At 51.8% G+C, this 143,296-nt stretch overlaps 5 protein-coding genes across 5 annotated transcripts in view; 3 read left to right on the forward strand and 2 right to left on the reverse strand.

Annotated features, from left to right (window-relative positions):
- The window catches only part of LOC144719055 (uncharacterized), a 10,361-nt gene extending 7,041 nt beyond the window's left edge, over window positions 1-3,320 (reverse strand). Inside the window, exon 1 of the mRNA XM_078594817.1 lies at window positions 2,363-3,320. Within this exon, the coding sequence (XP_078450943.1) occupies window positions 2,363-2,714 (352 nt within the window). The 5' untranslated portion in view covers window positions 2,715-3,320. The remainder of the gene's footprint in view (window positions 1-2,362) is intronic.
- An 18,266-nt stretch (window positions 3,321-21,586) lies between these two features.
- Window positions 21,587-36,488, forward strand: ADSL (adenylosuccinate lyase). Its single transcript, XM_078594819.1, has 13 exons — window positions 21,587-21,865; window positions 25,588-25,791; window positions 27,316-27,360; window positions 27,739-27,818; window positions 28,073-28,244; window positions 28,970-29,016; window positions 29,488-29,578; window positions 30,135-30,204; window positions 31,290-31,437; window positions 31,920-32,010; window positions 33,327-33,416; window positions 35,286-35,462; window positions 36,017-36,488. Exons 1-13 carry the CDS (start codon window positions 21,728-21,730, stop codon window positions 36,101-36,103), a joined length of 1,440 nt encoding a protein of 479 aa, XP_078450945.1. The 5' UTR covers window positions 21,587-21,727; the 3' UTR covers window positions 36,104-36,488.
- An 856-nt stretch (window positions 36,489-37,344) lies between these two features.
- On the forward strand, window positions 37,345-53,871 carry CFAP184 (cilia and flagella associated protein 184). The gene is given in 11 exon segments (XM_078594818.1): window positions 37,345-38,823; window positions 38,826-38,939; window positions 40,300-40,800; window positions 41,755-41,801; window positions 43,329-43,485; window positions 45,075-45,175; window positions 45,533-45,686; window positions 46,563-46,756; window positions 48,416-48,628; window positions 50,455-50,592; window positions 52,504-53,871. Coding segments are annotated over 11 exon segments (1,959 nt in total). The 5' UTR covers window positions 37,345-38,798; the 3' UTR covers window positions 52,819-53,871.
- A 2,941-nt stretch (window positions 53,872-56,812) lies between these two features.
- On the forward strand, window positions 56,813-83,337 carry LOC144719058 (cell death-inducing p53-target protein 1-like). Its single transcript, XM_078594820.1, is given in 6 exon segments — window positions 56,813-57,951; window positions 65,745-65,914; window positions 70,224-70,349; window positions 73,817-73,875; window positions 73,877-74,079; window positions 82,268-83,337. Coding segments are annotated over 5 exon segments (651 nt in total). The 5' UTR covers window positions 56,813-57,951; window positions 65,745-65,760; the 3' UTR covers window positions 82,377-83,337.
- An 8,084-nt stretch (window positions 83,338-91,421) lies between these two features.
- On the reverse strand, window positions 91,422-108,807 carry PVALEF (parvalbumin like EF-hand containing). The gene is made up of 5 exons (XM_078594821.1): window positions 108,525-108,807; window positions 103,442-103,563; window positions 99,969-100,101; window positions 94,399-94,511; window positions 91,422-93,510 (listed from the first exon to the last, which is right to left on the reverse strand). The coding sequence occupies exons 2-5, from the start codon at window positions 103,560-103,562 to the stop codon at window positions 93,467-93,469; spliced, it is 411 nt and encodes a 136-aa protein (XP_078450947.1). The 5' UTR covers window position 103,563; window positions 108,525-108,807; the 3' UTR covers window positions 91,422-93,466.
- Window positions 108,808-143,296: the final 34,489 nt, after the last annotated feature.

The raw sequence follows: 143,296 nt of genomic DNA on the forward strand, positions 1-143,296 counted from the left end.
CACCCTTCACCACCCCTCACACACACCCATCATCCTATCTCCTCCTAACCCCAAACTTTAACCCCTAACCGTAACGCTACCCCTAGACACTAACTCTAACCCCTGACCCGAACCCCTCATTATAACCCTTAACCCTAACTCTGACCAAAAACCGTTAACCCCGGAAAGTGAACATTCGGTTCGGGACCTGGCTCCCGTGTCTCTGTGCGTAGTCTCAGTGTCTCGGTGTCCCCGTGTCTCTGTGCGTCGTCTCCGTGTCTCGGTGTCCCCGCGTCTCTCTGCGTAGTCTCCGTGTCTCGGTTTCCCCGTGTCTCTGTGCGAAGTTTCCGTGTCTCTGCGTAATCTCCGTGTCTCTGTACGTAGTCCCCGTGTCTCTGTGCGTAGTCTCGGTGTCTCGGTGTCCCCGTGTCTCTGTGCACAGTCCCCGCGTCTCTCTGCGTAGTCCCCGTGTCTTTGTGCGTCGTCTCCGTGTCTCTGTGTCTCCGTATCTCCGTGTCTCCGTGTCTCTGTGTCCCCGTGTCTCTGTGCGTCGTCTCCGTGTTTCCGTGTCCCCGCGTCTCTCTGCGTAATCTCCGTGTCCCGGTGTCCCCGTGTCTCTGTGCGTAGTTTCCGTGTCTCTGCGTAATCTCCGTGTCTCTGTGCGTAGTCCCCGTGTCTCTGTGCGTAGTCTCGGTGTCTCAGTGTCCCCGTGTCTCTGTGCACAGTCCCCGCGTCTCTCTGCGTAGTCCCCGTGTCTCTGTGCGTCGTTTCCGTGTCTCTGTGTCTCCGTATCTCCGTGTCTCTGTGTCCCCGTGTCTCTGTGCGTCGTCTCCGTGTCTCTGTGTCCCCGTGTCTCTGTGCGTAGTCTCGGTGTCTCGGTGTCCCCGCGTCTCTCTCCGCAGTCTCCGTGTCTCCGTGTCTCCGTACAAAGTCACCGTGTCTCTGTGTCTCTGTGTCCCCGTGTCTCTGTCCGTAGTCTCCGTGTCTCTGTGTCTCCGTGTCTCTGTGTCCCCGTGTCTCTTTCCGCAGTCTCCGTGTCTCGGTGTCCCCGTGTCTCTGTGCACAGTCCCCGCGTCTCTCTGCGTAGTCCCCGTGTCTCTGTGCGTCGTTTCCGTGTCTCTGTGTCTCCGTGTCTCTGTGTCTCCGTGTCTCTGTGTCCCCGTGTCTCTGTGAGTAGTCTCCGTGTCTCTGTGTCCCCGTGTCTCTGTGCGTCGTCTCCGTGTCTCTGTGTCCCCGTGTCTCTGTGCGTAGTCCCCGTGTCTCTGTGTCCCCGTGTCTATGTGCGTAGTCCCCGTGTCTCTGTGTCCCCGTGTCTCTGTGCGTAGTCCCCGTGTCTCTTTGTCCCCGTGTGTATGTGCGTAGTTCCCGTGTCTCTGTGTCCCCGTGTCTCTGTGCGTAGTCTCCGTGTCTCCGTGTCCCCGTGTCTCTGTGCGTAGTCTTCGTGTCTCCGTACAAAGTCTCCGTGTCTCGGTGTCCCCGCGTCTCTGTGCGTAGTCTCCGTGTCTCCGTGTCCCCGTACAAAGTCACCGTGTCTCTGTGTCTCTGTGTCTTTGTGTCCCCGTGTCTCTGTCCGTAGTCTCCGTGTCTCTGTGTCTCCGTGTCTCTGTGTCCCCGTGTCTCTGTCCGTAGTCTCGGTGTCTCGGTGTCCCCGCGTCTCTCTCCGCAGTCTCCGTGTCTCGGTGTCCCCGTGTCTCTGTGCATAGTCCCCGCGTCTCTCTGCATAGTCCCCGTGTCTCTGTGCATAGTCTCGGTGTCTCTGTGTCCCCGTGTCTCTGTGCGTAGTCTCCGTGACTCTGTGTCCCCGTGTCTCTGTTCGCAATCTCCGTGTCTCTGTGTCCCCGTGTCTCTGTGCGTAGTCTCCGTGACTCTGTGTCCCCGTGTCTCTGTGCGTAGTCTCCGTGTCTCTGTGTCCCCGTGTCTCTGTGCGTAATCTCCCTGTCTCTGCGTCCCCGTGTCTCTGTCCGTAGTCTCCGTGTTCCCGTGTCTCTGTGCGTAATCTCCGTGTCTCTGTGTCCCCGTGTCTCTGTGCATAGTCCCCTTGTCTCTGTGCGTTGTCCACGTGTCTCCGTGTCTCTGTGCGTCGTCCCCGTCTCTCTGCCTCGTGTCCCCCTTCACATAACTCGTGTCCCGGCGTCACTGTCCCATGTCCCCGTCACCCCGCGTTTTCAGTCGTCCCACGTCTCCGCGTCCCGACGTATTGTGTCCCCGTGCCTTTGTCTCGCGTGCCCCGAAACTCCGTGCAACTTTTCCTCCACGTCTCGATCTCGCATCGCCGTCTCTCACATCCCATGCGTGTCCCTGTGACCCCGTGTCCTCTGACCCCGGTGTCATCGCGCGCCTGTCCCTCGGTGTCCGCCGTGTCGGTCTCCCCGACGTCTCTCACCCGCGCACGTGGAGCCCGCACTCGTCGTCTCGTCACCTCCACCGCGGACCCCGAAGCTCGCGGGTTCGAACCCGGGCGCAGTCGCGCTCCCCAGGACCTGAAACCCGCCCGGGACCGCGGCCAGGGGAAGCTGAAGTTGATGCTGATGGTGCTGCTGTTGCTGCTGCTGATGATGATGGTGCTGGTGATGATGCTGCTGATGGAGGTGTTGTTGTTGGTGGTGGTGGTGCTGCTGTTGCTGCTGGTGGTGGTGGTGGTGAGGATGGTGGTGGGGATGGTGGTGGTGATGGTGGTGGTGATGGTGTTGATGGTGGAGATGATGATGCGGATGAGGAAGGTGTTGATGGAGCATCGTCGGGCCGGGTGCGCGCAGCAGCTGCTGCTGGTGACGATGATGATGACTATGATGATGGTGATTATGACGACGATTATGATGGTGATTATGGGCTATTGCGTACTGATGCTGCTGATGATGATTATGATGATGGAACCGAAGTTGCTTCTGCCGATGCTGCTGTTGTTGTTGCTGCTGCTGGTGATGATTATAGTGACGGTGATGATGGCAATACTATCGCTGCTGTTACTTCTGCTGCTGATGCTGCTGATGATAACGGAACGGCAGTTCCTCCTTCTGCTGCTGATGTTGCTGCTGTTGCTGAAGCTGCTGTAATTAAAATTTTCTTCTGCAGCTGACGATGATTGCGGAACATTCGATGCTGCTGATGCTGATGCTTTTGAAACTGCTGTTGCTACTTCTACTGCTGCTTCTGCTGTTGCTGCTGCTTCAACTTATTCTGTCTTGTGCTGTTGCTTGCTGCTGCTGCTGTTAATGATGATAACGATTATGGAACCACCACCACCGCCGCCGCTGCTGCTGCTACTGCCCAGACAGGTCGCGCCGTCCCTCAGATCTCTGATGGAAGGTGGTGATGGTGGAGGTGATGGTGGTGGTGGTGGGTGGTGGAGGGTGATGTTTGAATGATTGAGGTGGTGGGTGGGTGGGGGGGGAGCTGCGTTCGACAGGGTGGTGGGACGAGGAGGTGGGAGAGCGGGGAGGGGGCGGCGGTGTGGGAGTCTGCGGGGTGGGAGGAGGGGTGGGGGGTCCCCTTGGTCGGGAAGCAGGAGGGGGGTGGGGGGGAGTCAAGGGGAGACGGAGGAGGTGAGGTTGCCTGCGGCTGTGTAGGAGGGGTGGCGTGCTACGCGGAGGAGGATGAAAGTGGGTGGTGGTGGTGATGGTGCCGTTGCTGTTGCTGCTAATGTTATGATTGTGGTTGTGATGATGATGGTGGTGGTGGTGATGGTGCCGTTGCTGTTGCTGCTAATGTTATGATTGTGGTTGTGATGATGATGGTGGTGGTGGTGATGGTGCCGTTGCTGCTGCTGCTACTAATGTTATGATTGTGGTTGTGATGATGATGATGATGGTGGTGGTGGTGCCGTTGCTGCTGCTGCTACTAATGTTATGATTGTGGTTGTGATGATGATGATGGTGGTGGTGGTGATGGTGCCGTTGCTGCTACTAATGTTATGATTGTGGTTGTGATGATGATGGTGGTGATGGTGCCGTTGCTGCTGCTGCTAATGTTATGATTGTGGTTGTGATGATGGTGGTGGTGGTGGTGCCGTTGCTGCTGCTAATGTTATGATTGTGGTTGTGATGATGATGGTGGTGGTGATGGTGCCGTTGCTGCTGCTGCTAATGTTATGATTGTGGTTGTGATGATGGTGGTGGTGGTGGTGCCGTTGCTGCTGCTGCTACTAATGTCATGATTGTGGTTGTGATGATGACGATGATGGTGGTGGTGATGATGGTGCCGCTGCTGCTACTAATGTTATGATTGTGGTTGTGATGATGATGGTGGTGGTGGTGGTGATGATGGTGCCGTTGCTGCTACTAATGTTATGATTGTGGTTGTGATGATGATGGTGGTGATGGTGCCGCTGCTGCTGCTGCTACTAATGTTATGATTGTGGTTGTGATGATGTTGATGATGATGGTGGTGGTGGTTGCGATAGTAGAGGCAATGCAGGCAAAGGAGCGACGCTCACAACAACGAGCAGAGCGCCCCGGCGTATAAAACACAGCATGTGGGTGGAGCGCATGTGGCGCATCTGGGAGTCTTTATTGGCAAATGATGAGCTGACGAAGTAGTGCAGAAGCTGGAGCTGCGTGGACTTGCCGATGAGCGGTACCAGCGGTGTCAACATCGGCTTCGAAAAGGAGGAGGCTCGTGAAGGACGCTGCTGCTACTGGGTAGTTGGAGGCAGTCGCCCTCCAGCAACAGCGGAGGGCAGAGGAGGGACGCTCACAACAACGAGCGGAGCGCCGGGCGGATAAAAAAAAAAACCCCCGCAGCAAGTGACACAACTCTAGATTTGAAGCTTTCGTGACTGCAAGGATTCATACTCTTAGGGTTTTTCGGTAAAGTCACGTAGGTAAAATGAAACAAATAAAATAGTAGAAATAATAATTATTTTATTTCTATTATTATTTCTACCATATTTAGTATAGAGTTTATTATTTATTTAGTATTACTTATTTATTTATACCCACGTGACAGAGGTCGCAACCGGGTACCCGATACCCGTACCCTACCCGATACCCGGCTACCCGTACCCGGCCGGGTACGTGGCAGGTGCGGATCGCGGGCGCCCGGTCCGTGACTTCGCATTCGCCATCCCTAATGACCTCTTAATGTCGCGCGCGCGTGTAAATTAGGAAAAACAAAGGCAACGAGCGGGGGGGGTCACGAGCGGTTACCCCGTGGCGCGTGGCGCGGTATCCATTAGAAGCCTCGCTCGGAATCTACTGCTGGATGAAGCAAAACTCCCCCCCCCACCCCTCTCCAACGCCGTGTCGTTCATGACCGTTGTTTGACCATACTTCACCACTCTAAATTTCGATTTAAAGCTTTCGTGACTGCAGGGATTCATCTTCTTGGTTCTTTCATTCAGACTCTGTCTACTCGACAGACCTGTTCTCCACCTGAGGACGGCTGCTTGCGTTGTGGCCGAAACGTCGTGAGAATTATTTTTATTATGTTTTATTATTTTATTACTTCCATTCTACGTGATTTTACCGAAAGAACCAAGAAGATTCACCACTCTAGTCAGTGCGGGTTGTCGAAGTTGGGAGGTTTCCCAGGAACCGTTTCAGAGATTATTCGCCCGTTCATAACGCAGTGCGCTAACCACTGCGCCACCGCTCCATTATTAATAATAATATTATAATGAATAATGCCCTTTTAATATACCCAGGGAAGCTCCAATGATTCTTAAGACTTTTTGTTTACACGGCTACACGTGCCTCTCTACTTATGTGTACACGTGGGTATCTGTGCCCGTGTAGACGTGTGTGTACATGTCTGTACGTGTGTACCTAGTTAGCATCGAACGTTGGAAACCAACTTTGGGCCAACGTTCAGCCAATTTTGCCACCCACCCCCAAAGGCCAACGTTGCCGCAACGTTTCCTCCCAACGTTCCATGTTTACTTGGTATGTGTACATATATATGTAGACACATGCACATGTACAAGCATGCATTAAGGGCACTGTAATGGCTCAGTGGGCCTTACCTAGTAATGTAAAACGTAAGTTTAGTTTTACTTGTAGATTTATGTTTTAAGTGGTGTGTGTGCAAGAACTAGAATTTTCACTCCTATCGTACATTATGATTATTTCTTGATGTAACGTTCTGAGCCGCCCCTACTGGACGGTGAATAAGAGCTTTATAGCTCATCGGATTCCTCCAGGACAAATAAATATTCAAATTCTGTACACAACGTAGTAGTAATTCCCCTAAATGTGCCGATATGAAAGTAGTGTGTCGCTGAGTCTCAAGACTGCTGTGCAGGAGGGTCCTGCCACACGCTTGGATGTTTTGGCCTATAATTATAATCCCTGTAAAAGAAAGTTTGTTCCTAATTGTTTTAATATTTGTTTATTTCGGATCCCAACCGAGATGGAGGGTTTTACAAAAACGCGTGTATCGCTGTTGGTTCGCGTTGTAAATGTGCTCAGCCACCCTTGTTAAACATTAAAGTTAATTGTAAAACAGAGTGTGGGGAGAGGGGGAGGGAAGGGGGAGGAGGTATGTATTTCCTCAATGAATCCAATTAAGAGGAAGTTTTTTTTTCTCATTTCAATTTGTGATTTTTAAAATAATAATAAAACTTGACCTCGGATTAGCTCGCGTCTGGGTTTGACACGGAGTGAAATTAATAGAAACACACGCAAAAAAGGCAAAGGTCCCCCGTATAGATTTTAATAGACTGTTTTTGGGGCAAGTGCTCTGAGCGAGCGCCTATGAAGGCCGGCACGGCACACGAGGGGGTGGGTGGCCAGCACCACGCCCGGCCGCCTTTGTCTCCCCAGTGCGGATGTGTATTCCACACAGTACCAGGTATACCCATCTTAGGGTTGAGTCGACACATGTGGGGAGCGGTGGCGCTGCGGTTGGCGCGCTGCGCTACCGACCCAGCGACCATGCAGCGGTGCAAAGCCACAGAGACGCGTCGAGTTCGATTCCCGCTCACGATCTGAACCGGTCCTGTGCGTCCCGTAGGTCGACGCACAAACACACGTACGTACGTACAGACACACTCACACGCATGGCTGTAGGTGTTTGCGTGTTAAAATGTGCGTGAGTGTTATTGCGAGTTAATGTGTGTGCGAATGCGGGGCGGTTAAATGCGCCTGAACGGCTGATGTTTTAAAATGCGTGTTTGTAATAGCGCATAAAGTGCGTGTGTTAGTGCATATTTGCTGGCGTGCGTGGTAATGTGTAAGTCAACGAGTGCCAGGCTGTTCAAAAGTGCAATTAGCAAAGAAAAAAAAACGACTCCTAACACACTCGCCAACAACACTGCCTGTGGTGGCACCTCGGACGATGCATGCGTGTGTGTGTGTACGTGTGTGTGTACGTGTGTGTGTACGTGTGTGTGTGTACGTGTGTGTGTACGTGTGTGTGTGTACGTGTGTGTGTGTACGTGTGTGTGTACGTGTGTGTGTGTACGTGTGTGTGTACGTGTGTGTGTGTACGTGTGTGTGTACGTGTGTGTGTACGTGTGTGTGTGTATATGTTGTGGGGAGCGGTAGTGTAGCGGTCAGCGCGCCGCGCTACGAACCTGACGACCCGAGTTCGATTCCCGCTCACGACCAACACCAGTGACGATTATCTGAACCGGTCCAGGGCCTCCCCTAGGTCGACTCAGCCTCAAATGAGTACCCGGTGCGGTGTGTAAACATCGCCACTAGGAGAGACAAAGACGGCCGGGCGTGGTGCTGGCCACCCACCCCCTCGTGTGCCGTGCCGGCATACTACGCGCGTGCGTGGTGGGCACGTGTCCGCTGTCGGGTTAAAGGGCTTGGAAGGAAGGGGTGGGGGTTGGGGGGGTTGGGGGGCTTGGTAGGAAGGGGGGGGGGTCTATCAGGCTTGGGGTAAAAAGGGGTCCTGCATGGCCCCAGGCTGGGACACAAGGTCGCCGCTGCGGCCGCTATGATTTTGTTAATTAATTGTAGAGAAATAATGACTCGAGGAGTGGCGTTCAGAAGCCTCGGGCCATTAGCTGCGGTACGGGGATCTCCCTGCCCCCCTCCCCGCCTCGCCCACCTTCTCACCTCCACTCTACCCTCCTCTGCCAAGCGACGCATCGAAAACACGGGTGCGCTCCACGGCGGGTTCAGTAGGCCCGCGACAAATGGACCACTTTGGTTAACTTTGCGTAGGTGTCGATTTAAAGCTTTCGTGACTGCAGGGATTCATCTTCTTGGTTCTTTCGGTAAAGTCACGTAGAAGGGAAGTAATAACATAATAAAAATAAAACATAATAAAACAATTCTCACGACGTTTCGGCCACAACGCAAGCAGCCGTCCTCAGGTGTTGTGGCCGAAACGTCGTGAGAATTGTTTTATTATGTTTTATTTTTATTATTTTATTACTTCCCTTCCACGTGACTTTACTGAAAGAACCAAGAAGATTTGCGTAGGTGGTGTAGTGGTTAGCGCGCCGCGCTACGAACCTGGCAACCCGGGTTCGATTCCCGTTCACGGCCAACACCCCAGTGACGATCATCTGAACCGGTCCTGGGCCTCTCCTAGGTCGACTCAGCCTCAAATAAGTACCTGGTGCAATGTGTAAACATTGCCACTAGGGGGACAAAGGCGGCCGTGCCGGCCTTTATAGGTGCTCGCTAATAGCACTTGCCCCATACAGTCTGTAAAGGCTATACGGGGGATCTTTGTCTTGTACCTTGAACTTCTTTCGCACCGCACGGAGCCGACCGCGCTACGGATGGAGGTGCGAAAAATTGGAAGGCGTCGCTTATGCGCGCACGAGGGGGCAGAGGTCGCAAACGGGTTTTGATTCTTTACCCGTACCCGGCCGCACCAGGGTCGCAAACGGGTACCCGTACCCGGGTACGGGTAGGGTACGGGTATCGGGTACCTGATTGCGACCTCTGGGATGAAGCCATGTTGCAGGCGCGGGTGGGTTAATTCTAGGAACTTGAATTGTGAGAAGAGACAAGACGTTGGGAAATGAGTGACAAACGGTTACTCACCAGTGACTCACGGCCTACCCGTACCCGTACCGGACCGCACCAGGGTCGCAAACGGGTACCCGTACCCGTACCCGGCCGGGTACGGGTAGCCGGGTATCGGGTAGGGTACGGGTATCGGGTACCCGGTTGCGACCTCTGCGAGGGGGTGGGTGGCCAACACCACAACCGGTTGCTCGCTCGTCGGGAGACGGTGTCGAGAAGTGATCACGCGACAGACGCTCGCAAAACTCCGCCTGGACACGTGGTTTTTAGTTTCCTGGTTGGTCAACTACTCTCCCAGATGTGCACCTATGCACGTGTGTATGGAGAACCTCTTTCGCACCGTGCGTAGCCAACCGTGATAATCGGAGGTGCTGGGGAGAAGGACAAGGAACTGAACACAAATAGCCGTTCAATCGACATTTAATCGTCTTCAATCCCGCGATAAGAAGCAGCGGGGAAGAGACGAGGGAGACCGCGTCTGATATATTGTGTTATTTTTTAACATAGTGGTTAAGCGACTAGCAGCCAGTGATAAACAGCACAATCAAGCTGTAATATCGAGTATATCGAGCGGATGATTAACACATTTTTATTTATTTGACCAGGTAAGGTCCACTGAGCTATACAGCTTTTATCAGAAGCAATCTGGCCACAAATGATAGTTCAACGAAGTGGCTTATCATCACGTGGAAATGTACAGCAGCCAAATACTCCAGACGGCGTGATGATGTTGATTCTAAACGTGGAAGGGGGAAAAATTCAGAGCACCCGGAGAAAAATCCACGCGACCACGTGGCGGAGAGACACGACAACTGGAAATCTACAGCAGCAGGCGTCAGGGTTGGGATCGAACTCCACGATCTCCTGAATACCAGGCGAGGTAGTTAACATCTCCTAGCCACCGTGATGATGATCAGAGAGAGAGAGACACGCAAACTCCACATATACAGCAGCAGCAGGCGTCAGGGTCGGGATCGAACCCACGACCTCCTGAATACCAGGCGAGGTAGTTAACATCTCCTAGCCACCGTGATGATGATCAGAGAGAGAGAGAGAGACACGCAAACTCCACATATACAGCAGCAGCAGGCGTCAGGGTCGGGATCGAACTCCACGACCTCCTGTATACCAGGCGAGGTAGTTAACATCTCCTAGCCACCGTGATGATGATCAGAGAGAGAGAGAGACACGCAAACTCCACATATACAGCAGCAGCAGGCGTCAGGGTCGGGATCGAACCCACGACCTCCTGAATACCAGGCGAGGTAGTTAACATCTCCTAGCCACCACGGCGCCCTCCAGCTGCTGACCTTCAAGGCTCTCAATGGGTTAGCCCCGGAGGTCCGTTAACCTGCGGTTCTGGAGCAGCATGCGGCTCTTTAAGGACTTCTTCGTGAACGTTCTTAAGGATCACCGCCACGTAATCACGTGGGTATGACAGCGCTGGAAATATTGAGGTGTTTTTTTTTACCGAATTAGAAAGAAAAATGGCTCTTTTTTCGATTTAAAGCTTTCGTGACTGCAGGGATTCATCTTCTTGGTTCTTTCCGTAAAGTCACGTAGAAGGGAATAATAAAATGTTTTATTTTTTATTATTTTATTATTTCCCTTCTACGTGACTTTACCGAAAGAACCACGAAGAAAAATGGCTCTTAGTGTTTTTGACCGAATTTCAAAAAATGGCTCTCTTTTTTTCGATTTAAAGCTTTCGTGACTGCAGGGATTAATCTTCTTGGTTCTTTCGGTAAAGTCACGTAGAAGGGAAATAATAAAATAATACAAATAAAACAGAATCAAGAAGAAAAATGTGTCTTATTGTTATTTTGGTTGCCGACCCCTGGGGTTAGCCCCACGATATTGGCAGGAACTGGTCCGTGGTGACTCTCCCACGAGGTCACTGAGATCTTCTGCGGATCGCCTCCTTCTAACGAGTCCGAGGTCACGGGCTCTGTTCCTGGAGTGATCGGGCTTTTCGCCATTGTGCAGCTAACTCCGAGTCTTTGGTAATAAGACGATCAGAGTCGTTAGAGCTCTTGTGTAAGTTCTGTCTTGAAAACTCGCCTCTTTAAATTGGCCTTTAACCCCCCGCTTAGTTCTGTCCGTTTTACTTTTACTCTGCAGGTTCTGTTTTATTCCCTGGCTTTATATTCACGGTGGCGTATTTGGACCTACGGATGAAATGCCCTTTACAAGTAAAAATGGTAATTATTAATAAAGTACTGTATATACGAACTTAAGTGTTGTGACCTGCAGTGTGGTGAGTGAGCGGGCGAGTGTGCTGCTGTGACTTGCAGTGTGGTGAGTGAGCGGGTGAGTGAGTGAGCGGGTGAGTTATTGTGACCGGCAGTGGTGGTGGTGGTAGTGGTTGAACACAAGTGTGGTGGACGAGATGAAAACAGCCCGGTAGACGAGTGAAATTCACGGGAACAGAAGCCATGGGCAGTAGCGATGTCGGAGTGAAGAGGGGGCGGCTGACCGCGGGTTGAGCGGTGAGTGGAAGCGCACGGATTCAGAGGTCCGCTCAAAGCTCCCCCCCCACCCGCTCCATCACACGTCACGTGGTCTCGTTAGAGGGAATGGGGCCGCCTGAGGCCAAAGTTAGGATCGACATTCATCTCAGTCGGGAGTTCTGGCTCAAAGCCTCTCGCTCAATCTCTCGCACCCTTCCCCCGTGCTCTCGCACGCTCTCGCTCACCCCTGAGTCAACCTTCTCGTTCATCGATCGATGGTCATTTTTATTCATTAGGCCGAGAGGCAGATTTCTTTGCGTAAGCCAGAAAAAAAAGAAAGAGAGACGTTCGGAATTAAAGCGCGGCGATAAAAGAGGACGATCATAATCGCTATTATTGGCGTCCTCTCTAGAACGAGGTGGCCCACGTGGTACTCTCGAGATTCGGTAACCGGAGTGTGCTGAGCGCCTCTTGTGAGAGCCAAGTGGGATTCATGAGCTCCTGTGAAAGGTCAATCTGGACGCCCCTTGGTTAAGAAATGTTCTCTCTCTCTCAATGTCTCTCTCGCTCTCTACAGGATCTCCCAATGCAGTGGCGGCTCCTGCAAAATCTCTCAGGGGGGGCAAATGTCTGGATGATTGATAAGGATAAGGTCCACCCATGCAATGGATAAATTAACAGCTTAAGCATGCAAAGGCAACTTCACTTCTTTAATATTAATGAAAAATAAAGTGACTCTTACAATACATCTTGTTTGTTTCTATACTCACTATTATTACATTCCACTCAGTTTCTTTTATTAAAGATTCCACTAGGTGGCGACAAATAATTTTGTTGACTGAAACGTGCTTACGTATGATGACGTAAGCACGTTAGGGCGAGCCCTCCCGGAAGCCATAGAGAATGCATTGCAGCGCCCGCCCTTCGAAAAAAACCATCTTTGAATGTAAGTCTATGGGAACACTCGGGGCGATTCTCAGCCGCAGTGAAATAGCCCAAAAAGAGGCGGTACTCCACAGAACGTGACATGACGCTGATTGGACTATATCCAGAGGCACAGTAATGGCTAGCATAGCTCTGTGGTTGAATGAGATTGTTAATGTGATTGAAAAAGTCCCTTTCACACATTGGTGGTGCGTCGCCCAATCGCCCTAATGAAGAACCAGCCCCTGTCCCAATGTACTCTCTCTCTCGGTCTCTTTCTTTAAAGAGAGAGGGGGGTTCTCCCAATTCTCGAGTCGTTAATTGCTCCATGAAGTCCGTCTCTATCTCTCCCCTTTCACTTATTTTCTGAAGGGTCTTCATCTCTACATCCTTTCTTGTTGTGTCCTGAGAGCATTCGTCCACTCTCCATCTCTCCCACTCTCGATCTCTACCACACTCCATCTCTCTCACTCTCCATCTCTCTCACTCTCCATGTCTCCCACTCTCCACCTCTCCCACTCTCCATCTCTCCCACTCTCCACCTCTCCCACTCTCCACCTCTCCCACTCTCCACCTCTCCCACTCTCCACCTCTCCCACTCTCCACCTCTCCCACTCTCCATCTCTCCCACTCTCCACCTCTCCCACTTTCCATCTTTCCCACTCTCCACCTCTCCCACTCTCCACCTCTCCCACTCTCCACCTCTCCCACTTTCCACCTCTCCCACTCTCCACCTCTCCCACTCTCCACCTCTCCCACTCTCCATCTTTCCCACTCTCCACCTCTCCCACTCTCCACCTCTCCCACTCTCCACCTCTCCCATTTTCCACCTTTCCCACTCTCCACCTCTCCCACTCTCCACCTCTCCCACTCTCCACCTCTCCCACTTTCCACCTCTCCCACTCTCCACCTCTCCCATTTTCCACCTCTCCCACTCTCCACCTCTCCCACTCTCCACCTCTCCCACTCTCCACCTCTCCCACTCTCCACCTCTCCCACTCTCCATCTTTCCCACTCTCCACCTCTCCCACTTTCCACCTTTCCCACTCTCCACCTCTCCCACTCTCCACCTCTCCCACTCTCCATCTTTCCCACTCTCCACCTCTCCCACTTTCCACCTCTCCCACTCTCCACCTCTCCCACTCTCCACCTCTCCCACTCTCCATCTTTCCCACTCTCCACCTCTCCCACTTTCCACCTCTCCCACTCTCCACCTCTCCCACTCTCCACCTCTCCCACTCTCCATCTTTCCCACTCTCCACCTCTCCCACTCTCCACCTCTCCCATTCTCCACCTCTCCCACTTTCCACCTCTCCCACTCTCCACCTCTCCCACTCTCCACCTCTCCCACTCTCCATCTCTCCCACTTTCCACCTCTCCCACTCTCCATCTCTCCCACTCTCCATCTCTCCCACTCTCCATCTCTCCCACTCTCCACCTCTCCCACTCTCCACCTCTCCCACTCTCCATCTCTCCCACTCTCCATCTCTCCCACTTTCCACCTCTCCCACTCTCCACCTCTCCCACTCTCCATCTCTCCCACTTTCCACCTCTCCCACTTTCCACCTCTCCCACTCTCCATCTCTCCCACTCTCCACCTCTCCCACTCTCCATCTCTCCCACTCTCCACCTCTCCCACTCTCCATCTCTCCCACTCTCCACCTCTCCCACTCTCCATCTCTCCCACTCTCCACCTCTCCCACTCTCCATCTCTCCCACTTTCCACCTCTCCCACTTTCCACCTCTCCCACTCTCCATCTCTCCCACTCTCCACCTCTCCCACTCTCCATCTCTCCCACTTTCCACCTCTCCCACTCTCCACCTCTCCCACTCTCCATCTGTCCCACTCTCCATCTCTCCCACTTTCCACCTCTCCCACTCTCCACCTCTCCCACTCTCCATCTGTCCCACTCTCCATCTCTCCCACTCTCCATCTCTCCCACTCTCCACCTCTCCCACTCTCCATCTCTCCCACTCTCCATCTCTCCCACTCTCCACCTCTCCCACTCTCCACCTCTCCCACTCTCCACCTCTCCCACTCTCCATCTTTCCCACTCTCCACCTCTCCCACTCTCCATCTCTTCCACTTTCCACCTCTCCCACTCTCCATCTGTCCCACTTTCCACCTCTCCCACTCTCCACCTCTCCCACTCTCCATCTCTCCCACTCTCCACCTCTCCCACTCTCCATCTGTCCCACTCTCCATCTCTCCCACTTTCCACCTCTCCCACTCTCCACCTCTCCCACTCTCCATCTCTCCCACTCTCCATCTCTCCCACTCTCCACCTCTCCCACTCTCCATCTCTCCCACTCTCCACCTCTCCCACTCTCCACCTCTCCCACTCTCCATCTCTCCCACTCTCAACCTCTCCCACTCTCCACCTCTCCCACTCTCCACCTCTCCCACTCTCCACCTCTCCCACTCTCCACCTCTCCCACTCTCCATCTCTCCCACTCTCCACCTCTCCCACTCTCCACCTCTCCCACTCTCCATCTCTCCCACTCTCCACCTCTCCCACTCTCCACCTCTCCCACTCTCCACCTCTTCCACTCTCCATCTCTCCCACTCTCCACCTCTCCCACTCTCCACCTCTCCCACTCTCCATCTCTCCCACTCTCCACCTCTCCCACTCTCCACCTCTCCCACTCTCCACCTCTCCCACTCTCCACCTCTCCCACTCTCCACCTCTCCCACTCTCCATCTCTCCCACTCTCCACCTCTCCCACTCTCCCACTCTCCATCTCCCCCACTCTCCATCTCCCCCACTCTCCATCTCAACTCTCGCCGTCCCATTCTTAAAAAAAGCGTTTCGTTCTTCCTTCCATCTCTTCCGAGTATTATATTTATTTACCTCGCTCTCTTTCACCGCCTCTCCATGCCTGTTCTCCCTCTAGAGACCAACCGGGTCTCTTCCCATCCCTCCAGTGAGCCTCTGTACATCCCCTCCATTAATCCATCTCGAGAAGAGTCCTTCCATATCTCACTCTCTCTCGACTCTACGGCACGGCTGGAGAACTTACGGTCCGTGGACCCCAATCCACGCTAGGCATCATCTCGTGTTTTTTGCATTGTTTGTTGTTGCAACATTCTGACCCGCCCACTTTAGACATCTGTGAAAAATACCTTTCTAGCTCATCGGATTCCTCCAGTATAAAGAAATATTCTGATTCGGATTCTGAATGAGATTCGCCACTTTGAAACGGCCCGCTGCAAGCTTCTTAGGCCCACACCAGTCGACGACTATCGGGAGGAAATGCTATCGACCTGGGGCTGGATGCTGGCGAGATGTTAAATCCCTCACCTGGTGTACAGGAAGTCGTGGGTTCGTGCCCGACCCTGACGCCTGCATATTTGGAGTTTGCGGTGTCTCTCTTCCCGTGGTCGCGTGTATTTTTAAATCCTTTATATTAAGTTCGCTTGCTTGCTTAGGACCGTACAAATCTTTCGGTCGTTTTTTAACCCACTTCCCGTGATCCAATCGAGCTGACATTTTGCACACAGACTCGTTGTGCGTGACAATGCATTTTCGTGAAAAAATTTTTTCCAAAATTTTACACTGTTAAAATAATTTTTTAAAAATATTTCATTACCAATTGTTTAATGCTGCCAGACAATCATCTGACCCATAGGTGGCAGCCATCTCAAGCCAGAGGACGAGAGGACTCTAGCCGCCCCGATGCCACGCATATAAAGGATTTATAGTGAAAAACTTTGTTTTTACGGGTTTACTTGTTCTCCGGGTCCTCCGGGGGGTTCCTTCTACCTGGAGAATCGACCTGCGTTGAGAATATTTGGCTGCTGTCAATTTCCATGCGATAAACACATTCGTTGAGCTCTCATTTGTGGACACGTCGCTGCCTGGAAAAAAATAGCTATATAGCTCAGTGGATATTACCTGGTAAAAAAAAGTTATAGTTTATCTTCTTGGTTCTTTCGGTAAAATCACGTAGAATTGAAAAAATAAAATAAAAAAAATAAAACATAATAAATTCTCACGACGTTTCGGCCACAACGCAAGTAGCCGTCCTCAGGTGGAGAACAGGTCTGTCGACTCTGTCTCCTCGACAGACCTGTTCTCCACCTGAGGACGGCTACTTGCGTTGTGGCCGAAACGTCGTGAGAATTATTTTATTATGTTTTATTTTTATTATTTTATTATTTCCCTTCTACGTGACTTTACCGAAAGAACCAAGAAGATGAATCCCTGCAGTCACGAAAGCTTTAAATAGAAAGTTAGAGTTTAGTTTTCTAACTTTAACGCTCTCGTTCACTTCTATCGCCGCACGTTCCTCTTGCAGTGAGACACGTGATTTGAGGTGTGCGTGCGTGTCTCAATGTTTGGCTACACGAGTTCCATTCCCGATCACGGCCAAGACCAGTGACCATTATCCGAACCAATCCTGGGCGTCCCCTCGGTCGACTCAGCTTCAAATGATTACCTGGTGCAGTGTTTGAACATCGCCACTGGGGAGACAAAGGCAGCCGGGCGTGGTGCTGGCAACGCACCTTCTCGTGTGCCGTGCCGACCTTCATAGGTGCTAATGGCACTCTTTCCCTTCCAGTCTGTTAAGGCTACACGGGCGAGATTTGTCTCACGTTTAGCTGCCGGTCAGAGGTAACCTGAACGCTCAATTCGGCACTGGGTAAGGAAAATGGTTTCTGAAGCCCGCTCAATTTATCCCAGCCCATTTATTGAGCATCTCTCAATCTCTCTCTCTCTGTGCCTCTCTCGCCTCTCCCCTAGAGAGTGTATATATCTCTCTCTCTCTCCCCGACGTAGTTTATCGCCCTTAATTGCCCCGGAGTTGTGTAAACACGCCGGGGTAATTGAACGGACGCCTGCGAACACTGGGCCGCATGCGGTGCCACGAATCGCATGTTTCCACTTGTGCAGCCCACTGCAGCAAGGAAGGCAGCCAAGGGCATTGCAGTAAAACGGGGGTAGAACAGGGGGAGGAGGGTTGGGGGGGGGGCAGCCCTGGCAGGGCAGCTTTGCTCTAAGACTCTTTAAATAAATCCTAACCGAATACCGCTGCGCAGAGGATCCTAAATAATGATATAACAGAGGGACAGTACAGCTCCAAGCCAGGATTCTATGGAACATTGGATTTGTTTACTATTTACTATTCTATTTTTATTTTACCAGGTAAGACCCACTGAGCTATACAGCTCTTTTTTTTCAGACGCGACTTGGCCACAAATGATAGCTCAACGAAGCGGCTTATCACGTGGAAATGTACTGCAGCCAAATACTGTAATCGCGCGACGTTGATTCTAAATGTGGAGGGCAAAAAACAGAGGACCCCGAGAAAAATCCACGTGACCACGGGGAGAACACGATACAGGCGTCAGGGTCGGGGTCGAACCCACGACCTCCTGTATACCAGGCGAGGTAGTTAACATCTCGCCACTGTGGCGCCACTCTAATTCATAGAGATCAGCACTCACCACCTCCTTCCAATGTTATAGGGCACAGCAATGGAAGAATAGCGACATACACTTATATGGGACTATCGTTTTTAATGGAAAAAGAACGGAGAATAATACACTGTAACATGGTTACAAATGTATGTTAGTAGCTTCAAAAAGTCAAAGTCCACTTGTTTGCTATCATTGTCAACACACGCCTTGAATCTTCTCCAGGTGGCATTGTTACAAATTCTCGGAAGTGTTCACATTTTTTTGAAGCACCTTGTATATAATAGTGGCAGCACTGCTTCAAGGTGTCCTAATACAACTCTAGTGGGGAAGCAGCCCTCGCAAAAATGATTTTTTTAATTTATTTCAGAACCATTAAATGATGAGGCAGCGACGATGAAAGGAGTGGTATTTGCAATGTGCAGCATTTGCAGAAGATCCCGTGAGAGCCGCGTGCAATTTGTCAATTTCGTGGGGGAGAGGAGTGGGTGGGGGATACAATGGAAAGGATTTCACGAACCTACAACGACCAGCGTGGTGAAGTATGGTCAAACAGCCCCCCACGGCGTGAGCGGGGGAGGCTTGATCCAATGAAAAATTGACATTTAGTGATACAAAAAAAGAACACATTCCAGATGGGTTATATGCATTTTTTTAAATAATATGCATTATAATGCATTTAACCTTGGGGTGCCTCGCTCCTACTGCTGGACATCTGTCAAGAAGAGCTTCATAGCTCATCGCATGTCTCCGGCAGTCTAAATAAAGATTCTCATTTTTTGTTATTGTTGCGTAACTGCTATATTTTGGGATGTTTGGCCAATTCGAACAATGAGAGTTTTGGCTTCTTGTGTGGAGGGGAAACCGGAGAGGCCGGAGACAGCCCACCACGGATATCTGCAGGAGTTGACACTCCGAAAGCTCCGCACAGATAGATTCAAGAATCCATTGCTGTCATTTCCATCTCCAGGCCACCTCGCAGCCAGCCAGCCAGCCAGCCACAACTCTTACAACACCTGTGATGTGCTATGAAGAAGGGTCGAAGCCCGAAACGTCGCCTGCTACATGTTTTCTTTTTTCCAGCCACACACACACAAAGCGGTATTCACGAACGTGTTGCGTTTTTTCTCTCTTGCTTAATAATAGCTATTACATATTAACCGAATGCTTTATAAACACGTTTTCCAGAGTATTGACTGCATGATGGTGACATCACATCACCGATTACGCCGTTAATTTGTCTTTATGGGTTCGTGTGTAATTTAGAGTTATTTGGCTCCTGCTGTAGATTTCCACAAGATAAGCCACTTCGCTGAGCTACCATTTGTGAAAAGAAATCCACATAGCTCAGTGAGCCTTGCCTGGAAAAAATAAAAGATAGTGAAGAAAGTTGTTAATAGACAGCACGTGTCATATGGCCGTTACAGATCGTAAACTTGCTATGATTTACAATCATTGCAAGTTGGGAAGAGATGGAAGGATCGGGAAAAAAAAAAACACTTAAAAAAAGTGGGATGGTGAGAGTTCACGTAAAAGGGAAATAATAAAAAAATGAAAATAAAACATAATAAAATACAATTCTCACGACGTTTCGGCCACAACGCAAGCAGCCGTCCTCAGGTGAAGAACAGGGCTGTCAGAAAGACAGCGTCCGAATGAGCACCACCAAGCTTGGCAGCGTATATTTAAGCTGGATTAGAGGAGGAGGGCGCCTTGACAAAGGAATTTGCATATCAAGAGATGAATTTAGCATATTTATGGAAAATGCAGATATGGGATTAGTCCCTACTTGTGGAATGTGTAGGATGGTAGGGGGGGGTCTCAAAGTCATATTATGCTCGTGTATTATGTAGGATTAGCAGTAATAAAGGGAGGAAGTAGGATTAGCAGTAATAAAGGGAAGGAATTTTAATAGTAAGGAGCTGCAGCAGCCAAACCACCACGTAAACAACTAAAATATAAACTACATCAATATCATCAAAATACTCACAAATGGTGAGAGTTGAGATGAAGAGTGGGAGAGATGGAAAGTGGGAGAGATGTGGAGTGGAAGAGATGTGGAGTGGGAGAGATGGAGAGTGGGAGAGATGTGGAGTGGAAGAGATGTGGAGTGGAAGAGATGTGGAGTGGGAGAGATGGAAAGTGGGAGAGATGTGGAGTGGAAGAGATGTGGAGTGGGAGAGATGGAGAGTGGGAGAGATGTGGAGTGGAAGAGATGGGGAGTGGAAGAGATGGGGAGTGGAAGAGATGGGGAGTGGGAGAGATGTGGAGTGGAAGAGATGGGGAGTGGAACAGATGGGGAGTGAGAGAAATGGAAAGTGGGAGAGATGTGGAGTGGAAGAGATGTGGAGTGGAAGAGATGGGGAGTGGAAGAGATGGGGAGTGGAAGAGATGGGGAGTGAGAGAGATGGGGAGTGGGAGAGATGTGGAGTGAGAGAAATGGAAAGTGGGAGAGATGTGGAGTGGAAGAGATGGGGAGTGAGAGAGATGTGGAGTGGAAGAGATGGGGAGTGAGAGAGATGGGGAGTGGGGGAGATGGAGAGTCGACAAATGCTCTCAGGACACAACAAGGAAGGATGGAGAGATGATGACCCTTCAGAAAACATGTGGAAGGGGAGAGATAGAGACGGACTTCATGGAGGAATTTACGACTCGAGAATGGGAGGAAATCCCTCCCTAGGGATGAACAGAGCGAGTCTCTGGATAGAGACTCTTTAAAGAGACAGAGAGAGAGAGAGTACATTGGGAGACTCTTTAGAGAGACGAGTACATTGGTAGACTATTTGGAGAGCGGGAGAGACATTTTCTTGTTATGGTTTTCACACCTGATGATGATTGCTTGTGTTGCAATCGAAACGTCGTGAGAATTTTATTGTTATATTTGTATTATTTTCTTATTTCCCTTCTACGTGACAGAACCAATAATATGAATCCCTGCAGTCACAAAAGCTTTAAATCGAAATTTAACATTTCTTAACTTGCAAGAGTGAACGGAAAAGAGTGAACGGATGAGAAAGTTAAAGTTAAACAACCACTTGCACGAAGTAAAATGTTTTTTTAAATCCTTTATATTAAGTTCACTTGCTTGCTTGCGCGCTTACGACCGTGCAAATCTTTCGGTCGTTTTTTAACCCACTTCCCGTGATCCAATCGAGCTGACATTTTGCACACAGACTCGTTGTGCGTGACAATTTATTGTCGTGAAATTTTTTTCCCAAAATTTTCAACATTTTAGGATTTTTTTTAAAAATATTTAATTACCAATTGCTTAATGGTGGCAGGCAATCATCTGACCCATAGGTAGCAGCCATCTCAAGCCAGAGGACGAGAGGACTCTAGCCGCCCGTTTCAAAGACCAATGTGGGCTGGGTTGTGGCCCATTGAACACGCATATAAAGGATTTATAGTGAAAAACTTTGTTTTTACGTTTTAATTTTTTTCGTGGTTTCCATAGCGAGAAATACACGTTACCGACTCCGCGATAATCGTCATATCGCGATATTTGACATCATATCGTAAACTATGATATCGCGGTAATCGTCATATCGCGATATTTAACACAGTATCGTAAACAATGATATCGCGGTAATCGTAATATCGCAATATTTGACATCGTATCGTGAACTGTGATATCGCGATAATCGTAATATCGCGATATTTGCCATCGTATCGTGAACTATGATATCGCGATAATCATAATATCGCGATATTTGACATCGTATCGCGAACTGTGATATCGCGATAATCGTAATATCGCGATATTTGCCATCGTATCGTGAACTGTGATATCGCGCTACCTTGGCGAAGCGCGTTTATTTTTGTCCATTCCCATGGCAACCACTTCCCCCCCCCACCCCGTGCTACGTCACTTCCTCTTCCCTAACCACGCCCCTTCTTACTTACCGGGGGAGTGGGGGGGGTCAGAGGTGACCACTGCTACAAAAATAGTCCCGGCGTGCGGTTAGACACGCAGATCTCACCTCCAAGATCCTCCAACTTCGTCCACGTGGCCCGTGCCTCAGGCAGGCATGAGCGAGACTCACGCCGAGTATCGCTCGCCCCTCGTGAGCCGCTACGCGTCCCCGGAGATGGCGCGGAACTTCGGCGACGAGAAGAAGTTCTCCACGTGGCGCCGGCTCTGGCTGCTGCTCGCGCGGGCCCAGCAGGTGGGTGACTGGGGCAAGGCAGTCGGGTGCGGGCCGGGGGGTGGTGGTGGTGGTGGGCACGGCAATGCACGAGGAGTGGCGCACAGAGAGAGAGCGTGGGGTGGCACTGCGTGCGACTGACGAACCTAACGGCGGTGGACGTGACTGGCAGTCGGGCATCGTTATGGTTTGGGCAACCTGGGCTTTCATCTTGAATCCTTGCCTCACTTGATGCAGCTAATCTGGCTGTGACGCGTCCCACCTGATGACGGAGACTTGTGTTGCCTACGAAACGTCGTGATTTTTTTAATTGTTTTATTTTTATTAATTTCATTTTTTACCTACGTGGTGACTTTACCGAAAGAACCAAAGCGTATGCATCCTTGCAGTCACGAAAGCTTCAAATCTAGAATCAACCTGGACAAGGCAGGGAGCAAGGCTTAGGCGTCGATGGCAGTGCATGAGACGTGGCCTGGATGACATCGGCGTAGGCGGTGGGCATGGGCATGGGGCAGTGCAGTTTGCAGGGCAGCGGGAATGGCAATGGGCATGGCTTTTAGTGGCTGCTCGCAAGCGCCACTTGTTAGCGCAGCGCCACCGTGAGGTCGAGAGGGGTGACCGGTGGCGCTTGCCCAGAGTTGGCGATAGAAAGTCGACATTCCCATGGCAGGCGGTCTCTCAAAATAGGACAACCACTCTAGGTTTGAAGTTTTCGTGACTGCAAGGATCCATACGCTTTGGTTCTTTCGGTAAAGTCACGTAGGTGAAAAATAAAAATAAAAAAAGAATAAAAAATATGGAAATAACTCAATTATATCACGACGTTTCGGAAGCAACACAAGCTCCCGTCATCAGGTGGGACAACCACAGTAAGAAACAACCACTGTTTGATGATGCACCACATAGTGATGCTAATTAATGTATTGTGATAGTGTGATGGTGAGAATAGTGGTGGCGTTGTTTCAGACCAGGGTTCAACTACAATTCTAACTTATTCATAATGAACTAATTTGAGCCAGCAATCCTGCAGTAGCTTAGCTATGGCTGGCCTAAGTCGATTGCACACTAGAGGTTTTTAACTCAAAACTTTCTAACGCTTAATGCAAGTCCTATGACCACAGTGAAATGTGGCTGCTGAAATTGGCAGTCAGTCTGCCAGATTTAGCTCCGCGTGGTTTGAGGTCATGCGCCCGAGACCCTGGGGCAGCATTCTGTGTCTATCTCTTGTCTGTCACTGGCTTTTTTCCACTTTTTTATTCATGTATTTAAACACTCTTTGATTTAAAACTATAAAAAAAAACGTTCGTATGGATGCCAGTTTATATTTTCTTCCAAAAAACATTGTTCAGTAGTATGTTTTTACCGTTTAAACTGGTACAAAACTGCCACCTTTATACGAGGCATCATATTTGCAATAACCGCAACACAAGCAGTCAAAATGCAAACAAAAATAAACAACTCTGATAATGATAATGATATGCAATGTCCTTGAAGTTGATTGGTCCACACCCGAGACAGCTTTCCTTAGAGCCTAGTCTCCATTGGTGTTGGACCAGATGACGCCTTTTGGCAAACATGATGCCTTGTATAAAGGTGTCAGTTTTGTACCAGTTTAAAGGGTAAAAACCTACTACTATATTTTGCCACTGGTAAAGGAGGTCTCATAGTGTAAACATTGTTCAAGATTAACTTCATGCGATCAAGGCCTTTCCCTAGCAGACTTGCGATGCAACAACCCATCAAGCTCCTCCACATGAACTGATTTCTTCTACAGTATCTCCGTGGTGGACGTCTTCTTGAGCGCGTCCCCTCCCTTGGCTGCCACCCCATCGTTGGGACTCGACCACCGGTCAAGAAGCGTGTAAAACAGTCACGCAAACTCCGGTTATTCTCGCAGCAGTGGCTTTTGGCTAACCGTCGAACAGAGACGGTCACCGCATCGCGCGCTTTCAGATGCGATTCTGCGGCTGTCTGGAACACTCTTCCGATTCTAGATTTGAAGTTTTCGTGACTGCAAGGATTCATACTCTTAGGCTTTTTCGGTAAAGTCACGTGGGTAAAAAATAAAATTCGTAGAAGTAATAATAGAAATGAAATAATGAATCACGACGTTTCGGAGGCAACACAAGTCTCCGTCATCAGGTGGGACCGTCACAGCTAAAATGACTGCATCACTGGGAGCTACGTACTTTTAAATCTGGATGGAAAACGAATTTATTGAAAACTTTTCTTTAATTTGTTGTCCTTTACCCCCGCACCTCCGATTAGCACGGTTGGCTACGTACAGTGAGAAAGAAGTTCAACATACATCATCCCTTCTGGGGACGTGTCCTGTCCAAGTCCCTTGATTAACAATCAGTGCGATGTCTACAACTTGTGTTTGTTCTCTAATCCGTGCGTTGCTCTTCCCGTCTCTCAGTGTCATCCCAAGCATTCATGTCTCCATGCTTCTTTTCACACTTTTCAGCTTTTGATTCCTATCGTCTTTGTCAATGTCCATGTTTGTGATCCATATGTGATAGCAGGTAATAAGTACACGAGTGACACATTTCCGTCAGGCAAATTGGTACTTATACATTTTCATTATCAAGTTAAGTTTTTCAGAAGCACTCCAAACCCGACTCTCCTTTGCCTCTTTATTGAATTAATTTGGTCCCGGTCAGCCTTCAATAACTGCCAAGGGTAATTATATGTTAATACATATATTCTGTTGTGTTTTCCCAGTTTTTTCCCTTGAACAGATATTTTCACTTGTTTATTAGGACATATCGCACGTGACCTTGGTTATGCTTACATTTATTCTGATAAAAAATGGGGATAAATATTAACCATGGCTGATTTGCTGATGATATGGTCATTACAGTAAACAGTGGGAATACACTACACGAATTAGATAGAATAACTTAATAAACAAAATATTAAAATATCTGTGATTATATTTTTTCCTATAAATGCATCCAGAATAGGTGCTCGCAAACATCCCTTACCCCAACAAGCATGTACGGCTATAGAGAACATGTTTTTACCTGGGTAAACGTATTGGTGCATAAATGCTTATGTCCATGTGTGAGTGCGCATGTGGTAGTGTAGCGGTTAGCGAACCCGGGGACCCGAGTTTGATTCCCGCTCATGGCCACCACCAATACCAGTGGCGATTATCTGGACCATTCCTGGGCCTCCCCTAGGTCGATGATTACCTGGTGCGGTGTGTAACCACCGCTACTAGGGGGCATGGTGCTGGCCACCTACCCCCTCGTGTGCCGTGCCAGCCATCATAGGTGGTCGCGAACAGCACTTGCCCCCAACAGTCTGTGCAGGCTATAGAGGGGATCTTTGTCTATACACTGAATTATCCAAGCCGAGGAAGGTCGAAACAGATGTAGAATTTCTAAGCTTTAACAAATGCTACGAGTTTTAAATCCAAAAGGCCGGTACAGCCTATCAACTGACAAAACATATTGTACGTACTGTACTGTAGACTGAGGTACAGGGCAGATTTTTCTAAATTATGTATACATAATCCAGCAGTAGATAGATAATGGCTATTGATGATGAGCACAGTGTATGTCGGAATGCGTGTCTATACCGGTACGTGTGAGTGTGCTTGTATATGCGTGCCAAGTGTGCTCGTCTTATTCTCTCTCCTCCCGCATCAAATCCTCTTTCACATCGCCTTCCCCTACCCCCTCTTCCACATTGCCTCTCCCGACCCCATCACCACCACCATCACCAACATCACACAGATGCTAGGCCTGCCCGTCACCAACGTCCAGCTCGCAGAGATGGAGGCGAACCTCCACAACATCGACTGGGCGATGGCGGCTGAGGAGGAGCGGCGGTGTCGACACGACGTGATGGCGCACGTGCACACCTTCGCGCACACCTGCCCCACCGCGGCCCCCATCATCCACCTGGGCGCCACATCCTGCTACGTGGGCGACAACACGGTACCGTTAAATCGTCGTTTATTGTGAAATCGTCGTTAAATCATTGTGGGTGCCGCGGTGGCGAGATGTTATCCACCTCGCCTGGTATACAGGAGGTCATAGGTTCAATCCCGACCCTGGCGCCTGTATGTGTGAGTTTGCGTGTATCTCCCCGTGGTTGCATGGATTTTCCGGTTTATTCCTCAACACATTTAGAAACGAACGTGCGTTTAGAGTGTTTGCGTGCTATAAATTGCCGCACGATAAGCCACCTCGTTGAGCTATCATTTGTGGCCAGGTCGCTTCTGTAAAAGAGCTATACAGCTCAGTGGGTGCTACCTGGTAAAATAAAAATAGTTTAGTTTTAACTAAAAAATTATTGATGTTATTGTTATGTTTGTTTTTCCAGAGAAGCATCACCAAATTGTTTTCAAGAGGATCCTGCCACGTTTACTCAACGGGGGTGATTTTGCGAGATGTGTAAATGGCAATTAGAGTAATTTTTGCAGGTACATTTTTTATCATTGGCATGTTTGACCAATATCAGTTGCATTGTATGTTTCCTTTAGCTCGAACCCAGAGGAAACTCATGCAGAATAGCGGGGGAAAAACATGTCGACTCTACACAGAAAGGCATCTGGAGTTGGGAATCAAACCAAGGTCCTTATTGCTATGGGGCATGAGTACTACGCGGGCTTCTTGAAATATATTCGCCAGCGGCCCACATAGCAAAATTGGCGTGTGCCGGCAAGCCACGTGGCGTTCTGTTACGATATCACATTGCATCGCGGTGCCATAATGTCTGCCTCCAGCTCTCTCATCTATCTCCTGTTCATCTCGTTTTCATCTCACTCATTTGTATCTCGACAGGTTTGTCATCTCTGTTCCTGCAATAAGGCTGCTCATAGTAATTTCGTCTGTTGCTTTATTGAATGCCGGCGCAACATGGATGGGGGTGGGGGGGGGGATAACACTCACAAAGTGCCACACAGATATTTTTTTACTTTACCAGGTAAGGCTCACTGAGCTATTTAGCTCTTTTTTTCAAAAGCGACCTAGCCACATATGATAGCACAACGAAGTGGCTTATCATGTGGAAATTTATAGCAGCCAAATACCCTAAACGCAAGTTTTTAAATGCGGAGTGAAAAACCAGAGGTCTCGGAGAAAAATCCACGCGACCACGGGGAAAGTGACACGCAAACTCCAAATATACAGGTTTTAGGGTCGGAATAAAACCCACGACCTTCTGCATACCGGGCAAGGGAGTTATCATCTTTGCACCGCGCGCCATGATAATTACCATTTCAATAATACATTTTTTGTATTGCCATCAACTGGCTACCTCGCAGCCTAGAAGGTTTAGGAGTTTCACAAATCTCGTGTCTGATCCAGCAACTTTTGCCTATAAAGCTGCGGATCACGGGTGCGCACCACAAAACCCAGCAATGTGTCTCTGCACGTGTGTGTGAGCGTGTATATCTGGCTAGTTTAGATCTCCCTACTCTCTATACTGACTTTTCTTGTGTTATTGTTAACCTTCAGGACCTGATCGTGATACGCGATGCCTTTGACATCCTCCTGCCCAAAGTGAGTCTTTTCTGTTTTCACACCCCTCGCACTACCTCCGTGTTTTGCATCGCTGCCGCGTGATGCGCTGACGGGTTGTGTGTTTTTTGCACTTGTGTTGGGCGTGTGATGATCCATTTCCCTCCATTGTCCCAGTTTTGACTGCCTGGTGCATTGTGTAAACATCAGCCCCTGGGGAGACCAAGGCGGCCCGGGTGTGATCCTATCCGTACCACCTCGTTATGTGCCGTGTTGGCCTGAATGGATGCTCGCTAAACAGTACTTGTCAAACAATTAGTGTAGGCTTTACGGGGGCTCTTTGTACATACTTGTGGGATTGTTTATGTATGTGTGTTCATCGGTGTGTGTGTGCGTGTGTGACCTGTCTGCTTCCTTCAGTTGGCACGCGTCATCGATCGTCTCAGTCGCTTCGCGGAGACACATGCCGCGTTGCCCACGCTGGGGTTCACGCATTTCCAGTGAGCATAGAACACCCACAGCCTCGCGCACCCACCGCCCCGCTTACCCACCGCCTCGCAAGCCCATGGCCTCGCTCACCCCACTCTCACTCCTCGCTCACCCCACTCTCATCCCTCGCTCGCCCCCTCGCTCGCCCCCTCGCTCGCCCCCTCGCTCGCCCCCTCGCTCGCCCCCTCGCTCGCCCCCCTCGCTCGCCCCCTCGCTCGCCCCCTCGCTCGCCCCCTCGCTCGCCCCTGCGTGCGTACGTGCGCAGGCCTGCCCAGCTGACGACCGTGGGCAAGCGCTGCTGCCTGTGGCTGCAGGACCTGGTGAGCGACCTGCGCAGTGTGGAGCGCCTGCGGGGGGAGCTGCGCTTCCGCGGGGTCAAGGGCACGACGGGGACGCAGGCCAGCTTCCTGCAGCTCTTCAACGGGGACCACGACAAGGTGGCGCCCCGCACCGGCCCAGCTCGGCCACAATCGCACATTTGCTCGTTCGTTCAGCTTGACCGTTCGCTCGCCTGTCCGTTCAGTCGTTGTCTTCCCGGTAGCCCACACTTTTGTGATCGCCTTTCATCGTGATCGCGTTGTATTCATCGTCCGTGTCGTGTTTGAAAAGCGGCGGACGAGTTTATAACCGTATAAAACTTCGAAGCAATTATTTATTTTACTGGGTAAATCCTACTGAGTTAGCTCTTTTTCAGAAGCGACCTGCCCACAAATGATAGCTCAAAGAAGTGGCTTATCACGTGGAAATGGATCACGGCCAAATACTCTTCGCGCATGTTTCTAAATGTGGAGGAAAAAAAACGGGGGATCCGGAGAAAAAATCCACACGACCACAGGAAGAGAGACATGCAAACTCCAAGTATGCAGGCGTCAGGGTTGGGATCGAACCCACGACTTTCTGTATACCAGGCGAGGTAGTTAATATTTCGCCACCCTATAAGTTTAGTTTGCAGAGCTGCTCAATGGTGTCTGGACCCATAAGATTGATTATTCCGTACGTAGTAAATAACTATTAAGTGCGCGATCCGGTTGGATGTATTGTGAGCATGAGAATGGATTTTGAGGTTGTGAATCATTGCTTGTCTAATGTCTATTATCTGATCGGGTGGTGCTGTGGTCCGATCACTTGGTCCACATTTGCTTGACATCGGCCGTCGCTTCAGGTGGAGAAGTTGGATGAGTTGGTCACCAAGTTGGCCGGATTTGACAAGTGAGTTCCTGTTGATTGATGTCGATGATGATGATGATGACGTTGCTATTGCTATTCTTGTTTTGGCTTCTGTTGCTGCCGCTCTTAACAATGCTGTCAACACGACTAATGGTGATAATGAAGAACCCTACTGATGGGTGATGGATGAAGCTGCTGCTGATGCTGATGATAATGATGTCTTCTGTTGCTGCATGTGATGACAATGCAATTGCTGCTGACGATGCTACAAATGCTGCTGCCAATGATGATGCTGATTTTGACAATGCCGCCGCTGCTGCTAATAATAGTAATGCTGCTACTTCTGCTTCCACTTACTTAGTGCTGATGATTATAATGATGAAGACGTTGAGTGTGCTGCTTATAACAACGGTGATAATACTGCTTCCATTACTGCCTCTGGTAATGATGCTGTTAATGCTGCTGCTGCTGCTGAAGAAGACGACGATGCTGATGATGGTCGTGCGACGATAGGGCACTGCTCATCACGGGGCAGACGTACAGCCGCAAGGTGGACGTGGACATCGTGGCCACGCTGGCGAGCCTGGGCGCCTCTGTGCATAAGGTGACCTTTGTGGTGACCTTTGTGGTGACCTCTACGGTGACCTCCGCGGGGTCAACGTTGGGCGACCTCACTTAGCTCTGGGCCCCCAGTGTGGGTAAATGCCACGTTGAAGTCCAAAGTAGTGTGGTGTAAAAAAACTATCAACTATTTTTATTTTACCAGGTAACACCCACTGAGCTGTATAGCTCTTTTTCAGAAGCGACCTGGCCACAAATGATAGCTCAACGAGGTGGCGTTTCACGTGGAAATTTATAGCAGCCAAATACTCTAAACGCACGTTTTTAAATGTGGAGGGAAAACATGCAAACTCCAAATATACAGGCGTCAGGGTCGAGATTGAACACACACCTGCTTTATACCAGGCGAGGGAGTTAACATCTCACGCACTGCATCTTCCAATGCTAGTCCATCTCATTAGCAGCCTCTAGCGCAGCACATGATGATGTCTGATCCATCAACCCCCACCTGTCACTGCGATCACTTATCTCCACGCTGCTTCTCTTCTTCTCCCTCTTGCGCACGCACTCGCTCGAGCACCCTTTGTTCCTGGAGCCAGATCTGCACAGACATCCGCCTGTTGGCTCACCTCAAGGAGGTGGAGGAGCCATTTGAGAAGGATCAGATCGGTGAGTCTCGTGGCTTCATGTCGCCCGCGTCACGCACACATCACGCACACATCACGCACGCACATGGACATTTACGCGGTACACGAGTTCACCAGCAGTGACTGGCTGACACAGAATATTTATAATGGCCGCGTTGGAGACGCCGTTATGCTGGGTACTATGCCGGGTTTCGGCCGCCCATTAAACCAGGTTCATGCATCCCCCTGTCTTACCCCGCCCACCTGTCCCATGGTCCCATCTATCCAATCTTTTCCTCTTCTCCTCCGCACTCCATACTCCCCTTGTCCTACCTGTGTGCCCACACTTTTGTCTTCCCCTTTCTCACCTCTGCTTCCCCCCTGCTCCTCCCCCGCTGCTTCCACCCTGCTCCCCTCTCTGCTCCATCGTCGCTTCCTCCCTATGCATACCCTCTGCTCCCCTTCTGCTTCTCAACTCCCCCTCTGCTCCTCCCACTCTCTCCCTCTGCTCCCCTGCTGCTTCTCGGCTCCCTCTCTGCTCCCCCACTGCTCCCCTCTATCCCACCCCCTCTGTTCCTCTGCTGCTCCCCCACTCCTCCCTTTGCCTCCACCTTGCTCCCCCGCTGCTGTCCTGTTGCTCTCCCACTGCTCCCCTCTATCCCACCCCCTCTGTTCCTCTGCTGCTCCCCCACTCCTCCCTTTGCCTCCACCTTGCTCCCCCGCTGCTGTCCTGTTGCTCTCCCACTGCTCCCCTCTATCCCACCCCCTCTGCTCCTCTGCTGCTCCCCCACTCCTCCCTTTGCCTCCACCTTGCTCCCCCGCTGCTGTCCTGTTGCTCTCCCACTGCTCCCCTCTATCCCACCCCCTCTGTTCCTCTGCTGCTCCCCCACTCCCCCCCTCTGCCTCCACCTTGCTCTCCCTCTGCTGTCCTGTTGCTCTCCCACTGCTCCCCTCTGTCCCCCCCCTCTACTCCTCTGCTGCTCCCCCACTCCTCCTTCTGCTCCCACCCTGCTCCCCCTCTGCTGCCCCCCGCTGCTGTCCTGTTGCTCACCTTCTGCTCCCCTCTATCCCCCCCCTCTGCTCCCCGCACGGCTCCCTCTCTGCTCCCGTGGCTCTCCCCCTCTGCAGGCTCGAGCGCGATGGCGTACAAGCGGAACCCGATGCGGAGTGAGCGCTGCTGCAGCCTGGCGCGCCACCTCATGACGCTCGTCATGGACCCCCTGCAGACGGCGTCCACGCAGTGGTTCGAGCGCACGCTCGACGATAGTGCCAACAGGTCGGGGCGGCTGCGGCCTGGTCGGGTCGGGTTGGCTGGGGTCATGTAAATGATGTTGATACTACTCAGAGTATTGGTGTTGATGGTGATGATACTTGTATCGATTGTAATGATCTTGATACCAGCAGTGATGATGATGATACAGGTAGAATTGATTCTGGAAGTGATGTTGATACTGGCATTGATGATGATGATACAGCAAGTGTTGATTCTATAATTGATGATACGGACATTGATGATGATGATACAGGAAGTATTGATTCTTCTGAAAGTGATGATGTTGCTGGCAGCGGTTGTGATAACAATTCCTCTTATTTTATTTACACTTATGATGTGCTGATTGTGATGATGATTATTACGACTGATTCTGGCAGCGTAAATGATGATGCTGGCAGTGGTTGTAACGACGACGATGATGCCGGCGATGACGAGGTGCGGAGCCATGGCCCCTGCTGATAAGCTGCGTGGCCGCGTCTCCGCAGGCGGATCTGCATCCCGGAAGCGTTTCTCACCGCCGACATCATCCTCAGCACGCTGCAGAACGTGGGCGAGGGGCTGGTGGTCTACCCCAAGGTGTGTGTGTGAGCGTGACTTTCGTAGCGGCTTTTGACCAGAGGTCACAAACGGGTTTTGATTCCTTACCCGTACCCGACCGCACCAGGGTCGCAAACAGGTACCCGTACCCTACCCGATACCCGGCTACCCGTACCCGGTCGGGCATCGGGTAGGGTACGGGTACCTGATTGCGACCTCTGGGATGAAGCCATGTTGCAGGCGTGGGTGGGTTGATTCTAGGAACTTGAATTGTGAGAAGAGACAAGACGTTGGGAAATGAGTGACAAACGGTGACTCACCAGTGACTCACGGTCTACCCGTACCCGTACCCGGCCACACCAGGGTCGCAAACGGGTACCCGTACCCGGCCGGGTACGGGTAGCCGGGTATCGGGTAGGGTACGGGTATCGGGTACCCGATTGCGACCTCTGCTTTTGACTAACCTTCTTAACAAAGACGGTCACTGATGCGCTTCTGTGGTCGTCTGGAATGCTCGTCCTTCCGATATTAGGAAGCCACTGGTGCTATGCACTTTTAAATCTAGATTGAAAACTAATTTCTTTAGATCTGCTTTTTGTGTTTAGTTTCGTTTCCCTCCCATTAGCACAGTTGTCTATGTACGGTGCGAAAGAAGTTCAGCATACAGTGGAGCATCGGGCGGCTGAAACACAGCAAGTTGGCACAGTCGGGGGCATAGCTGGTGCATTTATCAGTCATCTCAGTCAGTCAACACATGGCACCTAGGTCTGTCCCGTGACCTCCCGCCAGCGAGCCTTCGACACTTCACGTGGCTTCAAAGTGCACCTAGCCTGACACAAGCACTGTGGTGACTGTCACCGCCACTTAGTGGCGAATGGTGGTTGTTATTGTTGTTGTGACTTTGTGAGTACGTGTGTACTCGGGAGCGTAAGTGTCGTGTTTCGCGCACAATGTCACGAAACCAGCAAGCTGTGTTCGGTTCCTGCTCATGGCTAACATTAATGGCTAATATTTGAACCGATCCTGGGCCTCCCCTAGGTTGATTCAGCCTTAAAAATTAGTACCTGGTGTGGTGTATAAACATCAGCGCTGGGGAGACAGGCTGGCAGGCTTGGTGATGGCCGCAGCATCCCCTCTTGCGCCGTTCCGGCCTTTACAGCTGCTCACTTAACAGCACTTGCCCCAACAGCCCGTTAAGGGTATACGGGGGATCTTTGTGTTGCGTGTCATTTTGTGAAAATGTGTGTATGCGTGGGAGTGGTGTTTTTGGTGTATTCACATACGCCCACGTGTGTGTGCCCGTGCGTGCGTGACTTCGCGACCACATGACCTTGTGACTTCGATCGCCTGAACAGGTAATCGAGCGCCACATCAAGCAGGAGTTGCCTTTCATGGCGACGGAAAATATCATCATGGCCATGGTGAAGGCGGGGGGCGACCGGCAGGTGAGTGGGGAGAGCAGGGTGGAGGGTGGCTGACGGATGAGCGGGGAGCGCGAGAGTGAGGGTTGCGTGGTGAGAGGGAAGGGCGAGGGGTTGCGAGTTCAGAAGAGAGCGAGGAGGTGTGGGGTGAGAGGGGATGGCGAGGGTGAGAGGTGAGGGTTGTGAGGGGAGGTTGAAGATGGGTGGCGGCAGGCGAAGGGTGCAGGTTGAGAGGTGAGGGGCAGGGTGAGAGGAGGGGGAGGGAGAGTGTGGGTCGTGGCGGGTGAGGGGGTATGGTATGAGAGGGGAGGGTGAGAGAGAGTAGGGGGGTAGGAGTTGGGCGCCCAGATCAGTGATGCAGTGATGCAGCTCACGAAGAGGAAATCGCTGAAACCTAACCCCATCCGAACTCCAACGCGAAACCGACCTGGGTTCGTCTCCCGCTGTGCTGGCCATGCGCTGACCTCTGCACAAACCCGCCTCCTTAATAACAGCATGGCCCAAAACACACGGTTGCTGTAACTACACAAATGTAATTACAGTGAGGATTTATCTAGCATCTAAACGTGGCCGCATCTCAAAGCGCTGTACGGAAACGGCACAAGTCTATGGATCTCTTTGTGAATATGGGAGAGAGAGAGAGACACACACTCAGTTGGTCATAGGCAGAATAAAAAAAGGAAGGTGTTGAATTTGTACTTGAACAGGGGTAGGTAGTCGATGGGACTAACTGCTGGGGGAAGAGAGTTCTAGACCATAGTGGGGGGCAGTCGAGGAGAGTGAGCAAACCTCTCCCTTGGGCTGTGTGCCCTGTGCTGCCACATAATATTTGTTAAATGACATTGCACATACTTTAAAGTAACTTTCAGGAGTGTCTGAACAGTTCTGTGAAGCGCCCTAGTGATGTCGCTGTGATATGACTGACACGTGTTTTAAGTCCTATTTCTCTACAGCGGAGTTCCCGAACGTCGATTTACAGGGTTTTTTTGTCGAATGTTACTCAAAATTGGTGTGGTACAGCCTGTGACGCGCACTGGCTTTGGTGTGGAGCTACAAGATAAGAGCTGTGGGTCCTTGTGATTTGTAGCTATCTTACTTGGCAGTCGTGCATTTACCAATAGATACAACTACCCCACTGACAAAGCAAACTGCCATTTAATAACAGCCATGCACTGTTTTTAGTAATTTTTGGGCACAGCAGATTGGGAGGGTAGTTTTAATGTTTCGGCTGAATGAAAGATTTATAGGCAGTGTAAGAATCGAGAATACAAAGACAAAAATCCCCCTTATAGCCTTAACAGACTGTTGTGGCAAGTGCTGTTAGCAAGCACCTAATGAAGGCAGGCACGGCACACGACGGGGTAGGTGACTAACACCACGCCCATCTAGCTTTGTCTCCCCAGTGGCAAAGCTTATACACTTCACGAGGTACTCATTTGAGACTGAGTCGATCTAGGAGAGGCCCAGGACGAGTTCAGATAATCGTCACTGGTGTTGGTGGCCGTGACCAGGAATTGAACTCGGGTCGCTGGGTCCGTATCGCAGCGTGTTAACCGCTGCGCCACCGCTCCCCACTCACAATATGGCTCTAGGGGAGCAGTAAGATGAACCCTTGAAGGATGAGTCACTTCCCCAGCCACGGCAGCGATGCTACCTCTCAGCCAATCAGTGACAGCCGTGTGGCACCTCCATCTTGTCCCCCCCCCCCCCGCTCAGTCAATGCCTCCCCCCAAGCTACAACGCCTATGCCCCCCTCCACCCTTCCCAGCCATGATACCACTGCCACCCGCATACAATGCCGCCCCTTGTAACCTTCACTGTAATGCAATGCAACTCCACCCCGACTATAACAGTGCCGCCCCTCTACATCCCCGCCCCCACCGACCCCCGCAGGAGTGCCACGAGCGGATCCGCGTGCTGTCCCAGGAGGCGGCCGCCGTCGTGAAGCAGGAGGGCGGCGACAACGATCTGGTGGAGCGCGTGCGCGCCGACGCGTACTTCTCCCCCGTGCACGAGCAGCTGCCATCGCTGCTCGACCCCGCCACCTTCGTCGGCCGGGCCCCCCAGCAGGCATGGCCCCCTCCTCCCCGCACCCTCAGAATCGGAATCGGTAAATTTGTTTATACTGGAGGAATTCGATGACGAATCCGATATCCAGGTGGATCCTCCCTCCCCCCCCCCTCTATGCCCACCCCATACATCACACCCACTCACCTCATCCTACCCATCACTCTTTCACTGAGCATTGTAGCCCTCATCCAACAGTGGAGTACATCTTATGTTGAGCGTATGGTCGCAATAATATAGTTTTGTTGATTCGATGTTACATTTCACAATGACGATTTATCCTGGTCCAAGTTCCCCTTTGTAATTAGTATTTTATACATTGTGATCTTATGCTGTGATGTACTTCATTTACCAATGTACATTTCTTAAAACTTATTCAACGTGCAGCAGTTGCGCTCAGCATCATCCTGCCAGAAGTCTTTGTACTTTGAATTCGCCACCTTCCGACTAAACTTTAAACAACTGACCACAGCGCCACCTGGCGCACACAGGGCATCATCGTCACAAACTTCAAGCACACTTTCTGTGACCCTATTTACTGCCGTCTGTGTGTGCAGGTCACCAAGTTTCTGCAGGTGGAGGTGCGCCCCCTGTTGCAAAAGTACAGCAGTCATCTGCAGGGCTCCGTGCAGCTCAGCCTGTGATGAGGGGGATTTGCTGTCCTCCGCAAACCTGCATTCCCTGACGCTAACCAATTTGAGGACTTGAAATCCCAAAGCATTTAATCTCTTAACAAATAACCGGACTCTGCTCAGTGGTTATTTAGCTTGGTTTGTTCATTTCACAAAGTTGCCTTTGGCATCTGCCTGCTTGCCAGGTGTCCAGTGCTCCTGTTTAGGACTTTTGCTGACATTAATGATGTCGATGATGTTGATGACGCTGTGACATGTTAGCGAAGCTACTGATGAGGTGATGCTAAAGTGGCCCGATGCCACAGCATTGCATGCGGACGCTGTTTTTGGTGTGTTGATTTTTTCTCGCATGAATTATTAAACGAGCTCTGTTTGAGAGAATAAAACGGACAAATGACATTATCTTGGATGAGTTTGGGAATGGTGAGAGATGGGAAGGTGTAATCGGTGGCTCAGCTGTTGAGCCTGCGGGAAGTGCAACAGCACCCGAGGCCCATGGTCCAAAAAGAACCAGGCGCCGGGCCTACGAAGAGAGGGGATATTGGACAGGGGGTGGCCCAATATCGTTCCTACGAACCAGGGCCCCTGCCAATCGTGCTACGTCGCTGAGCATAATGGTTGGGGAGCAAAGTCCGAGAGGTCATCACGGCCAAGGCTGTTGATGACACCACACACCATCACTTTTGCTAGGTGCTGCTGTTGCAGTTGATACCAGACTTTTTCCAAGGTCTGCTCTTATAATCTCACCACAGCCACCACGTGTGTATGTATATTGAACTTCTTTCGCACCGTACGTGGCCAACCGTGCCGATCGTAATTTCGGGGGAAGGACAACGAACAACTCTTTAGGTCTTCCCCTTGGTCACCGACCTCCGGCTGCCACTGAAAATGTTCGTGTTTGTAACCTGCCCACGTGACGCTTAGATCACGTCCACTCACCCTTCTCCTCAACACAGGCTCAACTCATGTCGGTGCTCGACTCGCAGACAAACTCCTCTTGCCAAGTTCAAATCGGAGTTATCACAGTGGGAAGTCTGCTGTGGCCGGCTGACCTACGGATAGACAGGCTCCTGCCACTGAAATGTAGGATTTTCACCTCTGGTACAGGATCACCGGCGAATAATGATTTCGATGCCCAAACTCGTTTGAGAAGACCCACACTTTTATGAGACGTGAAATTCTGAACTAACTGCACAGGGAAACAAATGTGCAATAATATATGAAGTGCAAAAGTAAATCTAACACTCCTTCAAAAAAAAAGTATAATAGGCGCCGTTTCGGGCGATTACCCTTCTGCACAGCACATAGAGAGGCAGTCAATTTACTCTATCGCTCTGCAGGCCTCTTGACTACCTATTTGGTCTCTCGAAGTGCTCTGAAGAAGGACCGTTGCCTGAAACTTCGGAAAAGGCACCGTTGTAGAGAACCAATGCTACTCCCACCACGTTATGAACAGAGACAGTCTAGTGGGCGGTGGCTCTCACGTTGCCGGAAGTGACGTGGCCGCGTGGGCGGGGCGTCTCCTTGGTAACGTAAAGCCAACATGGCGGACGCCGGGCCTCCAGCGGTTACCATGGTGAGCGACCAAAAACTTCGCAAAAAATTCGGTTACAATCGCAATAAAAAATAACAACTACTATGACAACAACATTAACGATATTACTCCCGATGGAAGCGTAACAATGTGTTAAACTGTAAAGTTACTTACCTGTCTCAACCCATACGGTTTACCCCGTATTCTTGTACAGGGAAATTGAGTTTTCAGGTCCACGCGACGTACAGCCGTTTAAATGATTTCAAAACATTTAATTTGTGTTGTCTATTTGTTTGTGTTTCTCCCTTGTGATGGGACTTTGTAGGATGAACGTTGAGATGTATAAGGGGCACGGGGTGACCAACAATGTCTGAATTGGTTTAATTGGGGTATGGCACTGATAAGGGTTTGACACGTGTATGGTAAAGCCATTATGTGCGGGGTTATTTAGTTTTCATCGTTCCGATGCGGTTTGAATTTAACGACAGTGATCGGTCAAAAAGTTTCGCGACCCCGTTGGAAAGTTTAGTTTTTTTGTCCTTGTCAAAGTTCCACGACAACCGAACTTGGGTGTCCGTGCTTGCTTGCTTGCAAGCGGCGGCTTCCCGTTGGCCGCCTTGTTGACACATTCGCCGTGACTTGCGCACGATGTCCGTCGTGTTAGACATTGCATTTAATGACGGCGGAGTTACGGCACGTGGCGTCAAATACCACGCAATGCGCAATGATCTCGTCACATCTCGGGAGCGAAGCAATTGTGTTTTTGAGCCTGGATATGTCTCGAACGGAGTCGCCAATGGTGTACGGCCTGGTAGGCACTGACTGCTGTGGTAAAGTCACGTAGGTAAAAAATAAAAAATAACAGATAGGTGGAATTCCTCCCCATAGAGGGTATTAATTCGAGATTTGAGGCTTTCGTGACTGCAAGGATTCATACTCTTAGATTTTTCGGTAAAGTCACGTAGGTAAAAAATAAAAAATAACAGATAGGTGGAATTCCTCCCTGTAGAGGCTATTAATTCTAGATTTGAGGCTTTCGTGACTGCAAGGATTCATACTCTTAGATTTTGCTGTGGAACTGCAGCTTGGCGATGCACAAACCTTAGTTGTACAGCGCACCGTGCTTCAAAGCTCCCGCATACGTGCGCACCGCGATGACCAGCCTGGTGAAGTATGGTCAAATTAACCCCAATCTTCGACTCGCACCGCAGGAGAGTGACCAAGACGCGGCCGAGGGTCAGAGGGAGGAGGAGGGAGCGGTGGTGGAGCCTCGGCCAGACCGAGGTGAAACGGACTCCACCGAACACGAAGCAGGTCGGACTGAAGTTCCAACATTTGTTTTTTACATTTTATAGATTTTGTTTCACGAATCACTCTGGGTCCCTGCCGTGATGGTCCCTACCGAATCGGGTTGCCATCTGTCCTGGTGTTTCCCAGGACGTCGTCTTTTAGAGGTAGCTATTCTGAGATATATCTGTGAGGGGTGTAACATCATAATCAGAATCATTATACTGGAGGAATAGGTGTCATCATGGCTGCAGTAGATAGCACTGGTGTCACTGCTCTTTGTTTTTTTCGGTAAAGTCACGTAGGTAAACAATAATAAAATGAAAACAGCTAATAAAATCACAAATTAAATAAAAAAGTAAAACAATAACTTAATTTTTTTTTATTTTAAATTTGTGATTTAATTTAGTTGTTTTCATTTTTCTTATTTTATACCTACGTGACTTTCACGAAAACTGGTGTCACTGTTGGGGGTTAAGGTTGCCACCTGTCCCGGGTTTTTTTTTTAGGTAGCTCTTCTGCAAAAGCTATAAGCCTTATTGGAACACTAAAAGCAATGGCGGAGTTTGACTTCTATGTTTGGGGGGGTGAGCAGGGGTTCGCTTTGTCCCTCACATTAGGAATAGAGGGTGCATACAATTAAATTAATAGTTGCTTTGTTTTTATATTAATTGTAAACTACTGAATATTAATGAATAAAGGGGTTGACCCCCCCCCCTCCTTAACTCTGCCCATGACAAAGTTTCGGTTTTTGTCAGTTGTGTAATACAGCACTGCACCACTCAGATCCGATGTATTTACACATAAGCAGTTTTCAACTCTTCCGGTATCGTGATACATTCTTACGTCGCTATATCCCGGCGGAGGTGGCAACCCTCTTCACGAGACTACCCAGACGTGATGTTTCATGAGAGCCACTGTCAACTTCCCTCATTTAAAGGTCTCTCTCACAAAGCCACTGCACGGCATGTCGCTCACCGCGCGTGTACGTTCCAGTGGGTGTCTTGCTTTCTTTCACCCACTAGTTGTCACGCTCATTCTTAGAGACGAAGACCTGGGAAAGGGGGCAGTCGACCTGCGTGACTTTGAAACCTGAGTGTCAGGCCCAGCACTGCTCACCCAAAGCTGTAATAAGGTGTGCGTTGATGTGCGTAGAAATTTTAGACGCACATCAAAAAGCTTAAAATATTAATGTAGCTGTCAGAAGTCCTTGCATGTGCAACTTCCCACACGTTTACATAAAAGTAGCGATGATAATAATATTAATTTACCCAGAAAAGTCTCAATATATTTCAGGAAGGTCGTTGTTAACTATATTTACGTGATGATAATTCTTTACACGTGCACGCAATCCCATTTTGATTCCTCCTTGCCCGTCCACGTTTAGACCCCGTGCCCTCAGACACAGCAGACAACACAATTGGTGAGACGCGGGGCATGGAAGACACCGATGGGGCAATTGAGACGCCGGCAGAGGGGGACACCGATGGAGCCGAGACAGCGACAGCCGAAGACATCGAAGGGCCTGAGGCAGCGGCAGCTGGAGACGCGGATGGCGATGCAGCTGAGACACCAGCAGAGACGGACACTGGCGGGGCAGAAGCGGCAGCTGACACAAAGGCTTCCGCAGACGGTGGCAGCAAAGGCGAAGAGGTTGCGCTGTTAAACAGCGGGCGCGAGGAAACGCTGGCAGTGGGAGAGACGGCCCCCGCAGAGGCGTCGGCACCTGACGAGGTAGACGAGGGGGAAGCTCGGAATCCGGATGGAGCGGACCCAGAAATGATGGTGATGGAGGGGGAACGACTCTCCCCAGGTCCGGAACAGGAAGCTGCACCTGGTGCTGAGGGTGATGGGTCACCAGTGGAGCTGCGCACGGAACAGCCTGACGGTTTGTTCAAATGCAGTCATGCTAAACCTTGGGCATTGGATCGCTGAAGGACCAGAATGTCGACCTAACTCATCGCAGTCCCTGCTGGGTCAATAAAATGAGTACCACTTTCTGGGCATGAATAGTGCTCGTCTTATGGATAGACTGGCTGCTGCCGTGGGAATATGGAATTTCCATCATTTGCTTTGGGCCACCAATGGTAATACGTTCTCCCTAACTCTTGTCTGTGGAGGAAGACACTTGAATTAATTTATTTTTATTCAAGAAAGCATCGCTGAGGCTCAAGGCTCATTTTCTTGAACTGCTTTTTGTGTTTCGTTTGTTTTCCTTCCCTCACACGTACGGTGCAAAAGAGGTTCAACATACATTTGTACATTCATTGAGGGTCCTGTTTGGGGTTTTATATCATTGAGGAGAAAACAACTCTCCTACGGTGATGCCCTGTCTCAAACCCACTTTCTGTCCTTCCTCCTACACACATCACCTCATTTCCTGGAAAAAAAATGCTCTATATTAAGCTGCCACTGGAATATCTCCCTTTACACTTACTTTAACAATCACTCAAATATGGCACCTTGTCTGCAACACCGCTGCCATTCACTGCAGCTAAAAGTAGGTCCACCATTAAAATGTACGCAGTCTAAATATGGGACATTACCTTTCAACACCACATAGTTTAATGTTGCCTTCCCACTACAAAAATAAATAACTAGGACAACTGTTGAAAATCCCAAAAAGTTAAATGGCATAACAATGGAAAACTGGGATACTGGGATCGTGCATTGATGTGTTTCCAATGTTGGTACCGCAATTGATGTTGGTGCCAAGTATCCCTTTTGTGTTAGAACTGGCGGTGAGTCTGGCAGTACCAGCTGGTTTGGTGAGAGAAGAGGGGGGAGGGATGACAACTGCTTTGAAAGGTCTCTAACGTTCTATAAATGTCTCCCCTTAAAGGTCAAGACAGCACAGAGAGAGCGGAGGGAGACTTGGCTGCGGCAGAGGTAAGCCCATAAAAACTCGTGGGCCGCAGAGATTTATTTCCCCCCACTGTCCGGTGGACATTTCCATGCCGTGCGGTGGAAAACGAGGACGTCTGTTTGCGTGTGGCGTTGGCACGGAGTAACCGCTGGAATTAAAGTGCGGGGGATGATTTTTGCAAAACGCTTTTAGCCAACTAATTTAGAAATGCTGAAAATATAGCAGACGAGCAGCACGGCTAGGTGAAGCGGTGCCATGCTCAGGGACTAATTTATCTACTTGAGCGAGAGCCAATTCAAGCAAATGTGGGAAAGCCACATTTATAGAAGGATAGTTTGCAGTTTTCCTTTTGCCCGTGGGTGGTTAAATGTGGAATTTGGACCTTGACACTGGCGGCACAAAATGAGCTTCTCTTACACATATCATGTCCATGTACGGTTTGTAGTCAATCCACTGCAGGATGAGAGCCTCCCCACAACCTGTGGGTCATGGAGGTGATTTTATTATACTTCTCCATCATGCTGGTCAGTGTGGGTTAATGAAGGCGGCAGCATATTGTGTTGTTTGGGAATACCCTGTATAGTTATCAGCAACTACAGCGAGAATCTGTGCGGTCAGGTGGCTGTCTCACAATCAGGTGGTCATGAGTTAAGCCCAGTTATGTTAGCAGCATCCCTCCAAGGTGGATAAAATGAATGCCACTTAATTGGAACTGAAGAGCCAATCTCTTATGGATAGACTGGCCCTCAACTTTAGAAATATGGAATTTCGACCGCTGGCTTACTGCCACCAACAGAGGTTAGCATCACCTAATGCTCGTTTAAACAAGAAGACGAGTGGACTTTGACTTGTCATGGAAAATTTACTGTAGCCAATGCTCATTGAATGTTGGAATCACTCGAGCATAGTTCATTGTAAGTAGAATATGTAAGGTAATTTCCACTAGGCTTGTATTGATTCACTCCCCGACTTTGAGTTGATGAATTGTTACAATACATGGTCACAAATCGATTCAATAAATACATTATTTTTTAAATCTGTATTGTAGTACGTCCTATGCCCTGTCTGTCTTACTCATACCACCTCTGTTCTATAGTCACGTGGGTTTGTTTTTGTCTCTACTGTTTCTCTGTCTTTATACTCTTGTGCATTAAGACCATTATCTTCAACGGAAATTGTTCATAAAATATCCATGAATTGAGAGTAATACATTCTTACACGTATGATTCATTGCATCAGTCATGGGGGGAGGGGGGTGCGAGTCACGTCCATCAAAGAGATGGAGTGATAAAAAAAGATCATGTGCAGGTGCTAGGTGGATTATTTCATCTCGGGATCATGAAAGGCGGAATGTGGGAGGCCTTAATCCAGCAGTGGATCGCCCATGGCGAATGATGATGATACATTGTTGTGAGCATTGGAATTGATTTTAATCAATCAATCGTTGACTACTTGCCAGCATTGGCATCATTGGTACCTATCAGATTTGGTTAATTCCTGTCGGACTTTCGCCTGTGGTCCCTGCCGTTTCTCTACATTCAATTGAGCAGGCAGCGGAGGTGGCACAGGGAGATAGGACCCCCGCAACACCAACCATCATCGCGCCCGACGAGGAGTCTGAGCGGTCGACGGAGGAGGCCGTGTCACGGGAGCCAAGCGCTCACGATGGACGGGACTACGTCAAGGCCGGGGGCGACGGAGCCATGGGTGGGTAGACTCTTGAGGACTCATTGAGGAATTTGCTCATCCTAATCGCTCAGCCACTTGAGCTGAGCTTGCATCGAGTGAAGTATTCTGGTTAATGCTGCGGGTATAACCATAACATCTCGTGACAATGTTCAAACAATATTTAACCATGGTGTGCAGGCGTCATCGTCCAAAATTGATTAATTACTTGCAAATCAATAAATCATTAATAGGAAAGCTACATAGCACCATTTTCTGCGCTACGGTGGCGAGATGTTAACTACCTCGCCTGCATATTTGCCGCTTGCATGTTCTCTCCATGCTCGCGTGGATTTTTAAATCCTTTATATTAAGTTCGCTTGCTTGCTTGCTTGCGTGCTTGCTTGCTTGCGTGCTTGCTTGCTTAGGACCGTGCAAATCTTTCGCTCGTTTTTTAACCCACTTCCCGTGATCCAATCGAGCTGACATTTTCCACACAGACTCGTTGTGCGTAACAATTAATGTTCGTGAAAAAAAAATTCCAAAATTTTACACTGTTTAGGGAAAACAAATTAAATATTTAATTACCAATTGCTTAATACTGGCAGACAATCATCTGACCCATAGGTGGCAGCCATCTCAAGCCAGAGGACGAGAGGACTCTAGCCGCCCCGCATATAAAGGATTTAAAGTGAAAAATGTTGTTTTTACGGGTTTACTTGTTATCCGGTTCCTCCGGTTTTTCCCTCCACATTTAGAATCAGTGTTTGTTTGGCCTCAATACATTTCCACACGATAAGCCACTTCATTGGGCGATCATTTTTGGCCAGTTCGCTGCAGAAAAAGAGCTATATAGCTCAAGTGGGTCTTGCGTGGTAAAATAAAAAGTATTTATAGTTTATACTTTAATTCCAATTTGCAGGCCGGTGCTGCGTACTCCTCGTTCAAACAAGGACAGCTACCACTGGTTGGGGGGAGGTCTCCTCGGCTAGACTGCTGCAATGGCAATGGATTGCTTGAAATGAGACGTGATGTGAAGGCACTTTGAGTTGCTGAGGCATTATATACTTCTAGATTTGAAGCTTTCGTGACTGCAAGGATTCATATTCTTAGGTTTTTTTTTGGTGAAGTCACGTAGGTAAAAAATTTAAATTGATAAAAGTAAAATAAAAGTAAAATAAAAATCACGACGTTTCGGCGGCAACACAAGCTTCCGTCTTCAGGTGGAACCGTCACAGCACGATAGCTGTATCAAGTGAGAGAAATTCTAAGAAAACAGTCCTTGTATATATACTGGTTGAGGGTGGGAGGAGCCAAGGTAGGCCCTGAATATTATTTTTGTGAGGTTCGGTGCGGCTGAAGCACGCTGTTAGGAATGAGCCTTTGTTGTGTCAACTAGGTGCGGATGATGTAAAGGTGCGTGTAAATATACTCCCTATAAATGCACATGGATATCCTGATTAAGAAGCTGAAAAAGAAGGAGCTGCTCTCAGACATTATAGTTATTTTTTTCCCCCCAACTTGTTTTTACTGTCACGCAGTGGCTCGCGCAGTCACGACAGCCCTTGTCGGCGGTTTGTTGGGTTCCTGCCCAGTGCACTAGCCGCAGGAACCTAATGTGTGCTTGACAGTAGGTAATTCAGATGCAGTAGAGGAGCAGGACATGGAGGACATCGTGGAGGGTGAGATGGAGCCACAGATGAGTCATGAGGAGCTTCTGGAAAAATACCAGGTAAGGTGGAGGGTGAAGAGTGGCCTCACACTATATGCGCCGTTCCTTCAACACTACCTCTGCCCACTCACCTACTCACTCATTTACTCACTCCATTATTTTTCCCCTCTCTCTCACACTCTCCTGCATCAGTCATGAACACACTACTCCCTCCACCTCACCAGTCCATCTCCTCTCCCTCTCTCACACCCTTTTTTTTCTTTCACCTATCCTCTTTCACTCACACACTCCTGCCCATGTCTCCCCCCACCCACCTCTCACCCCCACACCTCTTCGTCCGACTCATGTCCCCCCCCTTACCTCACACTGCCTCCTCTCCTTTCCTCTCCTCCCTTCTGCCGACCCCTCGCGGCGCAGGCTCAGCTTGAGACCCACGAGAAGCTACTTAGTCGGAATGGGCAGCTGCAGCACAAGCTCGCCGATTACTTTCGCCGCAAAAAGGGCGAGGACGGACGAGTGGAAGTGGAGCGCGGAGGCCTCGACCAGGAGCAGAAGTACCTCAAGTACATGGGTGAGGGTCGGCCCAGTGGACTCATTCAACTGGTGGGATAGTACCTCCCCGTGGAGTTGTGGTGTTGTGGCCTCCTAGAAGAGTGGTGCTCTGGTGGTCAAGTGGCAAGCGGGCCTGGTGGGCTCATTGGCCACATGGTTTAATGGGCTGGTCAAGTGATGGTCTAGTGCAGGGGTCGGCAAACTGGCTCCACAGCTGTATGCGGTTCTTTATAGACTGCTTTGTGACGTTATTTATTAAGGACCGTCTCGTATTCACATGCATTGCGGCTCTTTTAATACCGAGTTATTTTGGTTTCCGACCCCTGGCAGAGTGGGATAGAGGCCCAATGACAAAGTAGTTTGGTGGAGGGTTGGCAACAAGGAACGGTGGCATGGTGACTCATGGGTTAGTAACACAGTGACCGAGTGGCTTGGTCGTTTCTTGGCCTGGTGGAATGGTGGCCCGAGAGTGGCCCTAGTAGTTGGACACAGCAGGAATCCTGGTGAAGAGGCTGTGATATTATGAGTTCACATCCTGGCCAGGGTCAACCCAGCCACTATCATCATCATTGCAATAATAATCATCATCATTGTCATCTTCATCACCACAACCATCGCAATGGTCATTGTCATCATTATTAATTGAGGAGATAACACTAAAAAAAATTCCACATTCATGTCCATATCCTATTTCTAAACCTACTTTTGGTTCTGCCCATCTTCTGGCTACTGATCCTGCCACAAGCTGCGGGGTGTAGAGCAACGTTAGGCGTTAGAATGTACACCATCAAACCGCGCCGAACCATGCCACGCTGGCCGCCTTTCCCTGCTGCGCTCATTCATGCTGCCCGCCCCCCCCACCACCCTACCCCACTCTCCACCATCTTGTTTCCAGTGGCCATTGAGGATGTGCGTCGCCAGGAACAGCAGCAGCGGCTGGCGCTGGAGCGGCAGGTGGCGGACCTGTCCGCACGGCAGCAGCAGCAGCAGGAGTGCGTGGAGGCCGAGTGGCGGGCGTTGGCAGCCTGCAAGCGGCAAGCGGTGCTGGCAGCAATCAGGACTCGCGTTGGGAGGCACGTGTCCAAAGAGGTAGCGGCCGGCAGGCACAGGCTCACACAGGGACACGGGGGACGTGGGGACGCGGGCATAAAGCAACACGGGGATTCCTGTCCAGAGCTGTTGTTGACCGATTGTGGGCCTGAAGTGGAAATTATTTTTGGAAGCCTCCCTCACCCCTTTCCCACCATCTTTGAATGTATAAACTCCTAGTGAGATGAGCAAAGAGATTATATGGACAAAAACGGATAGGCATGTAGCAAGATGAGAGGAAGGTGGACAGACGATAGAGATGTAATGGTCTGAGAGGAGACAGATACCAATGAGACGGAAATGTAGTAAAATGATAGAGAAATACAGTTAGAGTGAGATTGGCTTGTTTGTTCATATTTAAATGAATTGGCTGTTTATGTTTATTAGGATCTGATTTCGAGCTGATATTTGGTGTATCACTACTTCATGAATCTGGGGGTCCTTTAGCTACATGGGTTATTACACTATTTCTTAGTCTGCTTATGCCGAGCGCTACCACTGTCCCAGCCACTCGCCCAGCTTAAGGGTTCGTTGAGCATGATCAGATGTGGACGTAGTGATCCCCCCCATCTCTTGGATCACAACTCGATTCACAAATTGATTAGTGTCTTGTCCCTGTGGTGCATGTACATAAGTCTGTAGTGGTGCTAAATGACGATGAGGAAGCGGTCAGCTGCCTTACAAAAATGTAGATCAATCAGCTCAAAGGCCTTTCTTAATACAATAATTTTTTTAAGCAGCAGCTAACGAAGAAAGCAGCAATTGCCTCCTAAAGCACTTAAACAAGCACATCTGATGAAAAAACTTACCACCTTGATAAGCTAGAAGGGCCGTTGCTCAGAACATCAGCCTGTTACATATTGTTTTGTTACCAAACCGACAGTTTAAATGTCGTATTTGCCCAGCAAGCGTGATACATTAGACACTCCGCACCTTGTATCATCGGTGTAACGAAGTTATGGTCGTCGAATGCACACTCCTGTCTTTCTCTGGGAATCTTTTTGTTTTATTTTATTCATTCTACACAATATGCAGTACAGCTGTAAGTTATTTTGAGCACAACTTTCGAGGAGCAAACAGTGATGATTCTGTTTTAAAAACCGGCCCCTTATCAGGACTGCTTGGGACCTTTTGGTATTCATGATAAGGTACGATTCACAGCATAGCCGTCTAGATCATGATCTTCATCATCAGATGTGTATGCTATTAATATATAATAGACAATGTTTTGGGTGATGGCTCTTCTTCATAGCACATGATGGTCCACATGAAGGACCAAGTGTGAAGAGGGCGGAGGTAGGGATGAATTTATTAAATGTCTAACCTGGAGGAAGTAACAATGAGCATATTCATCGGCTTTAACATCGTGGTGCAATGGCGCAGTGATTATCACACTGTGGTGTTAGCCCAGTGGCTAACTATGTATGTATGTTGAACTTCTTTTGCACCGTATGTAGCCAACCGTGCTAGTCGGAGGTGCAGATAATAATGATTTATGTCACCAAGTTGTACCCAGGTGTGCTGAGTTCGGGCTGTAGTCTGTGGACTTTTTTGTACCCCCTCCCTTTCGATGCAGTTTATGTCTTGTACCGACCGGGCAACGCTTGTGTTGCAAAAAAACGAAAAACGATGGGACGGAGAGAGCACTCTCTCTTCCAGGAGCTGAAGCAAATGGAGCAGAGCGAGGAGCGCAAGGAGGAGGAGGTGGCGCGCGTGCGCCTGCAGAACATCAAGCTGAAGAACCGGCTGAGGAAGCAGGAGCAGCTGCTGCGGTCCCGTGAGGAGCTGGGCGAGGGGCTGCACCTCATCGACTTTGAGCAGCTCAAGATCGAGAACCAGACCTACAATGAGAAGGTGGAGGAGCGCAACGAGGTGAGGGGCAGGGGGGGAGGTGGGGGCCAGCCGTGACAGAAAATGCCCGCGGTCGGTTAATCGTCAGTGGAGCTCGGACAGGTAAATCAGAAAACACAGCGAGGCCTCGGTTAACACATCGTGTTCACACAAACGCATGTTCGCTACAACGCGGTTCTTCCATGAGGGAACACTTTTCGCACAGCGCGTAACACGTGCACTGTTATAGCGTGGATTGCGCACCGTTATAATGCGGTTTCTGAGTAGTCAACAACAAACTACTTTCTTGATCTGCGTGGTTGAGTGGTACGATACGGTACGCGGTATGATACAGTAACGCGGCGGCATACTCCCAGTTATTTTTCCCGCTATCTCACTCTGTACTCGCACTATATTGCATCTCGCCAAACTTTATCGTTACATTATTTGTGGTGGAAATTGTTTCCGCTTAACTCGTTCTTCGCTTCACGCGGCACTTTTCAGGAACGCATCTACCGCATTAAGCGAGGACCTTACGGTCGTGTAATCGACTTTCTTTGCGGTCGATTACTCGGGCCCTGTTAATCATGCCGGCTAACTGGACATCCGACCTCCCGAAGTTGGGAAACCCTCTAAAGAAGACGCCCGGCGTGTCACCCAGCCCCAGCCATCACCTCCCTTCCAGTGGCACACGCGGAACGGCTGAGAATCTGCCAACTGTTAACGTTTTTATCAGATTACTCGAGTAATCGCACTGATAATCCGTTACTTAAATCATTAGATGACACAACTCTAGTTGTTGGTAATGCATTTCACTTTTTTTCTGGTGCCTCTTCCTCACGCATTATGTTTCACTGTTTCTTTTCAATTCGCTTGTGTTTTCATTTGCAACCGATAGATACGTTTTTTGTGAGTGGTGCAATATTCCTTAAGGAACGTGTAATTCATTCTCTGCAATATTGACGTTTTTGTATTTCGTTTTTGTCGTTGCTGCTGTGCTCACACACCACGGATCTCCCTTGTAAAATATCTTTGCAACCGGCTAAAAGGGGTCATCCATGTGACAAATCAAATAAACTCAAGCAACTCTTGAGTCAAGGACGATCATGCACACACCATGTACCAGGTTCCTCTTGTCAGCTACGTTTTTGGAAAAAAAAACCTTTCGGAGCTCGGACTTTTTCAGTCCTTGGGCCTCAGATTTGGAACACTGCCTGAAGAACTGTGCCTGACCGCTGAGAATCTCTCATTTAGAAAGAAAATTAAATCTACTTATTTCCGAGGATAAGGTAGATAAACTATAATTTAATGTTCATTAATTTTACCGTATGGTGCTCTGAAGCCCTTACTTAGGTGGGTCTGCTGCATCTCATAAAATCGTAAATAATATTATAAGTTTTGTTCACGCGCACATTCGGGCGACCACGTGAATTTTGGTGGCTCGGCACACGTTCCACAAAAAAAAAAACATCAGCAGTTCCTGATGAACTGTAGAACTGCATTGTATGTATGTTGAACTTATTTCTCACCGTACGTAGCCAACCGTGCTCGTCAAAGAGTATAGACCATCACACAAACTCCGGTCATCCTCGCAGAAGATTTTGGCTAACCATCGATCAAAGACAGTCACTGCATCGCGCACTTTCAGATGCGCTTTTGCGGCTATCTGGAACGCTCTTCCTTCCAACATTAGGAAGCCACTGGAGCTATGGACTTTTAAATCCTCCACATTGAAAGCTCATTTTTTTAGAACTGCTTGTTGTGTTTAGTTTGTTGTCCTTACCCCATACCTCCGATTAGCATGGTTGTCTACGTACGTTGCGAAAGAAGTTCAACATACACACACACGTGCTAATTGTTGTCCACAGGAGCTGCTGAAGCTCAGGAGGAAGATCACGTGCACCGTGCACATGCTCACGCATGTCAAGGAGAAGCTGCAGTTCGTGCAGGTCGAGAACGAGGAGCAGAGGGCAGCTCTCGCCTCTGTCGAGGTCCACGTGGCGCAGGTGCGCGGGGGTGAAGAAACGGCGCTGTGCCGGCCATTGTCAACCGGGCCTGTATCGCAGCGACCAGCCATTGCGATTTGATGGGGTCTCTCTCCCTTTACTTTTTATGTTTTGCTGCTTTCTCCTGTAACGCAGTAGTTGCATTCTGGAAGAACACCGCATTATGGAAAAATCGCGTTATAATAAATAATATACAATATAGGGTGAAGCACAGTCCGCAATAACACGTGAGATGCGTATGCAGGATGAGCAAAGACTGAGGCACGTGGGTAGCTTCTAGAAGCATCCAGCAGCATCCCGAATTGTGTGATGCTATGCCGAGGCAGCCGTACAACCGCTTATTCCTACTCGCGCGACGTAGTTCTGGTCACTCAATTGCGTTATATCCAATTCGCACATGCATTATAAAAAATGTGTTCCCTAATACATTCATCGCGTTGTATCCAATTCGCTTAATGAAAACGCGCGTTATAGGAGAACAGACTCTATTCCAATTGTGCCGTCGGCATCTTGGTGTCATGAAGTGCAGGAATCTCCGTTTGTTGCAAACTCTCACCTTGAGCCATGTGACCGTCACCTTGAGTCGGGGAACGACCCCGGAAGATGACATTGTGTGACTACTTCAGAAGGTTCTTCAATAGCCTCTCATACCCAGGCTAGGCTTACACCTACCCCTCTGTTTCCCCAACCGCTTGCAATGAAACGCAAACTTGATAAGTGTGGGTGGGAGCATACGAATCAAACCCAAGGTCTCAGTGGTGCCTGCTCATTAGCTCTGACGTGGCCATTGTGAACCCTCTAAGCGAGAGAGAGAGCACGGTTGGCTACGTACGGTGCGAAAGAAGTTCAACGTACATGTTGCTTGAACCCAGAAACTGAATCATTCTAGCTGAATGTCTCCAAAACAGTGGTTATCAACCTCATGAGAGAGAAACGCACACCAAGCTTTATGGCTTAATATTTTAATCTGAATGTTGCTAGCTCAGTGTCACCAAAATTATAATTATGAGCCCACTGAGACTTTCCATCACTTCTTATTCTATTTTAGGTATGGTTTAAGTTGGTAACACCAAACCAGTGAAGCAAAACAAAATCCATTGCTGTATTGTACTTCTATGCTTCCACGCATATACTCACCGCCTTCAGAAAACCCGCACTGACCAGCGTGGTGAAGTATGGTCAAATGACCACGACGAATTGGAGAGGCTGTCATCCAGCAGTGGATTGGCGGAAGGGTTGTACATGGAAGTAGTTGCAGTTGAATTGTGAATCTGCTTCACTTGCATGGTCCAGGTGGTGGTGCTGTTTCCCAGAAATGTCTGCAGCCTGGCACCATCTCCACTATTAGTTGTCTGTCCATCTGTTTAGTTGTGTGCCTCTATTTGTGTTTCTTGGTCTACTTGTCCACTGCCTTTCTACGAGTCTGTTTCTCTGTTCTCTGGCTGTCTGATTGTCTATATTCACCTTTTCTTTTGCCTCTCCAGCTGTCTTTCTTTCTTTACAGATGTTCTTTAATTTTTTGTCTGTTTGCATGTCTTTATTCACGACTGTCATTGTACATCAATGTATGTTTTTATTTGTATTTTTTTGTCCTGTGTGTTCATCAAGCCCCCGTGTGTCTGCCGACATCTCTGTGTGTTTGGCTCTCTATCTTCATTTCTTTAAGTCCATGTGCCCATGATCCATTTGTTTGCAGTAAACATCTCCGTCCGTCCATCCACAACACGAGCTCTAGAACCCTACATCTCATCCCACAACAACCATCTCTTTCCCCTCACCCATTTTCCCTCCCTCATCTCTGTCACCCATCAATCCCATCAATCCCCTCTCTCCCATCTCTCCCATCTCTCCCAACTCTCCTCTCACTTCCTCTACCCCACCGCCCCCCTCCCCCCCTACCTTGGCCACCAGAGACGAGACGCCCTCACGAGAACCAAGCAGGCCCGGGACGCCCTGCGCACCGACAACACCCGCCTGCGCCGCCGTGCGGGGCTGCTGGGGAGCCCCCAGCTGCTGCGGGACCTCGAGGTGGCAGTGGACGGCGCCGAGCGGCTGCGTGGGCGCCTGCAGGAGCTGCGCGCGCGACACGCCGGGCTGGCGCTGGCCGCGCGGGGCGTGCGCGCCAAGGTCGAGCAGGCCCGGGCCGTAGCGGCCACCGGTGACGGCGCCCGTAGAGGAGGAGGAGGAGCGCTATTGAGCGCGTACGGTGCCGGAGCTCTCGCGTGAAGCCCACTGGAGCTCGGTGGCAGCCAGCAGGGGTTCAGCGAAGGTGCTGCCTGCGTTCGTTGAGATGGTAGTTCACTCCATCGGACGGATTGCGATACAGAGACAGTGATAGGGATTTCCACGTTTGATATAGTTGTGTGAGTTTGACCAAGTTAGTGCGGTTTCTTTGATTACGATTGATTGGATGGATACAAAATTATTTCCGAAAAATATAACCTACTCACGAGGAGGGTTATGTATTAATGTCCGTGATATATATTTTGAACAAACACATTTACAGTAACAACAACACTACTTTTATATACCTTTCGGGAAGAAGACCTCAGAAGGTGTGTGAAAGAATAAACAGGAGAAAGCAGCTGCAGGTGACGAAGTTTGTCCAATCGCAGATTTATTCACAAAGCTACTGGGGAAAAAAACACAGTGTGTACAGTGGGTTTGCGAAGAGAAAATTCAGTTTCTCAAATGGGAAGTTATGCAACGTGAATACAAACAGGGCTATTTTGAGTTCAATCAGCTATTCTCTCCTCCATAATGGCAACCCAGTGACGTTCCCTGAGAGCAGTGTTCTTCACTAATTTCCAGGTTTGGGGGGTCGCTTTTGTTGTTTTGACATCAGTTGTGAGGGCCGTCACACTGCCTGCAAGGGGTGTTTTCACATGTTGTGTGTTGTCATGGGGGCCGTACGTCAGGGACTGTACTAAAGGCACCAGGGGCTGCCAGTGACCCGCAGGCCCTGCAATGAAGTACACTGCCTTCGAGCCCATGAGCCAAAGGGGTTGGTTATCATCACCTGGGATTGCAAAGGTTACATGTATCTACCATTTGCAGAAAGCTTAGTGTATGTATAACATCCTGTCTTGTTTTATATACGCACTTATTTTTATTGTTTTATTGCAATGCTTGCGGACTTTTGCCCCCTCCTGCGCAATTAATGCCCACGTCGCAGTGGCGTTTCAACATCACCTGACAATGTCGATTCGCCTTGAGTGAAGCATTTATGAGTGTTGCTCTCTGAAGTAATACCAAATAAATAAATAAATGCACACGGTCGTGGTTAGTTTTAGAGCTAGTGTTTGAATTTACGGGTGGGTTAGTATAAGGTCTAGTGAATAAGGGGGAAGATACCCCTGTAAGAGCTGACCTTGGAGGTCAACCGTCAACTGAATTTCATCTCGAAGACACTAGGCCGCACTTAACTGTGTTAGAACTACACCTGGGAGGTGCGACTTTCCTCAATTATTGGGGAATTAAGTAGTCGCCTAACTTTGGATGTGGCGAAGTACAGGCAATTACTTGCATGCCCAATTAAATGATTTTGCAGGAGGTACAAATGGAATCATTAATATGGTGACCACAAATGCCATCGAAGGGCTTTTCCAAACTCTACCTGCAGTCATGAAATCCGTCCTATGCTTTTAAAATACCACGTGAAAGAAAATGTTTAACTTTTCAAAAACTGCGAGATCTAGCAGAGGGAAGGAATTGACAGCTAGCTGTAGTGGCATTTGCTGGTGGTGGTGACGTCTCATTTTGAGTTAACTTGAGTGGCTTAGGCAACCGAAATCCTGTGTCTCCTTCATTACTTAATAGCTCCCCTATGAGCTTGGTGGATATTCCACGTTCCTTTAGTAGGTGTCAGGCTCTCCACATAATGACCTCAATTAAAAGGTCATAGGGTGCAAAGTGTAGCTTTGTAGAAACAAAAATATCTGCGACTTGTAGGAGGTAAACATGGCCCTGGATGAAAATCTGAGCCCAGTATTCTCCCAAGGTCTCAAGTCTGTTGTCAACCTCGAGTAAATATTTTGCAATGAAGGAATCTGAGCTCTTGACGTTAAGTAACCCCTGCTGATTGACTGTGTTGGCCATGTCTTGGTGAGTGGCCCTTATTTCTTGAGTGCCCTCTCATCGTATTTCCAGTCGCCGTGTCAGGGCACGAGAACAAGTTTTCAGCAAAGTAGGTTACCCGTCTGTCCATCACGTATCGGATTTTCAACGTTGTCTCCCCACGTGTGAAGGGTTTTTTCCATGCGCCATGGTTTCTCTCTGTGCAAGAACAAATATATATACCAATAAGGGAATTGAATAAATACCCCGAGCAGGGCCCTCCTAAAAATAGTGTTGAGACTCAGCAAGTCCTTGCTAAATAAAGAACTGGCACTGTATTATAGTGTCAACTCGGGTGGTGGTGGTGCTGCTGCTGTGGTCAGAGCATTGAGCTCACAAGTGAATGGTCGCAAGTTCAATTCCTGGTAAGAGAGTCACTTAGTGCACCATCATAACCCGCAAAGCACAAGCAAACTAAGCAAACGCTCGGGGCCTCTAGCAGTTAAAGGGGCCCTGGATTAGAAAAAAAATAGTGGTGAACCACATATCAGCTGGAATTTAGATCCTAATAAAATCTAATTTAAATTAAACCGCCAATTAATATTGCATCCCTATCGTGTCAGTATCTTCTCTCGCCTCGTGCCATGTTTGTCTCTTGTGTACACCCCTCAGTAAACTAATAACTGTCTCCTGTCACCTCACAAGGAATTTATAGAGAAGAAGGCTGGCCCCTCAAAACTAACTTCTGCTTAGCCTCCCCCTTCAGGGAACCAGGACCGCCACTGATCATATTTCTAAATGATTGTAGGTATATCTCTCTGTCTGTCTCCCAGTGTCTTTACCCATATGCATGTCTATATTTGCATTCTTTATGGCTGCATTTCTGTGTGTTCATGTGTCTGCGTCTGAGTGTATCTCCTTACATATATATTTGACTGTCCCTTCGTGTCTCTTTATATTTGCATCTCTCCGTGCACTATTGTGTCTCTGTGTGTGTGTCTCTTTGTCTTTGTATCAATGTCTCTAGCTCCGTGTTGATGTGTGTGTGTGGATCTCTCCATGTCTCTGTGGATGTCTGCGCTACTCTATTCATGTCTCCCAGCAGCGTGCCTGTTTGTCCGTGTATCTCATCGTGTCTCTCAAGATCTCCCCACTTTGTGTTGGGATACATGGCAGTGGGTGGTGGAGGGTGGGTGGTGGAGGGGTGGGTGGTGGAGGGGTGGGTGGTGGAGGGGTGGGTGGTGGAGGGGTGGGTGGTGGAGGGGTGGGTGGTGGAGGGGTGGGTGGTGGAGGGGTGGGTGGTGGAGGGGTGGGTGGTGGAGGGGTGGGTGGTGGAGGGGTGGGTGGTGGAGGGGTGGGGGAGTTGACCCCCACCCCTGCACCAGCTCCCCAGCCCCGCCCCTCGGTGACGTCACCTCGGCGCGTGGCCCTCGGGAGGAGTGGCGTGCGGAGGCCGGAGACATCAACGCCTCATCATCGGCAAGGCGACCGCGAGCGAAAATATAACAATTATCACCGAATAATCCACCGATATTACCCTCACGCATACAACCAGCAGCATCGGCAGTAACGTCACGAACACAATTTGCATCGTCACCGATAACGCCATCAGTATTGTCGGTGGTTACCATCGATACAGAAAGCATCGCCGATATCGTCAATTCCGTTGTAAAATACAGTAGCAACGGGTATCAGCAGCGCCTTGGATAACATTGACATTACATCAGCTTGCCGACAACGGCTACTCGCTAACATCGACTATCATCGCGACACGTGAGTAATATTAATAACAGTGGCCGGTGTCAGCGAACCGTTTAAAGACGACAATCGTCACCAAACACAACATCAACACCACCACCATCATCAACAACACCACCACCATCATCAACAACACCATCATCATCCGTATCCGGGACGTGTGGCTGCGTGAACATTGCGCTGTGGGGGTGACGACGACGAGAAGGAGGAGGGGGAGGATTTGATCGCCGAGGAGTGGACGCGGTAAGAGGAGGAGGTGAGGGGTGAGAGCCATTTGGTGCTGAGGGGAGAAGATGATGTGGTGAGGGGGAGAGAGGCGAGTGGAGTTCAGTTACACGCGAAGGTGATGCTCACCGCGAGTGTGGGTTTCGTGTGTTACGCGGCACGGTGGTGATGTCATCATCACCATCGTCACCCACATCACCGTCACCATCATTATCGTCACCCACATCATCGTCACCGTCACCCACACCATCACCATCGTCATCACCACCAACACCATCATCGTCACCATCATCATCACCACCATCATCATCATCATCACCACCAACACCACCACCATCGCCACCATCCACACCACCACAATCACCATCATCGTCATCATCATCGTCACCAGCATCACCACCAGCATCATCATCACCACCAACACCACCATCACCATCATTGTTACCAGCATCACCACCAGCATCATCATCATCACCACCAGCATCATCATCACCACCATCACCATCATTGTTACCAGCATCACCACCAGCATCATCATCATCATCACCACCACCATCGTCACCATCATCACCACCAGCATCATCATCATCACCACCATGATCGTCACCATCATCATCATCACCACCACCAGCATCATCATCATCACCACCAGCATCATCATCATCACCACCACCATCGTCACCATCATCACCACCAGCATTATCATCATCATCACCACCAGCATCATCATCATCATCACCACCACCATCATCATCACCACCAGCATCATCATCACCACCATGATCGTCACCATCATCATCACCACCACCACCAGCATCATCATCATCATCATCACCACCAGCATCATCATCATCACCACCACCATCGTCATCATCATCACCACCAGCATCATCATCATCACCACCATGATCGTCACCATCATCATCACCACCACCAGCATCATCATCACCACCACCAGCATCATCATCACCACCAGCATCACCACCATCATCATCATCACCACCACCACCATCGTCACCAGCATCATCACCACCACCAGCATCATCATCATCATCACCACCAGCATCACCACCAGCATCATCATCATCATCACCACCACCACCATCGTCACCAGCATCATCACCACCACCAGCATCATAATCATCATCACCACCATCGTCACCAGCATCACCACCGCCGTCATCACCAGCATCACCACCAGCATCATCACCATCATCATCACCACCACCTGCATCACCAGCATCACCACCATCGTCACCAGCATCACCACCATCATCACCAGCATCACCACCGCCGTCATCGCCGTCGTCACGGGTCGAGGTAACGGAGCCGCCAGGCCTCGCTCGCTCCGGTTCGGCGGCCTTGCCCCTTCACAGCACAGCCTTGCCCTGTACTGCGTTAAAACACAGTAATGCCCTTCACTGCATATACACAGCCTTGCCCTGTACTGCGTTAAACACAGTAATGCCCTTCACTGCATAGACACAGCCTTGCCCTGTACTGCGTTAAACACAGTAATGCCCTTCACTGCATATACACAGCCTTGCCCTGTACTGCGTTAAACACAGTAATGCCCTTCACTGCATAGACACAGCCTTGCCCTGTACTGCGTTAAACACAGTAATGCCCTTCACTACATATACACAGCCTTGCCCTGTACTGCGTTAAACACAGTAATGCCCTTCACTGCATATACACAGCCTTGCCCTGTACTGCGTTAAAACACAATAATGCCCTTCACTGCATATACAGTACACAGCCTTGTCCTGTACAACATTGACACAGTAATGCCCTCCACTGCATATACACAGCCTTGCCCTGTACTGCGTTAAAACACAGTAATGCCCTTCACTGCATATACACAGCCTTGCCCTGTACTGCGTTAAAACACAGTAATGCCCTCCACTGCATATACACAGCCTTGCCCTGTACTGCGTTAAAACACAATAATGCCATTCACTGCATATACACAACCTTGCCCTGTACAGCATTGACACAGTAATGCCCTTCACTGCATATACACAGCCTTGCCCTGTACAACATTGACACAGTAATGCCCTTCACTGCATGGACACAGCCTTGTCCTGTACAGCATTGACACAGTAATGCCCTCCACTGCATATACACAGCCTTGCCCTGTACTACATTGACACAGTAATGCCCTTCACTGCATATACACAGCCTTGCCCTGTACAACATTGACACAGTAATGCCCTTCACTGCATATACACAGCCTTGCCCTGTACTACATTGACACAGTAATGCCCTTCACTGCATATACACAGCCTTGCCCTGTACTACATTGACACAGTAATGCCCTTCACTGCATATACACAGCCTTGCCCTGTACAACATTGACACAGTAATGCCCTTCACTGCATATACACAGCCTTGCCCTGTACTACATTGACACAATAATGCGTTTCACTGCATATACACAGCCTTGCCCTGTACAGCATTGACACAGTAATGCCCTCCACTGCATATACACAGACTTGCCCTTCCCTGCACAGCATTGCCCTGTACGGCATAGACACCTCCTTGTGCTGTACTGCGTTAACACAGTAATGCCCTTCAATGTATGGACACTGAATTGCCCTTCCAAGCACAGCCTTTCTATGTACGGCATAGATACAGCCTTACCCTGTCCTGTACTGCATTAAAACACAACAATGCCCTTCACTGCATGGACACAGCCTTGCCCTGTACGGCATAGACGTAGTAATGCCCTCCAATGCATAGACACAGTAAAGTCATTCACTGTATATACACTGCAATGCCCTTTACTGCATAGACGGTCTTGTCTGTAATGCAGCCTTGCCCTGTTCTGCATAGACAAAGCATTGCCCTCTACTGTTGCATTACCCAATACTGCATTAATACAGCCTTGCCCTTGACTGCATGGAAGTGATATTTACTGCATGGACTTACCCTCTACTGCACGCACCTCCATGCCTTTTACTTCACTACCATGCCCTTCACTGAATATGCCTGCCCCTTTCACTGTGTAGACCTTCCCTTCATAGCATCACCCTCCGTGCTTTACTGCCTTTATCTACCGTGTTGATACGGACATGCGCCCCCCCCCATCCCCACTGAACAGGGCTCGTGTGCATTTGGGCTCATCAGTGAGATATGCCCCAGTTAGAGACTGCCAGTGCGAGAGCACGGGGCAGCCAGCGTTCTTGTCACGCCACGGGATGAAGAATCCTCGTCTGAACTCTCGCCGCCGCCGCCGCCGTGCAGTAACAAAGACTTCTTCGCGTTGGAGAACGCCTCGCCGAAGTGGATGTCGCAGAGCTACCTCTGAGGCACGCAACAGTTCAAGTTTATTTATTAGGTATAGCCCGGTGAGCCATTCGGCTCTTGAATCAGGTGCAACCGCAACAAACAAAAAACAAAAACAAGAAAACATCTTAAAGTGAATATGTGACTAAGTGCAAACAGAAAATCCAAGAAAAGACAGCAAAATATTGCAGAAAAAAAACACCGTACACCAACGCTGTGTGCAAAAATCCCAGTGGGACAGAGGGCGGCGCTCTGCGTATGGGAGTTAACGTTCACCACGCGACGTCTCAACTGATGTGCAGTATATATATAATTCTTAGAGGTGACATTTAGGAGATGCAGAACTAAATTGAATGTGGTGGCGTATTTGTGGTGCAGTCATTGGATGACCACCGACCGGGCTGAGACAACTGGATTCGAAGCCAGGGTCTCTGAGCGTCGCCGGTCTCAGAGCCGTGAGCCATACGGTTCCTTCCTGACAGCGGATTGTTTTTGTAACAGCCCAAGAAGGACATTTGAAAAATTTGGTAATGAAATGTATCCATAATCGAATTTTAATGAAAAAATATATAATGGTAACCAGTTTTGTCCCGTCTCACCAAAAATTTGTAACGATCATAGTGACTCTTCGATGAGCTATCGGCCGTGTGTGTAAGTGGCATTCACATTAACCTTTTCTTATGTCAACTCGGTATATCGTCTCTCCACGATCCAAAAAATGAGCACCTATTCTGTGGGAAGTTAACGCTATGAAGGTAACACCTGCCACATGAATGTGGAATTGGAGACTGGTTTCTTACATGGACCACCAGGGCTTGCCGGGCATCATAGGTGTGTGGCTACAAGTTGTGGCCAGTGGGGAGCGGTAGTGTAGCGGTTAGCGCGCTGCGCTACAAACCCGGCGACCCGAGTTCGATTCCCGCTCATGGTCAACGCCAGTGACAATTATCTGAATGGGTCCTAGGTCTCCCCTAGGTCGACTCAGCCTCAAATGAGTAACTGATGACGGATGCTTGTGTTGCGCCCGAAACGTGATTTATTTTATTTGATACCTACGTGACTTTACCGAAAGACCCAAAGAGTATGGTGCAGTGTGTAAACATCGCCACTAGCGAGACAAAGGCGGTCAGGCATGGTGTTGGCCACCCACCCCCTCGTGTGTCATTCAGGCCTTCATAGGTGCTCGCTTTCAGCACTTGCCCCAACAGTCTGTTACAGGCTATACGGGGGATATTTGTCTTTGGTGTGGCCAGCAGATGTCGAGTGTCACCTCCTCTTGTGTTGTTAGCTCCCACGCGAAGCTTAAACGCTCATCAGGCGAATTGGCCAGACCATCCCAATGTAGCAAGACCCCCCCCCCACACCACCAGCTTAAACAAGAGACTTGTGCATTCTGCTGTAGAATGACTGGAAATCAGTCCATACTTCGAACTTGAAAAATCCAAATGCCAGAAGTATTAAAATGCTCATCTTGTGACTCGGTGAGGCATTCCTGGGTAAATAATTGGCATACTTATCAGAAGGTAAATAATTGGCACACAAGAGAATGTGGAACTTTCTGGAAGATGGCTTGATGCCACGAACGAGGATCGGCAACGCTCCTAGCTGGAGCATGGAACCTTTTTCCGGGGCCCCATTGACATCTCTTTGGCGGAACGGCCAAAACACATTTAACATCGCACCCCCCGCATCGTCTCGGCAGTAGTCGCCCCGCTTGACGATGGCGATTGGAGACGTGGTCACGTTCTCGCGAAAAAAAAAATATTAATCTGTCGAAAAGGGACGTTTCCGGATCGCCGTTGAACAAATCACCACCCTCGTGGTACTTTCAAAAAAAAATTACGTTCGTTCGCGTTTTTCGCGGGGCGCGACGTCTCTTTGATTCCGCACCTTGCGGAAGTTCACGTGCTCGGGTGCGCCACCCAGATTTGCCAGTGTCGGCAAGCCTGACCCTTGCACATCCCCCACCAACCACCCCTCTCTTCCCTGCCGTCACTGTGTGCTGCACCGGTCTTGCCGATGACGGGCCAACGCTGTCGATGGGGACCCCTAATGTACTCGAACAACGGTTTTGCAGGCGAGGAAATTTGGGCTGCCCTCATTGCGCAGCCGCTCGTTGGAAAACGGCTTGTCGTTCGACGTTTCAGGCTGCATCATTACCCAGCCCCCCCCCCCCCCCCCCTTTCAATCACCATTACCGCCCATCGGCATCGGTCATCGGTGAAATATTTATTGTTATTCAGTCACGGAATTGAAGGGTGGTCACACAATGTCGGGACAAATATATCACCACCGTGGCGTCGGTTATGAATCTGTGCCAAACACAGTGTCGGGAAAAAATATGATCGTGTTTACGGAGGGATTTGGAAGATTGGGCTGTGCCAACCGATAAGACACACCCCTGGAGCCATCATGTGACTCCGGGTATGTGGACCAGAATGCTCCATGCCCAAGTTTCCCAGTTGCTAGTGATATGCTCAGGTGCAATGGCCTGCGGGAGCGGATACAACAGAGCTACTACCTCTCATGATCCCTTCAAGTGAACCCTGAGGTGTACACACACAGTAGATGGCAGCACTTCCCCACCCACTGTTAATGTTCATGGCGTGGCAGTCAAACCGATATTTTCATTCTCAGAAGCTGGATTTTGGCCAAACGAAGCACGGTCCCCAATTTAGTTGCGGTGAGTTTTAGTCGTGTGCAGTAATCACTGTCCACATCGCACGCAAACTCACAGCATTTGCACCGTTCACTCAGGAGCTGCCTTCATTCAACCGATGAGTGAAACGAGTTCGTTTGGAAAATTCCCCTTTACGAAACAAGCCGTGCAGTCTGGGGGGGGGGGGCGGCAGGCGCAAAGTTGAACGTTGATGGGGGCGATGACGTGGCACTGAGCGTCGAGCTGTCATTTGGGATGGCCATGTAGCTTCTTAAAAATAGCGATATAGCTCAGTGGGCCTTATCTGATAAAAAAAAAATATAATGTTCAGGATCTAAATGTCAATGTCGAGGTCTGCTAGCAACGACAAGAAGACTTCAGGAGAGAGTTTGTGTAGTTTTTACTATTACTCCTCTGTTGATGGATTGCAGACCACATTGGTTCACTATATGGTCCATAGTTTGGGTGGCATGATTATGATCATACTGTGGCTTGTCTTTATGAGTCTCGATCGATACCTGTGTCTCTGTGGGTCTCTATATATTTTCATGGGTCTCTAATTATCTCTGAGCCTCTACCTATATCTGTGTGTCTGTATGTGTTTACTATATGGTCCAAAGTTTGGGTGGCATGATTATGATCATACTGTGGCTTGTCTTTATGAGTCTCGATCGATACCTGTGTCTCTGTGGGTCTCTATATATTTTCATGGGTCTCTAATTATCTCTGAGCCTCTACCTATATCTGTGTGTCTGTATGTGTTTACTATATGGTCCATAGTTTGGGTGGCATGATTATGATCATACTGTGGCTTGTCTTTATGAGTCTCGATCGATACCTGTGTCTCTGTGGGTCTCTATATATTTTCATGGGTCTCTAATTATCTCTGAGCCTCTACCTATATCTGTGTGTCTGTATGTGTTTACTATATGGTCCAAAGTTTGGGTGGCATGATTATGATCATACTGTGGCTTGTCTTTATGAGTCTCGATCGATACCTGTGTCTCTGTGGGTCTCTATATATTTTCATGGGTCTCTAATTATCTCTGAGCCTCTACCTATATCTGTGTGTCTGTATGTGTTTACTATATGGTCCATAGTTTGGGTGGCATGATTATGATCATACTGTGGCTTGTCTTTATGAGTCTCGATCGATACCTGTGTCTCTGTGGGTCTCTATATATTTTCATGGGTCTCTAATTATCTCTGAGCCTCTACCTATATCTGTGTGTCTGTATGTGTTTACTATATGGTCCAAAGTTTGGGTGGCATGATTATGATCATACTGTGGCTTGTCTTTATGAGTCTCGATCGATACCTGTGTCTCTGTGGGTCTCTATATATTTTCATGGGTCTCTAATTATCTCTGAGCCTCTACCTATATCTGTGTGTCTGTATGTGTTTACTATATGGTCCATAGTTTGGGTGGCATGATTATGATCATACTGTGGCTTGTCTTTATGAGTCTCGATCGATACCTGTGTCTCTGTGGGTCTCTATATATTTTCATGGGTCTCTAATTATCTCTGAGCCTCTACCTATATCTGTGTGTCTGTATGTGTTTACTATATGGTCCATAGTTTGGGTGGCATGATTATGATCATACTGTGGCTTGTCTTTATGAGTCTCGATCGATACCTGTGTCTCTGTGGGTCTCTATATATTTTCATGGGTCTCTAATTATCTCTGAGCCTCTACCTATATCTGTGTGTCTGTATGTGTTTACTATATGGTCCAAAGTTTGGGTGGCATGATTATGATCATACTGTGGCTTGTCTTTATGAGTCTCGATCGATACCTGTGTCTCTGTGGGTCTCTATATATTTTCATGGGTCTCTAATTATCTCTGAGCCTCTACCTATATCTGTGTGTCTGTATGTGTTCACTATATGGTCCATAGTTTGGGTGGCATGATTATGATCATACTGTGGCTTGTCTTTATGAGTCTCGATCGATACCTGTGTCTCTGCGGGTCTCTATATATTTTCATGGGTCTCTAATTATCTCTGAGCCTCTACCTACATCTGTGTGTCTGTATGTGTTCACTATATGGTCCATAGTTTGGGTGGCATGATTATGATCATACTGTGGCTTGTCTTTATGAGTCTCGATCGATACCTGTGTCTCTGTGGGTCTCTATATATTTTCATGGGTCTCTAATTATCTCTGAGCCTCTACCTATATCTGTGTGTCTGTATGTGTTTACTATATGGTCCATAGTTTGGGTGGCATGATTATGATCATACTGTGGCTTGTCTTTATGAGTCTCGATCGATACCTGTGTCTCTGTGGGTCTCTATATATTTTCATGGGTCTCTAATTATCTCTGAGCCTCTACCTATATCTGTGTGTCTGTATGTGTTCACTATATGGTCCATAGTTTGGGTGGCATCGCCACGATCACACTGTGGCGTGTCTTAAATGTATCTTTATGAACATCTGTCTCTATGGGTATCCTATGCATTGTCGTGGGTGTATAATGTATCTCTATGAGTCTCTGCGTATCTCTGTGTATCTGTATGGGTTTACTATATGGCACATATAGGGCTACATTTAGTTGATGGCTTCACCAGTGTCTTCGAGGAATGTCCAAAGCCTGGATGTGCGATGTTTTGGGGATCGATTGAGGTATTTATTCTGCACATCCACGTTATTCCACTGTTCACCAGCATTCTTCCCGATCGGAGTTAGATTATAATATGGAGATTCTGGATGGAAACTGGTCTGTAGCTGAGAGATGGCTAGGCAAGAGCGAGCGCGTTAGGCAAGCCGGGCCTTGGTCGCGTGACTCAATATCGCCGCGACTACTTTGTCAACATTTAAGCGAGCAGGTGCGGGATGAGGACATGGCACGGCGTGTAATCCAGGCGGGATTGTAATATGTCCAATCGCAGCTGCGCGTATGCAGCATGCAGCGGCGATGGACCGTGCCGCTACGAATCCCTGAGCGGATCGCCGCTTGAGAGTCGAGGATTCGCAACCCTACCGTAAGCAGAAACCGGTTGCGAACAACTGCTCGCGACTCGTTGCAGAGACGTCCATGTGTGAATCGATTCAGTTGCGTGCAATCAAGTCGCGTTGCCAAATGGTTGAGGTGTGGACCCAGCTGTAGGGAGTTGACGCCGCTGCTGCTTCCGCTGCGTGTTGCTGCGCTGTGAGCGAGCAGACCCCAAGAGGAGACCATGGCGTCGGAGCCGCCCCCACCGTACCAGGAGCCCTACCCCGTGGGCCCCTCGGTGCCCACCGCCCCGTCGGCAACCCCCACCCCCAAGGGGCCTCCAGGAATGACTGGGCCATTGCTCGGTGACACCAAGTCGATGCCACAGCCCGGACAAGGTCGGCATCGCCAGGGTCTCCAGTGTCTCCAGATTTCTCCCATCTGTGCCTGCGTCTCACGTTTGTCTGCCCCAGTGTGTCTTTGTGTCTCCAGCTTGTCCCCTGTGTCTGCCTCGCGGCGTCCTTGCATCTTTTGTGTGTCTCTGTGCATTGTACGTAAGGGTGATTGCAATGTTTCGGTTGGACTTCCCGACAGGAAATGACAACGGAAGTCTTAAATTATTACGGCGATAGTCAAGATGAACGTTTAAAGGTGTGATCGAGTGGGGCAGGTATGTTTATACGTATGTATGTTGAACTTCTTTCACATCGTACGGAGTCAACTGTGCAAATCGGAGGTACAGGGGAAGGACAACAAACTACACCAATAGCATATGGAGAGCGAAAGACAGAGCCATTTGTTTAGCCTTATAATCCACAGTGGCCTACAAGCCAATTGCTGTTAACGAGCTCTTCTGTAAAGGCCGGCGCCTCGCATGGTTCGGTGGTGTGGCCAGCACCCTAGTTGGCCGTGTTGGTTCCCTAGTCCTGATGGTTACACACGGCACCCACCAAACACTCATGTGTGGCTGAGTGAGTTGCCCTCGGCGAGACCTCCAGGACCAGTTCCGATATCACCCGCCACTGACATTGGCCGTGGCCGCAAATCGAACTGAGGTCGCCGGGTTCGTAGCGTGATGTGCGGATCCACCGCACCGCCGCTCTCCCCTAATCGGAGGTGCGGGATAAGGACTGCAAACTACACACAACAAGCAGTTCTCAAGAAATGAGTTTGTCAATCGAGATGATTTAAAAGTGCATCGCTCCAGTGGCTTCCTAATATCCGAAGGAAGAGCTTTCCAGACGGCCGCAGAAGCGCCACAAAAGTGCGCGATGCGGTAACCCTCTTTGTTCGATGGCCAGCCAAAAGCCGCTGTGAGGATGACTCCAAGTTCGCGTGATGGTTTCTGCTCCTTGACGAGATCAGCAAGGTGGTGGGAGAGCAGCTGTAGTAGCGACCACCGTGATGAATAGAGAGGCGAGGAGGAGGACTCGGCTCAATGGTGGGAGATTGGCCTCAGTAAATCCGCGAGCACCCCCCCCCCCGTCTCTTCAACAGTGGACTCTGTCCCGAAGGGAGGGCGAGTGCATCCATGCAGTTGTCTGGCTTCCTGGCCCTCTCGGGTTAATCATTCATCTTGAAAAAAACATTTTTTGAAGAAGTGGTCCAGAATTGGAGAGCTACTTTGGGGCCATTTGCAGCGCCTCCTCTTCCTCAGTCTAACACGTAGGCTGTTGCGAACAGTATTATCCAAAATAAATGGTTTTTTTTTGGGTTAGATCCATTGCCGAGGTGGCGCTGTACGGGTCTACGGCGGTGTTTTTCCGGTCTCGCCCGATTCCACCCAGTATCTTTTGCATCCGACGGACGACGTTTCGCTCTGCCTGCCGTGGGAGCTTTTTTTCCAGGAACCAAATTCCCCCTCTGCTTCATTCTCTTCAGGAGCTTAGTTTCGGTCACCCGAGCACCCGCTGGGTTCGGTTTCCTCGAAGGAGGTCGCAGCACGCGCAGCGGATCGCCGGCACACACGGCGCGGTGGCATGTAGTGTCGTATCGACAAGGCTCGATTATTACAACTCGCTACTCTACGGGAAGTTTGGCAAAAACATTACCAAGCTGCGGCTTGCACAAAACTCTTTGGCACGTGTCGTGACGGGTACTGCAAAGTGCCGACCGTGTTCGTGCAGTGCTCGCCCAGCTGCATTGGTTGCCGAACGAATACGTTATAAGGTCGCACTCATTACACATAAAGTGCTTGCCACAAATGAACCACAAGAGCTTGCTGATCTCGTCAAAGAGTATAAACCATCACGCTAACTCCAGTTATCCTCGCAACAGCTTTTAGCTAACCATCGAACAAAGACGGTCACCACATCGAACGCTTTCAGAGGCTCTTCTCTGGCCGCGGCTATACCCTGCCTTCCGATATCAGGAAGCCACTGGAGCGATGCACTTTTAAATCTAGATTGAAAGCTAATTTCTTTAGCGCTGCTTTTTGTGTTTAGTTCATTGCCCTTTCCCCGCACCTCCAATTAGCGTGGTTGCCTACATACGGTGCGAAAGAAGTTCAACATAGTACGTACGTACGAATGGCACGTCGCGGCCTAAACCCGAACGCGCACGTGGGAGAGCACGTACGGGCGAGCCCCCATCGCTTATTGGGTGACGCATTTGGACGCGGGAGCAAAAGGATGAGTATCGCCCCCTTCATCTACACTTCTTGACAACAACGGCGACAATAACGACAACAACCACAAAAAGGTCGTCAAAATGCAACTGCGCCTGATTCATTATTTGTTTCTTTCGTTTGATCTCGTGGGTGCAAGTATCAGTTACTTTTTTTTCTTCAAACTATAACCCTCCAGCACACACCCGACAGAGACAATCAAACAACGTGGTCACGTGGCAGAGGTCGCCAAACGGGTTTTGATTCCTTACCCGTACCCGGCCGCACCAGGGTCGCAAACGGGTACCCGGGTATCGGGTAGGGTACGGGTATCGGGTACCCGGTTGCGACCTCTGTCACGTGGGAGGCAAATGTGCCACCTTCTATCATTCATTTAACGAATGCTTTTACACAGTTAGAGCACCAGATATACACCAGAGAGTTAGTGGACGTCAGCCCACGTAACCACAGAGCAATGCAACAGCCTACTCCTCCTCGAGCACGTGCAGGGCAACCGATCCGCCCGGCGCGCTCTGACACACCCTGACGCACTTCACGTGCCACCTGGTTTGGTTTGTTGGTTTTGTCGAACATTTCGGTGGAGTTTCGATTTAAAGCTTTCGTGACTGCAGGGATTCATCTTCTTGGTTCTTTCGGTAAAGTCACGTCATCAGGTGAAGACCAGGGTCTGTCTCCCCGACAGACCTGGTCTTCACCTGATGACGGCTGCTTGCGTTGTGGCCGAAACGTCGTGAGAGTTATTTTATTATGTTTTATTTTATTATTTTTATTGTTTCCATTCTACGTGACTTTACCGAAAGAACCAAGAAGATTTCGGTGGAGGTCGCGTCCAGCATCACTGGGCGCTGGCAACAGCTGCGTTCTCGCTGGGAGTCAACTAATCGCGAATCACAAGATGCTCGTTCAATGAAAAGGAATCGGCTAAACATACCAATCAGCGCCCACCTGAATAAATAAATAAACATCTTCTCGATGAAGCTTTTCTGAATGAGCAAGTTGACATCAATATACTAATTATAAGAATTTTTATTATTATAATTATGCAAGCATTTTACCGCATCATAGAGGATGTCCAACGGGGAGATGGAGCGATGAAACCGGTTGGTGCCCCAAGCTATCGTCCGTGTAACCTCGTACGGGGAATTTTCAGCATTGTTACATCGCACAGTTTTGTGAGGGGTGGTGGCGGCGGTGGCGTCTTGGTAGGGAGGCCTTGATCCAGCAGTAGATTGACCATGGCTGCTTATGATGATGATGGTGGATGATGATGGATATGTATGTTGAACTTCTTTCGCACCGTACGTAGCCAACCGTGCTATTCGGTATTATGATCATGCAATTTTTTACCAACAAATAGTTGTCGTGGATAAGCCGTTATTGCCCCGAGCAGGGCCTCCTTGAATGGCACAGTCTGCATCAAGCGCAATAGCCACGATGATAAATATCATTATTGTTTAGCAAATGTTTACAAAGATATTGGGGAAGTAGATGATCTAAAAGCGGGGATATGTTCTGGTCTCAGCTGCGCGATGTGCAGAGCAGATAACGGCCGCTGTTATTACTGCTGTCGCGGGTCGCTGGTCACAGCGGGGCGCACGTTCGTGGCGCCCAGGCGTGGTCGTGGCAGAGGGGGCTGGGATCTGCGGTTTAGTTGTGGTCAGGCGCGCGAACACGAGCCGTGACCAATTACGAGCGTGCGTGACGCGCGATAGTGAAGGGGACGTGGATCTGGGCGCGTGCACGAGCGCGAGCGGTTGCGCAGCGATCGGCACACTGCCCTCGGAAACTCGATCTGCCGCTGACGGCAAACTTCGCCGGCGAATATCTGAACCGGTCCTGGGCCTCCCCTAGCTCGACTCGGCCTTAAAAATTTGTACCTGGTGCAGCGTGTAAACATCGGCACCGTGGAGACAAAGACGGCCGGGGCGCGGTGTTGGTCACCCATCCTCTCGTGTGCCATGCCGGCCTTCATAGGTGCTGCGCGCGAACGGCACTCGCCCTAACAGTCTGTTACAGGCTACACGGGGCGATCTTTGTCTTCACATGCGTGTGTGTGCGCGTGTTCACGTGTGTCGCTGCAGATGGACAATTCCCCGTGCAGACTCAGCCCAGCTGGTTCCCAGCCCTCCCCCCGTACTCCGCCACCCCACCCACCATGGGCCCCCCCCAGCAGGGGTACCCAACGTCCCCCGGCGAGTATGGACCAGGTATGCCTTCCGGGCCACGGTAATGTGGAATGGGCACCGCCGGTGGAGATGAGAGCCGCGCGTCGCGCGTTCGTTCAGGGCGTGGAGGTGCCTTACTTCGCGGCGAACGCTGTTATTCTCTGTGTAATCCTGTGCATGTTGTGTAGCTATTGTGATTGTAATCGTAGAATGCGATTGAAATCGCATAATGCGGTTGTAATTGTATATTGCAATTGTATATTGTCATTGTATAATGGGATTGTAATTGTATATTGTAATTGTGATCATGTATAATGTGATTGTAACCGTACAATGCGATTGTAATTGTATACAGGTGGCGGCCCCCCGCTTTTACGACACAATGTGATCCTGGAAACCTCCCCCCCCCGTCGTCCTAAAGCGGTACCCCTATTTTCCCTGTAGACGGTGGAGAGGGGAGAAACAACGCTCGCCGATGTGTTTTTCCTTTCATCGGCCGTACGTGACAGGGCTCAACGGGAAAACATCCACCAAAACAAACCGCTCGAGAATGACGAAACCGCCACACGCCAAGTCACGTTGGAAGGCAGACCCCCCCCTCCCGCTCACGCGCCGTTCAGAGCACGTGTCGGGAGACGCGTCGCACGTCGAGTTTTGGCGCCGTTGAGATCGACCCGTTGGTGGCGTGTTGTGTAGGCGTCGCAGAAGTGCGGATCGTTTGTGAAAATCGGACCACCGTCGTAAAACCGGAGGCAGCCCGCCGATGCGATTTCGTCGAATCGTGACGCCCCGTTTGTGCGTGGTGCGGCTCAACGACCGTGCAAGCGCTCAACCCCAGGCCTTGGCATCAGAACCTTGACCAAAATCAGCATCCTTATTGAGGCTGGAGGCGGAGGAATCTGATGAGCTACGAAGCGCTATTTCACAGACGTCCGATCAGGGGCAGGCGGGCGGGCGGGCGGGCGGGCAGGTCGTCAAGTTGCACCAAACAAACGAATACAACGGACGCTGTGAGCCTACGATAGGGGACAGGTAAGCAAGTGGATGATACGTAAATAAGTGAATGTAAATAAAGTATAGGAGTACAACAATCGGACGCGGGTGCACATCCCCTGGTGCCTCTACGAACAAAGCCGACTCAATAAGGCAACCTTTGTTTGGCTACTGTACCCTCCTTGTTGAATTTTGTTTCAACCGAGTACCACGTTGCCTTACCCAGCACGGTTCTGAGAAATAAATGTGTGCATAATGACCATCGATAGTTTAACCAATTGTCCATTTTGTGAGGCATCCCGATTCGCTAGTATACTGCAAGCAAATAACATCAATTGAACGGGACACTGCATACGTGTGGCGTTGTTTGTTCGTGCTCGTTTGCGATCAATGAGTTTAGAAGGGTATTCGATATCCTTCTCAGTTACCGTATGGATTCAAATATTTTCGTAATTATTTTGCATTGGCAGATGCATGCGTGATCATTCACCAGTGACTCTCATGTATGATATCACTTCACACATTGATAGATCACCTCACGTACCCCCTGGGACGTTGCCACGTACCCCCAGGGGTCTGCGTATCCCCGATTAGAATTGATATACGCCAGCAGGCACCATTTAATTAGATATGTGTGCGTGTGAGTTTGACTGCAGTGTTATGGTCAATGTTTACGGTATATTTTACATTAATGTATGCGTGTCATTACTGTCTTGATTTGAAGCTTTCGTGACTGCAGGAATCCATACTCTTTGGTTCTTTCGGTAAAGTCACGTAGGTAGAAAAATAAAATAAAAATAAATGTATTTTATTTTTCTACGTACTTTATTTAATTTATTTTTTCTACCTACGTGACTTTACCGAGTGAACCAAAGAGTATGTCATTACTGTGTTTGCTATATGTGTGTGCTGCAGTGGCGAGACGTTAACTGCCTCGCCTGGTATGCAGAAGGTCGTGGATTTGGTCCCGACCCTGACGCCTGCTGCTGTATATGTGTACTTTGCGTGTCTCTCTCCCCGTGGTCGCGTAGATTTTTCGCCTGTTCCTCTGGTTTTTACCTCCACATTTAGAAACGTGCGCTTAGAGTAATCGGCTGTTGGAATTTTGCACATGGATAAGCCACTACGTTGAGCAAAAATTTGTGGCCAGGTCGCTTCTCATAATAAGAGCTATGGGGCCGTCCATAAATGACGTCACGCATCTAGGGGGGGGGGGGGTCAGACATTTGTGACGATGTGTGACGAGGGGGTGGGTGAGAAATGTGACGTCACGTAAGAATGCGCAACTTTAAATAGATATAGACAACACGTTCCGCTTAATTAAATAGACTTTTTAATGTTTTCTCCTACAACATCAGAGTGCAGCGCCACATTAAATACGCACTACAATGACAATAGTTTAAAGCGATTTGAAGCATGTTTTATTTTTTTTGTGGGGGGGGGCAGAGCTTTGTGAGGTCATATTTGAGGGGCGGGGGGTCTGACTTTTTGTGACGCCGTGTGACGAGGGGGGGGGGGGGGTTCAAAAATCGTCCAAAATCGCGTGACGTCATTTATGGACGACGGCTCCTTTAGAGCTCCGTGGGCTTTATCTGGTTGAAAAAAAAATGGAGAGCGGTGCGCTGGTTCGACTTCCTGCTCATGGCCAATTCCAATAACGATGATTTGAATCGGCTTTGGGCCTCCCCTAGGTCAACTCGACCTCAAATGAGTACCTGGTGCGGTGTGCAAACATCGCCACTGGGGAGACAAAGGCGGCCGGGCGTGGTGATGGCCACCCACCCCCTCGTGTGCCGTGCTGGCCTTCATAGGTGCTCGCTAACAGCACTTGCCCCAAAAGTATGTTGAGGCTAATAGGGGGATCTTTGTCTTTGTGTTTGACTACATGCTGATGTTCATTGTATCAATGTGTTCTGTACAGTACATGTTACATTATTAATTAGTTTGCGTAAGTGTCATTATGTGTTTGCTTTGTGTGTGTTATAGTGTTTTGTGTCGGGAGTGGTAATGTAGCGGTTATCGCGTTCCACTATGAACCCAGCGACCGAGTTCGATTCCCGCTCACGGCTAACACCGGTGACGATTATCTAAACCGGTCCTGGGCTTCTCCTAGGTCGACTCGGCCTCAAATGAGTACCTAGTGCGGTGTGTAAACATCGCCACTAGGGAGACAAACGCGGCCGGGCGTGGTGCTGGCTACCCACCGCCTCGTGTGCCGTGCCGGCCTTCATAGGCGCTCGCTTACTGCACTTGGCCCAACAGTCTGTTACAAGCTATGGGGGGAGGGGTCTTTATCTTTGTGTCTATGTTGTGTGTGGACGTGTTTGGCGTCTCGTCACCTAACACCCTGGACACCCTTGCCAAAACGAGATGTTCCATCTGAAAGGGATGGTGCAGGCGAACGCAATTGTCATCTTATGTACATCAATCACCAACAACAACCACCACCACCACAACAATGGTAAATCAACATCGTCCCCCTCTCCGCCCCGCCTCCCCCTCCGTTCTCCGACCAGCCTTCTACCCGCCGCAGCCCGTGTGCCCCTACCCTGCGTACGGCCAGCCCTTGGCGGCAGGGGGGGCCCGGCGGTCCCGCGGGCCCCACGATGGTCGTGCCGTCGGCGGCGGGCCAGGCGGTGACGCTGCTGCACAGCGAGGTGCCCCAGCCGTACCCGATGCGCATGGTGTGCCCGCACTGCCAGCTGCTGGTCACGACGCAGACCTCTCACGTCTCGGGCACAATGAGCGTGCTCATGTGCGTCCTCTGCTGCATCGTCGGGTGAGTGCGGGGCGGGGGGGGGGGGCTCCCCCCTCCCTACCGCTTCTCAGTCCGTGAGGGGGGAGGGGGGGTAGCTGTTGGGGGGGCGAGTTGGGTAGGGGGGGGGATAGTGGGCAGTACCACCTGGGGTGGAAGATTCAATAGAGTGTCTGCCATGGGGCAGTGTCCACCATGAACAGTGTCCACCATGGGCAGTGTCTACCATGGTAAGTGTCCACTAGGGGCAGTGTCTACCATGATAAGTGTCCACCGTGGGGAGTGTCCACCATGAGCAGTGTCCACCTTGGGTAGTGTCCACCACGGGCAGTGTCCACCATGAACAGTGTCCACCATGAACAGTGTCCACCATGAACAGTGTCCACCACAGACAGTGTCCACCATGGGCAGTGTCCACCGTGGGTAGAAAGCTTATTCTCATATTCCGTAGGTATATTTCACGTCAAGTTTTTTTTTTCTCTCGCCCGCTCGAACGCTCGCACGCTCGCTCGGATGAAATTCAACAGCGTTCATCCTACGGAGAGAATTTCCCCCACCCCCCCCCCCCGCCGCCCATGGGAATGTGGAATTTCCCACTGTGGAAACAGAGTTGAGCGCCGCCCCAACGCCCCCTTTCGTTTTGAACCCGGGAGACGCTTCCCAATGATCCGAAAACTTTTTTTTTCCCCTTCCCAAAAAACGACGGCGCGTCGCCGACCCACTTCAAACGGCAGCGCTCGCACACGCCCCGATTCTCTTTACCGCCGCCGCTACTTGTCGAGATTAATCCGGGCAGCTGTACGAAGAGGGCGTCCGGGGGAAACGAACGCACCAAAAAAAAAGGGTCCGGAAACGGACGAGCGGCGGTTTGGGGAAAACAAGGATTCAGGAATAGGTCACAACGACATAATCTTTGGGCCTATTTTAAAAGCGGCGCGTTTTTTTTCCTTTTCCAAAGCAAACACAAGAGGGCTATGATTAGTGATCGCCGGCGCGCTGACAGCGGGGGGATCACAAGGGCGCGATCGTAATCTCTTCCGTGTCCCCGTGCGGCCCGTGCAGCGGAGCCAGATGTGGGGGGCGGAAGGGAGCCGGAAGAGACGCGCGGATTGAATGGGCTTTATTTGACGGTCGGGGTGAAACTAAACTACTAAACTATTTAAACAATTTTTTTTTTTTTCAGGTAACGCCCACTAAGCTATGTAGCTCTTTTTCAGCTTTTCACGTGGCTTATCACGTGGAAATGTATTGCAGCCAAATTGTTTAAACGCACGTAAGATTCAAAATGTGGAGGGAAAAACCTATTTGCATGTTCTTCCCGTGACCACGGGCAGAACATGCAAAGATCCACGCGACCACAGGGAGAGAGAGATGCAAACTCCAATTATACAGCAGGCGTCAGCGTCGGGATCGAATCCACTACCTCCTGTATACCAGGCAAGGTAGTTAACATCTCGCCACCATGGGTTGGATGCCAGCGGTGGTCCCGTGGAGGTGGTGAGCCTATCGTCTTTCTAGTGCGCTCCCTCCAACTTTGGTTTGGCACATGCAGGACTCTTCCCGCGGACAGACTTGGGAAGTGTTCCCCGGTACAAACGTCTAAGCGGAGGTTTTGGTCTCGTCTAGAAGTCCCGCCTCATTCATCTGTCAGTATCGCCGCGTACAAAATATGAAACGTTTGTTTTTACACATCTCATCAGCCCCACGGCCTTTTGTGGAGTGAACCTCTCCAGCAGCACATTCAGTGTCTCGACTGCAGAGTCAGGCTTGCTTCAAGCAGTGCTGGGGAACTGCCGATGTCTAAAGGGCAAGGAAGAGCCTCTCCGTTAGAAATTGGTCCTAGTTCGACGCAAAACCATCGCTCAAAATTCTGGTATCGATTGACGCCAGTGACTGACCCGGCCGAGACGTTAAAACTCACTACACACGAGGATGGTTTAGTCGAGTGCGTGCGCGTCCGCGTAAATAACCAACGCCGATGTTTGAATCCAGCGCGCCAAACCCGCGGGCTCTGGTCCCCATGGAACGGCCATGATGAGTCCACGTTTGAAATAAAGACGGGAAAGAAACATCTGGTGGTACAACTGAGTGTGCCTCTGACGCGGACATTGTAACTTCATTCAAGGAGAAAGAGAGAGAGCAAAGACGAACCCAGTCCCAATGACCTGAAGCCAAAAGCCCATTTGTGGTGGTTCAGCGCTTTGCCGATGCGGTAATCATGAACCAGCTGAGACCAGATCCACAACTCCAACCCAGGATTCTAATGTTACTGGCTCATTACACCCCCCCCCCCGCCTCCCTCCTGAATAAGAGAGTCAGACACTTAAGGTGCAGCACTTGAACTTGTCGACCTGCCAGTGCTGGCTCCTGCGTCCGTGACAGCCTTTAAGAGTCCCCAGAGAGGGAGAGTGACACCCGCACCCAAAACCTGGAGCCAGAACCTCATCGGTGCTGTCTGAGCATCTCCGACACGTCCATTATGAGTCCCCAGATAAAGACAAGAGGGACACGCAGCCTCAGAACGTGAACCCATAAACTCATCGGTGCCGACGACTCGGTGACTCCGACGCAGCCATTACGATCGCCCTGAGCCAGTGGGGCCACTCAGCGCGCTGGCGAGATGTTAACTCCCTCTCCTGGTATGCAGCACGTCGTGGGTTCGATCCCGACCCTGACGCCTGCTGTGTATTTGGAGTGTGCGTGTCTCTCCCCGTGGTCGTGTGGACTTTTCCTCCGGGTCCTCCGCTTTTCACCTCCGCGTGCGTTTCGAGTATTTGGCTGGTATAAATTTCCACGTGATGATAAGCCGCTTCGTTGAGCTGTTGATGATTTGTGGCCAGGTCGCTTCTGGGAAAAAAAAGAGCTATATATCTAAGTGGGCCTTACCTGGAATTTATGAAACACGTGGGGCGGTTTTCCATAAAAGGTTTCGCCGTGCTCGCACTCAAGCGCGTGTGCGTGGGGACGCAGCCATGGCTCTGGGTAAAGCCTCGGCGACCGTAGTTCCATCGCCACCACCGCCTTGCTCGTTAATCTTGCCGGCAAGGCTAGCGATGATCCTCCCCCCCCCCGTCTCTCTCCCTCCCTCTCCCTCCCTCTCTCGCTCGCTTCGCGCGCCAAGATCTCGTTCCGGTTATTTTGGAGGCACGTCTCCCCGAGGAGGAGGATGAGCATGAGCTGTCGAGGACCAGGAGTCGGGCCAGGGCTTCCAAACGCATGAGCTCACCCGCGAGGGGCCCAGGAGTGGCTCTACCACTCGCAGCCCTCTCCTTCTCTCTCTTGCGCACCGCTCTCTCGCTCTCTCGCTCTCTCGCTCTCTCGCTCGCTCGCTCGCTCGCTCGCTCCATGTCGCTCGCTGTCTTCTCCATCTCTCTCTCTCTCTCGCTCGCCTTGGGTCTCGCCCTCCCTCTCTCGCCGTGGCTCGGAAAGAGACGGCAACAACCTGAGATGGTTTTGTTCCGCCACGTCTCGTGAGCGCGCACACCCACGTGATGTTTTTGCGTATTTGCCCGTTAGCGTTTTTTCCCCAAATGTTTTTGGTTAAATTGACGCGTCTATGACGATACTTTTACCACGCTGGCCAGTGCGTGTTGGCGATGGGGATCGGGCAGAGGTCGCAACGGGGTACCCGATACCCGTACCCTACCCGATACCTGGCTACCTGTACCCAGCCAGGTACGGGTACCCATTTGCAACCCTGGTGCGGCCGGGTACGGGTACGGGTAGGCCGTGAGTCACCGGTGAGTAACCGTTTGTCACTCATTTCGGGGGAGGGTACGGGTAGCATACGGGTACCCGTACCCGGTCGGTACGGGTACCCGTTTGCGACCCTGGTGCGGCCGGGTACGGGTAAGGAATCAAATCCCGTTTGCGACCTCTCATTCCGCTAATGCTCGCCGACGGGAATGGAACTCGTGCGGCCAGCTTCGCTGTGAGGTGTTGTCCCTGTAACGTTTTCGGTTGTTCCTGCCACACCGTTACCAACGCGGTCGATTCCTTCCTCTTTTGGGTGCGTAGCGGTGGCGCAGCTGTTAGCGCACTGCGCTTTGCACCCGGTAACTCGAGTTCGATTCCCGGCCTAGGTGGCGAAGATGTCCTCTGCTTCCCCCCCCTCTCGACCATTGTGGTGAAGTATGGTAAATAACCCCCATGAGCAGCAAGGTGTGGGGAGGCCTTCATCCAGCAGTGGATTGACAAAGGAATACCTTCATCTCTGCTGCCCTTCATGTTGTATTGGTTTTGTGTGGCCCTGTGGCTGGCGCGACCGACTCACAATAGGGAGGTCACGTGTTCAGATTCCGGTTGGGGGCCGACTCAGCCCAACATCATCACCACCACCTGCTAAAATTAGTGACTTTTGTGGGAGGTCTACTGGCCATGCCACAGAAGGACTAGGTGCCGTCACGGCAATGTGGAATTTCCACTGCGGGCTCGGGGTGTGTCACCAATGAGGATTAGCGCCACTCCACCCTCGGCACAACAGGGAGACGCCTTTCTGTTTGAGCAGCTAACGAGCCCATCATCTGTTTATTTTTGTTATAATTCCCCCAATATTATCCCGATAGTGCTGTCGGCATCATCGTGAGACGAAGAAGAGCCATTCGGTAACTCTCACAGATGTGCAACCTTAGCGTGCTAGAGGACAGCCCACAGAAGTTGATTTCACAGGGCTACCTCTGAGATACCTTCAAACTTTAGTTTATTGTCCTTCCCCCGCACCTTCGATTAGCACGGTTGGCTACGTACGGTGCAAAAGAAGTTCAACATACATACATACAAGCGACATCCCGTCCACACAGTAGGGCAAGGCAATTTCTCACTCATTCTGCATATGAGAGTTATTGTCATTGCACGCCGGCCAAACCAATATTGCATTCTCAGAGCTGGAATTTAGCCAAATGAAGTGCAGAACCGAATTTGACGTGGTCATTGCTTTTGTTTGCGCAGTCGTTGGTGAGCGAGCTGAGACCATCGACTCACTGGACTTGAGAACCCGGTGTAATCACGGGCAGCTGTCTGGATTCGAACCCAGTTTCTTACCGGTGGAAGCGTTGTTTGTTTTTTTGCTGCTGTAAGCGTCGCGGTGTTTTCGTGAAAAGTCCGCGTTGGATTTCACGTCGCCACGCAGGCCGCTTGCTTCCGTGATTGGCTGCGCCGCCTGTGAAGAACCTGTCATGTGACCTCGTGTGACTGTCCCATCGCAAACGGTGACTTCCCCCCCTCCCCCCGTGCCAGCATTATTTACGTTTTGCTTGACGTTGGCAGAAAATGTGGGAGCCTATTTCAACACCCGAATCAAATCCTGAAGGTTGCCAGCCACCACGTGCGCCGCGTAGCAGCTCGCAGCCGGGTAGCGTGAAGCAATGAAACGCTTCGGGAGCAGTTTCGGCCCGAGGCGAGCGTTGGCAGCGTCGTCCATCTCTTATCCCATCCCTGCAGTCACTCGAGGCGCCGCTATTCACCGCCGAGACGTACGAGTAAAAAAAAGTTACCGACCCCGTAAGTGGAATCGCGACAATTCACGGCATCGCCAGGGTAGTGTTCAATCACTCCACCGCTCGGCGTTGAGCGAGCCCGCGCCGCTGAAAGCAACCGCGGAGCGTCGCTCGTCTCCGCGAGCTTCCCTGAGCCTGGCGGTGGGTGGGAATTCCACATTCTTATGGCTACGGACATGTACCGCCTTGCGCAATTGCCTCGACTCGGAATCTGGACGGCCGCCACCGCCGACCCAGCGGCCCGGGCGGTTCGGTGCAGACCGCTGATCCTATGGCGGTGGCACGGCCGTGCGGTTATTTCCGTGCCGTTTCCACCCCCTGCCCCCCCCCCCCCACCCCCGGACTTGCACTTCGATCGCCGCCCAGCGCCGGCCACATCAAAATGCAGCACGGGGCCCGGGACGTCGTCTCGATTACACACCGAGAGAGAGAGAGAAGGAGCTACCGCCTAGTTTGATGAGCTTATGCGTGCGTGCGTGCATACATTCACACGCCCGCACACTTAACTCACAACCGATATGTCAAGGTCATCTCCCAGATGTTATTAAAATAGCCAAGGTGGAAAAGCCAAAAGTCTCCCCCTTCCCACGCCGCACCCCCCCCCCCCCATCAGAACCAAGTGTGGCGCTCAGTTCTGGTGGTGTAAATTCTACATTCTCATGGTGGGGAGCAGTCTAACTTTCATCGGCCCTGTAGAAAGTTTCTAATCGGTGCTCATCACATGTTTTCGCACCTGCGTACGTAGCACAGTTGGCTACGTACACCGGTGCGAAATAAGTTCAGCAGACAGTACTTGCACATACATCACCTGTCCGTCCATCCGTACATAACACATGGATCATGGGCACGGATGCTGACTAAGAACGCGGAACGAAAGAGGTGTGCGGAGAGGCGTGTGAAGAGGCGCACGTTCGGAATCGCGTTGCGGGAGGACAAGAAGAGCCACGCGGATCGGAGAGCGCACACGTGCGTGCGCGGGGCAGAGACTCGCCTATGACTTTGAGAGAAGTTAAGTGGGGCTCTGGCGGGGTGCATCGTCACTAGAAGGGGGGGCGATGGCCGGCGGTGGAGACGCAGCGGTGCAATCCGCTCGCGTGCTGGAGCCGCATCAATTCTACCGTTGCGCCCCTGTGATGATTATTTTTAAGTTGATACTGCTGATGACGATGCTGCTGCTGCTAATGGTGGTGATGATATACGTATTTTTTGATGCTGCTTCTACCGCCGCCGCTGTTATCGTGATGCTGCCGCCGCCGCTCGCAATTAATGACGTGGCGACAGCGACGGTGACAGTCCGCCCGGAGCCCAAAGGCGTCGCCTCGAGATCACACGCTGCGGGGTCGGGAGCGTCCGATCGACATGCCGATTCTGGGCGGGCGGGCGAGCGGGCAAGAGGGCGAGGAGCGTTTTGGCCGGGCGGGCCCCGACGAGCTCGGCGGCCTGCCCCCCCCCCCAAACCCCCCCGAAATCTCGCAGCTGTCGCACCGCGACGACGGAGACCGACGGCGCGGTGGCCTCCGGGCGGCCCCCCTCCCCCCCCCCACCCCCCCCCCCCCCCTGCGTCGTGGCCAACCACAGCGGGCGGCGCCAACAGCACAGTTTTTTTTTCCCTGAGCACGGCCGCAACTGTTGCTGTGTGTTTGCAATTAGCCGGCCGTTTTGATTAATGGTGCGGGGGCCGTAGTTTTCTTTAGCCCCTGGTCGATGCCCCCTGAAGAGAGAGGGAAAGTTGCATGCCCCGCTTAAAATAACTGCCTGCCCCCCTTCGAGCTGCTTGGTTGTTGTCGTTGCGGCCTGGAGCGTGCGCAGGAGCCGGTGTGCGTGGTTTGTGTGCGCGTGGCTGTGTGGCTGCGTGGTTGTGCCATTCGTTAGGAATTTTAGCGGTTGAGCCTTTCGCCGACTCCGCGAATCGCCACGATTGTGGGGGTGGCCGCGTCGCCAATCGCGGATCGGTTCTTTTTGAACCGGCCCGGTGTGTGTCGTTCCTCGTCCTGCGCAGTGTGTTTGCGCGCTGCTCCGTCAGCCTATTTGCGCGCAAAAAAAAAACCTGCTCATTCGTCGGCACGCGTGCTTGTGCACGACTTCATGCCAGGCGTGCCGTGATCGTAGTATTCGCGTGCGTGCGTGCCCACGCGGTCATGCACACATGACGGCCCGTGAGAATGTTGCATTAACCCTGCACTCGTGTGTGTGTGTGTGTGTGTTAACGCGCACACACGTGTGTGTATGAGCACCTAACAGCACTTGCCAAAACGACAGTCTATGACGGGGGATCGGCGTGCGTGCGTGTGGGTGTTTGTGTGCGTTTGTGCTGGTAAACAGCGACTTCGTTGAGCTATCCTTTGTGATAGGTTGCTTTTGAAAACGAGCCATGTAGCCCATTGGGCCTTTCCTGGTAAAATAAAAGAAATGAGGAGTGGTCGTGTAGTGTTTAGCGCAATACACCGGTTCAATTCCTGCTCCTGGCCAACACCAGTAACGATTTTTGAAATCGGTCCTGGGCCTCACCTAGGTCAACTCAGCCTCAAATGAGTACCCGGTGCAATGTGTAAACATCGCCGCTAGGGAGACAAAGGCAGCCCGGCTTGGTGCTGGCCACCCACCCCCTCGCGTGCCGTTCCGGCCTTCATCGGCGCTGCTACTCGCTCACGGCACCTTGCCTCCAAATTCCGTCAAGGCTACATGGGCGACCTTTGTCTTTGTTTGCGCTGCCGCAGGTGCGACCTGGGCTGCTGCCTCATCCCGTTCCTCGTCGACGACCTCAAGGACGTGGAGCACACCTGCCCCAACTGCAAGGCGCACCTCTTCATGTACAAGCGGCTGTAGGGTCCACGCACGCACGCGTACACACACACAACATCACCAACTGCAAGGCGCACCTCTTCATGTACAAGCGGCTGTAGGGCGCCCGCAGGGCTCCCAGAAGGCCCACGCACGCACGCGTACACACACGTACACACACAGACACACACAGACACACACACAGAGACACACGCGTACACACGCGTACACACACAGACACACACAGACACACACAGACACACACGTGTACATGCACACATATACACATACGCACACACACAACATCACCAACTGCCATTCGCCACTAAGTGACCGTGACGTCACCACGGCGCTTGTGCCAGGCTACACGCGTGCGCACACACAACCCACGCGTACTCACGCACTCGGCCCGCACGCGTACAAAACCGCCGTCCCACTGCGCCCGCCCGCCCGCGCGTGACGACGGCGCTGCTGCTCCTCGCCGACCGTGGACGGGCGATGTGAACACGCGCGTCGCGGCGAAACACTCGCATCGGCGCGCTATACATATATAAATAGGAATGGCGGGGACAGCACTTGGGGAAGGTTTAACCAATTATCCGCGCGCGATAGGGTTCACGGAGGCGTGCCGTGGCCGTTTATGGGGTGGGGTGGGATGGGGTGGGGTGAGTGTCGGGGATTTAAGCTCGTTAAACGCAACCGCCTCTGGAGCTGAACGCAACGGCGAGAAACCGGCCGGCTCGCTCTCGGCTGCGGCGAGCCGGGGGGAACGCGTCTTGCGTCGCCCGCTCCTTTCCCCTCGACGGGGCGGGGGGCGAATCCGCTTTGGGGTGTTCGGGATCGCGCCTCCGCCCCAGTCCAGCGCCGGTCCGTGTCTTGTCCTTGCTGGCGGGAAAACACAAGCAGGGATGGGGACCGGCGTCACACCGATGCCTGATCCCATCGCCTAACCCCCCGGCTGAATTCTGATGTTGAGAGGGAGGAGGGGGTAGATTGAAGTGGGGGGGGGGGGGGGGGTTGCGTTACGATCGCTCTACCGTCGTGGACACGTTTTGTTTTGTTGGATCGAGCGCTCTCTGTGACCGTCGTTGTCGAGGCAGCGATGGAGGCTCAGGGCCGCGAGTCTTAGTTGACCGGTGTTCTCTCGGTTGGAAGTCGACGGAAGCCTTGCCGATTCGTTGCTGACCACACCCCCGTGCCGCGTGCGATTTGGAGGTTGCTACAACACCCTCGTCTCCTTGCCGTGCGCGAGCGGTCGTTGTGACCGAGCTGGTCGGCTCTCAAACGACGCTCTGACAACGACGTTGACGCGGAGATGGATCGTTGCGTCCGATATGGAGCCTCCCCTCCCGACCGATACAGAACCCGCCGTCCTGTCCAATAGAGAAACCTTCGAGCCGTCCGATAGAGAACCCTTGCGTCATCCAGCACTGACCCTTTGTCTAATCCAACACGGAACCCTCATCTCATCCGATACGGAACCCTCATCTCGTCCGATACAAAAACCCTCGTTTATTTATTTACTTAATATAAACCCTTTGGCCATCTACCTTACAGAACCTCCGTCTAATCAGATACCAACCCAGAACCGCAAGTCTCGATCCAATGCGGGGCCCTCGCGTTATTTACGGTGCCTTAGTTTAGGTTCAATGAGCGTTTGCCGATTCCACCACCTTCACGCGGTCATCTTAGCCCCGCTCGGACGGCCCTAACAGAGGAGTACGGCTCCCGTTGGGTCGGATCCCTTTGCCCGTGGGGACCAAACACAACGTCGCTGTCACCGGGAAACCAAACTGTGATTGCAATGTGCCCGCTCTTCGTTGTCCCTTCTTTTCATTGTTTCGGTGAAAGGGCGCGCGGAGAGAGCCCAGCGGGGTGGGCCCCAGGCTCTGCGGCCCAGCTTGGGATGCGTTGCCAAATCGTCTTTGTCGTGGCCATTTGCTTATTATTGTCTTGCCTGTTTGCCTGAATTAATCTAAAGAAAATAAATACGGCACGACGCTCGCGCACGCCTCGCGAACTGTTTACCTGCGATTTAGCGCAGCCATTGGGGGGGGTGGTGGTGGGTGATGGACGAACCATTGGTTCGTCGGCCCGCTTGACGCCGTCGTATGTTGTGGTACGCCGCTGTACGTCGTAACGTCGTAACGTCGCGGTCCTTGCTCGCCGACTGGCGGGCGCGGCGAGTGTAAACACCCATAATAACTCTTTTTGTTATTAGATCGGGTAAATGTAAATGTGTCGTTCACCCACCAACCACCCGACATGGCCAGTTAGTAAAGGACTGGTCACGTAAACAAAACGTGACAATTAGTTAGTAAGTCGGCACACCACCGGTGTGTTGGAGAGTAAACACACAACATTTACAATTCGAGTAGCCGGCATCACCTACCTTGTTGTGGGTTTACTCTCCGAAACACAGGTGGTGTGCTGGCGTAGCAACTAATCGACGTTTGTTTTGTTAAGTGACAAAACCTTTACTCATTGGCTGCGTCGGTTGGTGGCGGGTTTAAAGCGCACATTTAAATTCACGCGATCTAACCCAAAACTAAATACCTTTATTATGAATAATATTGGTTGACACGGCCTGCTACGTGTTAAACAAAAATGTGGTAAACACTGTGATTTAAGGCGGAGAGTAAACGCCTCGGTGGTGGTTGTTGGGGGGGGTCGGGAGGATTAGCGAGAGGTCACAGTCTGAAGTTGAGAGTGGTGCGTCGTGGGTCGCGTGTTTTTTTTTTTCCCGAAGCTCCGGTCTGCCGGAGGCAGTCGCGCGAAGGTGGAATCGTTGACGCGAGCGGAACGTGGAGGCAGCGAGCGAATGAAGGTTGATGATTTTGTGGCGATGGCGATGATGATGATGTTGATGTTGGACCTGTGGTGGTGCAACGTGCATCTGACCAGTTCCCATGAGAAGCCGGTACGCTCTGCCAGGTCTCCACTGCAAAAGAGACTTTTTTTATTCACCAAGCTCTCTTGCCTGCAGTGGCGGCGCTCTCGGTGTAAGCAAACGCAGTATTCCCAAGTAGCTCAAGGCACTCCCAATTTGAGCTCAATTTCAGGTTCTACTACACACCGAGGCATTTACCATTCGACAAGAAGAAAGCCGATCAATCTCGAATTAACGCACGCACGCCTGGATTCGTTCGGTCGCTGGAATGCGCTGCCAGTGGATTCATCATCGGCGATTTCTCCACCAGACAGACCCATATACATATATACACACAGGCAAAGATGCCCCAGATAAACCAGGTTCTTTGGTGTAGCCAGTTGACGGTCTCGGCATGAATAAACCGAGGAGAACCGGGCCGGTAGAGCCTCCACCGTTCCTTCGTCACCGTCACCATCATCATCTTAGTCACACCAACGTCTGTCTTGATTCGCTCGGTGCCTTCGCGTTCCGCTCGTCGGTTTAATCCACCTCGCACGCGTTACCACCTGAGATTGGGAAGAGAGAAAAAAAAACCCGCAGTGGAGTTTTGTAGCCTCCTCAACCTGAAGCGTCACGAGGAAGGGAAGGGAGCCAGGGCCAGGGCCGTTGGTCAGCCGAGCGACCCTGAGCTTGAGCTTTCGCCAGAAGCCATCGTCGTGATAGCCGACGACCGTGTCATCCCCGCCTTGGAACACGTACGGAAGTGACCAGCTGGTTTTATTGGGGAGTGGGGGCCATAATGGAAATAACGCTGGGCCCATGCTATTGAGATCCTGCAAGCGTGTGGGTGATTGTGTGTATGGATGTTGAACTTCTTCCGTACCACCGTACGTAGCCAACCGTGCCTATCGGAAGTGCTGGGGAAGCACAACAAACTACACACAAAACGCAGCTCTAAGGAAACGCGTTTTCCATGTCGATTTAAAAGTGCCATTGCTCCAGTGGCCTCTTCGTATCGGAAGGAAGAGCGGCGTTCCAGACGGCCACCGGAGCGCGCCTGGAAGCGCCAGGCGATGCGGTGACCGCCTTTGTCCGATGGCCAAGCCCAAGAGCCGCTTGCGTGGATGGCTGGAGTCTGCGTGATGGTTGGCTGCTGGGTTCACGCGAGTTCACCACAGCACGTTCTATCCCGACACGTGCTCTCCCAGCCCTCGCCCCCACCCCCCTCGATCCCCCACCCCCTGCCACCCCCTGCCACCCCGGACTTCCAATTCCCCTCTTGAGGACAATGTCACCACCGTCGTCACGTCCGCCGTGATGGATTCCCCCCCTGAGTGCGGAGTGCCTTGTGATGATGATGTTGACGACGATGGTGGTGATGTTGACGATGGGATGGAAGACGAGGTCAGGGTGGGACAGCGATTGCAGACGATGTGAAAGAGCGACCGCGTCCTCCTCTGGGAAGCACCGCTAAGAAACCCCACGACTAGGCCTGTGCGGTGAAGTATGGTCGCCCCCCCCCCCCTCCCCCCGTGTGTGTGTGTGACTGACAATGTGGGGATGCCTCCATCCTAGCAGTGGATGGAGCCTGTGCGGGAGGGTTCAGGAAACCACCCGCGGACGGAACCGGCAGGTGAAGCTTACAAGCGGAGAAGAGCCGCACGCTTAGTTCCAGTCGCTTCGCGTCTTCGTTCCGGTCGCATGCCCCCCCCCCCACCCCCCTCTTCGCTGTAAGTGTCTCCGCGGGCTCACTTGTTGTTTCGGGGGTTCAGCTTCGTCGAGAATCCCACCGTGCCCGTCCGTCGCTGGGGTGCAGCTGCTGCGGTCGGTCCAATCGAGAGGCGCCGTCTTGAGTTCGGGGGCAGAAATGACCCCGAGCGAAGCTGTGCAGACATCTTCTTGGTTCTTTCGGTAAAGTCACGTAGACTTGTTTTACCGAAAGAACCAAGAAGATGAATCCCTGCAGTCACGAAAGCTTTAAATCGAAACTGTGCAGACATTTTTCGATTTCGACCACGTTGGGTTTAACGTCTACGCCTCGCCACCACGGGTCTCTGTGACACATCGATAGAGGAACATTTACGTGCAAACAGAGACCCGTGCACTGACATGCACTTTACGTGATCCGTGGACTTGCACAGAGACCCATCGACTCGCGTGCACTTACGTAATGTATAGACGCACACCGCTCAACGGAGATGTACACCCAGACCCTGTAGATTCGCATAGCCATAGAGCCCCATGGACTTAAATATGGACCCATAGACTCGCGTACACTTACACGATAGGCTTACGTATATAGGATCATCTATGTACACAGAGACCCGTAGACTGGCGTACACTTACATGATCCATAGACTTGCATCGAGACAGCAGATTCGCATGCACTCAGATGATCCATCTACCTGCATATAGGCCCATACACTAACAAAGCCTTGCAATATAGATCCATAGAGTTGCATACACACACATGATCTGTAGACGATGGACTAACATAGAGACGCATGGACTTGCTAAGCTCATTCTCAGCCAAAAAAGTAACTTTGTCGCATTGGGTTCGGCTTCTCTGATTTTCCTCTTGTATGCATGTATGTTGATCACCTTTCGCGCCGTACGTACTCAAACGTGCTGATCGGAGGTGCGGTGGAAGGACAACAAACTAAACACAAACAGCAGTTCTAAGGAAATTAGTTTTCAATCTAGATGATGATTTTAAAAGTGCATATCTCCGGTGACTTCCGAATCTCGCGAGGAAGGAACGTTCCAGACGGCCGCCTGCTCGACGCTGTGATCATCTTCGTTCGATGGACCAGCCTAAAAATCCGCCGCTGCGAAGGATGACCCCGAGTTTGCGTGAGCGGCTTTATCCTCCCAGACGGGGCGTGAACCCGTGACATTCAGCCTGTGTTGTGCTGGAGTTGCCGCAGCAGCAGCGGCGGCGGCGGCGGCGGTGGTGGCGGTGTCGGCGTGGGTGAAGGGAACCCCGGGAGAACTGGAATTTCCAAACCACTTCACCTCGAATGGAGTGTGTTTGAGTCGTTGCCTGTACAATTATCGCCCGCCAAGTTATATATATTGTATTGTCGGAACGTGAAAGATTAAATTTAAAACGGCGCGTTCGTCACGTGTGTGTGTGTATATAATGTATCTGTGGGTGCTCGCTTAATAGCACTTGGCCCAACAGGCTGTTAAGGCTGTACGGGGGATCTGTGTCTTTGTTGTTTGTGGGGTCGGGAGCGGTTCGTGTCGCGGTTAGTGCGCTGCGCTAGGAACCCGGTGACCCGAGTTCGAACCCCCTCACGGCCAACACCAGCGACGAATGTCTGAACCGGTCTTGGGCCTTCTCCCCATGGTCGACTCAGCCTCAAAGGAGTACCCGGTGCGGTGTGGAGTCAACAAAACATGGCCACTGCGGAGACGAAGGCGACGGGGCGTGTTTGCTGGACGTCCACCCCCTCGTGTGCCGTGCCGGCCTTCATTAGGTGCTCGCAAACAGCACTTGCCCCAACAGTCTGTTGAGGCTATACGGGGAGTGGCGGCGCAGTGGTCGGCACACTGCATGTACAGGAATACGTCTTCCCTACCCCCCCCCCCCCCCTTAACGTTTCGCAACTCCGTCGTAACTTTATTAACACCGCCACCTGATTTGCGTCGCCTCACCCCCCCCCCCCCCACACTCACGTCGCTGACAACGTCGTCATCCGTCCTTTCTCGTTATCCGTCGCCTCTCGGCCTTCGCCACCGCCTTACCCTCCGATTAGCACAGTTGGCTACGTGCGGTGCGAAAGAAGTTCTACGTATACATGCAACCTGTAAATCGCTTTGATGTACGTCGTTTCGGTGTTAGTCGTCGCCAGCTTTCAGGAACGCATCCCCCAACGTAAACCGGGGCCTGACTGTATATGTCATTACGTATGCACGCAGTTAAGGCAAAGATCCCCCGTGTAGCCTTAACAGACTGTGGGGGCAAGTGCTGTTAGCGAGTAGCACCTATAAAGGCCGGCACTGCACACGAGGAGGTAGGTGGCCAACACCACGCCCGGCCGCCTTTGTCTCCCCAGTGGCCACGTTTACACACACCGCACTCAGGTACTCATTTGAGGCTGAGTCGACCTCGGGGAGGCCCAGGACCTGTTGAGATATCCGTCACTGGAGTTGGCCGTGACCGGGATTTGGAACTCGGGTCACCGGATTCGTAGCATCGCGCGCTTAACCGCTGCGCCACCGCTCCTCACATTGCACACACACACACACGAGTACACACACACAGTACACACGCAGCACACACACACACGAGTACACACACACACGAGTACACACGCAGCGTACACACACACGAGTACATACACGAGTACACACACAGGAGTACACACACACACAGTACACACAGAGTACACACACACGAGTACACAAGCTTCAGTCAACAAATGTAGTTTAATCAACGCGTGCGGGGGGGGGGGCATCTCCGGCCTTGACGCATTCGCCTTTGGAACAGCAACAACATTCTTGTGTAAGCGCAAACACACACCTCGTTATCCTCTTATAAAATTAATCGATCATATACAATGATTAATCTACAGCGAACAAATAATATTAATAAGAGCGAGTTCGTAACACGTGCACACATATACAGCCCTTCGTCTGCAACGAATCGATTCCTCTACGGCAAATACAATCAATCGTCTCCATGCACGTGTCACCAACAAAGTTACGTTTTTATAATATGTAAAAATGTTGTTTGTCCCTTGACTGTCAATCTTAAATGTGGCTTCGTTCGTTTGAACGTGTGATTGTCCTGGGTGAAAAGTGGGAGCCAGCTTTTCTGTTTGTTTGCCCAATCCTTACCACCTGGCTCAAGTAACCTAGTAAACACACAAACTATATATCTACATGCGTGTACTCTGATCGTATGTGTACTCATGATCCTCTTTCGCACCGTACGTAGCCAACCATGCTCATCGGAGGTGCAGAGGTGGGGGGGGGGGGTGGAATTAACAAATTAAACACACAAAAAAGAAATTACGTTTTCAGTTCAGAAGAAAATAAAGTTGTCAATGTCTCGGTGCCATCACGTGGGGCAAGCGCCTCTGACCAAGTCGCTCGGCATGCGACCGCTCCCGTCAAGATCTGGGAAGCTAAAGCGGGGTTGAGCTTTGTTGAAACTTTTTTTTTTATATCGTAGCAGTTACTCCGACCCGTAGCGCTCCGTCGCTCTTTGTTGAAGAGAGAGGGAGGGAGGAGACGCCTCGGGAGGGATGAGGAGGAACGCAGACAAAGCAGCAAGGGCGGCAGCAGCAGCAGCAGCAGCAGCGATCTCGCCAAGATCTCGCAAGCTGAAGCTGGGATTGAGCCCGGCTAATGTTTCATGCCGTTCACCAGGCTCGACCGGCAGAGCGTCGAATTAACATTCGACGATGTTAAATTCAACTCGTTGCGCACCACCGCATCGGTCAGTATCCGATCGCTGTTGGTGAGAAAGAGCGAGGGGTGTGGAGAGAGGGAGGGGACGACTCAGATACACGAGGAGGAACCGCAGACGGAAGCGGGAAGGAAGCAGCAGCAGCAGCAGCGATCCTTTTGCCAAATCCTCCCCGTCTCCCTCCCCGCAAGCTCTGCGGTCCTCTATCTATTAAGGTGTCGTCGGCCAACGGACGATTGGGTGGTGCACGCTCGGATCCGGGTGATGCTGCTCGGATCTGGGTGACCGCCTTGCGCAGACACGGGGGGTCGGGGCTTGGCGCTGTGGGCAGCGCCTTCACCACCCCGCGGCTTGCGGCCACGGTGTGGGTTTCGTTGTGGTCACTAACCCCCCCCCCACACTACTCCTCTACCTGCACGCAATGGGGGAGGGGGGGGGGCTCATCCAGCAGTGGATTGGCAAAAAACAATGGGGCTCAGGTCAGTGCGGCGAGTTTGGATGATATCAACTCGGTCACCAATGATTGCATAGAAGAAGAATAAAACAATGATTGTGTTGTGATGTACTATGAAGAAGGGCCATTGCCTGAAACGTCGCCTATTTATTTTGTAAGGCCACAAACACACGCAATGTTATTGACGATTGTGCGGGGTTTCGATTTAAAGCTGCTTTCGTGACTGCAGGGATTCATCTTGGTTCTTTCGGTAAAGTCACGTAGAAGGGAAGTAATAAAATAATAAAAAATGAAACATAAAAAAGTATTTATTTTATTATATTATTTTATCTTATTATGTTTTACTTTTATTATTTTATTATTTCCCTTCTACGTGACTTTACCGAAAGAACCAAGAATATTGTGCGGGGGTTTGTTGCGAGCGGATGTATCATCGTAATTGTTAAGCTAATTTATTTCGCACTGAATTCCCACCTACCCATCCACCCCCCCCCCCCCCCCCATCCATCCATCCCAGGTTCCTTTTGTAAAACCGGAGGCTTCTTTTTGAGTTCGCCCGTGGCTTTCGGGTGGGGCGAAAACGACGGCAAAAAGCTCTCGTCTAAGGTGGCCCCCCCTCTGTTCTCTAGCCACGCTAACCGCGGTCTCGCCGTAATCCTGGCCCAGTGAAGCACTCGCCTGCTTGAATGAAGGCCCCTGACGGGGGCATGAGCCGTGACTGCAATCGAGCACGCGTACGAGCGGTGAGTAGGAAGCACCACGTACGAGCGGCGATTCACGTTTCCACCAGAATCCTGCTAAATCCATCTCCTGTTTCCCACCACCATCCTCCTCCTCGATCCCTCTATTGAAGACCGACACAGGAGGAGGATTTCTTCACAACTCTGCGGCTTTCGCTTGACGATGCCGGTTGTTGTCATCTTACCGGCGAAGCGTCGTGGTTACTCAAATTGTGAGCATTGCAGCGGGTGTGCTGAACTGGTAACGGATCCATACTCGTTGGTTCTTTCGGTAAAGTCACGTAGTTAGAAAAACATTTATGGCACATTATTTATTTACTTTATTTTACATTTATTTTATTTCTACCCACGTGACTTTACCGAAAGAACCAAAGAGTATGGATTCCTGCAGTCACAAAAGCCTCAAATCAAGACTGGTAACGAATCGGCGCACGTTTTGTTGACGTGGCACAAGCTTACTAATTGGCCGTGCCGGGTGGTGGCGGGTTTATCGACGCATTCATATTTTACGCGATCGAACACAAAAAGTCCCTGTTATGGATAATATTTGTCGCGAAAGCCTACTACTACTAAGTGTTAAACCAAAAAATAATCCGCTAAAATAAATAAATACTTTTTTTTCTCCAAACTTGACCAATCTCTTCACCCACCGTCTCCTACCCTGGTTCTCCCACGCGGTTAAATAAACCCAACAACGGCAACCACTATTCCTAGCTGCTATACAACTACCACCACCGCCGCCGCCGCCGCCAGGGTTTAATTCCTCGGCCAATATTTTCCAGAACGGGTGAAATCGACGTCGCAGGCATTGACGGCGCACTCATTAAACGCGGTAAATCTTTTAAGCGCGAGCGAAGGTTAAATGTAGCTACCGTCACTCGGGGTCACCATCTGGTGACCCCCAGGCACTCGTTAAGGCACGTGCTATGCACACCACCACCACCACCACTGCCATCAACTCCCACCAACGCCACCACCACCACCGCCACCACCGCCCCACACACACAACCACTTTCACGAGGACAAACGAACGCGACACGGATGTGGCGGGTGCCAAAAGAAACCCGCCACCCCGGCTGGTACAGCGTTCCGGCAGTTTTCCGGTTTAACTCAGAAATATTGACACTGGAGGAATCCCATGAGCCATAAAGCTCTTTTTCACCGCTAGCCCAGTAGGGACACGGGGTCAGAACGTGACAACAACTGAAGCATTGACCACCACCACTACCGCCACCGCCACCACCACTGACAACCACTGCTTCTTTGGCCGGAAGATCTGAAACGCAACTGCGTCGCGTCGTGGCTTCCCCGCCACCCGCTGCGCCCGTAGGTGCCCCCCGATGGAGGCGGGTGCTGCTGCTGCTGCTGCTGGCGGCCTCGCGAGCGCTCGCTGCTGCCAGATGTGTTTTTGTTGACACGTGGGGACGTGGACATGGGACCAGGAGGAGGAGGAGGAAGAGGAGGATGAGAAGGAGGAGAAAGAGTAGTAGTAAGAATAATAGAAGAAGAATAGGGGGAGGAGTAAGATGTTTCATCGCGACAGCAAACGTCACCACCGTCACAACGCGATTGTCGCTGCTGGGCGCACGGGGGGGGGGGGGGGGGAGAGGGGTGGTGGTTGTGGTTCATCATGGCCGGCGACGCGTGGAATCACTTCTTCATGGCGGCGCCTTCCTTGACGAGGGCGCTGAACTCTGCGCGGAGAGAGGCGGGGGGGGGGGGGGGAGAGATACGAGGGGGAGAGGCAGGGGGGGGGGGAATAAAAGGGAGGTGAGAGGGAGATGAGAAGTTGGAGGGTGGTGGATGAAGGTGGTGAAGGTGGTGGTGGTGAAGGTGGTGGTGATGGTGGTGGTGATGGTGGTGGTGATGGTGGTGAAGGTGGTTGTGATGGTGGTGGTGATGGTGGTGGTGATGGTGGTGAAGGTGGTGGTGAAGGTGGTGGTGATGGTGGTGGTGGTGATGGTGGTGAAGGTGGTGGTGTTGAAGGTGTTGGTGGTGAAGGTGGTGGTGGTGAAGGTGGTGGTGATGGTGGTGGTGGTGATGGTGGTGAAGGTGGTGGTGGTGGTGAAGGTGGTGAAGGTGGTGAAGGTGGTGGTGATGGTGGTGAAGGTGGTGGTGATGGTGGTGGTGGTGGTGAAGGTGGTGGTGATGGTGGTAGTGATGGTGGTGAAGGTGGTGGTGAAGGTGGTGGTGATGGTGGTGGTGATGGTGGTGAAGGTGGTGGTGATGGTGAAGGTGGTGGTGATGGTGGTGGTGAAGGTGGTGGTGATGGTGGTGAAGGTTTTAGCGGTGATGTTGACTGATGTTGTGATGGTAGTGGTTGGTAGTGGTGCTGATTAACAACAGTGTTGATTAAGGTGATAACGGTGGTCGTGGTGATTGTAATGGTGGTGGTGGTAATGATGATGTTGATGTCAGATGCTCGGACCATCACGGTTAATAAGCTCAGTCAGGATGATGATGATGATGATGATTACTAAAGAACATGCTACTGATGCTGCTGCTGCTGATACAGCTCACATCATAATGTGAATGGCGATGCTGATGATGATGATGTCGTTGATGGTGATGTTGAATGGTACCGTCAAAGTCGATTCGCCCGTCCTGGTTGCTGTCGATCGCCTGGAGGATTTGGTCCGTCTCCTGGTCACTCAGCTTCTTGTTCAACTCCCCAGTGATGACCGCTGTCACATACCTAGCAACATCATCATCCTCGTCAATATTAAATCATCGCCATAAGCATCACGATCATCATGACCCGAGTGACGAGGTAGGTGAGTGTGTGGGTAAGGGAATGAGTAGGTGAGCGAGTGGATGAGTGAGTGGGTGAGTGGACGAGTGAGTGGGTGAGTGGATGAGCGAGTGAATCGATCACTGAGTGGATGAGTGAGTGGACGAGAGGGTGAACGAATGGATGGGTCAGTAAGTTGATCAGTTAGCTGGTAAGGGATTGAGTAGGCGAGTGTGTGTATGCGTGAGCTAGTGGATAAGGGAATGAGTAGGTGAGCGAGTGGATGAGTGAGTGGGTGAGTGGACGAGTGAGTGGGTGAGCGAGGGAATCGATCACTGAGTGAGTGGATGAGTGAGTGGACGAGAGGGTGAACGAATGGATGGGTCAGTAAGTTGGTAAGTTAGCTGGTAAGGGATTGAGTAGGCCAGTGTGTGTATGAGTGAGCTCGTGGAAGAGTGAGTCGATCACTGAGTGAGTGGGTTAGTGGACGAGTGAGTGAGCAAGTGATCGAATGAGTAAGAGAGTTGGTAGGTGAATGAGTGAGTTATTCGATCAACGAGTGAGTTGAGTGAGTGGACAATTGAGTGGGTGAGTGAGTGGATGAGCGAGAAAAGTCCATCAGTGAGCGAGTGTGTAAGGGATTGAGTCGGTGGGTGAATGGACGAGTTAGTGGGTCAGTGAGGACGTGGATTAGTGAGTGCGTAAATAAGTGGGTGAGTAAGTGATTGAATGAGTGAGAGGCCGAGTTGGTGAGTGCGTGAGTAAGTGATTGAATGAGTGAGATGCTGAGTGGGTGAGTGAGTAAGTGATTGAATGAGTGAAAGGCTGAGTAGGTGAGTAAGTGATCTAATGAGTGAGAAGCTGAGTTGGTGACTGGGTGAGTGAGTAAGTGATTGAGTGAGTGAGAGGCCGAGTTGGTGATTGCGTGAGTAAGTGATTACATGAGTGAGAAGCTGAGTTGGTGACTGGGTGAGTGAGTAAGTGATTGAATGAGTGAGATGCTGAGTTGGTGAGTGAGTAAGTGATTGAATGAGTGAGAGGCTGAGTTGGTGAGTGAGTAAGTGATTGAATGAGTGAGAGGCTGAGTAGGTGAGTAAGTGATTGAATGAGTGAGAAGCTGAGTTGGTGACTGGGTGAGTGAGTGAGTAAGTGATTGAATGAGATGCTGAGTTGGTGAGTGAGTAAATGATTGAATGAGTGAGAGACTGAATTGGTGACTGGGTGAGTGAGTAAGTGATTGAATGAGTGAGAGACTGAGTTGGTGAGTGGATGAGTGTGGGTTGCGTGGCCAACAACAACAGCTGCCGTCATTTAATCCCAGCATCATCAACCAGACCCCCCCCACCCGCTCCCCCCAATTCCTCCCCACGCGTGGTTGGGAGGAGCAGAAGACTTTGGGGGTCCCTCGTGATTGCCCCCCCCCCACCTTCGTGACCCCCCCCCCCCCACCCTCGTGATTGCCCCCTCCCACCCCTTTCTCCACCTCTCACTCCAAACCACAACACCCCCCACCCCCTACCCAGCCAGGCCTGAAACCGAACCCGGATCTTGAGTGGAAAATAGTTTGATTTAATAGGGCGAAAGGTCTGGGACCCAGGGAGGCAGAGTTAAGTTCAACCCCTTGTCGGACTGCGTGGTCTGTGTGCTCTGTGTGTGGCTGTCTGCTCTGTGTGCTGTGTGCCCGGCTGTCTGGTCTGTGTGCTGTGTGTCTGGCTGTCTGGTCTGTGTGCTGTGTGTGTGGCTGTCTGGTCTGTGTGCTGTGTGTCTGGCTGTCTGGTCTGTGTGCTCTGTGTGCTGTGTGTGTGGCTGTCTGCTCTGTGTGCTGTGTGTCTGGCTGTCTGGTCTGTGTGCTGTGTGTCTGGCTGTCTGGTCTGTGTGCTGTGTGTCTGGCTGTCTGGTCTGTGTGCTGTGTGTCTGGCTGTCTGGTCTGTGTGCTGTGTGTGTGGCTGTCTGGTCTGTGTGCTGTGTGTCTGGCTGTCTGGTCTGTGTGCTGTGTGTCTGGCTGTCTGGTCTGTGTGCTGTGTGTCTGGCTGTCTGGTCTGTGTGCTGTGTGTCTGGCTGTCTGGTCTGTGTGCTGTGTGTCTGGCTGTCTGGTCTGTGTGCTGTGTGTGCGGCTGTCTGGTCTGTGTGCTGTGTGTCTGGCTGTCTGGTCTGTGTGCTGTGTGTGTGGCTGTCTGGTCTGTGTGCTGTGTGTCTGGCTGTCTGGTCTGTGTGCTGTGTGTGTGACTGTCTGCTCTGTGTGCTGTGTGTCTGGCTGTCTGCTCTGTGTGCTGTGTGTGTGGCTGTCTGGTCTGTGTGCTGTGTGTGCGTCTGTCTGCTCTGTGTGCTGTGTGTCTGGCTGTCTGCTCTGTGTGCTGTGTGTGTGGCTGTCTGGTCTGTGTGCTGTGTGTGTGGCTGTCTGCTCTGTGTGCTGTGTGTGCGTCTGTCTGGTCTGTGTGCTGTGTGTCTGGCTGTCTGGTCTGTGTGCTGTGTGTCTGGCTGTCTGGTCTGTGTGCTGTGTGTCTGGCTGTCTGGTCTGTGTGCTGTGTGTGTGTCTGTCTGCTCTGTGTGCTGTGTGTGCGTCTGTCTGCTCTGTGTGCTGTGTGTGCGTCTGTCTGCTCTGTGTGCTGTGTGTCTGGCTGTCTGCTCTGTGTGCTGAGTGTCTGGCTGTCTGGTCTGTGTGCTGTGTGTCTGGCTGTCTAGTCTGTGTGCTCTGTGTCTGGCTGTCTGCTCTGTGTGCTGTGTGTCTGGCTGTCTGCTCTGTGTGCTGTGTGTCTGGCTGTCTGCTCTGTGTGCTGTGTGTCTGGCTGTCTGCTCTGTGTGCTGTGTGTCTGGCTGTCTGCTCTGTGTGCTGTGTGTGCGGCTGTCTGGTCTGTGTGCTGTGTGTCTGGCTGTCTGCTCTGTGTGCTGTGTGTCTGGCTGTCTGCTCTGTGTGCTGTGTGTGCGGCTGTCTGCTCTGTGTGCTGTGTGTCTGGCTGTCTGCTCTGTGTGCTGTGTGTCTGGCTGTCTAGTCTGTGTGCTCTGTGTCTGGCTGTCTGGTCTGTGTGCTCTGTGTGTGGCTGTCTGGTCTGTGTGCTGTGTGTCTGGCTGTCTAGTCTGTGTGCTCTGTGTCTGGCTGTCTGGTCTGTGTGCTGAGTGTCTGGCTGTCTGGTCTGTGTGCTGTGTGTGTGGCTGTCTGCTCTGTGTGCTGTGTGTCTGGCTGTCTGGTCTGTGTGCTGTGTGTCTGGCTGTCTGGTCTGTGTGCTGTGTGTCTGGCTGTCTGGTCTGTGTGCTGAGTGTCTGGCTGTCTGGTCTGTGTGCTGTGTGTGTGGCTGTCTGGTCTGTGTGCTGTGTGTGTGGCTGTCTGCTCTGTGTGCTGTGTGTGTGGCTGTCTGCTCTGTGTGCTGTGTGTCTGGCTGTCTGCTCTGTGTGCTGTGTGTCTGGCTGTCTGCTCTGTGTGCTGTGTGTCTGGCTGTCTGCTCTGTGTGCTGTGTGTCTGGCTGTCTGCTCTGTGTGCTGTGTGTCTGGCTGTCTGCTCTGTGTGCTGTGTGTGCGGCTGTCTGCTCTGTGTGCTGTGTGTCTGGCTGTCTGCTCTGTGTGCTGTGTGTCTGGCTGTCTAGTCTGTGTGCTCTGTGTCTGGCTGTCTGGTCTGTGTGCTCTGTGTGTGGCTGTCTGGTCTGTGTGCTGTGTGTCTGGCTGTCTAGTCTGTGTGCTCTGTGTCTGGCTGTCTGGTCTGTGTGCTGAGTGTCTGGCTGTCTGGTCTGTGTGCTGTGTGTGTGGCTGTCTGCTCTGTGTGCTGTGTGTCTGGCTGTCTGGTCTGTGTGCTGTGTGTCTGGCTGTCTGGTCTGTGTGCTGTGTGTCTGGCTGTCTGGTCTGTGTGCTGAGTGTCTGGCTGTCTGGTCTGTGTGCTGTGTGTGTGGCTGTCTGGTCTGTGTGCTGTGTGTGTGGCTGTCTGCTCTGTGTGCTGTGTGTGTGGCTGTCTGGTCTGTGTGCTGTGTGTGTGGCTGTCTGGTCTGTGTGCTGTGTGTGTGGCTGTCTGGTCTGTGTGCTGTGTGTGTGGCTGTCTGCTCTGTGTGCTGTGTGTGTGGCTGTCTGGTCTGTGTGCTGTGTGTGTGGCTGTCTGGTCTGTGTGCTGTGTGTGTGGCTGTCTGGTCTGTGTGCTGTGTGTGTGGCTGTCTGGTCTGTGTGCTGTGTGTGTGGCTGTCTGCTCTGTGTGCTGTGTGTGTGGCTGTCTGGTCTGTGTGCTGTGTGTGTGGCTGTCTGGTCTGTGTGCTGTGTGTGTGGCTGTCTGCTCTGTGTGCTGTGTGTGTGGCTGTCTGGTCTGTGTGCTGTGTGTGTGGCTGTCTGGTCTGTGTGCTGTGTGTGTGGCTGTCTGGTCTGTGTGCTGTGTGTGTGGCTGTCTGCTCTGTGTGCTGTGTGTGTGGCTGTCTGGTCTGTGTGCTGTGTGTGTGGCTGTCTGGTCTGTGTGCTGTGTGTGTGGCTGTCTGCTCTGTGTGCTGTGTGTGTGGCTGTCTGATCTGTGTGATGTGTGTCTGGCTGTCTGGTCTGTGTGCTGTGTGTCTGGCTGTCTGGTCTGTGTGCTGTGTGTCTGGCTGTCTGGTCTGTGTGCTGTGTGTGTGGCTGTCTGATCTGTGTGATGTGTGTCTGGCTGTCTGGCTTGTGTGCTGTGTGTGTGGCTGTCTGCTCTGTGTGCTGTGTGTGTGGCTGTCTGGTCTGTGTGCTGTGTGTGTGGCTGTCTGATCTGTGTCATGTGTGTCTGGCTGTCTGGTCTGTGTGCTGTGTGTGCGTCTGTCTGTTCTGTGCGCTGTGTGTGCGGCTGTCTGGTCTGTGTGCTGTGTGTCTGGCTGTCTGGTCTGTGTGCTGAGTGTCTGGCTGTCTGCTCTGTGTGCTGAGTGTCTGGCTGTCTGGTTTGTGTGTTGCTTGTGCAGCTGTCTGGTCTGTGTGCTGTGTGTCTGGCTGTCTGGTGTGTGTGCTGTGTGTCTGGCTGTCTGCTCTGTGTGCTGTGTGTGCGGCTGTCTGGTTTGTGTGCTTTTATAGGTGCTCGCTAACAGCACTTGCCCCTACAGTCTGTTAAGGCTATATGGGGGATCTTTGTCTTTGTGTGTGCGTGGGGAACGGTGGTGTAGCAGTCAGCGCGCGGCGCTACGAACCCGGCGATCCGAGTTCGATTCCCGCTCACGGACAACACCGGTGACGAATATCAGAACCGGTCCTGGGCCTCCCCTAGGTCGACTCGGCCTCAAATGAGTACCCGGTGTAGCGGTGTGTAGTAAACATCGCCACTGAGGGATACATAGGCGGCCGGGCGTGATTGCTGCCCCACCCACCCCCCCCCCCTCGTGCGCTTTGCCGGCCTTCATAGCTGCTGCTACTCGCTAACAGCACTTGCCTCGACATTCTCTTAAGGCTATACGTGGGGGGGGGGGTCTTTGTCTTTGTCTTTGTGCGTGTGACGGCGCTCGCCTGAGCTCGTTCCACTCGATGTATCCGCTGTTGTCCTTGTCGAGCTGCAGGAAGACTTTGCGGATGTCCTCCTCCTTCTCCCCGATGCGGCTCAGACACTCGAGCAGTTTGCGGTAGTTGAGACTCGTGGCGGCTTGGGGGAGGGGGTTGGTGGGGGAGGGGGCGGAGAGAGAGTCACAGGGGGGGGTCACCATCATCAGCAGCATCATCAGCAGCAGCACCATCAGCATCTTCAGCAGCATCAGCATCATCAGCATCATCAGCACCATCAGCACCATCAGCACCATCAGCATCATCAGCATCATCAGCATCATCAGCATCATCAGCATCATCATCAGCAGCAGCATCATCAGCAGCATCAGCACCATCAGCACCATCAGCACCATCAGCACCATCAGCAGCATCAGCAGCAGCATCAGCAGCATCAGCAGCATCAGCAGCAGAGAGAGAGAAACAGCAACAGGATCATCAGTCGTTTATCAGCAGCGTCAACTCTGGAAGGATTCATCGTCATGGACAGTAAAAGCTGCATTATCAACATCATCAGCAGCAGCAGCAGCAAAACGAAGTGTATCGTCAGCATCACCATTATTGTCGCACCTCCGATGAGCACCGTTGCCTGTGTGTACGGTGCGGAAGAAGTTCAACATGCACACAGCATCAGCATCAGAAGCAGCATTATTCTCATCAGCAGCAGAAGCCAGGTGATCATCATCGGTAGCAGCAGCAACGTCGGGGGCATCGTCATCATTACCGTCAAAAGCAGCATCAGCAGCATCAGCCGCGGTGTCGACAGGCTCACGGTCAACAGCAGCATCAGGAGCATTAGAACAATCATCAGCAGTATCATCGCCATCAGAAGCATAATCATGACATGCCTCACCAGCATCATTAGTAATAGGCAGAATCATCATCATCATCAGCAGCCAGGAGCTTCATCACCAGCATCATTAGTAATAAGCAGAATCATCATCAGCAGCCAGGAGCTTCATCGTCAGCATCATTAGTCATAAGCAGAATCATCATCATCAGCCAGTAGCTTCATCAGCAGCATCATTAGTAATAAGCAGAATCATCATCAGCAGCCAGGAGCTTCATCGTCAGCATCATTAGTAATAAGCAGAATCATCATCATCATCAGCAGCAGCCAGGAGCTTCATCGCCAGCATCATTAGTAATAAGCAGAATCATCATCAGCAGCCAGGAGCTTCATCGTCAGCATCATTAGTAATAAGCAGAATCATCATCATCATCAGCAGCAGCCAGGAGCTTCATCAGCAGCATCATTAGTCATAAGCAGAAGCATCAGCAGCAGCAGCCAGTAGCTTCATCAGCAGCATCATTAGTCATAAGCAGAAGCATCATCAGCAGCAGCCAGTAGCTTCATCGCGAGCATCGGCAGCGTTAGTCACAGACGCTCAATTTTCATCGTCAGCAGCAGCATCATCGTCGTCAAAATCACCAGCAGAATAGTCAAAATCTCCATCGTAAAAAAACAACCCTGAATGAAATGAACGCGATGTGGGTCACTCCACTGAACAGATCTCCGTGAGAGAGAGAGAGACTTGTGTTGGTATCGGATATGAATAAGGGCCATGCTCAGAAACGTCGGCACCCACAGTGTCGGTGGCGAACCGAGTCGAGTCCATGACGTTCCGTGTTTATTGAGATTTGTTTAATTTTCTTGTCCTTCCCCCCCGCCGCACCCCGCACCTTCGATTTGCACGGTTGCCTTCGTCCGGTGTTGCGAAATACGTCTTAACGCCCAGTAATGATACAGTACAGACATCTCGGCTGCCTGCAACGCAGACTCGGCCACGGGCGATCTGGGACGTTCGTCCCTGGGAGCGTGAAGGTTGCCTCCGTGAATAGAGAGAGGGGGTCTGTGTGTGGGGGGGGGGGGGGGGGGGGTGGGGTGGGGGGCAGCCCAGCCCCCCCCCCTTGGTCGGGGGAGACTCGAGCCGAGTTCGAGACGCACCACGGATCGTTCGTGAGTCAACAACAGCAGCAGCAACAGCGACAACAACAACAACAACAACAACCAATCGACGCACGACCCGGTGCGGGAAAGTCATCTTGAGGGCTCAGTGAAAGCAGCTCGGGTTTTGGCTTCAAGCAACGGGACTTATTTCCTGCTGTCCTTGTTAAATAAAGGGCATCGCAATTTTTGTTCGATTAAGGCCATTATTGTTGTTCGTATTGGTTGAATAAAGGATATCGTTGTTGTTGTTGTTGTTATTGTTATTATTGGTTTAAAAAAAGGGCACTGTTATTGTCGTTATTAGTACTACTGGTTAAAAAAAAAAAGAAGGGGGACATGTATAATTGGTGAAATAAAGGGTTTTCGTAATATTATTTTATTTTCTGACACCACGCGGTTTGGCCGCGCTCGCTGCGAACCCTGAGTCGGCGCTGTCCGTGGTGCTGATTTAGAATCACACCTCCCCCTCTCCTCCCCCCGTGGAGCCGAGCGAATTATTGAGGCGCTTGAGACGTTTTGTGGGGGGCCGCTTGTGATGGGGGTTGAAGGAGGGAGGCGGCGGGGGGGGGGGGCAGGTCGAGTAACCAGGGGGTGGGTGGGCGGTGGGGGGCATGAAGGATATTGAATGGGACGCGTAGGAAAGTTTCACCGCTTTGCCACCCTCAACTAAACAAAAAACAAATACTTTGTGTTCTACCAGGCAAGACTCACAAATATACAGCTCAGCGAAGTGGCTTATTACCACGTGGGAATTTCTAGCAGCCAAATACTCTAAACGCAAGTTGGTTGTGAATGTGGAGGGAAAACCGGAGGTCCCGGAGAAAAATCCACGCGACCACGGGGAGAGAGACACGCAAACTCCAAATACACAGCAGGCGTCAGGGTCGGGATCGAATCCACGACCTCCTACATACCGGGCCAGGCAGTTAACATCTCGCCACTGCAGCACACACAATAACCAACGCAAACATATTAACAATGTAACATATACCGTACACATTGATACAATGAACATAACACTGCAGTAAAACACACGCACACTTAGTTAATTAAATGGTGCCCGCCGGCGGATATCAATTCTAACCGGGGTACGCAGACCGCTGGGGGTACGTGGCAGTGTCCCAGGGGTTAAGTGCGGTGATCTTTACACGTGTGACATTATACCGTACACGAGCGTCATCGGTGAATGATCGCGCATGAATCTGCCAATATGCGTCAGGGTTGCGATCGAGCCCACGACCTCCTACATACCAGGCGAGGTAGTTACCACCCCGACACATCCCGGACACACACACACACACTTCTTTGAGCTATCGTTTGTGGGCAGGTTGCTTCTGAAAAATAGCTACAGAGCTCAGCGGGCCTTACCTGGTAAAATGCAAAAAAGAAAGTTTAGTTTAGTGTCTGAATTTATTATTTTAAAAAATAAAACATCAGACCCGCTACACGCTCCCGACACGCGGATTCCACGCGCCCTAACCCGGAGTCGAACCGTGTTTCCCATCGGTGGAGCTGGAGACGCTGCGCAGATCACTGTCGGACATCTTCGCCCCGAGCGCAGAAACCATCTCCAGCAGCTGCTTCTCCCGGTCTATAAACGTCTGGCTCGCCATGCTGGGGGGGCGGGGGACGGGGGGTGAGATGGAGGAGGGGGAGGGGGGAGATGGTGGGGGAAGGGGGGGCGAGGTGGACAATCGGGAGGTCAACAACAGCCCTGACCCGAGCGAGTGGTTGTCCGCTGCAGGGGTAGACCAGACAGCCGGACACACAGCACACAGACCAGACAGCCAGACACTCAGCACACAAACCAGACAGCCAGACACTCAGCACACAGACCAGACAGCCAGACACTCAGCACACAGACCAGACAGCCGGACACACAGCACACAGACCAGACAGCCGGACACACAGCACACAGACCAGACAGCCGGACACACAGCACACAGACCAGACAGCCGCACACACAGCGCACAGAGCAGACAACCACACACACAGCACACAGAGCAGACAGCCGGACACTCAGCACACAGACCAGACAGCCAGACACTCAGCACACAGACCAGACAGCCGGACACTCAGCACACAGACCAGACAGCCAGACACACGGCACACAGACCAGACAGGCCAGACACACAGCACACAAACCAGACAGGCCAGACACTCAGCACACAGACCAGACAGGCCAGACACACAGCACACAGATCAGACACACAGCACACAAACCAGACAGGCCAGACACTCAGCACACAGACCAGACACACAGCACACAAACCAGACAGGCCAGACACTCAGCACACAGACCAGACAGGCCAGACACACAGCACACAAACCAGACAGGCCAGACACACAGCACACAGACCAGACAGCCAGACACTCATCACACAGACCCGACAGCCAGACACACGGCACACAGACCAGACAGCCAGACACACGGCACACAGACCAGACAGCCAGACACACGGCACACAGACCAGACAGCCAGACACTCAGCACACAAACCAGACAGGCCAGACACTCAGCACACAAACCAGACAGGCCAGACACTCAGCACACAAACCAGACAGCCGGACACACAGCACACAAACCAGACAGCCAGACACTCAGCACACAAACCAGACAGGCCAGACACACAGCACACAGGCCAGACAGCCAGACACTCAGCACACAAACCAGACAGCCGGACACACAGCACACAGACCAGACAGCCAGACACTCAGCACACAAACCAGACAGGCCAGACACACAGCACACAGAGCAGACAGCCAGACACACAGCACACAGGCCAGACAGCCGGGCACACAGCACACAGAGCAGACAGCCAGACACTCAGCACACAAACCAGACAGCCGGACACACAGCACACAGACCAGACAGCCAGACACTCAGCACACAAACCAGACAGGCCAGACACACAGCACACAGAGCAGACAGCCAGACACACAGCACACAGGCCAGACAGCCGGGCACACAGCAGACAATCGTAGTCCTGGCTCAAGGTGGTGGACAATCGTGAGGTCAACAACAGCCCGGACCCGAACACCAAACGCACTCACAGCCCGCTCCCTCCTCGCCCCGACTCTACCCGAGGGGTCGGCAAAATCCAAATCACAAGAAGGGATTTTTTTGTTTTCGAATTCGGTAAAACAACAACAACAACAAGAACAAACCCTCAATAATTTCAAGAGCCGCCAATGCAATGCGGCCAATACGAGACGGCGATGGTCCTTCATGAATCACGCCTTAGCGAGGCAGCAGCCCTTAGCGATGCAGCGTGGGCCGCCGCAGCCGAGCGCGGCTCTAACCCATCGCCGTCGCTCTGACGCTTCGCGTTCAGCCCCGGCACTCACCCAGAAGGCTTAGCCGCTACCCTCACTAACTCAGCCTCCGTCTCGACGCGCACACGCAAGTGCAGCAACTTGTCAGTCCACTGCTAGGCGATTCGCCCCCACACACACACTCACAGTGGTGCCACATGACCATGCTTGACCCCACGCTGCTGCTTAGCCGCGGGTCGGTGGGAGGCCTAGGGAGTGCAGTACAACCATGGGTCGTGCTGCAACGAGAGTGTCCACCACTCGCTCGTTGGCCGACGACACCTTAATATACAGAGGACCGCAGAGCTTGCGGGGAGGGAGACGGGGAGGATTTGGCAAAAGGATCGCTGCTGCTGCTGCTGCTTCCTTCCCGCTTCCGTCTGCGGTTCCTCCTCGTGTATCTGAGTCGTCCCCTCCCTCTCTCCACACCCCTCGCTCTTTCTCACCAACAGCGATCGGATACTGACCGATGCGGTGGCGCGCAACGAGTTGAATTTAAAATCGTCGAATGTTAATTCGACGCTCTGCCGGTCGAGCCTGGTGAACGGCATGAAACATTAGTCGGGCTCGACCCCAGCTTCAGCTTGCGAGATCTTGGCGAGATAAGGTCGCATTCCGGCGCCGGCGATCAGACGCCAAGCCCTGACTCGTAAACCATGAACCCCAGGCCCCCCGACTCGACCCTCCGTGGTCACAAGCGCTCACAGGCAAAACCCGCTCCCTCTCACAAGGGCAGCGGTAGGTTCAAAGCGAGCTTCCAACTCAAACGAGCACCGAGCGGCTTAAGAATTCGGTGGTGGAAATTCGACGTTACCATGACGGATGCGAGACTACTCGTTGGACGACCTCGGTTGACGCGTCCGCAAAGTGGCAACTCGTTTCGTGCACCGCGGATGGGTAGGCACCCTCATGCGTTTCATAGCCCGAACTCTCGACTCGAACCCTTCACCTAGAGCTTGGTTCCAACACGAACCCGTGTACGTGGCCCGAACCCTGAACCCGAACCATGGCATCAATCCAAGCCCACGACACTGTGCCAATCCCTAACCCTAAACCCAACGACAACTTACAATACTAAACCCAACCACAGCGCTAGCCCAACCACAACCCGAACCCAACCACAACCCTCACCTAACCACAACCATAATCCACCACAACCCTATCCCACCCACAACCCAACCACAACCACAACCCCAACCCAACCACAACTCTAACGCAACCACAACCCTCACCCAACCACAACCACAACCCAACCACAACCCAACCACAACCCTCACCCAACCACAACCACAACCCAACCACAACCCAACCACAACCCTCACCCAACCACAACCACAACCCAACCACAACCCAACCACAACCACAACCCAACCACAACCCTAACCCAACCACAACCCTCACCCTACCACAACCTTAACCCACCCACAACCCTAACCCACCCACAACCCTAACTCAACCACAACCTTAACCCACCCACAACCCTAACCCAACCACAACCTTAACTCAACCACAACCTTAACCCACCCACAACCCTAACCCAACCACAACCCTCACCCAACCACAACCCAACCACAACCCTAACCCACCCACAACCCTAACCCAACCACAACCCTAACCCAACCACAACCCTCACCCAACCACAACCCAACCACAACCCTAACCCAACCACAACCCTAACTCAACCACAACCCTCACCCAACCACAACCCAACCACAACCCTAACCCAACCACAACCCTAACTCAACCACAACCCTCACCCAACCACATCCCAACCACAACCCTAACCCAACCACAACCCTAACCCAACCACAACCCTAACCCACCCACAACCCAACCACAACCCTCACCCAACCACAACCCTAACACAACCACAACCCAACCACAACCTTAACCCACCCACAACCCTAACCCAACCACAACCACAACCCAACCACAACCCAAACCCAACCACAACCACAACCCAACCACAACCCTAACCCAACCACAACCCTCACCCAACCACAACCCTAACACAACCACAACCACAACCCAACCACAACCTTAACCCACCCACAACCCTAACCCAACCACAACCACAACCCAATCACAACCCAAACCCAACCACAACCACAACCCAACCACAACCCAAACCCAACCACAACCCAACCACAACCCTAACCCAACCACAACCCTCACCCAACCACAACCCAACCACAACCCTAACCCACCACAACCTTAACCCAACCACAACCTTAACCCAACTACAACCTAACCCAACCACAACCATAACCCAACCACAACCCCAACCCAACCACAACCCTAACCCAACCACAACCCAAACCCAACCACAACCCCAACCCAACCACAACCCTAACCCAACCACAACCTTAACCCAACCACAACCCAAACCCAACCACAACCCTAACCCAACCACAGTCCTAACCCAACCACAACCCTAACCCAACCACAGTCCTAACCCAACCACAACCCTAACCCAACCACAACCCTAACCCAACCACAGTCCTAACCAACCACAACCCCAACCCAACCACAACCCCAACCCAACCACAACCCTAACTCAACCACAACTTTAACCCAACCACAACCCTAACCCAACCACAACCCTAACCCACCCACAACCACAACCCAACCACAACTCTAACCCAACCACAACCCTAACCCAACCACAACCCTAACCCAACCACAACCCTAGCCCACCACAACCCTAACCCAACCACAACCCTAAACCAACCACAACCCCAACACAACCACAACCCCAACACAACCACAACCCTAACCCACCACAACCCTAACACAACCACAACCCTAACCCACCACAACCCTAAACCAACCACAACCCCAACACAACCACAACCCCAACACAACCACAACCCTAACCCACCACAACCCTAACACAACCACAACCCTATCCCACCCACGACCCTAACCCCGACCTTCATCCTAACCCAAGACCCACATCACGACCCGATCGTTGACCCCTCACCAAAAAAACCCGATGGGATTAAGGGATGTTGTAGTCTGCTAAGGATTGAGGACCAACTTTAAGGGATACAAACACGGGTTCGATTTACGGCCAAGTGCTCGATCCCAGCAAGAATCGATTAATCGACGCCGCCCATCGTGAAGAGAAAAAAAAAATACAATAATCGCGAAAAATAATAATCGATGCAGACTTCCATAAAAGTGGTCTCAATGTTTCCACGAATCTCACCACCACCACCACAACAACATCAACAACAACAACCAGCCCGCCTCTCTCACCTCGACCACTTGAGGCACGCTCTCCTCTCAGATTCAAAAGATCAAAATCTTCCTCTGCTTTCTCTCCTGTATCTCTCTCTCTCTCGCGCGCTCTCTCTCTCTCTGATAGACCGTCCGTCTGCGTCTACGTCTGTCTACGTGTCCGCGTCTGTCGCAGTGCAGCAGTGGAGATGTCTCCCCCAGGTCTCCCGGTCGCAGGCCGCACACACCACGCACGAACACACTCACACACAGATCGCGTCTTATCCCCGTCTCATCCCAGGGCCCCTGCTCATCCCCTTTATATAAAGAGAGGAGACGTGGTCCCTGTGCATTGGAGATCCCTATTAATAGGGGAGGAGGGGGGGGGGGCTCTTGAGGATTATAGGGGTTCAGCCCCTTCCTCCCTCTGACCCCCCCCCCTCTCTACTCTACCCCAACGGAGAGGCCCCCTAATTAATCTAGGCTCCGTCGCATCTCGCGTCTCTCATCGCCTCCTGACCCCCCCCCCCACCTCGCCCCCCCCCCGCGCGCAGTGGGAGGCTCAGATGGTCTGCTGGTGGGGGGGGAGGAGGGGTTGGGGGGGGGGGGCAATGTGAAGGCGGGGGAGCGGGGGGTGGCCTTGGGGAGGGGTGCGGGGGGGGGGGGCGCTTGGACGTGTGGGGTGGAAGGATGGGAAGGATGCGCGTCTGTGCGTGTGTCGTCTGTTGGGGAGCGGTGGTGCAGTGGTGAGCGCGCTGCGTAACGAACCCGGCGATCCGGGTTCGATTCCCGCTCGCGGACTACACCGCCAGTGACGATTATCTGAACCAGTCCTGGGCCTCCTCCCCTAGGTCGACTCGGCCTCAAATGAGTACCTGGTGCGGTGTGTAAACATTGCGGCTGGGGAGACAAAGGCGGTCGGGCGGGGTGCTGGCCAACCACCCCCTCGTGTACCGTTCCAGCCTTCATAGGTGTTACTTGCTAACAGCACTTGCCCCTATAGTATGGTAAGGCTATATGGGGGATCTTTGTCTATGTTTGTGCGTGTTGACGAGCGGTGGTGCAGCGGTTAACGCGCCTCGCTGCGAACCCGAGTTCGATGTCCCGCTCACTACCAATAACAGTGGTGAGTATCTAAACCGGTTCTGGTCCTCCCCTACGTCGGCTCAGCCTCAAATTGGTACCTGGTGCGGTGTGCCAACCGTCAGCAGTGTGTCGTTCCGGCCTTCATTCCGGCCTTCCTAGGTTCTACTCGCTAAGCGCACTTGCCCCCAACAGTATTTAAAAGGCTATACGGGTGACCTTTGTCTGTACGGGTGTTCGTGGGTGGATGGGAAGTGGTGGGGGTATGTGCATGTGTGCGGCTGGAGGGGGTAGGATGTGCGTGTGTGCAGGGCTAGGATGTGTTTGTGGGTTGGTGGGGCTTTGTGAGTTGGATTCCCGATCACGGCCACCAACTTCCCAGTGACGATTAACAGAACCGGTCCTGGGCCTGCCCTAGGTCGACTCAGCCTAAAATGAGTACCTGGTGCGGTGTGTAAACATCGCCACTGGGGAGACAAAGGCGGCCGGGCGTGGTGTTGGTCACCCACCCCCTCGTGTGCCGTGCGGCCCTTCATAGGTGCTCGCTAACAACAAGATATACGGGGGGTCTTTGTTTGGGGAGACAAAGGCGGCCGGGCGTTATTCTGGTCATAGCACTTCATAGTTCGCCGAGGCGGTCTTAATAGGTGCTCGCTAACAGCACTTGCCCCAACAGTCCGTTAAGGCTATACGGGGGGTCTTTGCCTTCGAGTGTGTGTGTGTATTTGAGTGAACGTGTAAATGCGTGCGTGTGTGTTGTTTTGCCAACTCTCATGCGAGTGAATGTATGTGCGCGCGTGTGTGTTGGAGTGTTGGGGTGTTGGTTGCGTGTGTGTGTGTGTATTTATAATTGCGTCAATCCTGTGTTGGTGTGCGTGCGCGGTGTACGTGTGTACGTGTGTCCGTGTTTACGTGTGTACGTGTGTACGTGTGTACGTGTGTCCGTGTGTACGTGTGTCTGTGTGTACGTGTGTCCGTGTGTACGTGTGTCCGTGTGTCCGTGTGTACGTGTGTACGTGTGTACGTGTGTCCGTGTGTACGTGTGTCTGTGTTTACGTGTGTACGTATGTACGTGTGTCCGTGTGTACGTGTGTCCGTGTGTACGTGTGTCCGTGTGTACGTGTGTACGTGTGTACGTGTGTACGTGTGTACGTGTGTACGTGTGTCTGTGTGTACGTGTGTACGTGTGTTCGTGTGTCCGTGTGTTCGTGTGTCCGTGTGTACGTGTGTACGTGTGTCCGTGTGTCCGTGTGTCCGTGTGTCTGTGTGTACGTGTGTCCGTGTGTCCGTGTGTCTGTGTGTACGTGTGTCCGTGTTTACGTGTGTACGTGTGTACGTGTGTCTGTGTGTCCGTGTGTACGTGTGTACGTGTGTCCGTGTGTACGTGTGTACGTGTTTATGTGTGTCCGTGTGTCCGTGTGTACGTGTGTCCGTGTGTACGTGTGTCCGTGTGTCCGTGTGTCCGTGTGTCCGTGTTTACGTGTGTACGTGTGTACGTGTGTCCGTGTTTACGTGTGTACGTGTGTACGTGTGTCCGTGTGTCTGTGTGTCCGTGTGTCTGTGTGTACGTGTGTACGTGTGTCCGTGTGTACGTGTGTCCGTGTGTCCGTCTGTCCGTGTGTACGTGTTTTCGGCGGTTCGCGCGGTGCGCTACAAACCAGCACCAAGTGTCGACTATCTGAACCGGTCCTGGGCCTCCCCTAGCTTGACTCAGCCTCAAATGAGTACCTCGTACGATGTATGAACATCGCGTTGGCCACCCACCCCTTCACGTGCCGGCCTTCATAGCGGCTCGCTAACAGCACTTGCCCCAAGAAGTCCGTGAAGACTACACGGGGGACTTTTGTCTTAGTCACCTCAGTCATATTGTTAGGGTTTTTCGGTAAAGTCACGTAGGTAAAACATCAAAATTAATGGAAATAAAATAAAACAAAAATCACGACGTTTCGGAGGCAACACAAGTCTCCGTCATCAGGTGGGACCGTCACAGCCGAATTAGCTGCATCAAGTGAGGCAATGATTCAAGAAGTAATCCCTTATAAGCAACTTGCTTATAAGGGATTACAACTTGCTTATAAGGGATTACTTCTTGAATCATTGCCTCACTTGATGCAGCTAATTCGGCTGTGACGGTCCCACCTGATGACGGAGACTTGTGTTGCCTCCGAAACGTCGTGATTTTTGTTTTATTTTATTTTCATTAATTTTGATGTTTTACCTACGTGACTTTACCGAAAAACCCTAAGAATATGATTCCTTGCAGTCACGAAAGCTTCAAATCACCTCAGTCAGTTTATAGATGAACCGAGTTAACCTATAACACCTGGCTCTCTCCGTGATCATCTGCTGCCAGCAAGCATGCGACGCTTCAGTTGGCCTCAAAGTGCACCAAAGTGAACCATCGCTTCGTGACGAATAACGGCTGTTGTTGTTGTTACTATATTTATAATTTTAAAAAATGTACGTGTGTGTGTGTGTCAGCCCAGAACACATCATGGAGCAAAGTGGGGATGACCCTGCTGAGGCTGCGGTGCCTCAAATATTGGAAGAATTAGTCACCCCCTGTGAGGCTGGCTGAAGCGCCATCTGTTGAGGAAGTACTAAAGGCGATCCGGAGTCTGAGACCAGGAAAGGCACCGGGCAGAGATGATCTAGCAAGCGAAATGTTGAGGGAGGGTGGCGTTTGTGCACAGACTGCCCTACATGACATCATAACAACAGTCTGGACCACCGGATGGGTTCCGCAGGATTGGAAGGATGCCCTGCTCTTTAAGAAGGGGAACCGCACATACTGTAACAACTACAGGGGAGATCGAAACGTCGTGATATTTTTATTCACTTTATTTAATTGGTATTTTTTTCTCCGTGACTTTACCGAAAGAACCAAAAAATATGAATTCCTGCAGTCACGAAAGTTTTAAGTCAAAATTTAAGTACAGGGGCATCTCTCTCCTCAGTGTCCCGGGAAAGGTTCTGGCAAAGATGATTCAACATCGCCTTGCTAGGCACGCTGATGAGAGGCTTGCAGAGCCACAAATGTGGTCTCAGGCCTAGGAGGTTCTATTTTCTCCCCGTCTGCTACAACAGAGGTGTGTGGAATTCCAACAGGACCCACATCTCTGCTTTATTGACCTGGTCAAGGTCTATGGGTTGTTATTCATGCTTTCGGAATCCCTGACTCTCTGCTCACAATCATTAAGGTCCTTCATAATGGTGGACAGGCCCGGATAAAGGTACGTGGCTGGGAGTCAGAGGCATTTCCTGTTCACCTTGGCGCGCGACAGGGATGTCCTCTGGCTCCCACATTATTTAACATCTTTATCGACCACGTAGTTTGAGAAGCTTTTCATGGCTGTACCGAAGGAGTCTCCATCAGGTACAGATACAATGGGAGGCTGATCGATGCCCGGGTGCGGTCGAGGGATGGCTCCCTATTGGTCAACCATGTTATGTATGCTGATGATCTGGTGATTGCTGCTCACCCAGAGAAGGAGTTGGAGGCACTGCTGCTTGACCTGGAGCGTGCTACTATCATCCGCCACTACAAAACTAAGCACCTGCCTGGGTGGTTTGTGCCATCAAACACTCCACCCCCTCAACTCCCCATTGGCGAGGCAGTTGTGGGCAGAGTGCAGATGTTTCAGTACCTGAGCAGTGTGCTCATGACCAGCTTCGGGTTGACAGCAGAGGTCTCTCTCCGAATCAGTCGAGCGGCATTATCTTTTCATCGGCAGTGTAACGCTGTGTGGAAGCTATCTGGTCTGTCGCACCACACGAAGCTTCGGGTCTTCTCGGCCACGGTCATGCCTTCCCTTATCTATGCTCACAAATCCTTTAAAGATCTGGACACATTCCTATCAGTAAACTTCTCCGGCAGGAAAGGCTGCGTTGGCTGGGCCATGTAGCCCGCATGCTCAGCCATTGCATGCCCAAACAGCTATTGTTCGGCCGGATAGAGGGAGATAAACGGGCACGACACGGGTTCGAGAAGAGATGGAATGAATTGGTAAGAGAGGATATGGAGCTAAGTGGACTTGCCGATGATTGGTACCAACGGTGTCAAGATCGGCCTCTGTGGCCACCCACCCCCTCGTGTACCGTTCCGGCCTTCATAGGTGCTCGCTAACAGCACTTGCCCCTACAGTCTGTTAAGGCTATACGGGGATCTTTGTCTTTTGTATGTGCGGAGTGTGTGTGTCTAGTGTGTTTTTTTTGTAGTGTGATTTTTGGAATGTTCTGACCCCTTGCCCCGACTGGCCATCTGTGACAAAGAGCTTGATAGCTCATCGGATTCCTCCATCGGATTCCTCGAGCGTAAATAAAGATTCTGATTCTGTGTTTGTAAGTGATGTATGTGTGTGCGTATGGGGAAAAAGCGTTAGTGTCGTGGTTAGCGCGCTACGCTACGAACCTGGCGACCCGGGTTCGAATGCCGGTCACGGCCAACACCCAGTGACGATTATCTGAATCGGTCCTGGACCTCCCCTAGGTTGACTCAGCCTGAAATGAGTACTTGGTGCGGTGTGTAAACATCTCCACTGGAGAGACAAAGGCGGCCGGGCGTGCTGCTGGCCACCCACCCCCTCGTGTACCGTTCCACCGTTCCACCCTTCATAGGTGCTCGCTAACAGCACTTGCCCCAACAGCCTGTTAATGCTATACGGGGGAGGGGGGATCTTTATCTTGTCTTTGTGTGTGTGTGGGGGGGCGGTGACGCGGGGGTCAGCGCACTGCTCGACGGACCCGGCGTGAAATCGGTTCGCGGCCACCAGCCACGAAGCGAACGTCTGAGCGACGTTGTGGGGCTCTCCCCTGAGCGAACCCGGCCTCAAAGTCGCGTACCTTGGGCGTTGTTGTTGGTGTTGTTGGTGGTGTTGTTGTTGGTGTTGTTGGTGGTGGTGTTGTTGGTGGTGTTGATGTTGGTGTTGATGTTGGTGTTGATGGTGGTGGTGTTGTTGTTGGTGTTGTTGGTGGTGGTGTTGTTGGTGGTGTTGATGTTGGTGTTGATGGTGGTGGTGTTGTTGGTGGTGTTGATGTTGGTGTTGATGTTGGTGTTGATGTTGGTGTTGATGGTGGTGGTGTTGGTGGTGTTGATGTTGGTGTTGTTGGTGTTGGTGGTGTTGTTGGTGGTGGTGTTGTTGGTGGTGTTGATGTTGGTGTTGATGTTGGTGTTGATGTTGGTGTTGATGGTGGTGGTGTTGGTGGTGTTGATGTTGGTGTTGTTGGTGTTGGTGGTGTTGTTGTTGTTGGTGGTGGTGGTGGTGTTGTTGGTGGTGTTGATGTTGGTGTTGTTGGTGGTGGTGTTGGTGGTGTTGTTGTTGGTGGTGGTGTTGGTGGTGCTGTTGTTGTTGGTGTGGTTGGTGGTGTTGTTGGTGTTGCTGGTGGTGGTGTTGGTGGTGGTGTTGTTGGTGTGGTTGGTGGTGTTGTTGATGTAGCTGGTGTTGATGGTGGTGGTGTTGGTGGTGGTGGTGGTGTTGGTGGTGTTGTTGTTGGTGGTGTTGTTGGTGGTGTTGGTGGTGTTAGTTTTGTTGGTTTTGGTGTTGGTGTGGTTGGTGTGGTTGTTGTTGTTGGTGTTGTTGTTGGTGTTGTTGTTGTTATTGGCCTCGCTAACGGCACTTCCCCCCCCCCGCCCCACAGTCATACGGGCGTGGGGAGATATTTGCCCCTCGATCTCCCCGCGTAATTATCAACGTCGGCAAGTGACATCGGGTGAGCTTCAAATCCGCCTCGCTCTGATTGGCCATTAAAGGTGAGGAATTGTCACGCGGCCTCATCATTAAACCCCACTGAAGATCCGTGACCCAAGCACAACCCCCAGACCTAACACCCCCCCTCCCCCCTCCACATCTCCCTCTCGACTAACCAGGCATGCCTCGAGCCCTCACCGTGTCAACTCATCGTAACCCAACAGCCCCTGACCACAAAGCTCATGGAACTCAACCCTTAAAACCCAACTCTACTAACCATAGCCCATCGTGCTAACCTGTGCCCTAACCATAGCCCATTTACACAACCCTAGCCCAATAATGCCCTTCTCTCTATTGATTCGCTTCCCTCTGATAATGCCCTTCCCTATATCTGCGGGAATGCCCATCCCTCTGATAATGCCCTTGCCTCTGTTGATACCATATATCTTGCTGGCCATGTCCATCTCTTCGAGAATCTTCTACCTCTCCTGCAAAACCCTCTTCTCGTCTCTCCGGCAATGCCCATTTCTCTGTCGATACTCGATATCTGCTGTAATGCCCCTTCCCTCTGGCAATGCCCCCCGCACGCCCAGTTTGCGTTGAGTGCAGTACCGCAATTTGTCCGCCAGGCGGCGCCGCTGCTCGCTGCGATGGCCGTTGGTCATGTGGGTGTTATATTTTCAAATAGAATGCAATTTAATTCTAGATTTGAAGCTTTCGTGACTGCAAGGATTCATACTCTTTGTTTTTTCGGTAAAGTCACGCAGGTAAAAAATAACAAAAGTAAAATAATAATAAATGAAAATAAATCAATAAAATCACAACGTTTCGGAGGCAACACAAGCTTCCTCCGTTAACGTTGTGATTTTATTGATTTATTTTCATTTATTATTATTTTACTTTAGTTATTTTTTTTACCTACGTGACTTTACCGAAAAAACCTAAGCGTAAGAATGCAATGTCATTATTTTTGGTATTTACTGAGTGCAATTGTGAACAACAGCCATATCACATTCTTAGGTTTGTCGGTAAAGTCACGTAGATACAGCTATCGTACTGTGACGGTTCCACCTGAAGACGGAAGCTTGTGTTGCCTCCGAAACGTCGTGATTTTTTTATTTTTTTATTTTTATTTTATTAATTAAAATTTTTACCTACGTGACTTTACCGAAAAAACCTAAGAATAGGAATCCTTGCAGTCACGAAAGCTTCAAATCTAGAACAGCCATATCAGACATCGGCACATCCCATCGGCATATGAGTCATCGGTTCGCTAAGGCTCAAAGACTCAGTTGTCCCTGCAAGGAGCGTGGTGGAGTTAGGAGGGTGGTCCCGTGTGCGTGCCCGGCATTCGAAGGACCTGAAGACCAGACTCGGTGATTTCGCCGACGATGTGTTCAGGCAGGAGCTCCCATATCTGGGCAGCAGAGCGAAAAAGTTAGAATTTTGATTTTTGTTTTCTGTCTACGCGACTTTACCGAAAGAACCAAGGATACATCTTCTTGGTTCTTTCGGTAAAGTCACGTAGAAGGGAAATAATACAATAATAAAAATAAAACATTACGTCGTGAGAATTATTGAATTATGTTTTATTTTTATTATTTTATTATTTCCCTTCTACGTGACTTTACCGAAAGAACCAAGAAGATGAATCCCTGCAGTCACGAAAGCTTTAAATCGAAATTTAACCAACGATACAGTATATTTCTTTTTATTATTTCGCTGCTATAAATTTCCGCATGATAAGCCACTTCGTTGAACTATCATTTGTGGCCAGATTGCTTCTGAAAAATAAACTAATAGCTCAGTGGGCTTTACTTGGTAAGAAAATAAAATATATATATCTTCTTGGTTGTTTCGGTAAGGTCACGGACCTGTTCTCCACCTGAGGACGGCTGCTTGCGTTGTGGCCGAAACGTCGCGAGAATTATTTTATTATGTTTTATTTTTACTATTTTATTATTTCCCTTCTACGTGACTTTACCGAAAGAACCAAGAAGATGAATCCCTGCAGTCACGAAAGCTTTAAATCGAAATTTAAATATATATAGTTGTATATTTAAGTGATATGTTTACCTTTCCTATACAGTGCACTCCGATCGGTGTTTTTGTATCGTTATAACGTTCTGACCCCGTGCCCCTACTGGTCAGCTGTGAAAAAACGAGCTTCATAGCTTTTCGGATTTCTCCTGCAGTACAAATAAAGATTCTGATGAAAAAAAAAAGAAGTCGGGAGCTTCTGCCCGGAGATCACGTGGCTTGGCAGGGCTGTGCATGATCGGGTTGGCACGGCGTCTTTCGAGCGCACCTCGATCTTATCTCGCATCGTGCGTAGCCAACCGTTGGTGCGGGGAGAAGGACAGCGATCTAAACACACGAAAAGCACTTCTGAAAGACATGAGTTTTCAATCCGGATGATTCTAAAGTGCTCTAGCTCCAGTGGCTTCCTCGTATCGGAAGGATAAAAACGCTCCGGACGTCCGCAGAAGCCCCCGCGCGATGCGGTCACCACCGTCTTTGTTTGATGGCCCGGTCCAAAGAAATGTTTCGTTCCCGGTCTCTTTCTCTCTTTTGTTATCGTCGTTGTTGAGCGAGTTCGAAGGGTCACTTTTGGAGATTCACGTGCCGTGCGTCCCGAGACCACCGCCGGGCAAAGTGAGCTCCCTCTGCCTCAACTCGGCGCCGTGTCCAATGAGAGTCACACGCGAGATTCATGACCGTCACACCGACACGTCAAATCCTGTTCACTATCACCCTTCTTGTTGTTGTTGTTGTTGTGATATCGATGGAGGATACTCTGGGACGAGGGTGCACAACCGTTGAGAGACGATCGCAAATGCGATTGTGGCACACAGAGACGCATAGAGATACAGAGAGACACATAGAGACCCATAGAGACACAGAGATACACAGAGACACATAGAGATACACAGAGACGCATAGAGACACACAGAGACACATAGAGACCCATAGAGACATAGAGATACAGAGAGACATAGAGATACATAGAGACACAGAGATACATAGAGACACATAGAGATACACAGAGACACATAGAGACCCATAGAGACACAGAGATACAGAGAGACACATAGAGATACACAGAGACACATAGAGATACACAGAGACGCATAGAGATACATAGAGACACATAGAGATACACAGAGACACATAGAGATACACAGAGACACATAGAGACCCATAGAGACACAGAGAGACACAGAAATACACAGAGACACATAGAGATACACAGAGACGCATAGAGATACATAGAGACACATAGAGATACACAGAGACACATAGAGATACACAGAGACACATAGAGACCCATAGAGACACAGAGATACAGAGAGACACATAGAGATACACAGAGACACATAGAGATACACAGAGAAACATAGAGACCCATAGAGACACAGAGATACACAGAGACGCATAGAGATACACAGAGACTCATAGAGACCCATAGAGACACAGAGATACACAGAGACGCATAGAGATACACAGAGACTCATAGCGACACACAGAGACACATAGAGATACACAGAGACTCATAGCGACACACAGAGACACATAGAGATACACAGAGACTCATAGCGACACACAGAGACTCATAGAGATACACAGAGACTCATAGAGATACACAGAGACTCATAGAGACACACAGAGACACATAGAGACACAGAGATACAGAGAGATACAAAGAGATACACATAGACACAGCGATACATAGAGACACATAGAGATACACAGAGACCCATAGAGATACACAGAGACTCATATAGATACACAGAGACTCATAGAGATACACAGAGACTCATATAGATACACAGAGACTCATAGAGATACAGAGAGACGCATAGAGATACACAGAGACCCATAGAGATACACTGAGACTCATAGAGACACACAGAGACTCATAGAGATACACAGAGACTCATATAGATACACAGAGACTCATATAGATACACAGAGACCCATAGAGATACACAGAGACCCATAGAGATACACTGAGACTCATAGAGACACACAGAGACTCATAGAGATACACAAAGACTCACAGAGATACACAGAGACTCATAGAGATACACAGAGACGCATAGAGACACACAGAGACTCACAGAGATACACAGAGACTCATAGAGATACACAGAGACTCATAGAGATACAGAGAGACGCATAGAGATACACAGAGACTCATAGAGACACACAGAGACACATAGAGATACACAGAGACACATAGAGATACACAAAGACACATAGAGATACACAGAGACTCATAGAGACACACAGAGATTCATAGAGACACACAGAGACTCATAGAGACACGCAGAGACACATAGAGATACACAGAGACTCATAGAGACACACAAAGACTCATAGAGATACACAGAGACGCATAGAGATACACAGAGACTCATAGAGACCCATAGAGACACAGAGATACACAGAGACACATAGAGATACACAGAGACACAGAGAGATACAGAGAGACACAGAGATACACAGAGACACATAGAGATACACAGAGGCACATAGAGATACAGAGAGACACATAGAGATACACAGAGACACATAGAGATACACAGAGACACATAGAGATACACAGAGACACAGAGAGATACAGAGAGACACACAGAGATACACAGAGACACATAGAGATACACAGAGACACATAGAGATACAGAGAGACACAGAGAGATACACAGAGACACATAGAGATACACAGAGACACAGAGAGATACAGAAAAACATAGAGACACACAGAGACTCATAGAGATACAGAGAAACATAGAGACCCATAGAGACACAGAGATACACAGAGACACATAGAGATACACAGAGACACATAGAGATACAGAGAGACACAGAGATACACAGAGACTCATAGAGATCCATAGAGACTCATAGAGATACACAGAGACTCATAGAGATACACAGAGACTCATAGAGATACACAGACTCTCATAGAGATACACAGATACCCATAGAGATACACTGAGACTCATAGAGACACACAGAGACTCATAAAGATACACAAAGACTCACAGAGATACACAGAGACGCATAGAGACACACAGAGACTCACAGAGATACACAGAGACTCATAGAGATACACAGAGACTCATAGAGATACACAGAGACTCATAGAGACACACAGAGACTCATAGAGATACACAGAGACTCATAGAGACACACAGAGACTCATAGAGATACACAGAGACTCATAGAGACACACAGAGACTCATAGAGATACACAGAGACTCACAGAGATACACAGAGACTCATAGAGACACACAGAGACTCATAGAGATACACAGAGACTCATAGAGATACACAGAGACGCATAGAGACACACAGAGACTCACAGAGATACACAGAGACTCATAGAGATACACTCTCTCTGAGTCGTCCCCTCTCTCTCTGTGAGTCGTCCTCTCTCTGAGTCGTCCTCTCTCTCTGAATCGTCCTCTCTCTCTGAGTCGTCCTCTCTCTGAGTCGTCCTCTCTCTGAGTCGTCCTCTCTCTCTCTGAGTCGTCCCCTCTCTCTCTGTGAGTCGTCCTCTCTCTGAGTCGTCCTCTCTCTCTGAGTCGTCCTCTCTCTCTCTGTGAGTCGTCCTCTCTCTCTCTCTGAGTCGTCCCCTCTCTCTCTGTGAGTCGTCCTCTCTCTGAGTCGTCCTCTCTCTCTGAGTCGTCCTCTCTCTCTCTGTGAGTCGTCCTCTCTCTCTCTGAGTCGTCCTCTCTCTCTCTCGCTGAGTCGTCCTCTCTCTCTCTGAGTCGTCCTCTCTCTCTCTGTGAGTCGTCCTCTCTCTCTCTGAGTCGTCCTCTCTCTCTCTGTGAGTCGTCCTCTCTCTGAGTCGTCCTCTCTCTCTGAGTCGTCCTCTCTCTCTGAGTCGTCCTCTCTCTCTCTGAGTCGTCCTCTCTCTGAGTCGTCCTCTCTCTCTCTGAGTCGTCCTCTCTCTGAGTCGTCCTCTCTCTCTCTGAGTCGTCCTCTCTCTCTCTGAGTCGTCCTCTCTCTCTGAGTCGTCCTCTCTCTCTCTGAGTCGTCCTCTCTCTCTCTGAGTCGTCCTCTCTCTCTCTGAGTCGTCCTCTCTCTCTCTGAGTCGTCCTCTCTCTCTCTGAGTCGTCCTCTCTCTCTCTGAGTCGTCCTCTCTCTCTGAGTCGTCCTCTCTCTGAGTCGTCCTCTCTCTCTGAGTCGTCCTCTCTCTCTCTGAGTCGTCCTCTCTCTCTCTGAGTCGTCCTCTCTCTCTGAGTCGTCCTCTCTCTGAGTCGTCCTCTCTCTCTCTGAGTCGTCTTCTCTCTCTGAGTCGTCCTCTCTCTCTGAGTCGTCCTCTCTCTCTCTGAATCGTCCTCTCTCTCTGAGTCGTCCTCTCTCTCTGAGTCGTCCTCTCTCTCTGAGTGGTCCTCTCTCTCTGAATCGTCCTCTCTCTCTCTGAATCGTCCTCTCTCTCTGAGTCGTCCTCTCTCTCTGAGTCGTCCTCTCTCTGAGTCGTCCTCTCTCTCTGAGTCGTCCTCTCTCTCTCTGAGTCGTCCTCTCTCTCTCTGAGTCGTCCTCTCTCTCTGAGTCGTCCTCTCTCTGAGTCGTCCTCTCTCTCTCTGAGTCGTCCTCTCTCTGAGTCGTCCTCTCTCTCTGAGTCGTCCCCTCTCTCTCTGTGAGTCGTCCTCTCTCTGAGTCGTCCTCTCTCTCTCTGAGTCGTCCTCTCTCTCTCTGAGTCGTCCTCTCTCTCTGAATCGTCCTCTCTCTCTGAGTCGTCCTCTCTCTGAGTCGTCCTCTCTCTCTGAGTCGTCCTCTCTCTGAGTCGTCCTCTCTCTCTGAGTCGTCCCCTCTCTCTCTGTGAGTCGTCCTCTCTCTGAGTCGTCCTCTCTCTCTGAGTCGTCCTCTCTCTCTCTCGCTGAGTCGTCCTCTCTCTCTCTGAGTCGTCCTCTCTCTCTCTCTGAGTCGTCCTCTCTCTCTCTGTGAGTCGTCCTCTCTCTGAGTCGTCCTCTCTCTCTGAGTCGTCCTCTCTCTCTGAGTCGTCCTCTCTCTCTCTGAGTCGTCCTCTCTCTGAGTCGTCCTCTCTCTCTCTGAGTCGTCCTCTCTCTGAGTCGTCCTCTCTCTCTGAGTCGTCCTCTCTCTGAGTCGTCCTCTCTCTCTCTGAGTCGTCCTCTCTCTCTCTGAGTCGCCCTCTCTCTCTCTGAATCGTCCTCTCTCTGAGTCGTCCTCTCTCTGAGTCGTCCTCTCTCTCTCTGAGTCGTCCTCTCTCTCTGAGTCGTCCTCTGTCTCTCTGAGTCGTCCTCTCTCTCTCTGAGTCGTCCTCTATCTCTGAGTCGTCCTCTCTCTCTCTGAATCGTCCTCTCTCTGAGTCGTCCTCTCTCTGAGTCGTCCTCTCTCTCTGAGTCGTCCTCTCTCTGAGTCGTCCTCTCTCTCTGAGTCGTCCTCTCTCTCTCTGAGTCGTCCTCTCTCTCTCTGAGTCGTCCTCTCTCTGAGTCGTCCTCTCTCTCTCTGAGTCGTCCTCTCTCTCTGAGTCGTCCTCTCTCTCTCTGAGTCGTCCTCTCTCTCTGAGTCGTCCTCTCTCTCTCTGAATCGTCCTCTCTCTCTCTGAATCGTCCTCTCTCTCTGAGTCGTCCTCTCTCTGAGTCGTCCTCTCTCTCTCTCCGAGTCGTCCTCTATCTCTCTGAGCAGTTGACCACGAGGAGACGGAGCGGGTGAGATGAGCTCGCGTGCCAGGGAGCGAGACGGATCGTGGCGGTCACGTGGATAGAGCCCGGCAGATTATGCATTTACATGTACTGTATGTGTACTGTATCTGTACAGTGTGTGGGGGGGAGCGGTGGCGCAGCGGTGAGCGCGGCCGTTATCTGCGCCGGTCCCGGGCCTCATCCCCTAGGTCGACTCAGCCTCAAATGAGTACCCGCGGTGCGGTGTGTCGGGAGACAAAGGCGGCCGGGCGTGGTTGCTGGCCACCCCCCCCCCCCCGACCCCCTCGTGTGCCACGGTGCCAGCGGCCTTCATCGGTGCCGCGACTCGCTGACGGCACTTTGCTCCCGCTGTCAAGGGCCGCGCGGGTGACCTTTGTCCTTGTGTTCCTCCGGGCCGCGGATGCCGGGTGACGTCACCCGCGGCGCGCGCTGCTCCATATTCCGGGTGTGCACGCGCCTCGAGACGGGCACGCGCCGCCGGGGGGAGGGGGGGGGGTAGGGGGGGGAGGGAGGGGGCTGGGGGGAGGGGTATGGGGGGGAGAGGGGGAGAGGGGGGTAGGGGGGAGGAGGGAGAGGGGGATAGCGTGAAGGGGGGTTGAGGGGAGGGGTATGGGGGGAGAGGGGGGGTAGGGGGAGGGGAGAGGGGGGGGGGGAGGGGGCTGGGGGGAGGGGTATGGGGGGAGAGGGGGAGAGGGGGGTAGGGGGGAGGAGGGAGAGGGGGATAGCGTGAAGGGGGGTTGAGGGGAGGGGTATGGGGGGGAGCGAGGGGGGGGAGGGGGGAGAGGGGGAGGGGGGGGTAGCGGAAGGGGGTTGAGGGGAGGGGTATGGGGGGAGGAGGGGGGGTAGGGGGAGAGGGAGGATAGGGGGAGGGGGGTTGACGGGGAGGGGTAGGGGGGGGAGAGGGGGGGAGGGGGGGGGGAGAGGGTTGAGGGGAGGGGTATGGGGGGAGAGGGGGGGTAAGGGGGGAGGGAGATAGGGGGATAGCGTGAAGGGGGTTGAGGGGGGGGAGGGTATGGTGGGAAAGAGGGGAGGGGGAGAGGGCGATAGGGATCGGTGGGGGAGAGGGGGGGTAGAGAGAGGAGGGTGGGGAGCGAGAGAGGGAAGGAGATGGAGGAGAGCATGGACGAGACAGAGGAGGGAGAGATGAAGGGGGAGAGTCAACAGAGAGAAGGGGGGGGGGGTGTAGTGGTGACTACTTATTCCGATCACAAACCTGCGATGTGGTTTCCCTTCTCCGCTCGGCGCTTCCTTTCAGGGCGGCTGCGATATCATCGACGTCGCGCTCGTGCTGGGAGCGAAATCATTTATTTCTTTCTCACGTCGCGAGGTTCACATCCTTTACTTGTTTTATTTCAGCCGTCGCATTCTTTAATAATATCTCCCCACTCCCACCCCAACCACGCTTCCACGTACGTCCCCGTTCACAACCCCAGATGAACACGGGGGGGAGGGGGGGGGGGGCTGGGTGCTCAAGCGCCTGCGGGCAATGACAGGGAAGGCATCCACAGGTCCTCGCGAGTCTCGCAAGCTCAGCGGGTGTGAGCCTGGATGGTGCTTGCATGGGATTGGACACCACCACTGGCGTGCATGCCAGGTTTGCTATAGGCTCTTCCGGGGGAGGGGGGGGAGGGCGGGGGGGGATGAGGAGGTTTACGCAAGCGTGACGAGCAACACAGGGCAGTGAAGCACAAATCGATGGTTTTGTTGTACAGTACTTGCTATGCTCCCCACGTGTGTCCTCGCCACCTCCATCAATGCGTTTGGTCAAATAGCCGCCACCCAACCACCACCATGAACCACGCCAGGTCCTTATCCAGCAGTGGATGCACATGGACGCATTGTACGAAGAGGAAGCGAGAGAGAGAGAGACGGAGATGTGGAGCGACTGGGAGAGGGAAGAGTGGCAGACAGACGAGGAGAGAGGTGGTGGTGAACCAGCTGGTGACGTCCATGCTGTGGCACCGACTCTTCTCCCTGCACCGCCCCCCCCCCCCCCATGAGCCTCGTCAACGCGCTTCAGAAGCGAGTCCTCGACTTCTTCTGGTTGGGCTCGAGGACACCGGGTCGCGGCTGGGATCCTGTCCCTGCCAACTGGACGAGGGCGGTCACGGGCCGGTGTGCGTGCGGAGTCAGCTGGCCACCTTCCGACTGCAGGCCGCGCAAGTTCCTGCACGCCACCACCCCTGCACCGGCCTGGAGCGTCACGGCCTCCTTCCTACTCAAACAGCTGGGGGGGTCTGCAGTGCTCCAAACAAACTATTCTACTTGGACCTGCAGGGCCTCCCACTGGGACAGCTGCTGCCACCTTTCTACAGGAGCGTCCTGCAGACATGGAGCTCCCTCGCCGTCAGGAGGATGAACCAGCCGCGATTGGCCGAAGATCTGCTCTTCGAACCGATCCTCAGGAACCCGCAGACAAAGCTGCCGTCCACCACCGCCACCCCCCGGCACGGAGAGGCGCCTCACCAATGCGCGGCTCACCAGGACGGGAGATCTGGTGGTGCCTGGAACACGGGGCCGGTGGCTCGGACCAGCTGTGATGGCCGCAAAGACAGGGAGCTGCAGTCGCTCCGGGTGGCTGCCGAAGCCAAGGGGGCCTTCTCAGCGGCAGCGGGGAGAACGCCCCCCCCCCCCCCATCGGCGTTGGGGATGACGAGGGCCCCTCTCGGCCCCCCTCCACCGGAGCTCTCCGTCGTACCGCTGCATCGCCAATGCCGACAGGCGAAGGCGGATCACAACCTGTGCCGGCTGGAAAACCTACCGGAGGTGGCCTTCGCAAATGTAAAGAGGAAGGTGCTCTACTCCTACATGGTGCGGTTTCACCAACAGGACACCCTGAGGAGCGTACAAGGACCATGCCTGGAGGAAAGCCCTGCTACCCTGCATCTCTCCGGAGAGGCCTCGCTGGAGGCAACTCTACTCCAGCCCGACGTACAACCGCATCGGCGACCTCAGCTGGAGCATCGCCCACGGCACCGTCACCACCAACGCCTCCCTGGCGCACTTCACCGACACGTCCCCGGAGTGCCGGTTCTGCGGTAAAGTGGAGACGGTGGCGCACCAATACGTGGAGTGCAAGAGCCTGGACTTGTTGTTCAAGGTCCTCAAAAACATCCTCCTAAGGTTCATCCTCCACTTCTCCCCGACGGTCCTCATCTTTGGATACCAAAAGGGCGACGGACCCCAACATCTTCAGGGGCTGGTCAACGTGCTCGTCGGCTTCGCCAAGCTCGCCATGCACAGGGCGAGGAAGGTGGCCCTGGAGGGGAAACGTCCGGCCAGCAGCCTGGGCATCTTCCGCGCTCTGGTCGGAGCCCCCAGGGTGTGTGGGCTGGAGTTCCGCCATGCGGCGCGGCTGACCCACGCAGTGCCGGCCTTCAAGGAGCAGTGGGCGATGGAGGAGGCCGTGTGCTCGGTGGCAGATGACGGGGAGCTCTGCGTGCTGACATGAGCTACCCGTCGGAGGCCGTCGGACTGCGAGAAGGGCTGCGTGCAGAACGAGAGTGAGCGAGAGAGTGAGCGAGAGAGTGAGCGAGAGAGTGAGCGAGAGAGTGAGCGAGAGAGTGAGCGAGAGAGTGACCGAGAGAGAGCGAGAGAGTGAGCGAGAGAGTGACCGAGAGAGTGAGCGAGAGAGTGAGCGAGAGGTGGGGGTTTGCATAAAGCAAAGTAATTATTTAAAAAATAAAATAAAAAAAACGAAATGATGAACGAAGCAAAGTGCCGACTACACCGAGCATCTTCTTGTTTCCACTGATCGTAAAAAAAGAGAGAGATAAGGCAAGGGAGATCAGCAAGAGATAAGCAGGAGAGACGACAGAGATCAATAGAGCGGAAATGAGATATGTAAGAGAGAGAGAGAGAGAAACGGAAGATATTTAAGGGAGAGAGAGTGGATGAGAGATAGGCAGCGGAGAGAGAGATGGGGGGGGGTGGGGGTGGGGACAGAGAGACGCGAAGCGATAGGGAGAGCGAAGCGAGAGGAGCAGAAGACACGAAGGGAACACACACAGAGAGAGAAAGAGAGAGAGGGGGGAGAGAGAGAGACGGAAGGAACAGAGAAATAGCGACAGAGAGGGGGAGGGGGGGTGAGACGCTCGCGAGGCGAGAGAGCAGAGAGGGAGAGAGGAGAGAGCGGTGGGGGGGGGGGGATGACGCGGGGAGAGCGAGAGAGAGAGCGAGAGAGAGAGCGAGAGAGAGAGCGAGAGAGAGAGCGAGAGAGAGAGCGAGAGAGAGAGCTACAGGGAGAGCGACAGGGAGAGAGCTACAGGGAGAGCATCATCTCCCTTAATGCACCGCTAAGATGGCGTCGGGATCGGCATCTCCCTCAGCGCATCTCCCCGCGTCTCGTCCTCCTCATCCAAGCCGAGCAGCGTAGACGGAACGCGTACAGGAGCAGCAGCAGCAGTAGCGGCGGCGGCGGCTTCTCTCGATAGATTTGCGTTTTTAAAAATGTATTCCACTGAAAAATGCCGACGAATTGTTTCGGTGTGATATGAGAAAAATCTAAATATATAAATATTCTCAAATTCCACGTTTTGTTTTTGTTACGTCAGATCGTTAAATATTGGAATGAAATTGTCATCAATGTCACGTTATTATTTCACCGGTGATCTCATTTTCGTTCGATGATTTCTTTATTTATTGGTGATTATTTGAACATTGTAGCGTTGCCGTCTCTGCCATGTATTGCTAACACGGCTACTGCTGCTGCTGACATCATTGTTCATTATAATTGTGTACCCGAAGATAAATCAAATCTCACGATCGACGACGACAACAAAATCCTCCATCCTTACGATGCCACACAGCACAACTGCAGTCGGTCCTCCGCTTGAAATCATCTTGGCAAGATACAACCACCACCACCACCACCACCGCCGCCGTCGCTGCTGCTGCTGTTGCTGCAGCGGCTACAGCAGCAGCCGCTGCTAACTGATGATAAAGCAGCAGCGGCAGAAGATGATGATGATGAAGAAGACGATTACGTAGACGGTGCAGCAGCAGCAGCAGCAGCAGAGGTGGCAGAGTCTGCGATGAATTCTGGGACAGCGCATCCGCCCTCGTAGCCGATTGTTGTCGTCGCGGTACCACAGACAGCTCCCCGCAAGTCGCTGGCGCGGAGCGGATCAGCGGGGCAATTGCCGGCTGATTATTCATTTCGCGTCGTTCGGTGGTTAGCGGTGGGTGGTGGTTAGTGGTGGTGGTGGTGGTGCTGGGCGAGATGATGGTGGAGCTGCTGCTGCTGCTGCTGCTCGGTACCGAGATGCGGCTGCGTCTCCTCGTCGCGACTCTGGCGGGCCCGGCCCTCGCCTCAGCGGCGCCGCTGCCGTTCCTGAACCCCGGTGAGACGTCGTGTGGGTGTGGTGTGCTGTGTGTGGGTGTGTGGGGTGTGTGTGGGGTGTGTGTGTGTGTGTGTGGTGTGTGTGCGGTGTGTGTGTGGGGGGTGTGTGTGGTGTGCGTGTGGGGTGTGTGTGTGGTGTGTGTGGGGTGTGTGTGGGGTGTGTGTGGTGTGTGTGCTGTGTGTGTGGGGTGTGGTGTGTGTGTGGTGTGCGTGTGTGGTGTGCGTGTGCGTGTGGGGTGTGTGTGTGGTGTGCGTGTGGGGTGTGTGTGCGTGGGGTGTGTGTGGGGTGTGTGTGGTGTGTGTGGGGTGTGTGTGGTGTGTGGTGTGTGTGTGGTGTGTGTGCGTGTGTGTGCGGTGTGTGTGTGGGGGGGTGTGTGTGGTGTGCGTGTGGGGTGTGTGTGTGGTGTGTGTGGGGTGTGTGTGGGGTGTGTGTGGTGTGTGTGCTGTGTGTGTGGGGTGTGGTGTGTGTGTGGTGTGCGTGTGTGGTGTGCGTGTGCGTGTGGGGTGTGTGTGGGGTGTGTGTGTGGTGTGCGTGTGGGGTGTGTGTGGGGTGTGTGTGGGGTGTGTGTGGGGTGTGTGTGTGGTGTGCGTGTGGGGTGTGTGTGCGTGGGGTGTGTGTGGTGTGTGTGTGGTGTGTATGGGGGGGGTGTGTGTGTGGGGTGTGTGTGGGGTGTGTGTGTGGTGTGCGTGTGGGGTGTGTGTGTGGTGTGCGTGTGGGGTGTGTGTGGGGTGTGTGTGTGGTGTGCGTGTGCGTGTGGGGTGTGTGTGCGTGGGGTGTGTGTGGTGTGTGTGTGGTGTGTATGGGGGGGGTGTGTGTGGGGGGTGTGTGTGGGGTGTGTGTGTGGTGTGTGTGTGGTGTGTGTGTGGTGTGTGGGGTGTGTGTGTGTGTGGTGTGCGTGTGTGTGGGGTGTGTGTGGTGTGTGTGGGGTGTGTGTGTGGTGTGTGGGGGGTGTGTGTGTGTGTGTGGTGTGCGTGTGTGGTGTGTGTGTGTGTGTGGGGTGTGTTTGTGTGGTGTGTGTGTGGGGTGTGTGTGTGTGGGGTGTGTGTGTGTGGTGTGCGTGTGTGTGCGGTGTGTGGGGTGTGTGTGGGGTGTGTGGTGTGCGTGTGGGGTGTGTGTGTGGGGTGTGTGGAGTGTGTGTGGGGTGTATGTGTGGGGTGTGTGCGTGGTGTGTGTGGTGTGTGTGTGGGGGGTGTGTGTGGTGTGTGGGGGTGTGTGTGTGTGGTGTGTGTGGTGTGTGTGTGGGGGGTGTGTTTGGGGTGTGTGTGTGTGGTGTGTGTGTGGTGTGTGTGTGGTGTGCGCGTGTGTGTGCGTGTGTGGGGTGTGTGTGTGTGGTGTGTGTGTGTGTGTGTGGGGTGTGTGTATGTGGTGTGTGTGTGGTGTGCGTGTGTGTGCGGTGTGTGTGTGTGGGGGGTGTGTATGGGGTGTGTGGTGTGCGTGTGGGGTGTGTGTGTGGGGTGTGTGGAGTGTGTGTGGGGTGTGTGTGTGGGGGTGTGTGTGCGTGGTGTGTGCGGTGTGTGTGTGGGGGGTGTATGTGGTGTGTGGGGGTGTGTGTGTGTGGTGTGCGTGTGTGTGGGGTGTGTTTGGGGGGTGTGTGTGGTGTGTGTGTGTGGTGTGCGTGTGTGGTGTGCGTGTGTGGGGTGTGTGTGTGGGGTGTGTGTGTGTGCGGTGTGTGCGTGTGTGTGTGTGGTGTGTGTGCATGGGGTGTGGGTGTGTGGGGTGTGTGGGGTGTGTGTGTGGGGAGTGTGGTGTGTGCGGTGTGCGTGTGTGTGGTGTGTGTGGTGTGTGTGCTGTGTGCGTGTGTGTGGTGTGTGCGGTGTGCGTGTGTGTGGGTGTGTGGTGTGTGTGTGTGGTGTGCGTGTGTGTGCGGAGTGCGTGTGTGTGGTGTGCGTGTGTATGGTGTGCGTGTGTGTGTGGTGTGTGTGCAGTGTACGTGTGTGTGGTGTGCGTGTGGTGTGCGTGTGTGTGAGTGTGTGGTGTGTGTGTGGTGTGTGTGCGGTGTGCGTGTGTGTGGTGTGTGTGGGGTGTGTGTGCCTGGGGTGTGTGTGTGGTGTGTGTGCGTGGGGTGTGTGTACGTGGGATGTGTGTGGTGTGTGCGTGTGTGTGTGGTGTGTGTCGGGTGTGTGTGGGGTGTGTGCGTGGGGTGTGTGTTGTGTGCGTGGGGTGTGTGTGTGTGGGGGGTGTGCGTGTATGTGGGGTGTGGTGTGTGTGGGGTGTGTGGTGTGTGTGTGGGGGGGGGGGGTGCGTGGGGTGTGTGGTGTGTGGGGTGTGTGGGGGTGTGTGGGGTGTGTGTGGGGGGGGGGGGGGTGGGGTGTGTGGTGTGTGGGGTGTGTGTGGGGTGTGTGGTGTGTGTGTGGGGGGGGGGGTGCGTGGGGTGTGTGGGTGTGTGGGGGTGTGTGGGGTGTGTGTGTGTGGGGTGTGTGTGCGTGTGTGTGGGGGGGGGGGGTGTGCGTGTGTGTGTGGGGTGTGTGTGTGTACGGAGTGTGTGTGTGAGCGAAAGAGAGATGTGTGTGTGTGCGTGAGAGAGATGTGTGTGAGATTGAGACGTGTGTAAGAGAGACATACATGTGTTTGAGAGAGAGGTGTGTTTTTGTGGTGTCTGTGAGTGTGTGTTTGAAAAAGAGAGAGACGTGTGTGGCGTATGATGTGTGTGGGAGTGATGGTGTAGCGATTAGCGCGCTGCGCTACGAACCCGGCGACCCGAGTTCGATCCACAATCACGGCCAACACCGGTGACGACTATCTGAACCGGTGCTGGGCCTCCCCGAGGTCGACTCAGAGAGACAAAGGCGGTCGGGCGTGGTGCTGGCCACCCACCCCCTCGTGTGCCTTGCCGGCCTTCATAGGCGACGGCTAACAGCACTTGCCCCAACAGCCTGATAAGGCTACACGGTGGAGCTTTGCCTTTGTGTGAGACAGAGATCATTGTGTGAGAGGGAGAGGTGCGTTGTTGAATGTGTGTGTACGTGTAAGGGGACAGCTGAATGTGTGTGTGTTCTGTGCGTGTAGGAGGCAGGGTGCGTGTGTGTGTGTGTGTGTTGGAGAGAGTGGGGAGCGGTGGTGTAGCGGTTAGCGCGCTGCGCTATGAACCTGGCGACCCGGGTTCGATTCCCGCTCACGGCCAACACCAGTGACGATTATCTGATCCGGTCCTGGGCCTCCCCTAGGTCGACTCAGCCTGAAATGAGTACCTGGTGCGGTGTGTAAACATCGCCGCTAGGGAGACGAAGACGATCGGGCGTGGTGCTGGCCCACCCACCCCCTCGTGTACCGTTCCAGCCTTCATAGGTGCTCGCTAACAGCACTTGCCCCCACAGTCTGTTAAGGCTATACGGGGATCTTTGTTGGAGCCGTTAGCGCGACGAACCTGGCGACCCGAGTTCGATTTCCACTCACTGCCAACAACACCAGTGGCGATTAATTGAACCGCTCCTGGGCCTCCCCCTAGGTCGACTCAGCCTCAAATGAGTACACGGTGCGGTGTGTAAACATCGCCACTCAGAGAGACAAAGGCGGTCGGGCGTGGTGCAGGCCACCTACTCCCTCGCGTATCGTGCCGGCCTTCATAGGTGCTGATCGCGAACAGCACTTGCCCCGACAGTCTGTCAAGGCTATACGGGGGATCTTTGTCTGAGAGAAGAGTGTGACAGAGCATTGGTTTGAGGCGTTGTGGCTGTGGCGTGCAGGGAGTGTGGGGGGGGGCTCGCTAACAGCACTTGCCCCTACAGTCTGTTAAGGCTATACGGGGCATCTTTGTTGGGGGAGGACAGGAGGGGTGAGGTGCGTGTGAGAGGAGCGGTGGCGCAGTGGTTAGCGAGCTGCGCTATGAACCCGGCCAACACCAGTGACGATTATCTGCACCGGTCCTGGGCCTCCCCTAAGTCGACTCAGCCTCAAATGAATACCTGGTCGCGATGTGTAAACATTGGCACTAGGGATACAAAGGCGGCCGGTGTTGGTGTTGACCACCCACCCCCTCGTGTGCCGTGCTGGCCTTCAAGTATACGGAGGACCCTTGTCTTTGTATGCAAGTATGTATTGGCTGTGTATGTATGTGTAGATGGGAACGCGTAAGTGTTTGTATGTATGAATGTTTGCGCGTGTAAATCTGTGCCTGTGAGCCCGGGGCCTGAGTTCAATTCCTGGTCACGGCGAAACATCAGTAGCAAATATAACTCAACCGGTCCCGAGCCTCGCTTAGGTGGAGTCAGCCTTAAATGAGCACGTGTTGCAGTGTGTAAACACCAGCAGTCGTGAGACAAAGACGTCGCAATGGTCATCAGAATATGTATTCGTCTTGGAGGAATCCGATGAGCTATCAAGCTCTTTTTTTTCCGCAGGTGTCCGCGTTCGTTCGGCAAGTGTCGAAAGCAGTCGCGTTTCCGCAGCAAACTCATCCTATTACCGATTCCGTTAGTTAAATTTTGATTTTCGATTTAAAGCTTTCGTGACTGCAGGGATTCATTTTCTTGGTTCTTTCGGTGAAGTCACGTAGAAGGGAAATAATAAAATAATAAAAATGATACATAATAAAATATTATTTAAATTTCGATTTAAAGCTTTCGTGACTGCAGGGATTCATTTTCCTGGTTCTTTCGGTAAAGTCACGTAGAAGGGAAATTCTAAAATAATAAAAATATAAACATTATGTAAAATTTTAGCGGGCAACTTTATTGCGGGTTCCTGTCTGTTGGCTTGGTGTGACGTGGGGCTATTTTTGCTGTTGTTTTTTTCTGCCTGGCCCAAGCAATGCAATGAATGTCCTCGTGAGACGTGAACGTTTTGACTTTATTTTCTGTTTTCATTTATTGACTTTCCTTTCCTATACTCTGGACTGCTATTGTTTGTTTTTTGTATTGTTGTTGTGACGTTCTGACCCCCGTGTGTGAAGAAGCGCTTCACAGCTCATCGGATTTTATCCACGATAAATAGCGATTCTGATTCTGATCCTCGCAGCACCAAACAGCTCCCCGATCCTCTCAGCAAAAAAAAAATAACTCCGCTGCTAGACATTGTGAGCGTTGAGAATGGACCTGACGCCTTCTGTCTGAGAGACATCTCCTCCTGAGTCAGCCAAGGGGTTTTGTTTTCTTTCTTTCTCAAGTCTGGACTTGCTGCTCAGTGCAGCAACAGCAGCTGCATGAGCCACAGCCCCAGTGTCGGATTCAGCTGGTGCGGGGAGGGGGGGGCTGTAGCATATGTTGTTATAAAGGGGCCCTAAAATATATTAAAACACATATTTTTTTAACTTGCATAGTAAAGTAATTGTATTTTTTTTGCAATACAGCCAGATAATACGACAAAGCGCTAACCTTAAACACCCAGTCCTTCATAAAAATTGAAGGCAGTATAGTACTATAGTAATAGAGCAAGTGCAGAATCACTGAAGCAGAATTCATAGCTTGAAAGCATTTAACGCGGGGCCCTTGAAAGTGCGGGGCCCGTAGCCACTACATCTGTAGCTACTTTTGCTACTAGCATCATCCGGCACTGCACAGTGCTGAAACGTAACCCATTTCCCTCCCTCGGCTGAGACCAGGACATTTTCCGTCCGAACGCGATAACAGGCGCGCCTTACAGACGAGCAGCGGACGGTCAGCGGACAGACCCGCGTGTGTGTCTGTGTGTGGGGTGGGGCGAGATGGGCTCACGTTCGCTCTTTTGCTTCACTGTAGCCCAGCCTTAGTTTAAAAGCAGGCACGTACCCAAGACGTTTGTCGATGCCACCCGGCGACGAGAGAGCAGCCCTCCCCCCCCTCCCGCCCACCATGACGTACGTGCTCTACGTTGAGACTTCTTTCGCACAATACGTAGCCAACCGCGCTAATCGGAGTCGCGCGCGCCAATATCGAGCTGCTCCGGCCCACGCCTTCCCGTCACTCGTGCACCGACTGCTCGGGCATTGCTCGTGACCTCCGTGGGATATTTACGACGCTAGCACTTTACCCAAGACGCGCCTGAGGAGGAGGAGGAAGAGGAGGAGGAGGAGGAAGAGGAGGAGGCTCAGGAGGGGCGAGTCGGTGACGTCCTGCGATTCGCCGGCTCCAACCAAACCTCACCCCGCCACGCTCACATGCTACTCCCTTCATTGTCGTTTGTTTTTTTAAAGACAAAGAGCCACTCCTTGTCGGCTGATCTATCTTACAACCCTTCCGCAAGTAGAGGACTAATCCACCCCCCACACACCCCCTCACGGTGACAAGCTCCATTAAACAGTCTAGCAGATCTCCCGTATTCCACAACAGTCCCCGGCGGTACCGATCCAGCTCCCGACCGATGAATTGCAGCCTCTCTTCCCCAGTGAGCATTCATGCCTTGCACGTGGCCAGCCGTGGTGACTGCTTCCTCTCTCTCCGCAGGCTCTCAGAGTGGGGGGCGTGGGGGGGTGTGGTTGGGGGAGGGGCATTCAGTCTACTGGGTCCACCAGACACGGTGCCGCAGTGGCGAGATGTTAACTACCTCGCCTGGTGTACACGAGGTCGGGGGCTCGACCCGGACCCTGACGCCTGCTGCTGTATATTTGAAGTTTGCACGCTATTTCTGTGGTCGTGTGGATTTGTCTCCGGCGCCTCCGGCTTTTCCCTCCACATTCAGAATCAACGTCACGCGTTTTAGAGTATTGGGCTGATATCCATTTGCACGTGATACGCCACTTCGTCGAGCTATCATATGTGGCCAGATCTGTATACCAGGTAAGGCCCATTAGATGTATAACTTGGAGCTTAGTGGGCCTTACATATATAGCTGAGTCTGCCAGGCATCTCAGTCGGTCAACCCCTGGCACCTGGGTCTGTCCCTTGACCTTCTGCCAACAGGGAGCCTTCGACGCTTCACGTGACCTCAAAGTGCACCTAGCCTGGCACAAGCGCCGTGGTGACGTCACTGGCACTTTGTAGTGAACGGCGGTTGTTGTGTGAGTGTGTGTGAGCTAGTGTGTATGTGTGAGTGTGCGCTCGTTTGTATGTGAGTTAGTCTGTGTGTGAGTTAGTGTGTATGTATGTGTGTGAGTTCATGTGTGTGTGAGTTAGTGTGTATGTGTGTGAGTTCATGTGTGTGTGAGTTGGTGTGTATGTGTGTGAGTTAATGTGTGTGTGAGTTGGTGTGCATGTGTGTGTTAATGTGTGTGTGTGGGGAGCGGTGGTGTAGCGGTTAGCGGTCCTGGGCCTCCTCCCCTAGGTCGACTCAGCCTCAAATGAGTACCTGGTGCGATGTGTAAACATCGCCACCGAGGAGACAAAGGCGGCCGGGCGTGGTGTTGGCCACCCCATCGCGTGCCGTGCCGGCCTTTATAGGTGCTCGCTAACAGCACTTGCCCCTACAGTCTGTTAAGGCTATGCGGGTGGTCTTTGTCTTTTTGAGTGTGTATGTGTGTGTGTATGTGTGTGGATGTGTGTGGATGTGTGTGGATGTGTGTGATTTTCTACGAAGCGTTAAAAGGTCAACACCCCCCCCCGCCCCAAGTGCTTCACCCCTCCCCTCTCATCCCTCTCCCCTCTCACCCACCCCACCTCTCGCCCCTCCCTCCACTCCCGTTCTGCTACCCTGGTTTCCTCGCATCTCTGACCTCAATCACGTGGTGGTGATGGCAATGATGATGGTGGTGATGGCAATGATGATGGTGGTAGTGGTGATGTTGGTGATGCTAGTGGTTATGATGATGGCGATGATCATGGTGGTGATGTTGGTGATGTTGGTGATGATGGTGATGATGGCCATGATGGTGATGATGATGATGATAGTGGTTATGATGGTAATGATGATGGTGGTGGTGATGACGATGATGGTGGTGATGTTAGTGATGATAGTGGTTATGATGGTGGATATGATGGTGATGGTGGTGATGATGGCCATGATGGGGGTGATGATGATGGTGGTAATGATGATGATAGTGGTTGTGATGGTAATGATGATGGTGGTGGTGGTGATGACGATGATGGTGGTGATGGTGGTGATGTTAGTGATGATAGTGGTTATGATGGTGGTTATGATTATGGTGGTTATGATGGTGATGGTGGTGATGACGGCCATGATGGTGGTGATGATGGTCACACACCTGGATAGACCTGCCACACCTGGATAGACCTGCCACACCTGGATAGACTTGGCACATCTGCATAGACACGACAGGCCTGGCAAGTGTATCTATCGGGAGTGTCCAAATGCGCCTGATGCGGCGACGGTGGCTCGCTGCAGCCAGCGCTTCACTCTCTCACGGAATAGTTTCCGGAAGCAGAGCCCCGAACAGCTCCACCTGGACATTGCACGTGCGCCCGCGTGTGTCGGGGTGTATGCAGGTGTATGCACGTGTGTGTCACACGTATGCAGGTGTGTACAGGTGTGCGCGTGTCTGTCAGGTCGGTAGGTATGTGTATGCACGTGTGTGTCACACGTATGCAGGTGTGTACAGGTGTGCGCGTGTCTGTCAGGTCGGTAGGTATGTGTATGCACGTGTGTGTCACACGTATGCAAGTGTGTACAGGTGTGCGCGTGTCTGTCAGGTCGGTAGGTATGTGTATGCACGTGTGTGTCACACGTATGCAAGTGTGTACAGGTGTGCACGTGTCTGTCAGGTCGGTAGGTATGTGTATGCACGTGTGTGTCACACGTATGCAGGTGTGTACAGGTGTGCGCGTGTCTGTCAGGTCGGTAGGTATGTGTATGCACGTTAAACTTCTTTCGCACCATATGTAGCCAACCATGCTCATCGGAGGTGCAGCTCAGGTGTATAGAGGTGTGGGGAGCGGTGGTGCAGCGGTCAGCGTGCTGCGCTACGAACTCGCAGGCCCGAGTTCGATTCCCGCTCACGGCCACTCACCTCAGTCACGATCATCTGAAGCGGTCCTGGGCCTCCCCCAGATCGAAACAGCCTCAGACGAGGGCCTGTTGGCGGTGTGTAAACATCGGCACTCGGGAGACAAAAGCGGCCAAGCGAGGTGCTGGCCACCCACCCACCCTGGCGTGTGTCGTGCCGAGCTTTTTGTTGGTGCTCGGCTAACAGCACTTGCCCCTGCAGTCGGTTAAGGCCATACTCTGTGGTTCTTTCGGTAAAGTCACGTAGGTAGAAATACATGAAAATAAAGCAAATCACGACGTTTCGATTGCAACACAAGCAATCATTGGAAGGATGTTATTAACCAGGTAAAACCGTAACTGCTTCACGGTTGTTGTCTATCATATCTGCCGGGTACTACTACTCAATTTTTCCGTGTTAATTTCCCCTCCCCCCTCGCATTCCCAGACCTCCCACTTCCAGCCCCCCCCCCCCCGCCCTCAGCCTCAACTCCTCTCTCCCCATAGCGCTCACGTAGCCCCCCCCCCATCCCCCCCCTCTCTCTCCCCCCTTTCCCCTCCCCCTTCTTACCTTACCTATGTAGAGGAGTAAAATGTGGACGTGACGTCAGGTGTGCCGTTCAGTGCGATGACGTCACGTCTCCTCGGGTGCTTAAGGGAGACCCCGTGACGTAAGCGGGGTCACTGTGTGAACGGGTAGAGTAGGAAGGGTGAAGAGGGCACCAGGGGGTAGAGAGAGGGGATCGAGTGGTGAGTCTGGGGAGAAGCCGGTGGTAGTAGCCGTAGATGTGCTTCTCTCTCCGCTCGGTGGAGTCGGCAGAGTCCCCGATCCGACACGAGAGAGAGAGACCGGAGCTAGCCGGCAGGGACCAGGACTCAGAGTAGGACCCCTAGCCCCTGGGAGTTGTGTACCCTTGTGTGTGTGTTATTGTTAACCTTTAATAAACCCTTGTTCAAGTTCATTTATTAGGTATAGCCCTGTGAGTCATTCGGCTCTTGAATCGGGTGCAACCGCAACAAACAAAAAAAACATGAACAAAAAACATCTTAAAGTGAATATGTGACTAAGTGTAAACAGAAAATCCAAGAAAAGACAGCAAAATATTGCCTGCCTCGGCTCCTCCCACCCTCAACCAGTATATATACAAGGACGGGTCTCTTGGAATGTCTCTTTACTTGATACAGCGAGCGTGCTGTGACGGTTCCACCTGAAGACGGAAGCTTGTGTTGCCTCCGAAACGTCGTGATTTATTATTTTATTTTACTTTTTATAAAAAATTTTACCTACGTGACTTTACCGAAAAAAAACCCTAAGAATATAAACATCTTCTGCACGTTCGGAATGGCTGGACGGGTGACGTGGAGGCGTTGACTGTATTGCCCTGGAGCTGGGACACCGTGACGCTGTCGCGGTTGGCTGACGCAGCCTCCCGTGCCGCTTCTCGTTTGATGATCCTCGCGGCGCGTGGCCGGAGTGAAATTTCGTCAAACAAAGGAAGCACATCTATATTCGAGATCCTAAAGCAAGAAAGGGGTCATTCCCCATTGCATGCGCCATGAAAAAGGACCATTATTCGAAACGTCGCCTATTATTTATTTCATTTTAAGGCCCCCCACACACAGTGATGCGCTTCTGCGACCGTCTGGAACGCTCTTACAGCTATGCAGTTTTAAATCTAGATTGTAAACTCATTTCTGTAGATCTTCTTCTTGCGTTTAGATTGTTGTCTTCCCCGCACCTCCGATTAGCGCGGCTGACTACGTACGGTGCGAAAGAAGTTCAGCAACATCCATACACAGTGTGATTGAAGAACGTGTTGAGATTTGCTGTTGTCAGTGCCTCTACGCCACTGCCAACGCAGCAGCATTGCATCATCAGCAGTGGCGTCGGCACACGATTTATTCGGGAGGTACTCAGAGACTGATCCGCGTGCGGTGGGGGCGGAGGGTTACAAACCCTCCTCCCGGATTGAGCGGGGTGACGGATCCGTGACCTCACACAGCCCGCGTGTCACCTCCTAGCAGCAGCAACAGCAGCAGCAGATATTGCTCACACTCATCCTGATGCTTTCCTAGCTCTAACCCTGACACTAAACCCTAACCCTAGACCTTTATTCTGACCCTGACTTTAGACCCTAACCCTAGCCATCGCGACCAATTCTGCCTTATCACAACCAAAAACTATACTTCATTAGGTTCAGTGGACCGGTGGATTTGTGCCACTGTCGGGACACAGCTGCTGTAGAGAATTCCAGAGCTCCAAAGCCACCGAGCGCACCGTCATCTTCATCACCACCACCACCACCACCATCGTCATCATCAGCACCATCGTCATTACCTTCATTATCACTAGTATCATCATAACTAGCATCGTCATCTTCATGATTATCATTATCGGTCGTCGCCAAAAAAACGTGGACAATTACATCTCCGGCTGCTGGTCGTTTTTTCTGGTCTTGGACCCCATAGGGGCAGTCATATCGGATTATCCGCATGGACTGTGCAGACGTCTGTGCAGTTTAGAGGGAGAGTGGGGGAGGGCAGGGCGCTCTGCGTGGTGCTGATGTGGAGAGCAAAGGGTGGAGGGCGCTGTCCGTGGTGCTGATGTAGAGAGCAAAGGGTGGAGGGCGCTGTCCGTGGTGCTGATGTGGAGAGCAAAGGGTGGAGGGCGCTGTCCGTGGTGCTGATGTGGAGAGCAAAGGGTGTGGGGCGCTGTCCGTGGTGCTGATGTGGAGAGCAAAGGGTGGAGGGCGCTGTCCGTGGTGCTGATGTGGAGAGCAAAGGGTGGAGGGCGCTGTCCGTGGTGCTGATGTGGAGAGCAAAGGGTGGAGGGCGCTGTCCGTGGTGCTGATGTGGAGAGCAAAGGGTGGAGGGCGCTGTCCGTGGTGCTGATGTGGAGAGCAAAGGGTGGAGGGCGCTCTGTGTGGTGCTGATGTGGAGAGCAAAGGGTGGAGGGCGCTGTCCGTGGTGCTGATGTGGAGAGCAAAGGGTGGAGGGCGCTGTCCGTGGTACTGATGTGGAGAGCAAAGGGTGGAGGGCGCTGTCCGTGGTGCTGATGTGGAGAGCAAAGGGTGTGGGGCGCTGTCCGTGGTGCTGATGTGGAGAGCAAAGGGTGTGGGGCGCTGTCCGTGGTGCTGATGTGGAGAGCAAAGGGTGATGAAATAGACAATGAAATTAGGTCTCAGTTCAACCGTGCACAAAACTCTCAAACCACTCCAGTCTAGGTACCAAACTCTTTGGTTCTTTCGGTAAAGTCACGTAGGTATAAATTAAATAAATGTATTAACATAAAATAAATGTATTAAAATAAAATACATTTATTTTATTTTCTACCTACGTGACTCTACCGAAAGAACCAAAGAGTATGGATCCCTGCAGTCACGAAAACTTCAAATCTAGATTCGAGTCTAGGTTCTCTAGGCTCTCCACCCCATTCCACCCGACTCTAGCTGTATTTCAGCACACACGTAGTCGAGTGAAGTTCCGTGAACAAGAGGCAGGTAGAGCGAGATAGAGATAGAGAGGGCAGGATAAATGGGGAAAGTGAAAGAACGTGAGAGAGAGAGAAACCCAGAGGCAGAGCGAGGACAAGAAGCGAATGAGACACGGAGAGAGTGGGAGAGAGAGGGAGGGAGTGAATGAGAGAGGGAGGGAGTGGGAGAGAGAGGGAGGGAGTGAATGAGAGAGGGAGGGAGTGAATGAGAAGGCGTGAAAGATATATGGAGAGGGAGGGAGCGAGAGAGGGGTGGCAGCAAAGAGGCAAAGAGGGATGAAGGGACGGCAGAACAAACAAACAAAAAGCGACACTGAGCATGAAAGAGAGAGAGAAAGAGAGGAGAGAGCGGTGGAGAGAGAGCGGTGGAGAGAGAGCGGTGGAGAGAGAGCGGTGGAGAGAGAGCAGTAGAGACAGAGCGGTGGAGAGAGAGCGGTGGAGAGAGAGAGAGGAGAAAGTGGTGGAGAGAGCGGTGGAGAGAGAGCAGTAGAGACAGAGCGGTGGAGAGAGAGTGGTGGAGAGAGAGTGGTGGAGAGAGTGGTGGGGAGAGAGAGAGGAGGAAGTGGTGGAGAGAGAGCGGTGGAGAGAGAGCAGTAGAGACAGAGCGGTGGAGAGAGAGCGGTGGAGAGAGAGCGGTGGAGAGAGAGCGGTGGAGAGAGAGCAGTAGAGACAGAGCGGTGGAGAGAGAGCGGTGGAGAGAGAGAGAGGAGAAAGTGGTGGAGAGAGCGGTGGAGAGAGAGCAGTAGAGACAGAGCGGTGGAGAGAGAGTGGTGGAGAGAGAGTGGTGGAGAGAGTGGTGGGGAGAGAGAGAGGAGGAAGTGGTGGAGAGAGAGCGGTGGAGAGAGAGCAGTAGAGACAGAGCGGTGGAGAGAGAGCGGTGGAGAGAGAGAGAGGAGAAAGTGGTGGAGAGAGAGCGGTGGAGAGAGAGCAGTAGAGACAGAGCGGTGGAGAGAGAGTGGTGGAGAGAGTGGTGGGGAGAGAGAGAGGAGGAAGTGGTGGAGAGAGAGCGGTGGAGAGAGAGCAGTAGAGACAGAGCGGTGGAGAGAGAGCGGTGGAGAGAGAGAGAGGAGAAAGTGGTGGAGAGAGAGCGGTGGAGAGAGAGCAGTAGAGACAGAGCGGTGGAGAGAGAGCGGTGGAGAGAGAGAGAGGAGAAAGTGGTGGAGAGAGCGGTGGAGAGAGAGCAGTAGAGACAGAGCGGTGGAGAGAGAGTGGTGGAGAGAGAGTGGTGGAGAGAGTGGTGGGGAGAGCGGTGGACAGAGGAGAGAGTAGTGGAGAGAGCGTTGGAGAGAGCGGTGGACAGAGAGAGGACAGAGCGGTGGAGAGAGAGCGTTGGAGAGAGAGCGTTGGAGAGAGAGCGGTGGAGAGAGTGGTGGACAGATGTACGATGATAAGAGAGAGTGGGGGGAGTGAGCCGCTGATGCTGGTGCGTGGAAGGACTACCCAGTACGGTTATGTAACCCTCCCCGCCCCTACTGCCCCCCCCCACTGCCCCCCTCATTTCCCCCTCCTCCCCGCACCCGGCCTCGTCTCCCCGCTCCCTCCAGAGGCTGAGCCGTGAATTTTTTGTGCCACATTACGGGTCGCCATCTTGTGCCTCGGGGCAGAGAGGGAACGAGAGCGCGAGGACGACCGGCAGAGAGGGAACGAACGAGAGATTGGGAGAGAGAATGAATGAGGCAGAACGAAGAGAGGAAGACAATGATGAGAGGATGGCAGAATGAAAGCACGGCTGGTTACGTGAGGTGTGAAAGAAGTTCAACATGCGTACAGAGCAAGAGAAGGAATGAGAGTGACTGGAAGAACAAATGATGCACACAGAATGAAGAGAGAGAGAGAGTAATGGCATGAATGAGAATGGAGAAAGAATGATGAATCACACATAAAGAGGAAGAAGGGAATGATGGATAATGTGAATGAGATCACAATATTATACGTAGACAGATTGGCAATTATACGAGACAGTATTGGCGATGCTATGAAAATAAATGAATGAATGAATGAAAGCTGAGCGAGGGAATGAGAAAATAACAGTAAACAAACGAAACCGGGAGAGAGAATGAGATAGTGAACGAGAGAGGAACGAATAAGGGAATGAAGAGACGAGAAGTGAGGATGAGTGAGGAAGTTATCGAATGAGAGTGAATGAGAGCGAGCGACGAAGAACGGTCGAGCATTTGCCATGCTGTGATTTACAAAATGAAACCCACGAGTGAATGTCAGAACGAGAGAAGGAATGAGAGAGAGAGAGGATGAGAAATAACAGCGAGAGAGGACGACGATAATCAATCGCGTAATTAAACTGGGCGAGTGGAGGGATTATTAAATGGGTGAATGACAGCGATAGGGAGGGAGGGAGGGGAGTACAGAATGAGACGTCCTGTGCCCCAAGTGGAGACATTCCCCAAATCGCTACAGCGGCTACAAAGAAATCATTCACACCCCCCCCCGTGACCCCTCCCTCGTTCAACCCCCCTCAACCCCCCCCCCCTGACCCCCTCCCTCGTTCAACCCCCCTCAACCCCCCCCCCCCGTGACCCCTCCCTCGTTCCACCCCCCTCAACCCCCCCCCCCCGTGACCCCTCCCTCGTTCCACCCCCCTCAACCCCCCTCCCCACGTGACCCCTCCCTCGTTCCACCCCCCTCAACCCCCCTCCCCACGTGACCCCTCCCTCGTTCCACCCCCCTCAACCCCCCCCCCCCGTGACCCCTCCCTCGTTCCACCCCCCTCAACCCCCCTCCC

This window comes from Lampetra planeri, chromosome 5 (assembly GCF_965212315.1).
Source record: "Lampetra planeri chromosome 5, kcLamPlan1.2.h2, whole genome shotgun sequence".
NCBI lineage: Eukaryota > Metazoa > Chordata > Hyperoartia > Petromyzontiformes > Petromyzontidae > Lampetra > Lampetra planeri.

What these genes read in the sequence shown, in the direction of transcription:
- ADSL (XM_078594819.1), top strand. Translation starts at nt 21,728, where the DNA reads ATGAGCGAGACTCACGCCGAGTATCGCTCGCCCCTCGTGAGCCGCTAC. An exon ending in TCAACGGGGACCACGACAAG is followed by an intron (nt 28,245 to 28,969) that starts GTGGCGCCCCGC and finishes CCGTCGCTTCAG; the next exon opens with GTGGAGAAGTTGGATGAGTT. An exon ending in AGGCGGGGGGCGACCGGCAG is followed by an intron (nt 33,417 to 35,285) that starts GTGAGTGGGGAG and finishes CGACCCCCGCAG; the next exon opens with GAGTGCCACGAGCGGATCCG.
- PVALEF (XM_078594821.1), bottom strand. Translation starts at nt 103,562, where the DNA reads ATGGCGAGCCAGACGTTTATAGACCGGGAGAAGCAGCTGCTGGAGATG. An exon ending in CTCCACCGATGGGAAACACG is followed by an intron (nt 100,102 to 103,441) that starts GTTCGACTCCGG and finishes CCCTCCCCCAAG; the next exon opens with CCGCCACGAGTCTCAACTAC. An exon ending in ATCGAGTGGAACGAGCTCAG is followed by an intron (nt 94,512 to 99,968) that starts GCGAGCGCCGTC and finishes TGATGTTGCTAG; the next exon opens with GTATGTGACAGCGGTCATCA.